This window comes from Lepisma saccharinum, chromosome 16 (assembly GCF_977018435.1).
Source record: "Lepisma saccharinum chromosome 16, izLepSacc3.1, whole genome shotgun sequence".
Taxonomy (NCBI): Eukaryota; Metazoa; Arthropoda; class Insecta; order Zygentoma; family Lepismatidae; genus Lepisma; species Lepisma saccharinum.
The window spans coordinates 77806609-77950787 of record NC_139244.1 but is presented as its reverse complement, the minus strand read 5'-3'; positions in this window follow the sequence as shown (position 1 = coordinate 77950787).

Genomic DNA, 144179 nt, shown 5'->3' with positions numbered 1-144179 from the left:
TGGAGATTTGAAATAACCACTTTGATTGTTGAAACAATGTAATACATCCTTGGAAACATATTTTACAGAAACATTAAATAACATTTCAAACTCGCATATCTCCGTTACTATAGAAGATACAGCAGTGATTTTACACTCAAATTAATCAGGTCGAAGCTCTCTATTGGCTCATCCGGAAAAATTTAATCCATGTGGAATATTCATGCTTAGTTACCATGGAAACTCTTATAACAATAAAGTAAAGAATCTATTTTGCATGATTGTAGTCGTCGTCGTGGAGATTTGAAATAACCACTTTGATTGTTGAAACAATGTAATACATAATTGGAATCACATTTTACAAAAACATGATATAAAATTTCAAACTTGCTTATCTCCGTTACTATAGAAGATACAGCAGTGATTTTACACTCAATGTAATCAGGTCGAAGCTCTCTATTGGCTCATCAGGAAAAATTTAATCCATGTGGAATATTCATGCTTAGTTACCATGGAAACTCTCATAACAATAAAGTAAACAATCTATTTGTGCATGATTGTAGTCGTCTTCGTGGAGATTTGAAATAACCACTTTGATTGTTGAAACAATGTAATACATATTTGGAATCACATTTTACAAAAACATTATATAAAATTTCAAACTCGCATATCTCCGCTACTATCGAAGATACAGCAGTGATTTTACACTCAATGTAATCAGGTCGAAGCTCTCTATTGGCTCATCCGGAAAAATTTAATCCATGTGGAATATTCATGCTTAGGTACCATGGAAACTCTCATAACAATAAAGTAAACAATCTATTTGTGCATGATTGTAGTCGTCTTCGTGGAGATTTGAAATAACCACTTTCATTGTTGAAACAATGTAATACATCCTTGGAAACATATTTTACAGAAACATTAAATAACATTTCAAACTCGCATATCTCCGTTACTATAGAAGATACAGCAGTGATTTTACACTCAAATTAATCAGGTCGAAGCTCTCTATTGGCTCATCCGGAAAAATTTAATCCATGTGGAATATTCATGCTTAGGTACCATGGAAACTCTCATAACAATAAAGTAAACAATCTATTTGTGCATGATTGTAGTCGTCTTCGTGGAGATTTGAAATAACCACTTTCATTGTTGAAACAATGTAATACATCCTTGGAAACATATTTTACAGAAACATTAAATAACATTTCAAACTCGCATATCTCCGTTACTATAGAAGATACAGCAGTGATTTTACACTCAAATTAATCAGGTCGAAGCTCTCTATTGGCTCATCCGGAAAAATTTAATCCATGTGGAATATTCATGCTTAGGTACCATGGAAACTCTCATAACAATAAAGTAAACAATCTATTTGTGCATGATTGTAGTCAACTTCGTGGAGATTTGAAATAACCACTTTCATTGTTGAAACAATGTAATACATCCTTGGAAACATATTTTACAGAAACATTATATAACATTTCAAACTCGCATATCTCCGTTATTATGGAAGATACAGCAGTGATTTTACACTCAATGTAATCAGGTCGAATCTCTCTTGGGCTCATCAGGAAAAATTTAATCCATGTGGAATATTCATGCTTAGTTACCATGGAAACTCTCATAACAATAAAGTAAACAATCTATTTGTGCATGATTGTAGTCGTCTTCGTGGAGTTTTGAAATAACCACTTTCATTGTTGAAACAATGTAATACATCCTTGGAAACATATTTTACAAAAACATTATATAAAATTTCAAACTCGCATATCTCCGCTACTATCGAAGATACAGCAGTGATTTTACACTCAATGTAATCAGGTCGAATCTCTCTTGGGCTCATCAGGAAAAATTTAATCCATGTGGAATATTCATGCTTAGTTACCATGGAAACTCTCATAACAATAAAGTAAACAATCTATTTGTGCATGATTGTAGTCAACTTCGTGGAGATTTGAAATAACCACTTTGATTGTTAAAAACAATGTAATACATATTTGGAATCACATTTTACAAAAACATTATATAAAATTTCAAACTTGCTTATCTCCGTTACTATAGAAGATACAGCAGTGATTTTACACTCAATGTAATCAGGTCGAAGCTCTCTATTGGCTCATCCGGAAAAATTTAATCCATGTGGAATATTCATGCTTAGTTACCATGGAAACTCTTATAACAATAAAGTAAACAATCTATTTGTGCATGATTGTAGTCGTCGTTGTGGAGATTTGAAATAACCACTTTGATTGTTGAAACAATGTAATACATATTTGGAATCACATTTTACAAAAACATTATATAAAATTTCAAACTCGCATATCTCCGCTACTATCGAAGATACAGCAGTGATTTTACACTCAATGTAATCAGGTCGAAGCTCTCTATTGGCTCATCCGGAAAAATTTAATCCATGTGGAATATTCAAGCTTAGTTACCATGGAAACTCTCATAACAATAAAGTAAACAATCTATTTGTGCATGATTGTAGTCGTCTTCGTGGAGATTTGAAATAACCACTTTCATTGTTGAAACAATGTAATACATCCTTGGAAACATATTTTACAGAAACATTAAATAACATTTCAAACTCGCATATCTCCGTTACTATAGAAGATACAGCAGTGATTTTACACTCAAATTAATCAGGTCGAAGCTCTCTATTGGCTCATCCGGAAAAATTTAATCCATGTGGAATATTCATGCTTAGGTACCATGGAAACTCTTATAACAATAAAGAAAAGAATCTATTTTGCATGATTGTAGTCGTCGTCGTGGAGATTTGAAATAACCACTTTGATTGTTGAAACAATGTAATACATCCTTGGAAACATATTTTACAGAAACATTAAATAACATTTCAAACTCGCATATCTCCGTTACTATAGAAGATACAGCAGTGATTTTACACTCAAATTAATCAGGTCGAAGCTCTCTATTGGCTCATCCGGAAAAATTTAATCCATGTGGAATATTCATGCTTAGGTACCATGGAAACTCTCATAACAATAAAGTAAACAATCTATTTGTGCATGATTGTAGTCAACTTCGTGGAGATTTGAAATAACCACTTTCATTGTTGAAACAATGTAATACATCCTTGGAAACATATTTTACAGAAACATTATATAACATTTCAAACTCGCATATCTCCGTTATTATGGAAGATACAGCAGTGATTTTACACTCAATGTAATCAGGTCGAATCTCTCTTGGGCTCATCAGGAAAAATTTAATCCATGTGGAATATTCATGCTTAGTTACCATGGAAACTCTCATAACAATAAAGTAAACAATCTATTTGTGCATGATTGTAGTCGTCTTCGTGGAGATTTGAAATAACCACTTTCATTGTTGAAACAATGTAATACATCCTTGGAAACATATTTTACAAAAACATTATATAAAATTTCAAACTCGCATATCTCCGCTACTATCGAAGATACAGCAGTGATTTTACACTCAATGTAATCAGGTCGAATCTCTCTTGGGCTCATCAGGAAAAATTTAATCCATGTGGAATATTCATGCTTAGTTACCATGGAAACTCTCATAACAATAAAGTAAACAATCTATTTGTGCATGATTGTAGTCAACTTCGTGGAGATTTGAAATAACCACTTTGATTGTTAAAAACAATGTAATACATATTTGGAATCACATTTTACAAAAACATTATATAAAATTTCAAACTTGCTTATCTCCGTTACTATAGAAGATACAGCAGTGATTTTACACTCAATGTAATCAGGTCGAAGCTCTCTATTGGCTCATCCGGAAAAATTTAATCCATGTGGAATATTCATGCTTAGTTACCATGGAAACTCTTATAACAATAAAGTAAACAATCTATTTGTGCATGATTGTAGTCGTCGTTGTGGAGATTTGAAATAACCACTTTGATTGTTGAAACAATGTAATACATATTTGGAATCACATTTTACAAAAACATTATATAAAATTTCAAACTCGCATATCTCCGCTACTATCGAAGATACAGCAGTGATTTTACACTCAATGTAATCAGGTCGAAGCTCTCTATTGGCTCATCCGGAAAAATTTAATCCATGTGGAATATTCATTCTTAGTTACCATGGAAACTCTCATAACAATAATGTAAACAATCTATTTGTGCATGATTGTAGTCGTCTTCGTGGAGATTTGAAATAACCACTTTCATTGTTGAAACAATGTAATACATCCTTGGAAACATATTTTACAGAAACATTATATAACATTTCAAACTCGCATATCTCCGTTATTATGGAAGATACAGCAGTGATTTTACACTCAATGTAATCAGGTCGAAGCTCTCTATTGGCTCATCCGGAAAAATTTAATCCATGTGGAATATTCATGCAAAGTTACCATGGAAACTCTCATAACAATAAAGTAAACAATCTATTTGTGCATGATTGTAGTCGTCTTCGTGGAGATTTGAAATAACCACTTTCATTGTTGAAACAATGTAATACATCCTTGGAAACATATTTTACAGAAACATTAAATAACATTTCAAACTCGCATATCTCCGTTACTATAGAAGATACAGCAGTGATTTTACACTCAAATTAATCAGGTCGAAGCTCTCTATTGGCTCATCCGGAAAAATTTAATCCATGTGGAATATTCATGCTTAGGTACCATGGAAACTCTTATAACAATAAAGTAAAGAATCTATTTTGCATGATTGTAGTCGTCGTCGTGGAGATTTGAAATAACCACTTTGATTGTTGAAACAATGTAATACATAATTGGAATCACATTTTACAAAAACATTATATAAAATTTCAAACTTGCTTATCTCCGTTACTATAGAAGATACAGCAGTGATTTTACACTCAATGTAATCAGGTCGAAGCTCTCTATTGGCTCATCAGGAAAAATTTAATCCATGTGGAATATTCATGCTTAGTTACCATGGAAACTCTCATAACAATAAAGTAAACAATCTATTTGTGCATGATTGTAGTCAACTTAGTGGAGATTTGAAATAACCACTTTCATTGTTGAAACAATGTAATACATCCTTGGAAACATATTTTACAGAAACATTATATAACATTTCAAACTCGCATATCTCCGTTATTATGGAAGATACAGCAGTGATTTTACACTCAATGTAATCAGGTCGAATCTCTCTTGGGCTCATCAGGAAAAATTTAATCCATGTGGAATATTCATGCTTAGTTACCATGGAAAATCTCATAACAATAAAGTAAACAATCTATTTGTGCATGATTGTAGTCGTCTTCGTGGAGATTTGAAATAACCACTTTCATTGTTGAAACAATGTAATACATCCTTGGAAACATATTTTACAGAAACATTATATAAGATTTCAAACTCGCATATCTCCGTTATTATGGAAGATACAGCAGTGATTTTACACTCAATGTAATCAGGTCGAAGCTCTCTATTGGCTCATCAGGAAAAATTTAATCCATGTGGAATATTCATGCTTAGTTACCATGGAAACTCTCATAACAATAAAGTAAACAATCTATTTGTGCATGATTGTAGTCAACTTAGTGGAGATTTGAAATAACCACTTTCATTGTTGAAACAATGTAATACATCCTTGGAAACATATTTTACAGAAACATTATATAACATTTCAAACTCGCATATCTCCGTTACTATAGAAGATACAGCAGTGATTTTACACTCAAATTAATCAGGTCGAAGCTCTCTATTGGCTCATCCGGAAAAATTTAATCCATGTGGAATATTCATGCTTAGGTACCATGGAAACTCTTATAACAATAAAGTAAAGAATCTATTTTGCATGATTGTAGTCGTCGTCGTGGAGATTTGAAATAACCACTTTGATTGTTGAAACAATGTAATACATAATTGGAATCACATTTTACAAAAACATTATATAAAATTTCAAACTTGCTTATCTCCGTTACTATAGAAGATACAGCAGTGATTTTACACTCAATGTAATCAGGTCGAAGCTCTCTATTGGCTCATCAGGAAAAATTTAATCCATGTGGAATATTCATGCTTAGTTACCATGGAAACTCTCATAACAATAAAGTAAACAATCTATTTGTGCATGATTGTAGTCAACTTAGTGGAGATTTGAAATAACCACTTTCATTGTTGAAACAATGTAATACATCCTTGGAAACATATTTTACAGAAACATTATATAACATTTCAAACTCGCATATCTCCGTTATTATGGAAGATACAGCAGTGATTTTACACTCAATGTAATCAGGTCGAATCTCTCTTGGGCTCATCAGGAAAAATTTAATCCATGTGGAATATTCATGCTTAGTTACCATGGAAAATCTCATAACAATAAAGTAAACAATCTATTTGTGCATGATTGTAGTCGTCTTCGTGGAGATTTGAAATAACCACTTTCATTGTTGAAACAATGTAATACATCCTTGGAAACATATTTTACAGAAACATTATATAACATTTCAAACTCGCATATCTCCGTTATTATGGAAGATACAGCAGTGATTTTACACTCAATGTAATCAGGTCGAAGCTCTCTATTGGCTCATCAGGAAAAATTTAATCCATGTGGAATATTCATGCTTAGTTACCATGGAAACTCTCATAACAATAAAGTAAACAATCTATTTGTGCATGATTGTAGTCAACTTAGTGGAGATTTGAAATAACCACTTTCATTGTTGAAACAATGTAATACATCCTTGGAAACATATTTTACAGAAACATTATATAACATTTCAAACTCGCATATCTCCGTTATTATGGAAGATACAGCATTGATTTTACACTCAATGTAATCAGGTCGAAGCCCTCTATAGGCTCATCCGGTAAACTTTTATCCATGTGTAATATTCATGCTTAGTTACCATGGAAACTCTTATAACAATAAAGTAAAGAATCTATTTTGCATGATTGTAGTCGTCGTCGTGGAGATTTGAAATAACCACTTTGATTGTTGAAACAATGTAATACATAATTGGAATCACATTTTACAAAAACATTATATAAAATTTCAAACTTGCTTATCTCCGTTACTATAGAAGATACAGAAGTGATTTTACACTCAATGTAATCAGGTCGAAGCTCTCTATTGGCTCATCCGGCAAAATTTAATCCATGTGGAATATTCATGCTTAGTTACCATGGAAAATCTCATAACAATAAAGTAAACAATCTATTTGTGCATGATTGTAGTCGTCTTCGTGGAGATTTGAAATAACCACTTTCATTGTTGAAACAATGTAATACATCCTTGGAAACATATTTTACAGAAACATTATATAACATTTCAAACTCGCATATCTCCGTTATTATGGAAGATACAGCAGTGATTTTACACTCAATGTAATCAGGTCGAAGCTCTCTATTGGCTCATCAGGAAAAATTTAATCCATGTGGAATATTCATGCTTAGGTACCATGGAAACTCTTATAACAATAAAGTAAACAATCTATTTGTGCATGATTGTAGTCAACTTAGTGGAGATTTGAAATAACCACTTTCATTGTTGAAACAATGTAATACATCCTTGGAAACATATTTTACAGAAACATTATATAACATTTCAAACTCGCATATCTCCGTTATTATGGAAGATACAGCAGTGATTTTACACTCAATGTAATCAGGTCGAATCTCTCTTGGGCTCATCAGGAAAAATTTAATCCATGTGGAATATTCATGCTTAGTTACCATGGAAACTCTCATAACAATAAAGTAAACAATCTATTTGTGCATGATTGTAGTCGTCTTCGTGGAGATTTGAAATAACCACTTTCATTGTTGAAACAATGTAATACATCCTTGGAAACATATTTTACAGGAACATTATATAACATTTCAAACTCGCATATCTCCGTTATTATCTAAGATACAGCAGTGATTTTACACTCAATGTAATCAGGTCGAAGCTCTCTATTGGCTCATCCGGAAAAATTTAATCCATGTGGAATATTCATGCTAAGTTACCATGGAAACTCTCATAACAATAAAGTAAACAATCTATTTGTGCATGATTGTAGTCGTCTTCGTGGAGATTTGAAATAACCACTTTCATTGTTGAAACAATGTAATACATCCTTGGAAACATATTTTACAGAAACATTAAATAACATTTCAAACTCGCATATCTCCGTTACTATAGAAGATACAGCAGTGATTTTACACTCAAATTAATCAGGTCGAAGCTCTCTATTGGCTCATCCGGAAAAATTTAATCCATGTGGAATATTCATGCTTAGGTACCATGGAAACTCTTATAACAATAAAGTAAAGAATCTATTTTGCATGATTGTAGTCGTCGTCGTGGAGATTTGAAATAACCACTTTGATTGTTGAAACAATGTAATACATAATTGGAATCACATTTTACAAAAACATTATATAAAATTTCAAACTTGCTTATCTCCGTTACTATAGAAGATACAGCAGTGATTTTACACTCAATGTAATCAGGTCGAAGCTCTCTATTGGCTCATCAGGAAAAATTTAATCCATGTGGAATATTCATGCTTAGTTACCATGGAAACTCTCATAACAATAAAGTAAACAATCTATTTGTGCATGATTGTAGTCGTCTTCGTGGAGATTTGAAATAACCACTTTCATTGTTGAAACAATGTAATACATATTTGGAATCACATTTTACAAAAACATTATATAAAATTTCAAACTCGCATATCTCCGCTACTATCGAAGATACAGCAGTGATTTTACACTCAATGTAATCAGGTCGAAGCTCTCTATTGGCTCATCCGGAAAAATTTAATCCATGTGGAATATTCATGCTTAGTTACCATGGAAACTCTTAAAACAATAATGTAAACAATCTATTTGTGCATGATTGTAGTCGTCTTCGTGGAGATTTGAAATAACCACTTTCATTGTTGAAACAATGTAATACATCCTTGGAAACATATTTTACAGAAACATTAAATAACATTTCAAACTTGCTTATCTCCGTTACTATAGAAGATACAGCAGTGATTTTGCACTCAATGTAATCAGGTCGAAGCTCTCTATTGGCTCATCCGGAAAAATTTAATCCATGTGGAATATTCATGCTTAGGTACCATGGAAACTCTTATAACAATAAAGAAAAGAATCTATTTTGCATGATTGTAGTCGTCGTCGTGGAGATTTGAAATAACCACTTTGATTGTTGAAACAATGTAATACATCCTTGGAAACATATTTTACAGAAACATTAAATAACATTTCAAACTCGCATATCTCCGTTACTATAGAAGATACAGCAGTGATTTTACACTTAATGTAATCAGGTCGAAGCTCTCTATTGGCTCATCCGGCAAAATTTAATCCATGTGGAATATTCATGCTTAGTTACCATGGAAACTCTCATAACAATAAAGTAAACAATCTATTTGTGCATGATTATAGTCGTCTTCGTGGAGATTTGAAATAACCACTTTCATTGTTGAAACAATGTAATACATCCTTGGAAACATATTTTACAGAAACATTAAATAACATTTCAAACTCGCATATCTCCGTTACTATAGAAGATACAGCAGTGATTTTACACTCAAATTAATCAGGTCGAAGCTCTCTATTGGCTCATCCGGAAAAATTTAATCCATGTGGAATATTCATGCTTAGGTACCATGGAAACTCTCATAACAATAAAGTAAACAATCTATTTGTGCATGATTGTAGTCAACTTCGTGGAGATTTGAAATAACCACTTTCATTGTTGAAACAATGTAATACATCCTTGGAAACATATTTTACAGAAACATTATATAACATTTCAAACTCGCATATCTCCGTTATTATGGAAGATACAGCAGTGATTTTACACTCAATGTAATCAGGTCGAATCTCTCTTGGGCTCATCAGGAAAAATTTAATCCATGTGGAATATTCATGCTTAGTTACCATGGAAACTCTCATAACAATAAAGTAAACAATCTATTTGTGCATGATTGTAGTCAACTTAGTGGAGATTTGAAATAACCACTTTCATTGTTGAAACAATGTAATACATCCTTGGAAACATATTTTACAGAAACATTATATAACATTTCAAACTCGCATATCTCCGTTACTATAGAAGATACAGCAGTGATTTTACACTTAATGTAATCAGGTCGAAGCTCTCTATTGGCTCATCCGGCAAAATTTAATCCATGTGGAATATTCATGCTTAGTTACCATGGAAACTCTCATAACAATAAAGTAAACAATCTATTTGTGCATGATTATAGTCGTCTTCGTGGAGATTTGAAATAACCACTTTCATTGTTGAAACAATGTAATACATCCTTGGAAACATATTTTACAGAAACATTAAATAACATTTCAAACTCGCATATCTCCGTTACTATAGAAGATACAGCAGTGATTTTACACTCAAATTAATCAGGTCGAAGCTCTCTATTGGCTCATCCGGAAAAATTTAATCCATGTGGAATATTCATGCTTAGGTACCATGGAAACTCTCATAACAATAAAGTAAACAATCTATTTGTGCATGATTGTAGTCAACTTCGTGGAGATTTGAAATAACCACTTTCATTGTTGAAACAATGTAATACATCCTTGGAAACATATTTTACAGAAACATTATATAACATTTCAAACTCGCATATCTCCGTTATTATGGAAGATACAGCAGTGATTTTACACTCAATGTAATCAGGTCGAATCTCTCTTGGGCTCATCAGGAAAAATTTAATCCATGTGGAATATTCATGCTTAGTTACCATGGAAACTCTCATAACAATAAAGTAAACAATCTATTTGTGCATGATTGTAGTCAACTTAGTGGAGATTTGAAATAACCACTTTCATTGTTGAAACAATGTAATACATCCTTGGAAACATATTTTACAGAAACATTATATAACATTTCAAACTCGCATATCTCCGTTACTATAGAAGATACAGCAGTGATTTTACACTCAAATTAATCAGGTCGAAGCTCTCTATTGGCTCATCCGGAAAAATTTAATCCATGTGGAATATTCATGCTTAGGTACCATGGAAACTCTTATAACAATAAAGTAAAGAATCTATTTTGCATGATTGTAGTCGTCGTCGTGGAGATTTGAAATAACCACTTTGATTGTTGAAACAATGTAATACATAATTGGAATCACATTTTACAAAAACATTATATAAAATTTCAAACTTGCTTATCTCCGTTACTATAGAAGATACAGCAGTGATTTTACACTCAATGTAATCAGGTCGAAGCTCTCTATTGGCTCATCAGGAAAAATTTAATCCATGTGGAATATTCATGCTTAGTTACCATGGAAACTCTCATAACAATAAAGTAAACAATCTATTTGTGCATGATTGTAGTCAACTTAGTGGAGATTTGAAATAACCACTTTCATTGTTGAAACAATGTAATACATCCTTGGAAACATATTTTACAGAAACATTATATAACATTTCAAACTCGCATATCTCCGTTATTATGGAAGATACAGCAGTGATTTTACACTCAATGTAATCAGGTCGAATCTCTCTTGGGCTCATCAGGAAAAATTTAATCCATGTGGAATATTCATGCTTAGTTACCATGGAAAATCTCATAACAATAAAGTAAACAATCTATTTGTGCATGATTGTAGTCGTCTTCGTGGAGATTTGAAATAACCACTTTCATTGTTGAAACAATGTAATACATCCTTGGAAACATATTTTACAGAAACATTATATAACATTTCAAACTCGCATATCTCCGTTATTATGGAAGATACAGCAGTGATTTTACACTCAATGTAATCAGGTCGAAGCTCTCTATTGGCTCATCAGGAAAAATTTAATCCATGTGGAATATTCATGCTTAGTTACCATGGAAACTCTCATAACAATAAAGTAAACAATCTATTTGTGCATGATTGTAGTCAACTTAGTGGAGATTTGAAATAACCACTTTCATTGTTGAAACAATGTAATACATCCTTGGAAACATATTTTACAGAAACATTATATAACATTTCAAACTCGCATATCTCCGTTATTATGGAAGATACAGCATTGATTTTACACTCAATGTAATCAGGTCGAAGCCCTCTATAGGCTCATCCGGTAAACTTTTATCCATGTGTAATATTCATGCTTAGTTACCATGGAAACTCTTATAACAATAAAGTAAAGAATCTATTTTGCATGATTGTAGTCGTCGTCGTGGAGATTTGAAATAACCACTTTGATTGTTGAAACAATGTAATACATAATTGGAATCACATTTTACAAAAACATTATATAAAATTTCAAACTTGCTTATCTCCGTTACTATAGAAGATACAGAAGTGATTTTACACTCAATGTAATCAGGTCGAAGCTCTCTATTGGCTCATCCGGCAAAATTTAATCCATGTGGAATATTCATGCTTAGTTACCATGGAAAATCTCATAACAATAAAGTAAACAATCTATTTGTGCATGATTGTAGTCGTCTTCGTGGAGATTTGAAATAACCACTTTCATTGTTGAAACAATGTAATACATCCTTGGAAACATATTTTACAGAAACATTATATAACATTTCAAACTCGCATATCTCCGTTATTATGGAAGATACAGCAGTGATTTTACACTCAATGTAATCAGGTCGAAGCTCTCTATTGGCTCATCAGGAAAAATTTAATCCATGTGGAATATTCATGCTTAGGTACCATGGAAACTCTTATAACAATAAAGTAAACAATCTATTTGTGCATGATTGTAGTCAACTTAGTGGAGATTTGAAATAACCACTTTCATTGTTGAAACAATGTAATACATCCTTGGAAACATATTTTACAGAAACATTATATAACATTTCAAACTCGCATATCTCCGTTATTATGGAAGATACAGCAGTGATTTTACACTCAATGTAATCAGGTCGAATCTCTCTTGGGCTCATCAGGAAAAATTTAATCCATGTGGAATATTCATGCTTAGTTACCATGGAAACTCTCATAACAATAAAGTAAACAATCTATTTGTGCATGATTGTAGTCGTCTTCGTGGAGATTTGAAATAACCACTTTCATTGTTGAAACAATGTAATACATCCTTGGAAACATATTTTACAGGAACATTATATAACATTTCAAACTCGCATATCTCCGTTATTATCTAAGATACAGCAGTGATTTTACACTCAATGTAATCAGGTCGAAGCTCTCTATTGGCTCATCCGGAAAAATTTAATCCATGTGGAATATTCATGCTAAGTTACCATGGAAACTCTCATAACAATAAAGTAAACAATCTATTTGTGCATGATTGTAGTCGTCTTCGTGGAGATTTGAAATAACCACTTTCATTGTTGAAACAATGTAATACATCCTTGGAAACATATTTTACAGAAACATTAAATAACATTTCAAACTCGCATATCTCCGTTACTATAGAAGATACAGCAGTGATTTTACACTCAAATTAATCAGGTCGAAGCTCTCTATTGGCTCATCCGGAAAAATTTAATCCATGTGGAATATTCATGCTTAGGTACCATGGAAACTCTTATAACAATAAAGTAAAGAATCTATTTTGCATGATTGTAGTCGTCGTCGTGGAGATTTGAAATAACCACTTTGATTGTTGAAACAATGTAATACATAATTGGAATCACATTTTACAAAAACATTATATAAAATTTCAAACTTGCTTATCTCCGTTACTATAGAAGATACAGCAGTGATTTTACACTCAATGTAATCAGGTCGAAGCTCTCTATTGGCTCATCAGGAAAAATTTAATCCATGTGGAATATTCATGCTTAGTTACCATGGAAACTCTCATAACAATAAAGTAAACAATCTATTTGTGCATGATTGTAGTCGTCTTCGTGGAGATTTGAAATAACCACTTTCATTGTTGAAACAATGTAATACATATTTGGAATCACATTTTACAAAAACATTATATAAAATTTCAAACTCGCATATCTCCGCTACTATCGAAGATACAGCAGTGATTTTACACTCAATGTAATCAGGTCGAAGCTCTCTATTGGCTCATCCGGAAAAATTTAATCCATGTGGAATATTCATGCTTAGTTACCATGGAAACTCTTAAAACAATAATGTAAACAATCTATTTGTGCATGATTGTAGTCGTCTTCGTGGAGATTTGAAATAACCACTTTCATTGTTGAAACAATGTAATACATCCTTGGAAACATATTTTACAGAAACATTAAATAACATTTCAAACTCGCATATCTCCGTTACTATAGAAGATACAGCAGTGATTTTACACTCAAATTAATCAGGTCGAAGCTCTCTATTGGCTCATCCGGAAAAATTTAATCCATGTGGAATATTCATGCTTAGGTACCATGGAAACTCTTATAACAATAAAGAAAAGAATCTATTTTGCATGATTGTAGTCGTCGTCGTGGAGATTTGAAATAACCACTTTGATTGTTGAAACAATGTAATACATCCTTGGAAACATATTTTACAGAAACATTAAATAACATTTCAAACTCGCATATCTCCGTTACTATAGAAGATACAGCAGTGATTTTACACTTAATGTAATCAGGTCGAAGCTCTCTATTGGCTCATCCGGCAAAATTTAATCCATGTGGAATATTCATGCTTAGTTACCATGGAAACTCTCATAACAATAAAGTAAACAATCTATTTGTGCATGATTATAGTCGTCTTCGTGGAGATTTGAAATAACCACTTTCATTGTTGAAACAATGTAATACATCCTTGGAAACATATTTTACAGAAACATTAAATAACATTTCAAACTCGCATATCTCCGTTACTATAGAAGATACAGCAGTGATTTTACACTCAAATTAATCAGGTCGAAGCTCTCTATTGGCTCATCCGGAAAAATTTAATCCATGTGGAATATTCATGCTTAGGTACCATGGAAACTCTCATAACAATAAAGTAAACAATCTATTTGTGCATGATTGTAGTCAACTTCGTGGAGATTTGAAATAACCACTTTCATTGTTGAAACAATGTAATACATCCTTGGAAACATATTTTACAGAAACATTATATAACATTTCAAACTCGCATATCTCCGTTATTATGGAAGATACAGCAGTGATTTTACACTCAATGTAATCAGGTCGAATCTCTCTTGGGCTCATCAGGAAAAATTTAATCCATGTGGAATATTCATGCTTAGTTACCATGGAAACTCTCATAACAATAAAGTAAACAATCTATTTGTGCATGATTGTAGTCGTCTTCGTGGAGTTTTGAAATAACCACTTTCATTGTTGAAACAATGTAATACATCCTTGGAAACATATTTTACAAAAACATTATATAAAATTTCAAACTCGCATATCTCCGCTACTATCGAAGATACAGCAGTGATTTTACACTCAATGTAATCAGGTCGAATCTCTCTTGGGCTCATCAGGAAAAATTTAATCCATGTGGAATATTCATGCTTAGTTACCATGGAAACTCTCATAACAATAAAGTAAACAATCTATTTGTGCATGATTGTAGTCAACTTCGTGGAGATTTGAAATAACCACTTTGATTGTTAAAAACAATGTAATACATATTTGGAATCACATTTTACAAAAACATTATATAAAATTTCAAACTTGCTTATCTCCGTTACTATAGAAGATACAGCAGTGATTTTACACTCAATGTAATCAGGTCGAAGCTCTCTATTGGCTCATCCGGAAAAATTTAATCCATGTGGAATATTCATGCTTAGTTACCATGGAAACTCTTATAACAATAAAGTAAACAATCTATTTGTGCATGATTGTAGTCGTCGTTGTGGAGATTTGAAATAACCACTTTGATTGTTGAAACAATGTAATACATATTTGGAATCACATTTTACAAAAACATTATATAAAATTTCAAACTCGCATATCTCCGCTACTATCGAAGATACAGCAGTGATTTTACACTCAATGTAATCAGGTCGAAGCTCTCTATTGGCTCATCCGGAAAAATTTAATCCATGTGGAATATTCAAGCTTAGTTACCATGGAAACTCTCATAACAATAAAGTAAACAATCTATTTGTGCATGATTGTAGTCGTCTTCGTGGAGATTTGAAATAACCACTTTCATTGTTGAAACAATGTAATACATCCTTGGAAACATATTTTACAGAAACATTAAATAACATTTCAAACTCGCATATCTCCGTTACTATAGAAGATACAGCAGTGATTTTACACTCAAATTAATCAGGTCGAAGCTCTCTATTGGCTCATCCGGAAAAATTTAATCCATGTGGAATATTCATGCTTAGGTACCATGGAAACTCTTATAACAATAAAGTAAAGAATCTATTTTGCATGATTGTAGTCGTCGTCGTGGAGATTTGAAATAACCACTTTGATTGTTGAAACAATGTAATACATAATTGGAATCACATTTTACAAAAACATTATATAAAATTTCAAACTTGCTTATCTCCGTTACTATAGAAGATACAGCAGTGATTTTACACTCAATGTAATCAGGTCGAAGCTCTCTATTGGCTCATTAGGAAAAATTTAATCCATGTGGAATATTCATGCTTAGTTACCATGGAAACTCTCATAACAATAAAGTAAACAATCTATTTGTGCATGATTGTAGTCGTCTTCGTGGAGATTTGAAATAACCACTTTCATTGTTGAAACAATGTAATACATATTTGGAATCACATTTTACAAAAACATTATATAAAATTTCAAACTCGCATATCTCCGCTACTATCGAAGATACAGCAGTGATTTTACACTCAATGTAAGCAGGTCGAAGCTCTCTATTGGCTCATCCGGAAAAATTTAATCCATGTGGAATATTCATGCTTAGTTACCATGGAAACTCTTAAAACAATAATGTAAACAATCTATTTGTGCATGATTGTAGTCGTCTTCGTGGAGATTTGAAATAACCACTTTCATTGTTGAAACAATGTAATACATCCTTGGAAACATATTTTACAGAAACATTAAATAACATTTCAAACTCGCATATCTCCGTTACTATAGAAGATACAGCAGTGATTTTACACTCAAATTAATCAGGTCGAAGCTCTCTATTGGCTCATCCGGAAAAATTTAATCCATGTGGAATATTCATGCTTAGGTACCATGGAAACTCTTATAACAATAAAGAAAAGAATCTATTTTGCATGATTGTAGTCGTCGTCGTGGAGATTTGAAATAACCACTTTGATTGTTGAAACAATGTAATACATCCTTGGAAACATATTTTACAGAAACATTAAATAACATTTCAAACTCGCATATCTCCGTTACTATAGAAGATACAGCAGTGATTTTACACTTAATGTAATCAGGTCGAAGCTCTCTATTGGCTCATCCGGCAAAATTTAATCCATGTGGAATATTCATGCTAAGTTACCATGGAAACTCTCATAACAATAAAGTAAACAATCTATTTGTGCATGATTATAGTCGTCTTCGTGGAGATTTGAAATAACCACTTTCATTGTTGAAACAATGTAATACATCCTTGGAAACATATTTTACAGAAACATTAAATAACATTTCAAACTCGCATATCTCCGTTACTATAGAAGATACAGCAGTGATTTTACACTCAAATTAATCAGGTCGAAGCTCTCTATTGGCTCATCCGGAAAAATTTAATCCATGTGGAATATTCATGCTTAGGTACCATGGAAACTCTCATAACAATAAAGTAAACAATCTATTTGTGCATGATTGTAGTCAACTTCGTGGAGATTTGAAATAACCACTTTCATTGTTGAAACAATGTAATACATCCTTGGAAACATATTTTACAGAAACATTATATAACATTTCAAACTCGCATATCTCCGTTATTATGGAAGATACAGCAGTGATTTTACACTCAATGTAATCAGGTCGAATCTCTCTTGGGCTCATCAGGAAAAATTTAATCCATGTGGAATATTCATGCTTAGTTACCATGGAAACTCTCATAACAATAAAGTAAACAATCTATTTGTGCATGATTGTAGTCGTCTTCGTGGAGATTTGAAATAACCACTTTCATTGTTGAAAGAATGTAATACATCCTTGGAAACATATTTTACAAAAACATTATATAAAATTTCAAACTCGCATATCTCCGCTACTATCGAAGATACAGCAGTGATTTTACACTCAATGTAATCAGGTCGAATCTCTCTTGGGCTCATCAGGAAAAATTTAATCCATGTGGAATATTCATGCTTAGTTACCATGGAAACTCTCATAACAATAAAGTAAACAATCTATTTGTGCATGATTGTAGTCAACTTCGTGGAGATTTGAAATAACCACTTTGATTGTTAAAAACAATGTAATACATATTTGGAATCACATTTTACAAAAACATTATATAAAATTTCAAACTTGCTTATCTCCGTTACTATAGAAGATACAGCAGTGATTTTACACTCAATGTAATCAGGTCGAAGCTCTCTATTGGCTCATCCGGAAAAATTTAATCCATGTGGAATATTCATGCTTAGTTACCATGGAAACTCTTATAACAATAAAGTAAACAATCTATTTGTGCATGATTGTAGTCGTCGTTGTGGAGATTTGAAATAACCACTTTGATTGTTGAAACAATGTAATACATATTTGGAATCACATTTTACAAAAACATTATATAAAATTTCAAACTCGCATATCTCCGCTACTATCGAAGATACAGCAGTGATTTTACACTCAATGTAATCAGGTCGAAGCTCTCTATTGGCTCATCCGGAAAAATTTAATCCATGTGGAATATTCATTCTTAGTTACCATGGAAACTCTCATAACAATAATGTAAACAATCTATTTGTGCATGATTGTAGTCGTCTTCGTGGAGATTTGAAATAACCACTTTCATTGTTGAAACAATGTAATACATCCTTGGAAACATATTTTACAGAAACATTAAATAACATTTCAAACTCGCATATCTCCGTTATTATGGAAGATACAGCAGTGATTTTACACTCAATGTAATCAGGTCGAAGCTCTCTATTGGCTCATCAGGAAAAATTTAATCCATGTGGAATATTCATGCTTAGGTACCATGGAAACTCTCATAACAATAAAGTAAACAATCTATTTGTGCATGATTGTAGTCAACTTAGTGGAGATTTGAAATAACCACTTTCATTGTTGAAACAATGTAATACATCCTTGGAAACATATTTTACAGAAACATTATATAACATTTCAAACTCGCATATCTCCGTTATTATGGAAGATACAGCATTGATTTTACACTCAATGTAATCAGGTCGAAGCCCTCTATAGGCTCATCCGGTAAACTTTTATCCATGTGTAATATTCATGCTTAGTTACCATGGAAACTCTTATAACAATAAAGTAAAGAATCTATTTTGCATGATTGTAGTCGTCGTCGTGGAGATTTGAAATAACCACTTTGATTGTTGAAAGAATGTAATACATAATTGGAATCACATTTTACAAAAACATTATATAAAATTTCAAACTTGCTTATCTCCGTTACTATAGAAGATACAGAAGTGATTTTACACTCAATGTAATCAGGTCGAAGCTCTCTATTGGCTCATCCGGCAAAATTTAATCCATGTGGAATATTCATGCTTAGTTACCATGGAAAATCTCATAACAATAAAGTAAACAATCTATTTGTGCATGATTGTAGTCGTCTTCGTGGAGATTTGAAATAACCACTTTCATTGTTGAAACAATGTAATACATCCTTGGAAACATATTTTACAGAAACATTATATAACATTTCAAACTCGCATATCTCCCTTATTATGGAAGATACAGCAGTGATTTTACACTCAATGTAATCAGGTCGAAGCTCTCTATTGGCTCATCAGGAAAAATTTAATCCATGTGGAATATTCATGCTTAGTTACCATGGAAACTCTCATAACAATAAAGTAAACAATCTATTTGTGCATGATTGTAGTCGTCTTCGTGGAGATTTGAAATAACCACTTTCATTGTTGAAACAATGTAATACATCCTTGGAAACATATTTTACAGGAACATTATATAACATTTCAAACTCGCATATCTCCGTTATTATCTAAGATACAGCAGTGATTTTACACTCAATGTAATCAGGTCGAAGCCCTCTATAGGATCATCCGGTAAACTTTTATCCATGTGTAATATTCATGCTTAGTTACCATGGAAACTCTTATAACAATAAAGTAAAGAATCTATTTTGCATGATTGTAGTCGTCGTCGTGGAGATTTGAAATAACCACTTTGATTGTTGAAACAATGTAATACATATTTGGAATTACATTTTACAAAAACATTATATAAAATTTCAAACTTGCTTATCTCCGTTACTATAGAAGATACAGCAGTGATTTTACACTCAATGTAATCAGGTCGAAGCTCTCTATTGGCTCATCCGGAAAAATTTAATCCATGTGGAATATTCATGCTAAGTTACCATGGAAACTCTCATAACAATAAAGTAAACAATCTATTTGTGCATGATTGTAGTCGTCTTCGTGGAGATTTGAAATAACCACTTTCATTGTTGAAACAATGTAATACATCCTTGGAAACATATTTTACAGAAACATTAAATAACATTTCAAACTCGCATATCTCCGTTACTATAGAAGATACAGCAGTGATTTTACACTCAAATTAATCAGGTCGAAGCTCTCTATTGGCTCATCCGGAAAAATTTAATCCATGTGGAATATTCATGCTTAGGTACCATGGAAACTCTTATAACAATAAAGTAAAGAATCTATTTTGCATGATTGTAGTCGTCGTCGTGGAGATTTGAAATAACCACTTTGATTGTTGAAACAATGTAATACATAATTGGAATCACATTTTACAAAAACATTATATAAAATTTCAAACTTGCTTATCTCCGTTACTATAGAAGATACAGCAGTGATTTTACACTCAATGTAATCAGGTCGAAGCTCTCTATTGGCTCATCAGGAAAAATTTAATCCATGTGTAATATTCATGCTTAGTTACCATGGAAACTCTCATAACAATAAAGTAAACAATCTATTTGTGCATGATTGTAGTCGTCTTCGTGGAGATTTGAAATAACCACTTTCATTGTTGAAACAATGTAATACATATTTGGAATCACATTTTACAAAAACATTATATAAAATTTCAAACTCGCATATCTCCGCTACTATCGAAGATACAGCAGTGATTTTACACTCAATGTAATCAGGTCGAAGCTCTCTATTGGCTCATCCGGAAAAATTTAATCCATGTGGAATATTCATGCTTAGTTACCATGGAAACTCTTAAAACAATAATGTAAACAATCTATTTGTGCATGATTGTAGTCGTCTTCGTGGAGATTTGAAATAACCACTTTCATTGTTGAAACAATGTAATACATCCTTGGAAACATATTTTACAGAAACATTAAATAACATTTCAAACTCGCATATCTCCGTTACTATAGAAGATACAGCAGTGATTTTACACTCAAATTAATCAGGTCGAAGCTCTCTATTGGCTCATCCGGAAAAATTTAATCCATGTGGAATATTCATGCTTAGGTACCATGGAAACTCTTATAACAATAAAGAAAAGAATCTATTTTGCATGATTGTAGTCGTCGTCGTGGAGATTTGAAATAACCACTTTGATTGTTGAAACAATGTAATACATCCTTGGAAACATATTTTACAGAAACATTAAATAACATTTCAAACTCGCATATCTCCGTTACTATAGAAGATACAGCAGTGATTTTACACTTAATGTAATCAGGTCGAAGCTCTCTATTGGCTCATCAGGAAAAATTTAATCCATGTGGAATATTCATGCTTAGGTACCATGGAAACTCTCATAACAATAAAGTAAACAATCTATTTGTGCATGATTGTAGTCAACTTAGTGGAGATTTGAAATAACCACTTTCATTGTTGAAACAATGTAATACATCCTTGGAAACATATTTTACAGAAACATTATATAACATTTCAAACTCGCATATCTCCGTTATTATGGAAGATACAGCATTGATTTTACACTCAATGTAATCAGGTCGAAGCCCTCTATAGGCTCATCCGGTAAACTTTTATCCATGTGTAATATTCATGCTTAGTTACCATGGAAACTCTTATAACAATAAAGTAAAGAATCTATTTTGCATGATTGTAGTCGTCGTCGTGGAGATTTGAAATAACCACTTTGATTGTTGAAAGAATGTAATACATAATTGGAATCACATTTTACAAAAACATTATATAAAATTTCAAACTTGCTTATCTCCGTTACTATAGAAGATACAGAAGTGATTTTACACTCAATGTAATCAGGTCGAAGCTCTCTATTGGCTCATCCGGCAAAATTTAATCCATGTGGAATATTCATGCTTAGTTACCATGGAAAATCTCATAACAATAAAGTAAACAATCTATTTGTGCATGATTGTAGTCGTCTTCGTGGAGATTTGAAATAACCACTTTCATTGTTGAAACAATGTAATACATCCTTGGAAACATATTTTACAGAAACATTATATAACATTTCAAACTCGCATATCTCCCTTATTATGGAAGATACAGCAGTGATTTTACACTCAATGTAATCAGGTCGAAGCTCTCTATTGGCTCATCAGGAAAAATTTAATCCATGTGGAATATTCATGCTTAGTTACCATGGAAACTCTCATAACAATAAAGTAAACAATCTATTTGTGCATGATTGTAGTCGTCTTCGTGGAGATTTGAAATAACCACTTTCATTGTTGAAACAATGTAATACATCCTTGGAAACATATTTTACAGGAACATTATATAACATTTCAAACTCGCATATCTCCGTTATTATCTAAGATACAGCAGTGATTTTACACTCAATGTAATCAGGTCGAAGCCCTCTATAGGATCATCCGGTAAACTTTTATCCATGTGTAATATTCATGCTTAGTTACCATGGAAACTCTTATAACAATAAAGTAAAGAATCTATTTTGCATGATTGTAGTCGTCGTCGTGGAGATTTGAAATAACCACTTTGATTGTTGAAACAATGTAATACATATTTGGAATTACATTTTACAAAAACATTATATAAAATTTCAAACTTGCTTATCTCCGTTACTATAGAAGATACAGCAGTGATTTTACACTCAATGTAATCAGGTCGAAGCTCTCTATTGGCTCATCCGGAAAAATTTAATCCATGTGGAATATTCATGCTAAGTTACCATGGAAACTCTCATAACAATAAAGTAAACAATCTATTTGTGCATGATTGTAGTCGTCTTCGTGGAGATTTGAAATAACCACTTTCATTGTTGAAACAATGTAATACATCCTTGGAAACATATTTTACAGAAACATTAAATAACATTTCAAACTCGCATATCTCCGTTACTATAGAAGATACAGCAGTGATTTTACACTCAAATTAATCAGGTCGAAGCTCTCTATTGGCTCATCCGGAAAAATTTAATCCATGTGGAATATTCATGCTTAGGTACCATGGAAACTCTTATAACAATAAAGTAAAGAATCTATTTTGCATGATTGTAGTCGTCGTCGTGGAGATTTGAAATAACCACTTTGATTGTTGAAACAATGTAATACATAATTGGAATCACATTTTACAAAAACATTATATAAAATTTCAAACTTGCTTATCTCCGTTACTATAGAAGATACAGCAGTGATTTTACACTCAATGTAATCAGGTCGAAGCTCTCTATTGGCTCATCAGGAAAAATTTAATCCATGTGTAATATTCATGCTTAGTTACCATGGAAACTCTCATAACAATAAAGTAAACAATCTATTTGTGCATGATTGTAGTCGTCTTCGTGGAGATTTGAAATAACCACTTTCATTGTTGAAACAATGTAATACATATTTGGAATCACATTTTACAAAAACATTATATAAAATTTCAAACTCGCATATCTCCGCTACTATCGAAGATACAGCAGTGATTTTACACTCAATGTAATCAGGTCGAAGCTCTCTATTGGCTCATCCGGAAAAATTTAATCCATGTGGAATATTCATGCTTAGTTACCATGGAAACTCTTAAAACAATAATGTAAACAATCTATTTGTGCATGATTGTAGTCGTCTTCGTGGAGATTTGAAATAACCACTTTCATTGTTGAAACAATGTAATACATCCTTGGAAACATATTTTACAGAAACATTAAATAACATTTCAAACTCGCATATCTCCGTTACTATAGAAGATACAGCAGTGATTTTACACTCAAATTAATCAGGTCGAAGCTCTCTATTGGCTCATCCGGAAAAATTTAATCCATGTGGAATATTCATGCTTAGGTACCATGGAAACTCTTATAACAATAAAGAAAAGAATCTATTTTGCATGATTGTAGTCGTCGTCGTGGAGATTTGAAATAACCACTTTGATTGTTGAAACAATGTAATACATCCTTGGAAACATATTTTACAGAAACATTAAATAACATTTCAAACTCGCATATCTCCGTTACTATAGAAGATACAGCAGTGATTTTACACTTAATGTAATCAGGTCGAAGCTCTCTATTGGTTCATCCGGCAAAATTTAATCCATGTGGAATATTCATGCTTAGTTACCATGGAAACTCTCATAACAATAAAGTAAACAATCTATTTGTGCATGATTATAGTCGTCTTCGTGGAGATTTGAAATAACCACTTTCATTGTTGAAACAATGTAATACATCCTTGGAAACATATTTTACAGAAACATTAAATAACATTTCAAACTCGCATATCTCCGTTACTATAGAAGATACAGCAGTGATTTTACACTCAAATTAATCAGGTCGAAGCTCTCTATTGGCTCATCCGGAAAAATTTAATCCATGTGGAATATTCATGCTTAGGTACCATGGAAACTCTCATAACAATAAAGTAAACAATCTATTTGTGCATGATTGTAGTCAACTTCGTGGAGATTTGAAATAACCACTTTCATTGTTGAAACATTGTAATACATCCTTGGAAACATATTTTACAGAAACATTATATAACATTTCAAACTCGCATATCTCCGTTATTATGGAAGATACAGCAGTGATTTTACACTCAATGTAATCAGGTCGAATCTCTCTTGGGCTCATCAGGAAAAATTTAATCCATGTGGAATATTCATGCTTAGTTACCATGGAAACTCTCATAACAATAAAGTAAACAATCTATTTGTGCATGATTGTAGTAGTCTTCGTGGAGTTTTGAAATAACCACTTTCATTGTTGAAACAATGTAATACATCCTTGGAAACATATTTTACAAAAACATTATATAAAATTTCAAACTCGCATATCTCCGCTACTATCGAAGATACAGCAGTGATTTTACACTCAATGTAATCAGGTCGAATCTCTCTTGGGCTCATCAGGAAAAATTTAATCCATGTGGAATATTCATGCTTAGTTACCATGGAAACTCTCATAACAATAAAGTAAACAATCTATTTGTGCATGATTGTAGTCAACTTCGTGGAGATTTGAAATAACCACTTTGATTGTTAAAAACAATGTAATACATATTTGGAATCACATTTTACAAAAACATTATATAAAATTTCAAACTTGCTTATCTCCGTTACTATAGAAGATACAGCAGTGATTTTACACTCAAATTAATCAGGTCGAAGCTCTCTATTGGCTCATCAGGAAAAATTTAATCCATGTGTAATATTCATGCTTAGTTACCATGGAAACTCTTATAACAATAAAGTAAACAATCTATTTGTGCATGATTGTAGTCGTCGTTGTGGAGATTTGAAATAACCACTTTGATTGTTGAAACAATGTAATACATATTTGGAATCACATTTTACAAAAACATTATATAAAATTTCAAACTCGCATATCTCCGCTACTATCGAAGATACAGCAGTGATTTTACACTCAATGTAATCAGGTCGAAGCTCTCTATTGGCTCATCCGGAAAAATTTAATCCATGTGGAATATTCATGCTTAGTTACCATGGAAACTCTCATAACAATAATGTAAACAATCTATTTGTGCATGATTGTAGTCGTCTTCGTGGAGATTTGAAATAACCACTTTCATTGTTGAAACAATGTAATACATCCTTGGAAACATATTTTACAGAAACATTAAATAACATTTCAAACTCGCATATCTCCGTTACTATAGAAGATACAGCAGTGATTTTACACTCAAATTAATCAGGTCGAAGCTCTCTATTGGCTCATCAGGAAAAATTTAATCCATGTGGAATATTCATGCTTAGGTACCATGGAAACTCTTATAACAATAAAGTAAAGAATCTATTTTGCATGATTGTAGTCGTCGTCGTGGAGATTTGAAATAACCACTTTGATTGTTGAAACAATGTAATACATAATTGGAATCACATTTTACAAAAATATTATATAAAATTTCAAACTTGCTTATCTCCGTTACTATAGAAGATACAGCAGTGATTTTACACTCAATGTAATCAGGTCGAAGCTCTCTATTGGCTCATCAGGAAAAATTTAATCCATGTGGAATATTCATGCTTAGTTACCATGGAAACTCTCATAACAATAAAGTAAACAATCTATTTGTGCATGATTGTAGTCGTCTTCGTGGAGATTTGAAATAACCACTTTCATTGTTGAAACAATGTAATACATATTTGGAATCACATTTTACAAAAACATTATATAAAATTTCAAACTCGCATATCTCCGCTACTATCGAAGATACAGCAGTGATTTTACACTCAATGTAATCAGGTCGAAGCTCTCTATTGGCTCATCCGGAAAAATTTAATCCATGTGGAATATTCATGCTTAGTTACCATGGAAACTCTTAAAACAATAATGTAAACAATCTATTTGTGCATGATTGTAGTCGTCTTCGTGGAGATTTGAAATAACCACTTTCATTGTTGAAACAATGTAATACATCCTTGGAAACATATTTTACAGAAACATTAAATAACATTTCAAACTCGCATATCTCCGTTACTATAGAAGATACAGCAGTGATTTTACACTTAATGTAATCAGGTCGAAGCTCTCTATTGGCTCATCCGGCAAAATTTAATCCATGTGGAATATTCATGCTTAGTTACCATGGAAACTCTCATAACAATAAAGTAAACAATCTATTTGTGCATGATTATAGTCGTCTTCGTGGAGATTTGAAATAACCACTTTCATTGTTGAAACAATGTAATACATCCTTGGAAACATATTTTACAGAAACATTATATAACATTTCAAACTCGCATATCTCCGTTATTATGGAAGATACAGCAGTGATTTTACACTCAATGTAATCAGGTCGAATCTCTCTTGGGCTCATCAGGAAAAATTTAATCCATGTGGAATATTCATGCTTAGTTACCATGGAAACTCTCATAACAATAAAGTAAACAATCTATTTGTGCATGATTGTAGTCGTCTTCGTGGAGATTTGAAATAACCACTTTCATTGTTGAAACAATGTAATACATCCTTGGAAACATATTTTACAGGAACATTATATAACATTTCAAACTCGCATATCTCCGTTATTATCTAAGATACAGCAGTGATTTTACACTCAATGTAATCAGGTCGAAGCCCTCTATAGGCTCATCCGGTAAACTTTTATCCATGTGTAATATTCATGCTTAGTTACCATGGAAACTCTTATAACAATAAAGTAAAGAATCTATTTTGCATGATTGTAGTCGTCGTCGTGGAGATTTGAAATAACCACTTTGATTGTTGAAACAATGTAATACATATTTGGAATCACATTTTACAAAAATATTATATAAAATTTCAAACTTGCTTATCTCCGTTACTATAGAAGATACAGCAGTGATTTTACACTCAATGTAATCAGGTCGAAGCTCTCTATTGGCTCATCCGGAAAAATTTAATCCATGTGGAATATTCAAGCTTAGTTACCATGGAAACTCTCATAACAATAAAGTAAACAATCTATTTGTGCATGATTGTAGTCGTCTTCGTGGAGATTTGAAATAACCACTTTCATTGTTGAAACAATGTAATACATCCTTGGAAACATATTTTACAGAAACATTAAATAACATTTCAAACTCGCATATCTCCGTTACTATAGAAGATACAGCAGTGATTTTACACTCAAATTAATCAGGTCGAAGCTCTCTATTGGCTCATCCGGAAAAATTTAATCCATGTGGAATATTCATGCTTAGTTACCATGGAAACTCTTAAAACAATAATGTAAACAATCTATTTGTGCATGATTGTAGTCGTCTTCGTGGAGATTTGAAATAACCACTTTCATTGTTGAAACAATGTAATACATCCTTGGAAACATATTTTACAGAAACATTATATAAAATTTCAAACTCGCATATCTCCGCTACTATCGAAGATACAGCAGTGATTTTACACTCAATGTAATCAGGTCGAAGCTCTCTATTGGCTCATCCGGAAAAATTTAATCCATGTGGAATATTCATGCTTAGTTACCATGGAAACTCTTAAAACAATAATGTAAACAATCTATTTGTGCATGATTGTAGTCGTCTTCGTGGAGATTTGAAATAACCACTTTCATTGTTGAAACAATGTAATACATCCTTGGAAACATATTTTACAGAAACATTAAATAACATTTCAAACTCGCATATCTCCGTTACTATAGAAGATACAGCAGTGATTTTACACTCAAATTAATCAGGTCGAAGCTCTCTATTGGCTCATCCGGAAAAATTTAATCCATGTGGAATATTCATGCTTAGGTACCATGGAAACTCTCATAACAATAAAGTAAACAATCTATTTGTGCATGATTGTAGTCAACTTCGTGGAGATTTGAAATAACCACTTTCATTGTTGAAACAATGTAATACATCCTTGGAAACATATTTTACAGAAACATTATATAACATTTCAAACTCGCATATCTCCGTTATTATGGAAGATACAGCAGTGATTTTACACTCAATGTAATCAGGTCGAATCTCTCTTGGGCTCATCAGGAAAAATTTAATCCATGTGGAATATTCATGCTTAGTTACCATGGAAACTCTCATAACAATAAAGTAAACAATCTATTTGTGCATGATTGTAGTCGTCTTCGTGGAGATTTGAAATAACCACTTTCATTGTTGAAACAATGTAATACATCCTTGGAAACATATTTTACAAAAACATTATATAAAATTTCAAACTCGCATATCTCCGCTACTATCGAAGATACAGCAGTGATTTTACACTCAATGTAATCAGGTCGAATCTCTCTTGGGCTCATCAGGAAAAATTTAATCCATGTGGAATATTCATGCTTAGTTACCATGGAAACTCTCATAACAATAAAGTAAACAATCTATTTGTGCATGATTGTAGTCAACTTCGTGGAGATTTGAAATAACCACTTTGATTGTTAAAAACAATGTAATACATATTTGGAATCACATTTTACAAAAACATTATATAAAATTTCAAACTTGCTTATCTCCGTTACTATAGAAGATACAGCAGTGATTTTACACTCAATGTAATCAGGTCGAAGCTCTCTATTGGCTCATCCGGAAAAATTTAATCCATGTGGAATATTCATGCTTAGTTACCATGGAAACTCTTATAACAATAAAGTAAACAATCTATTTGTGCATGATTGTAGTCGTCGTTGTGGAGATTTGAAATAACCACTTTGATTGTTGAAACAATGTAATACATATTTGGAATCACATTTTACAAAAACATTATATAAAATTTCAAACTCGCATATCTCCGCTACTATCGAAGATACAGCAGTGATTTTACACTCAATGTAATCAGGTCGAAGCTCTCTATTGGCTCATCCGGAAAAATTTAATCCATGTGGAATATTCATTCTTAGTTACCATGGAAACTCTCATAACAATAATGTAAACAATCTATTTGTGCATGATTGTAGTCGTCTTCGTGGAGATTTGAAATAACCACTTTCATTGTTGAAACAATGTAATACATCCTTGGAAACATATTTTACAGAAACATTAAATAACATTTCAGACTCGCATATCTCCGTTACTATAGAAGATACAGCAGTGATTTTACACTCAAATTAATCAGGTCGAAGCTCCCTATTGGCTCATCCGGAAAAATTTAATCCATGTGGAATATTCATGCTTAGGTACCATGGAAACTCTTATAACAATAAAGTAAAGAATCTATTTTGCATGATTGTAGTCGTCGTCGTGGAGATTTGAAATAACCACTTTGATTGTTGAAACAATGTAATACATCCTTGGAAACATATTTTACAGAAACATTAAATAACATTTCAAACTCGCATATCTCCGTTACTATAGAAGATACAGCAGTGATTTTACACTTAATGTAATCAGGTCGAAGCTCTCTATTGGCTCATCCGGCAAAATTTAATCCATGTGGAATATTCATGCTTAGTTACCATGGAAACTCTCATAACAATAAAGTAAACAATCTATTTGTGCATGATTATAGTCGTCTTCGTGGAGATTTGAAATAACCACTTTCATTGTTGAAACAATGTAATACATCCTTGGAAACATATTTTACAGAAACATTAAATAACATTTCAAACTCGCATATCTCCGTTACTATAGAAGATACAGCAGTGATTTTACACTCAAATTAATCAGGTCGAAGCTCTCTATTGGCTCATCCGGAAAAATTTAATCCATGTGGAATATTCATGCTTAGGTACCATGGAAACTCTCATAACAATAAAGTAAACAATCTATTTGTGCATGATTGTAGTCAACTTCGTGGAGATTTGAAATAACCACTTTCATTGTTGAAACAATGTAATACATCCTTGGAAACATATTTTACAGAAACATTATATAACATTTCAAACTCGCATATCTCCGTTATTATGGAAGATACAGCAGTGATTTTACACTCAATGTAATCAGGTCGAATCTCTCTTGGGCTCATCAGGAAAAATTTAATCCATGTGGAATATTCATGCTTAGTTACCATGGAAACTCTCATAACAATAAAGTAAACAATCTATTTGTGCATGATTGTAGTCGGCTTCGTGGAGATTTGAAATAACCACTTTCATTGTTGAAACAATGTAATACATCCTTGGAAACATATTTTACAAAAACATTATATAAAATTTCAAACTCGCATATCTCCGCTACTATCGAAGATACAGCAGTGATTTTACACTCAATGTAATCAGGTCGAATCTCTCTTGGGCTCATCAGGAAAAATTTAATCCATGTGGAATATTCATGCTTAGTTACCATGGAAACTCTCATAACAATAAAGTAAACAATCTATTTGTGCATGATTGTAGTCAACTTCGTGGAGATTTGAAATAACCACTTTGATTGTTAAAAACAATGTAATACATATTTGGAATCACATTTTACAAAAACATTATATAAAATTTCAAACTCGCATATCTCCGCTACTATCGAAGATACAGCAGTGATTTTACACTCAATGTAATCAGGTCGAAGCTCTCTATTGGCTCATCCGGAAAAATTTAATCCATGTGGAATATTCATTCTTAGTTACCATGGAAACTCTCATAACAATAATGTAAACAATCTATTTGTGCATGATTGTAGTCGTCTTCGTGGAGATTTGAAATAACCACTTTCATTGTTGAAACAATGTAATACATCCTTGGAAACATATTTTACAGAAACATTAAATAACATTTCAAACTCGCATATCTCCGTTACTATAGAAGATACAGCAGTGATTTTACACTCAAATTAATCAGGTCGAAGCTCTCTATTGGCTCATCCGGAAAAATTTAATCCATGTGGAATATTCATGCTTAGGTACCATGGAAACTCTTATAACAATAAAGTAAAGAATCTATTTGGCATGATTGTAGTCGTCGTCGTGGAGATTTGAAATAACCACTTTGATTGTTGAAACAATGTAATACATAATTGGAATCACATTTTACAAAAACATTATATAAAATTTCAAACTTGCTTATCTCCGTTACTATAGAAGATACAGCAGTGATTTTACACTCAATGTAATCAGGTCGAAGCTCTCTATTGGCTCATCAGGAAAAATTTAATCCATGTGGAATATTCATGCTTAGGTACCATGGAAACTCTTATAACAATAAAGAAAAGAATCTATTTTGCATGATTGTAGTCGTCGTCGTGGAGATTTGAAATAACCACTTTGATTGTTGAAACAATGTAATACATCCTTGGAAACATATTTTACAGAAACATTAAATAACATTTCAAACTCGCATATCTCCGTTACTATAGAAGATACAGCAGTGATTTTACACTTAATGTAATCAGGTCGAAGCTCTCTATTGGCTCATCCGGCAAAATTTAATCCATGTGGAATATTCATGCTTAGTTACCATGGAAACTCTCATAACAATAAAGTAAACAATCTATTTGTGCATGATTATAGTCGTCTTCGTGGAGATTTGAAATAACCACTTTCATTGTTGAAACAATGTAATACATCCTTGGAAACATATTTTACAGAAACATTAAATAACATTTCAAACTCGCATATCTCCGTTACTATAGAAGATACAGCAGTGATTTTACACTCAAATTAATCAGGTCGAAGCTCTCTATTGGCTCATCCGGAAAATTTTAATCCATGTGGAATATTCATGCTTAGGTACCATGGAAACTCTCATAACAATAAAGTAAACAATCTATTTGTGCATGATTGTAGTCAACTTCGTGGAGATTTGAAATAACCACTTTCATTGTTGAAACAATGTAATACATCCTTGGAAACATATTTTACAGAAACATTATATAACATTTCAAACTCGCATATCTCCGTTATTATGGAAGATACAGCAGTGATTTTACACTCAATGTAATCAGGTCGAATCTCTCTTGGGCTCATCAGGAAAAATTTAATCCATGTGGAATATTCATGCTTAGTTACCATGGAAACTCTCATAACAATAAAGTAAACAATCTATTTGTGCATGATTGTAGTCGTCTTCGTGGAGATTTGAAATAACCACTTTCATTGTTGAAACAATGTAATACATCCTTGGAAACATATTTTACAGGAACATTATATAACATTTCAAACTCGCATATCTCCGTTATTATCTAAGATACAGCAGTGATTTTACACTCAATGTAATCAGGTCGAAGCCCTCTATAGGCTCATCCGGTAAACTTTTATCCATGTGTAATATTCATGCTTAGTTACCATGGAAACTCTTATAACAATAAAGTAAAGAATCTATTTTGCATGATTGTAGTCGTCGTCGTGGAGATTTGAAATAACCACTTTGATTGTTGAAACAATGTAATACATATTTGGAATTACATTTTACAAAAACATTATATAAAATTTCAAACTTGCTTATCTCCGTTACTATAGAAGATACAGCAGTGATTTTACACTCAATGTAATCAGGTCGAAGCTCTCTATTGGCTCATCCGGAAAAATTTAATCCATGTGGAATATTCATGCTAAGTTACCATGGAAACTCTCATAACAATAAAGTAAACAATCTATTTGTGCATGATTGTAGTCGTCGTCGTGGAGATTTGAAATAACCACTTTGATTGTTGAAACAATGTAATACATATTTGGAATCACATTTTACAAAAATATTATATAAAATTTCAAACTTGCTTATCTCCGTTACTATAGAAGATACAGCAGTGATTTTACACTCAATGTAATCAGGTCGAAGCTCTCTATTGGCTCATCCGGAAAAATTTAATCCATGTGGAATATTCAAGCTTAGTTACCATGGAAACTCTCATAACAATAAAGTAAACAATCTATTTGTGCATGATTGTAGTCGTCTTCGTGGAGATTTGAAATAACCACTTTCATTGTTGAAACAATGTAATACATCCTTGGAAACATATTTTACAGAAACATTAAATAACATTTCAAACTCGCATATCTCCGTTACTATAGAAGATACAGCAGTGATTTTACACTCAAATTAATCAGGTCGAAGCTCTCTATTGGCTCATCCGGAAAAATTTAATCCATGTGGAATATTCATGCTTAGGTACCATGGAAACTCTTATAACAATAAAGTAAAGAATCTATTTTGCATGATTGTAGTCGTCGTCGTGGAGATTTGAAATAACCACTTTGATTGTTGAAACAATGTAATACATAATTGGAATCACATTTTACAAAAACATTATATAAAATTTCAAACTTGCTTATCTCCGTTACTATAGAAGATACAGCAGTGATTTTACACTCAATGTAATCAGGTCGAAGCTCTCTATTGGCTCATCAGGAAAAATTTAATCCATGTGGAATATTCATGCTTAGTTACCATGGAAACTCTCATAACAATAAAGTAAACAATCTATTTGTGCATGATTGTAGTCGTCTTCGTGGAGATTTGAAATAACCACTTTCATTGTTGAAACAATGTAATACATATTTGGAATCACATTTTACAAAAACATTATATAAAATTTCAAACTCGCATATCTCCGCTACTATCGAAGATACAGCAGTGATTTTACACTCAATGTAATCAGGTCGAAGCTCTCTATTGGCTCATCCGGAAAAATTTAATCCATGTGGAATATTCATGCTTAGTTACCATGGAAACTCTTAAAACAATAATGTAAACAATCTATTTGTGCATGATTGTAGTCGTCTTCGTGGAGATTTGAAATAACCACTTTCATTGTTGAAACAATGTAATACATCCTTGGAAACATATTTTACAGAAACATTAAATAACATTTCAAACTCGCATATCTCCGTTACTATAGAAGATACAGCAGTGATTTTACACTCAAATTAATCAGGTCGAAGCTCTCTATTGGCTCATCCGGAAAAATTTAATCCATGTGGAATATTCATGCTTAGGTACCATGGAAACTCTCATAACAATAAAGTAAACAATCTATTTGTGCATGATTGTAGTCAACTTCGTGGAGATTTGAAATAACCACTTTCATTGTTGAAACAATGTAATACATCCTTGGAAACATATTTTACAGAAACATTATATAACATTTCAAACTCGCATATCTCCGTTATTATGGAAGATACAGCAGTGATTTTACACTCAATGTAATCAGGTCGAATCTCTCTTGGGCTCATCAGGAAAAATTTAATCCATGTGGAATATTCATGCTTAGTTACCATGGAAACTCTCATAACAATAAAGTAAACAATCTATTTGTGCATGATTGTAGTCGTCTTCGTGGAGATTTGAAATAACCACTTTCATTGTTGAAACAATGTAATACATCCTTGGAAACATATTTTACAAAAACATTATATAAAATTTCAAACTCGCATATCTCCGCTACTATCGAAGATACAGCAGTGATTTTACACTCAATGTAATCAGGTCGAATCTCTCTTGGGCTCATCAGGAAAAATTTAATCCATGTGGAATATTCATGCTTAGTTACCATGGAAACTCTCATAACAATAAAGTAAACAATCTATTTGTGCATGATTGTAGTCAACTTCGTGGAGATTTGAAATAACCACTTTGATTGTTAAAAACAATGTAATAAATATTTGGAATCACATTTTACAAAAACATTATATAAAATTTCAAACTTGCTTATCTCCGTTACTATAGAAGATACAGCAGTGATTTTACACTCAATGTAATCAGGTCGAAGCTCTCTATTGGCTCATCCGGAAAAAATTAATCCATGTGGAATATTCATGCTTAGTTACCATGGAAACTCTTATAACAATAAAGTAAACAATCTATTTGTGCATGATTGTAGTCGTCGTTGTGGAGATTTGAAATAACCACTTTGATTGTTGAAACAATGTAATACATATTTGGAATCACATTTTACAAAAACATTATATAAAATTTCAAACTCGCATATCTCCGCTACTATCGAAGATACAGCAGTGATTTTACACTCAATGTAATCAGGTCGAAGCTCTCTATTGGCTCATCCGGAAAAATTTAATCCATGTGGAATATTCATTCTTAGTTACCATGGAAACTCTCATAACAATAATGTAAACAATCTATTTGTGCATGATTGTAGTCGTCTTCGTGGAGATTTGAAATAACCACTTTCATTGTTGAAACAATGTAATACATCCTTGGAAACATATTTTACAGAAACATTAAATAACATTTCAAACTCGCATATCTCCGTTACTATAGAAGATACAGCAGTGATTTTACACTCAAATTAATCAGGTCGAAGCTCTCTATTGGCTCATCCGGAAAAATTTAATCCATGTGGAATATTCATGCTTAGGTACCATGGAAACTCTTATAACAATAAAGTAAAGAATCTATTTTGCATGATTGTAGTCGTCGTCGTGGAGATTTGAAATAACCACTTTGATTGTTGAAACAATGTAATACATAATTGGAATCACATTTTACAAAAACATTATATAAAATTTCAAACTTGCTTATCTCCGTTACTATAGAAGATACAGCAGTGATTTTACACTCAATGTAATCAGGTCGAAGCTCTCTATTGGCTCATCAGGAAAAATTTAATCCATGTGGAATATTCATGCTTAGGTACCATGGAAACTCTTATAACAATAAAGAAAAGAATCTATTTTGCATGATTGTAGTCGTCGTCGTGGAGATTTGAAATAACCACTTTGATTGTTGAAACAATGTAATACATCCTTGGAAACATATTTTACAGAAACATTAAATAACATTTCAAACTCGCATATCTCCGTTACTATAGAAGATACAGCAGTGATTTTACACTTAATGTAATCAGGTCGAAGCTCTCTATTGGCTCATCCGGCAAAATTTAATCCATGTGGAATATTCATGCTTAGTTACCATGGAAACTCTCATAACAATAAAGTAAACAATCTATTTGTGCATGATTATAGTCGTCTTCGTGGAGATTTGAAATAACCACTTTCATTGTTGAAACAATGTAATACATCCTTGGAAACATATTTTACAGAAACATTAAATAACATTTCAAACTCGCATATCTCCGTTACTATAGAAGATACAGCAGTGATTTTACACTCAAATTAATCAGGTCGAAGCTCTCTATTGGCTCATCCGGAAAAATTTAATCCATGTGGAATATTCATGCTTAGGTACCATGGAAACTCTCATAACAATAAAGTAAACAATCTATTTGTGCATGATTGTAGTCAACTTCGTGGAGATTTGAAATAACCACTTTCATTGTTGAAACAATGTAATACATCCTTGGAAACATATTTTACAGAAACATTATATAACATTTCAAACTCGCATATCTCCGTTATTATGGAAGATACAGCAGTGATTTTACACTCAATGTAATCAGGTCGAATCTCTCTTGGGCTCATCAGGAAAAATTTAATCCATGTGGAATATTCATGCTTAGTTACCATGGAAACTCTCATAACAATAAAGTAAACAATCTATTTGTGCATGATTGTAGTCGTCTTCGTGGAGATTTGAAATAACCACTTTCATTGTTGAAACAATGTAATACATCCTTGGAAACATATTTTACAAAAACATTATATAAAATTTCAAACTCGCATATCTCCGCTACTATCGAAGATACAGCAGTGATTTTACACTCAATGTAATCAGGTCGAATCTCTCTTGGGCTCATCAGGAAAAATTTAATCCATGTGGAATATTCATGCTTAGTTACCATGGAAACTCTCATAACAATAAAGTAAACAATCTATTTGTGCATGATTGTAGTCAACTTCGTGGAGATTTGAAATAACCACTTTGATTGTTAAAAACAATGTAATACATATTTGGAATCACATTTTACAAAAACATTATATAAAATTTCAAACTTGCTTATCTCCGTTACTATAGAAGATACAGCAGTGATTTTACACTCAATGTAATCAGGTCGAAGCTCTCTATTGGCTCATCCGGAAAAATTTAATCCATGTGGAATATTCATGCTTAGTTACCATGGAAACTCTTATAACAATAAAGTAAAGAATCTATTTTGCATGATTGTAGTCGTCGTCGTGGAGATTTGAAATAACCACTTTGATTGTTGAAACAATGTAATACATAATTGGAATCACATTTTACAAAAACATTATATAAAATTTCAAACTTGCTTATCTCCGTTACTATAGAAGATACAGCAGTGATTTTACACTCAATGTAATCAGGTCGAAGCTCTCTATTGGCTCATCAGGAAAAATTTAATCCATGTGGAATATTCATGCTTAGTTACCATGGAAACTCTCATAACAATAAAGTAAACAATCTATTTGTGCATGATTGTAGTCGTCTTCGTGGAGATTTGAAATAACCACTTTCATTGTTGAAACAATGTAATACATATTTGGAATCACATTTTACAAAAACATTATATAAAATTTCAAACTCGCATATCTCCGCTACTATCGAAGATACAGCAGTGATTTTACACTCAATGTAATCAGGTCGAAGCTCTCTATTGGCTCATCCGGAAAAATTTAATCCATGTGGAATATTCATGCTTAGTTACCATGGAAACTCTTAAAACAATAATGTAAACAATCTATTTGTGCATGATTGTAGTCGTCTTCGTGGAGATTTGAAATAACCACTTTCATTGTTGAAACAATGTAATACATCCTTGGAAACATATTTTACAGAAACATTAAATAACATTTCAAACTCGCATATCTCCGTTACTATAGAAGATACAGCAGTGATTTTACACTCAAATTAATCAGGTCGAAGCTCTCTATTGGCTCATCCGGAAAAATTTAATCCATGTGGAATATTCATGCTTAGGTACCATGGAAACTCTTATAACAATAAAGAAAAGAATCTATTTTGCATGATTGTAGTCGTCGTCGTGGAGATTTGAAATAACCACTTTGATTGTTGAAACAATGTAATACATCCTTGGAAACATATTTTACAGAAACATTAAATAACATTTCAAACTCGCATATCTCCGTTACTATAGAAGATACAGCAGTGATTTTACACTTAATGTAATCAGGTCGAAGCTCTCTATTGGCTCATCCGGCAAAATTTAATCCATGTGGAATATTCATGCTTAGTTACCATGGAAACTCTCATAACAATAAAGTAAACAATCTATTTGTGCATGATTATAGTCGTCTTCGTGGAGATTTGAAATAACCACTTTCATTGTTGAAACAATGTAATACATCCTTGGAAACATATTTTACAGAAACATTAAATAACATTTCAAACTCGCATATCTCCGTTACTATAGAAGATACAGCAGTGATTTTACACTCAAATTAATCAGGTCGAAGCTCTCTATTGGCTCATCCGGAAAAATTTAATCCATGTGGAATATTCATGCTTAGGTACCATGGAAACTCTCATAACAATAAAGTAAACAATCTATTTGTGCATGATTGTAGTCAACTTCGTGGAGATTTGAAATAACCACTTTCATTGTTGAAACAATGTAATACATCCTTGGAAACATATTTTACAGAAACATTATATAACATTTCAAACTCGCATATCTCCGTTATTATGGAAGATACAGCAGTGATTTTACACTCAATGTAATCAGGTCGAATCTCTCTTGGGCTCATCAGGAAAAATTTAATCCATGTGGAATATTCATGCTTAGTTACCATGGAAACTCTCATAACAATAAAGTAAACAATCTATTTGAGCATGATTGTAGTCGTCTTCGTGGAGATTTGAAATAACCACTTTCATTGTTGAAACAATGTAATACATCCTTGGAAACATATTTTACAAAAACATTATATAAAATTTCAAACTCGCATATCTCCGCTACTATCGAAGATACAGCAGTGATTTTACACTCAATGTAATCAGGTCGAATCTCTCTTGGGCTCATCAGGAAAAATTTAATCCATGTGGAATATTCATGCTTAGTTACCATGGAAACTCTCATAACAATAAAGTAAACAATCTATTTGTGCATGATTGTAGTCAACTTCGTGGAGATTTGAAATAACCACTTTGATTGTTAAAAACAATGTAATACATATTTGGAATCACATTTTACAAAAACATTATATAAAATTTCAAACTTGCTTATCTCCGTTACTATAGAAGATACAGCAGTGATTTTACACTCAATGTAATCAGGTCGAAGCTCTCTATTGGCTCATCCGGAAAAATTTAATCCATGTGGAATATTCATGCTTAGTTACCATGGAAACTCTTATAACAATAAAGTAAACAATCTATTTGTGCATGATTGTAGTCGTCGTTGTGGAGATTTGAAATAACCACTTTGATTGTTGAAACAATGTAATACATATTTGGAATCACATTTTACAAAAACATTATATAAAATTTCAAACTCGCATATCTCCGCTACTATCGAAGATACAGCAGTGATTTTACACTCAATGTAATCAGGTCGAAGCTCTCTATTGGCTCATCCGGAAAAATTTAATCCATGTGGAATATTCATGCTTAGTTACCATGGAAACTCTCATAACAATAATGTAAACAATCTATTTGTGCATGATTGTAGTCGTCTTCGTGGAGATTTGAAATAACCACTTTCATTGTTGAAACAATGTAATACATCCTTGGAAACATATTTTACAGAAACATTAAATAACATTTCAAACTCGCATATCTCCGTTACTATAGAAGATACAGCAGTGATTTTACACTCAAATTAATCAGGTCGAAGCTCTCTATTGGCTCATCAGGAAAAATTTAATCCATGTGGAATATTCATGCTTAGGTACCATGGAAACTCTCATAACAATAAAGTAAACAATCTATTTGTGCATGATTGTAGTCGTCTTCGTGGAGATTTGAAATAACCACTTTCATTGTTGAAACAATGTAATACATCCTTGGAAACATATTTTACAGGAACATTATATAACATTTCAAACTCGCATATCTCCGTTATTATGGAAGATACAGCAGTGATTTTACACTCAATGTAATCAGGTCGAAGCCCTCTATAGGCTCATCCGGTAAACTTTTATCCATGTGTAATATTCATGCTTAGTTACCATGGAAACTCTTATAACAATAAAGTAAACAATCTATTTTGCATGATTGTAGTCGTCGTCGTGGAGATTTGAAATAACCACTTTGATTGTTGAAACAATGTAATACATATTTGGAATCACATTTTACAAAAACATTATATAAAATTTCAAACTTGCTTATCTCCGTTACTATAGAAGATACAGCAGTGATTTTACACTTAATGTAATCAGGTCGAAGCTCTCTATTGGCTCATCCGGCAAAATTTAATCCATGTGGAATATTCATGCTTAGTTACCATGGAAACTCTCATAACAATAAAGTAAACAATCTATTTGTGCATGATTATAGTCGTCTTCGTGGAGATTTGAAATAACCACTTTCATTGTTGAAACAATGTAATACATCCTTGGAAACATATTTTACAGAAACATTAAATAACATTTCAAACTCGCATATCTCCGTTACTATAGAAGATACAGCAGTGATTTTACACTCAAATTAATCAGGTCGAAGCTCTCTATTGGCTCATCCGGAAAAATTTAATCCATGTGGAATATTCATGCTTAGTTACCATGGAAACTCTCATAACAATAAAGTAAACAATCTATTTGTGCATGATTGTAGTCGTCTTCGTGGAGATTTGAAATAACCACTTTCATTGTTGAAACAATGTAATACATATTTGGAATCACATTTTACAAAAACATTATATAAAATTTCAAACTCGCATATCTCCGCTACTATCGAAGATACAGCAGTGATTTTACACTCAATGTAATCAGGTCGAAGCTCTCTATTGGCTCATCCGGAAAAATTTAATCCATGTGGAATATTCATGCTTAGTTACCATGGAAACTCTTATAACAATAAAGTAAAGAATCTATTTTGCATGATTGTAGTCGTCGTCGTGGAGATTTGAAATAACCACTTTGATTGTTGAAACAATGTAATACATAATTGGAATCACATTTTACAAAAACATTATATAAAATTTCAAACTTGCTTATCTCCGTTACTATAGAAGATACAGCAGTGATTTTACACTCAATGTAATCAGGTCGAAGCTCTCTATTGGCTCATCAGGAAAAATTTAATCCATGTGGAATATTCATGCTTAGTTACCATGGAAACTCTCATAACAATAAAGTAAACAATCTATTTGTGCATGATTGTAGTCGTCTTCGTGGAGATTTGAAATAACCACTTTCATTGTTGAAACAATGTAATACATATTTGGAATCACATTTTACAAAAACATTATATAAAATTTCAAACTCGCATATCTCCGCTACTATCGAAGATACAGCAGTGATTTTACACTCAATGTAATCAGGTCGAAGCTCTCTATTGGCTCATCCGGAAAAATTTAATCCATGTGGAATATTCATGCTTAGTTACCATGGAAACTCTTAAAACAATAATGTAAACAATCTATTTGTGCATGATTGTAGTCGTCTTCGTGGAGATTTGAAATAACCACTTTCATTGTTGAAACAATGTAATACATCCTTGGAAACATATTTTACAGAAACATTAAATAACATTTCAAACTCGCATATCTCCGTTACTATAGAAGATACAGCAGTGATTTTACACTCAAATTAATCAGGTCGAAGCTCTCTATTGGCTCATCCGGAAAAATTTAATCCATGTGGAATATTCATGCTTAGGTACCATGGAAACTCTTATAACAATAAAGAAAAGAATCTATTTTGCATGATTGTAGTCGTCGTCGTGGAGATTTGAAATAACCACTTTGATTGTTGAAACAATGTAATACATCCTTGGAAACATATTTTACAGAAACATTAAATAACATTTCAAACTCGCATATCTCCGTTACTATAGAAGATACAGCAGTGATTTTACACTTAATGTAATCAGGTCGAAGCTCTCTATTGGCTCATCCGGCAAAATTTAATCCATGTGGAATATTCATGCTTAGTTACCATGGAAACTCTCATAACAATAAAGTAAACAATCTATTTGTGCATGATTATAGTCGTCTTCGTGGAGATTTGAAATAACCACTTTCATTGTTGAAACAATGTAATACATCCTTGGAAACATATTTTACAGAAACATTAAATAACATTTCAAACTCGCATATCTCCGTTACTATAGAAGATACAGCAGTGATTTTACACTCAAATTAATCAGGTCGAAGCTCTCTATTGGCTCATCCGGAAAAATTTAATCCATGTGGAATATTCATGCTTAGGTACCATGGAAACTCTCATAACAATAAAGTAAACAATCTATTTGTGCATGATTGTAGTCAACTTCGTGGAGATTTGAAATAACCACTTTCATTGTTGAAACAATGTAATACATCCTTGGAAACATATTTTACAGAAACATTATATAACATTTCAAACTCGCATATCTCCGTTATTATGGAAGATACAGCAGTGATTTTACACTCAATGTAATCAGGTCGAATCTCTCTTGGGCTCATCAGGAAAAATTTAATCCATGTGGAATATTCATGCTTAGTTACCATGGAAACTCTCATAACAATAAAGTAAACAATCTATTTGAGCATGATTGTAGTCGTCTTCGTGGAGATTTGAAATAACCACTTTCATTGTTGAAACAATGTAATACATCCTTGGAAACATATTTTACAAAAACATTATATAAAATTTCAAACTCGCATATCTCCGCTACTATCGAAGATACAGCAGTGATTTTACACTCAATGTAATCAGGTCGAATCTCTCTTGGGCTCATCAGGAAAAATTTAATCCATGTGGAATATTCATGCTTAGTTACCATGGAAACTCTCATAACAATAAAGTAAACAATCTATTTGTGCATGATTGTAGTCAACTTCGTGGAGATTTGAAATAACCACTTTGATTGTTAAAAACAATGTAATACATATTTGGAATCACATTTTACAAAAACATTATATAAAATTTCAAACTTGCTTATCTCCGTTACTATAGAAGATACAGCAGTGATTTTACACTCAATGTAATCAGGTCGAAGCTCTCTATTGGCTCATCCGGAAAAATTTAATCCATGTGGAATATTCATGCTTAGTTACCATGGAAACTCTTATAACAATAAAGTAAACAATCTATTTGTGCATGATTGTAGTCGTCGTTGTGGAGATTTGAAATAACCACTTTGATTGTTGAAACAATGTAATACATATTTGGAATCACATTTTACAAAAACATTATATAAAATTTCAAACTCGCATATCTCCGCTACTATCGAAGATACAGCAGTGATTTTACACTCAATGTAATCAGGTCGAAGCTCTCTATTGGCTCATCCGGAAAAATTTAATCCATGTGGAATATTCATGCTTAGTTACCATGGAAACTCTCATAACAATAATGTAAACAATCTATTTGTGCATGATTGTAGTCGTCTTCGTGGAGATTTGAAATAACCACTTTCATTGTTGAAACAATGTAATACATCCTTGGAAACATATTTTACAGAAACATTAAATAACATTTCAAACTCGCATATCTCCGTTACTATAGAAGATACAGCAGTGATTTTACACTCAAATTAATCAGGTCGAAGCTCTCTATTGGCTCATCAGGAAAAATTTAATCCATGTGGAATATTCATGCTTAGGTACCATGGAAACTCTCATAACAATAAAGTAAACAATCTATTTGTGCATGATTGTAGTCGTCTTCGTGGAGATTTGAAATAACCACTTTCATTGTTGAAACAATGTAATACATCCTTGGAAACATATTTTACAGGAACATTATATAACATTTCAAACTCGCATATCTCCGTTATTATGGAAGATACAGCAGTGATTTTACACTCAATGTAATCAGGTCGAAGCCCTCTATAGGCTCATCCGGTAAACTTTTATCCATGTGTAATATTCATGCTTAGTTACCATGGAAACTCTTATAACAATAAAGTAAACAATCTATTTTGCATGATTGTAGTCGTCGTCGTGGAGATTTGAAATAACCACTTTGATTGTTGAAACAATGTAATACATATTTGGAATCACATTTTACAAAAACATTATATAAAATTTCAAACTTGCTTATCTCCGTTACTATAGAAGATACAGCAGTGATTTTACACTTAATGTAATCAGGTCGAAGCTCTCTATTGGCTCATCCGGCAAAATTTAATCCATGTGGAATATTCATGCTTAGTTACCATGGAAACTCTCATAACAATAAAGTAAACAATCTATTTGTGCATGATTATAGTCGTCTTCGTGGAGATTTGAAATAACCACTTTCATTGTTGAAACAATGTAATACATCCTTGGAAACATATTTTACAGAAACATTAAATAACATTTCAAACTCGCATATCTCCGTTACTATAGAAGATACAGCAGTGATTTTACACTCAAATTAATCAGGTCGAAGCTCTCTATTGGCTCATCCGGAAAAATTTAATCCATGTGGAATATTCATGCTTAGTTACCATGGAAACTCTCATAACAATAAAGTAAACAATCTATTTGTGCATGATTGTAGTCGTCTTCGTGGAGATTTGAAATAACCACTTTCATTGTTGAAACAATGTAATACATATTTGGAATCACATTTTACAAAAACATTATATAAAATTTCAAACTCGCATATCTCCGCTACTATCGAAGATACAGCAGTGATTTTACACTCAATGTAATCAGGTCGAAGCTCTCTATTGGCTCATCCGGAAAAATTTAATCCATGTGGAATATTCATGCTTAGTTACCATGGAAACTCTTAAAACAATAATGTAAACAATCTATTTGTGCATGATTGTAGTCGTCTTCGTGGAGATTTGAAATAACCACTTTCATTGTTGAAACAATGTAATACATCCTTGGAAACATATTTTACAGAAACATTAAATAACATTTCAAACTCGCATATCTCCGTTACTATAGAAGATACAGCAGTGATTTTACACTCAAATTAATCAGGTCGAAGCTCTCTATTGGCTCATCCGGAAAAATTTAATCCATGTGGAATATTCATGCTTAGGTACCATGGAAACTCTTATAACAATAAAGAAAAGAATCTATTTTGCATGATTGTAGTCGTCGTCGTGGAGATTTGAAATAACCACTTTGATTGTTGAAACAATGTAATACATCCTTGGAAACATATTTTACAGAAACATTAAATAACATTTCAAACTCGCATATCTCCGTTACTATAGAAGATACAGCAGTGATTTTACACTTAATGTAATCAGGTCGAAGCTCTCTATTGGCTCATCCGGCAAAATTTAATCCATGTGGAATATTCATGCTTAGTTACCATGGAAACTCTCATAACAATAAAGTAAACAATCTATTTGTGCATGATTATAGTCGTCTTCGTGGAGATTTGAAATAACCACTTTCATTGTTGAAACAATGTAATACATCCTTGGAAACATATTTTACAGAAACATTAAATAACATTTCAAACTCGCATATCTCCGTTACTATAGAAGATACAGCAGTGATTTTACACTCAAATTAATCAGGTCGAAGCTCTCTATTGGCTCATCCGGAAAAATTTAATCCATGTGGAATATTCATGCTTAGGTACCATGGAAACTCTCATAACAATAAAGTAAACAATCTATTTGTGCATGATTGTAGTCAACTTCGTGGAGATTTGAAATAACCACTTTCATTGTTGAAACAATGTAATACATCCTTGGAAACATATTTTACAGAAACATTATATAACATTTCAAACTCGCATATCTCCGTTATTATGGAAGATACAGCAGTGATTTTACACTCAATGTAATCAGGTCGAATCTCTCTTGGGCTCATCAGGAAAAATTTAATCCATGTGGAATATTCATGCTTAGTTACCATGGAAACTCTCATAACAATAAAGTAAACAATCTATTTGAGCATGATTGTAGTCGTCTTCGTGGAGATTTGAAATAACCACTTTCATTGTTGAAACAATGTAATACATCCTTGGAAACATATTTTACAAAAACATTATATAAAATTTCAAACTCGCATATCTCCGCTACTATCGAAGATACAGCAGTGATTTTACACTCAATGTAATCAGGTCGAATCTCTCTTGGGCTCATCAGGAAAAATTTAATCCATGTGGAATATTCATGCTTAGTTACCATGGAAACTCTCATAACAATAAAGTAAACAATCTATTTGTGCATGATTGTAGTCAACTTCGTGGAGATTTGAAATAACCACTTTGATTGTTAAAAACAATGTAATACATATTTGGAATCACATTTTACAAAAACATTATATAAAATTTCAAACTTGCTTATCTCCGTTACTATAGAAGATACAGCAGTGATTTTACACTCAATGTAATCAGGTCGAAGCTCTCTATTGGCTCATCCGGAAAAATTTAATCCATGTGGAATATTCATGCTTAGTTACCATGGAAACTCTTATAACAATAAAGTAAACAATCTATTTGTGCATGATTGTAGTCGTCGTTGTGGAGATTTGAAATAACCACTTTGATTGTTGAAACAATGTAATACATATTTGGAATCACATTTTACAAAAACATTATATAAAATTTCAAACTCGCATATCTCCGCTACTATCGAAGATACAGCAGTGATTTTACACTCAATGTAATCAGGTCGAAGCTCTCTATTGGCTCATCCGGAAAAATTTAATCCATGTGGAATATTCATGCTTAGTTACCATGGAAACTCTCATAACAATAATGTAAACAATCTATTTGTGCATGATTGTAGTCGTCTTCGTGGAGATTTGAAATAACCACTTTCATTGTTGAAACAATGTAATACATCCTTGGAAACATATTTTACAGAAACATTAAATAACATTTCAAACTCGCATATCTCCGTTACTATAGAAGATACAGCAGTGATTTTACACTCAAATTAATCAGGTCGAAGCTCTCTATTGGCTCATCAGGAAAAATTTAATCCATGTGGAATATTCATGCTTAGGTACCATGGAAACTCTCATAACAATAAAGTAAACAATCTATTTGTGCATGATTGTAGTCGTCTTCGTGGAGATTTGAAATAACCACTTTCATTGTTGAAACAATGTAATACATCCTTGGAAACATATTTTACAGGAACATTATATAACATTTCAAACTCGCATATCTCCGTTATTATGGAAGATACAGCAGTGATTTTACACTCAATGTAATCAGGTCGAAGCCCTCTATAGGCTCATCCGGTAAACTTTTATCCATGTGTAATATTCATGCTTAGTTACCATGGAAACTCTTATAACAATAAAGTAAACAATCTATTTTGCATGATTGTAGTCGTCGTCGTGGAGATTTGAAATAACCACTTTGATTGTTGAAACAATGTAATACATATTTGGAATCACATTTTACAAAAACATTATATAAAATTTCAAACTTGCTTATCTCCGTTACTATAGAAGATACAGCAGTGATTTTACACTCAATGTAATCAGGTCGAAGCTCTCTATTGGCTCATCCGGAAAAATTTAATCCATGTGGAATATTCAAGCTTAGTTACCATGGAAACTCTCATAACAATAAAGTAAACAATCTATTTGTGCTTGATTGTAGTCGTCTTTGTGGAGATTTGAAATAACCACTTTCATTGTTGAAACAATGTAATACATCCTTGGAAACATATTTTACAGAAACATTATATAACATTTCAAACTCGCATATCTCCGTTATTATGGAAGATACAGCAGTGATTTTACACTCAATGTAATCAGGTCGAATCTCTCTTGGGCTCATCAGGAAAAATTTAATCCATGTGGAATATTCATGCTTAGTTACCATGGAAACTCTCATAACAATAAAGTAAACAATCTATTTGTGCATGATTGTAGTCGTCTTCGTGGAGATTTGAAATAACCACTTTCATTGTTGAAACAATGTAATACATCCTTGGAAACATATTTTACAGGAACATTATATAACATTTCAAACTCGCATATCTCCGTTATTATCTAAGATACAGCAGTGATTTTACACTCAATGTAATCAGGTCGAAGCCCTCTATAGGCTCATCCGGTAAACTTTTATCCATGTGGAATATTCATGCTTAGTTACCATGGAAACTCTCATAACAATAAAGTAAACAATCTATTTGTGCATGATTGTAGTCGTCGTCGTGGAGATTTGAAATAACCACTTTGATTGTTGAAACAATGTAATACATATTTGGAATCACATTTTACAAAAACATTATATAAAATTTCAAACTTGCTGATCTCCGTTACTATAGAAGATACAGCAGTGATTTTACACTCAATGTAATCAGGTCGAAGCTCTCTATTGGCTCATCCGGAAAAATTTAATCCATGTGGAATATTCATGCTTACTTACCATGGAAACTCTTATAACAATAAAGTAAACAATCTATTTGTGCATGATTGTAGTCGTCTTCGTGGAGATTTGAAATAACCACTTTCATTGTTGAAACAATGTAATACATCCTTGGAAACATATTTTACAGAAACATTAAATAACATTTCAAACTCGCATATCTCCGTTACTATAGAAGATACAGCAGTGATTTTACACTCAAATTAATCAGGTCGAAGCTCTCTATTGGCTCATCCGGAAAAATTTAATCCATGTGGAATATTCATGCTTAGTTACCTTGGAAACTCTCATAACAATAAAGTAAACAATCTATTTGTGCATGATTGTAGTCGTCGTCGTGGAGATTTGAAATAACCACTTTGATTGTTGAAACAATGTAATACATATTTGGAATCACATTTTACAAAAACATTATATAAAATTTCAAACTTGCTTATCTCCGTTACTATAGAAGATACAGCAGTGATTTTACACTCAATGTAATCAGGTCGAAGCTCTCTATTGGCTCATCCGGAAAAATTTAATCCATGTGGAATATTCAAGCTTAGTTACCATGGAAACTCTCATAACAATAAAGTAAACAATCTATTTGTGCATGATTGTAGTCGTCTTCGTGGAGATTTGAAATAACCACTTTCATTGTTGAAACAATGTAATACATCCTTGGAAACATATTTTACAGAAACATTAAATAACATTTCAAACTCGCATATCTCCGTTACTATAGAAGATACAGCAGTGATTTTACACTCAAATTAATCAGGTCGAAGCTCTCTATTGGCTCATCCGGAAAAATTTAATCCATGTGGAATATTCATGCTTAGGTACCATGGAAACTCTCATAACAATAAAGTAAACAATCTATTTGTGCATGATTGTAGTCAACTTCGTGGAGATTTGAAATAACCACTTTCATTGTTGAAACAATGTAATACATCCTTGGAAACATATTTTACAGAAACATTATATAACATTTCAAACTCGCATATCTCCGTTATTATGGAAGATACAGCAGTGATTTTACACTCAATGTAATCAGGTCGAATCTCTCTTGGGCTCATCAGGAAAAATTTAATCCATGTGGAATATTCATGCTTAGTTACCATGGAAACTCTCATAACAATAAAGTAAACAATCTATTTGTGCATGATTGTAGTCGTCTTCGTGGAGATTTGAAATAACCACTTTCATTGTTGAAACAATGTAATACATCCTTGGAAACATATTTTACAAAAACATTATATAAAATTTCAAACTCGCATATCTCCGCTACTATCGAAGATACAGCAGTGATTTTACACTCAATGTAATCAGGTCGAAGCTCTCTATTGGCTCATCCGGAAAAATTTAATCCATGTGGAATATTCATGCTTAGTTACCATGGAAACTCTTATAACAATAAAGTAAACAATCTATTTGTGCATGATTGTAGTCGTCGTTGTGGAGATTTGAAATAACCACTTTGATTGTTGAAACAATGTAATACATATTTGGAATCACATTTTACAAAAACATTATATAAAATTTCAAACTCGCATATCTCCGCTACTATCGAAGATACAGCAGTGATTTTACACTCAATGTAATCAGGTCGAAGCTCTCTATTGGCTCATCCGGAAAAATTTAATCCATGTGGAATATTCATGCTTAGTTACCATGGAAACTCTCATAACAATAATGTAAACAATCTATTTGTGCATGATTGTAGTCGTCTTCGTGGAGATTTGAAATAACCACTTTCATTGTTGAAACAATGTAATACATCCTTGGAAACATATTTTACAGAAACATTAAATAACATTTCAAACTCGCATATCTCCGTTATTATGGAAGATACAGCAGTGATTTTACACTCAATGTAATCAGGTCGAAGCCCTCTATAGGCTCATCCGGTAAACTTTTATCCATGTGTAATATTCATGCTTAGTTACCATGGAAACTCTTATAACAATAAAGTAAACAATCTATTTTGCATGATTGTAGTCGTCGTCGTGGAGATTTGAAATAACCACTTTGATTGTTGAAACAATGTAATACATATTTGGAATCACATTTTACAAAAACATTATATAAAATTTCAAACTTGCTTATCTCCGTTACTATAGAAGATACAGCAGTGATTTTACACTCAATGTAATCAGGTCGAAGCTCTCTATTGGCTCATCCGGAAAAATTTAATCCATGTGGAATATTCAAGCTTAGTTACCATGGAAACTCTCATAACAATAAAGTAAACAATCTATTTGTGCTTGATTGTAGTCGTCTTCGTGGAGATTTGAAATAACCACTTTCATTGTTGAAACAATGTAATACATCCTTGGAAACATATTTTACAGAAACATTATATAACATTTCAAACTCGCATATCTCCGTTATTATGGAAGATACAGCAGTGATTTTACACTCAATGTAATCAGGTCGACTCTCTCTTGGGCTCATCAGGAAAAATTTAATCCATGTGGAATATTCATGCTTAGTTACCATGGAAACTCTCATAACAATAAAGTAAACAATCTATTTGTGCATGATTGTAGTCGTCTTCGTGGAGATTTGAAATAACCACTTTCATTGTTGAAACAATGTAATACATCCTTGGAAACATATTTTACAGGAACATTATATAACATTTCAAACTCGCATATCTCCGTTATTATGGAAGATACAGCAGTGATTTTACACTCAATGTAATCAGGTCGACTCTCTCTTGGGCTCATCAGGAAAAATTTAATCCATGTGGAATATTCATGCTTAGTTACCATGGAAACTCTCATAACAATAAAGTAAACAATCTATTTGTGCATGATTGTAGTCGTCGTTGTGGAGATTTGAAATAACCACTTTGATTGTTGAAACAATGTAATACATATTTGGAATCACATTTTACAAAAACATTATATAAAATTTCAAACTTGCTGATCTCCGTTACTATAGAAGATACAGCAGTGATTTTACACTCAATGTAATCAGGTCGAAGCTCTCTATTGGCTCATCCGGAAAAATTTAATCCATGTGGAATATTCAACCTTAGTTACCATGGAAACTCTCATAACAATAAAGTAAACAATCTATTTGTGCATGATTGTAGTCGTCTTCGTGGAGATTTGAAATAACCACTTTCATTGTTGAAACGATGTAATACATCCTTGGAAACATATTTTACAGAAACATTAAATAACATTTCAAACTCGCATATCTCCGTTACTATAGAAGATACAGCAGTGATTTTACACTCAAATTAATCAGGTCGAAGCTCTCTATTGGCTCATCCGGAAAAATTTAATCCATGTGGAATATTCATGCTTAGTTACCATGGAAACTCTCATAACAATAAAGTAAACAATCTATTTGTGCATGATTGTAGTCGTCGTCGTGGAGATTTGAAATAACCACTTTGATTGTTGAAACAATGTAATACATATTTGGAATCACATTTTACAAAAACATTATATAAAATTTCAAACTTGCTTATCTCCGTTACTATAGAAGATACAGCAGTGATTTTACACTCAATGTAATCAGGTCGAAGCTCTCTATTGGCTCATCAGGAAAAATTTAATCCATGTGGAATATTCATGCTTACTTACCATGGAAACTCTTATAACAATAAAGTAAACAATCTATTTGTGCATGATTGTAGTCGTCTTCGTGGAGATTTGAAATAACCACTTTCATTGTTGAAACAATGTAATACATCCTTGGAAACATATTTTACAGAAACATTAAATAACATTTCAAACTCGCATATCTCCGTTACTATAGAAGATACAGCAGTGATTTTACACTCAAATTAATCAGGTCGAAGCTCTCTATTGGCTCATCCGGAAAAATTTAATCCATGTGGAATATTCAAGCTTAGTTACCATGGAAACTCTCATAACAATAAAGTAAACAATCTATTTGTGCATGATTGTAGTCGTCTTCGTGGAGATTTGAAATAACCACTTTCATTGTTGAAACAATGTAATACATCCTTGGAAACATATTTTACAGAAACATTATATAACATTTCAAACTCGCATATCTCCGTTATTATGGAAGATACAGCAGTGATTTTACACTCAATGTAATCAGGTCGAATCTCTCTTGGGCTCATCAGGAAAAATTTAATCCATGTGGAATATTCATGCTTAGTTACCATGGAAACTCTCATAACAATAAAGTAAACAATCTATTTGTGCATGATTGTAGTCGTCTTCGTGGAGATTTGAAATAACCACTTTCATTGTTGAAACAATGTAATACATCCTTGGAAACATATTTTACAAAAACATTATATAAAATTTCAAACTCGCATATCTCCGCTACTATCGAAGATACAGCAGTGATTTTACACTCAATGTAATCAGGTCGAAGCTCTCTATTGGCTCATCCGGAAAAATTTAATCCATGTGGAATATTCATGCTTAGTTACCATGGAAACTCTTATAACAATAAAGTAAACAATCTATTTGTGCATGATTGTAGTCGTCGTTGTGGAGATTTGAAATAACCACTTTGATTGTTGAAACAATGTAATACATATTTGGAATCACATTTTACAAAAACATTATATAAAATTTCAAACTCGCATATCTCCGCTACTATCGAAGATACAGCAGTGATTTTACACTCAATGTAATCAGGTCGAAGCTCTCTATTGGCTCATCCGGAAAAATTTAATCCATGTGGAATATTCATGCTTAGTTACCATGGAAACTCTCATAACAATAATGTAAACAATCTATTTGTGCATGATTGTAGTCGTCTTCGTGGAGATTTGAAATAACCACTTTCATTGTTGAAACAATGTAATACATCCTTGGAAACATATTTTACAGGAACATTATATAACATTTCAAACTCGCATATCTCCGTTATTATGGAAGATACAGCAGTGATTTTACACTCAATGTAATCAGGTCGAAGCCCTCTATAGGCTCATCCGGTAAACTTTTATCCATGTGTAATATTCATGCTTAGTTACCATGGAAACTCTTATAACAATAAAGTAAACAATCTATTTTGCATGATTGTAGTCGTCGTCGTGGAGATTTGAAATAACCACTTTGATTGTTGAAACAATGTAATACATATTTGGAATCACATTTTACAAAAACATTATATAAAATTTCAAACTTGCTTATCTCCGTTACTATAGAAGATACAGCAGTGATTTTACACTCAATGTAATCAGGTCGAAGCTCTCTATTGGCTCATCCGGAAAAATTTAATCCATGTGGAATATTCAAGCTTAGTTACCATGGAAACTCTCATAACAATAAAGTAAACAATCTATTTGTGCTTGATTGTAGTCGTCTTCGTGGAGATTTGAAATAACCACTTTCATTGTTGAAACAATGTAATACATCCTTGGAAACATATTTTACAGAAACATTATATAACATTTCAAACTCGCATATCTCCGTTATTATGGAAGATACAGCAGTGATTTTACACTCAATGTAATCAGGTCGAATCTCTCTTGGGCTCATCAGGAAAAATTTAATCCATGTGGAATATTCATGCTTAGTTACCATGGAAACTCTCATAACAATAAAGTAAACAATCTATTTGTGCATGATTGTAGTCGTCTTCGTGGAGATTTGAAATAACCACTTTCATTGTTGAAACAATGTAATACATCCTTGGAAACATATTTTACAGGAACATTATATAACATTTCAAACTCGCATATCTCCGTTATTATCTAAGATACAGCAGTGATTTTACACTCAATGTAATCAGGTCGAAGCCCTCTATAGGCTCATCCGGTAAACTTTTATCCATGTGTAATATTCATGCTTAGTTACCATGGAAACTCTTATAACAATAAAGTAAAGAATCTATTTTGCATGATTGTAGTCGTCGTCGTGGAGATTTGAAATAACCACTTTGATTGTTGAAACAATGTAATACATATTTGGAATCACATTTTACAAAAACATTATATAAAATTTCAAACTTGCTTATCTCCGTTACTATAGAAGATACAGCAGTGATTTTACACTCAATGTAATCAGGTCGAAGCTCTCTATTGGCTCATCCGGAAAAATTTAATCCATGTGGAATATTCATGCTTAGTTACCATGGAAACTCTCATAACAATAAAGTAAACAATCTATTTGTGCATGATTGTAGTCGTCTTCGTGGAGATTTGAAATAACCACTTTCATTGTTGAAACAATGTAATACATCCTTGGAAACATATTTTACAGAAACATTAAATAACATTTCAAACTCGCATATCTCCGTTACTATAGAAGATACAGCAGTGATTTTACACTCAAATTAATCAGGTCGAAGCTCTCTATTGGCTCATCCGGAAAAATTTAATCCATGTGGAATATTCATGCTTAGTTACCATGGAAACTCTCATAACAATAAAGTAAACAATCTATTTGTGCATGATTGTAGTCGTCGTCGTGGAGATTTGAAATAACCACTTTGATTGTTGAAACAATGTAATACATATTTGGAATCACATTTTACAAAAACATTATATAAAATTTCAAACTTGCTGATCTCCGTTACTATAGAAGATACAGCAGTGATTTTACACTCAATGTAATCAGGTCGAAGCTCTCTATTGGCTCATCCGGAAAAATTTAATCCATGTGGAATATTCAAGCTTAGTTACCATGGAAACTCTCATAACAATAAAGTAAACAATCTATTTGTGCATGATTGTAGTCGTCTTCGTGGAGATTTGAAATAACCACTTTCATTGTTGAAACAATGTAATACATCCTTGGAAACATATTTTACAAAAACATTATATAAAATTTCAAACTCGCATATCTCCGCTACTATCGAAGATACAGCAGTGATTTTACACTCAATGTAATCAGGTCGAAGCTCTCTATTGGCTCATCCGGAAAAATTTAATCCATGTGGAATATTCATGCTTAGTTACCATGGAAACTCTTATAACAATAAAGTAAACAATCTATTTGTGCATGATTGTAGTCGTCGTTGTGGAGATTTGAAATAACCACTTTGATTGTTGAAACAATGTAATACATATTTGGAATCACATTTTACAAAAACATTATATAAAATTTCAAACTCGCATATCTCCGCTACTATCGAAGATACAGCAGTGATTTTACACTCAATGTAATCAGGTCGAAGCTCTCTATTGGCTCATCCGGAAAAATTTAATCCATGTGGAATATTCATGCTTAGTTACCATGGAAACTCTCATAACAATAATGTAAACAATCTATTTGTGCATGATTGTAGTCGTCTTCGTGGAGATTTGAAATAACCACTTTCATTGTTGAAACAATGTAATACATCCTTGGAAACATATTTTACAGGAACATTATATAACATTTCAAACTCGCATATCTCCGTTATTATGGAAGATACAGCAGTGATTTTACACTCAATGTAATCAGGTCGAAGCCCTCTATAGGCTCATCCGGTAAACTTTTATCCATGTGTAATATTCATGCTTAGTTACCATGGAAACTCTTATAACAATAAAGTAAACAATCTATTTTGCATGATTGTAGTCGTCGTCGTGGAGATTTGAAATAACCACTTTGATTGTTGAAACAATGTAATACATATTTGGAATCACATTTTACAAAAACATTATATAAAATTTCAAACTTGCTTATCTCCGTTACTATAGAAGATACAGCAGTGATTTTACACTCAATGTAATCAGGTCGAAGCTCTCTATTGGCTCATCCGGAAAAATTTAATCCATGTGGAATATTCAAGCTTAGTTACCATGGAAACTCTCATAACAATAAAGTAAACAATCTATTTGTGCTTGATTGTAGTCGTCTTCGTGGAGATTTGAAATAACCACTTTCATTGTTGAAACAATGTAATACATCCTTGGAAACATATTTTACAGAAACATTATATAACATTTCAAACTCGCATATCTCCGTTATTATGGAAGATACAGCAGTGATTTTACACTCAATGTAATCAGGTCGAATCTCTCTTGGGCTCATCAGGAAAAATTTAATCCATGTGGAATATTCATGCTTAGTTACCATGGAAACTCTCATAACAATAAAGTAAACAATCTATTTGTGCATGATTGTAGTCGTCTTCGTGGAGATTTGAAATAACCACTTTCATTGTTGAAACAATGTAATACATCCTTGGAAACATATTTTACAGGAACATTATATAACATTTCAAACTCGCATATCTCCGTTATTATCTAAGATACAGCAGTGATTTTACACTCAATGTAATCAGGTCGAAGCCCTCTATAGGCTCATCCGGTAAACTTTTATCCATGTGTAATATTCATGCTTAGTTACCATGGAAACTCTTATAACAATAAAGTAAAGAATCTATTTTGCATGATTGTAGTCGTCGTCGTGGAGATTTGAAATAACCACTTTGATTGTTGAAACAATGTAATACATATTTGGAATCACATTTTACAAAAACATTATATAAAATTTCAAACTTGCTTATCTCCGTTACTATAGAAGATACAGCAGTGATTTTACACTCAATGTAATCAGGTCGAAGCTCTCTATTGGCTCATCCGGAAAAATTTAATCCATGTGGAATATTCATGCTTAGTTACCATGGAAACTCTCATAACAATAAAGTAAACAATCTATTTGTGCATGATTGTAGTCGTCTTCGTGGAGATTTGAAATAACCACTTTCATTGTTGAAACAATGTAATACATCCTTGGAAACATATTTTACAGAAACATTAAATAACATTTCAAACTCGCATATCTCCGTTACTATAGAAGATACAGCAGTGATTTTACACTCAAATTAATCAGGTCGAAGCTCTCTATTGGCTCATCCGGAAAAATTTAATCCATGTGGAATATTCATGCTTAGTTACCATGGAAACTCTCATAACAATAAAGTAAACAATCTATTTGTGCATGATTGTAGTCGTCGTCGTGGAGATTTGAAATAACCACTTTGATTGTTGAAACAATGTAATACATATTTGGAATCACATTTTACAAAAACATTATATAAAATTTCAAACTTGCTGATCTCCGTTACTATAGAAGATACAGCAGTGATTTTACACTCAATGTAATCAGGTCGAAGCTCTCTATTGGCTCATCCGGAAAAATTTAATCCATGTGGAATATTCAAGCTTAGTTACCATGGAAACTCTCATAACAATAAAGTAAACAATCTATTTGTGCATGATTGTAGTCGTCTTCGTGGAGATTTGAAATAACCACTTTCATTGTTGAAACGATGTAATACATCCTTGGAAACATATTTTACAGAAACATTAAATAACATTTCAAACTCGCATATCTCCGTTACTATAGAAGATACAGCAGTGATTTTACACTCAAATTAATCAGGTCGAAGCTCTCTATTGGCTCATCCGGAAAAAGTTAATCCATGTGGAATATTCATGCTTAGTTACCATGGAAACTCTCATAACAATAAAGTAAACAATCTATTTGTGCATGATTGTAGTCGTCGTCGTGGAGATTTGAAATAACCACTTTGATTGTTGAAACAATGTAATACATATTTGGAATCACATTTTACAAAAACATTATATAAAATTTCAAACTTGCTGATCTCCGTTACTATAGAAGATACAGCAGTGATTTTACACTCAATGTAATCAGGTCGAAGCTCTCTATTGGCTCATCCGGAAAAATTTAATCCATGTGGAATATTCAAGCTTAGTTACCATGGAAACTCTCATAACAATAAAGTAAACAATCTATTTGTGCATGATTGTAGTCGTCTTCGTGGAGATTTGAAATAACCACTTTCATTGTTGAAACGATGTAATACATCCTTGGAAACATATTTTACAGAAACATTAAATAACATTTCAAACTCGCATATCTCCGTTACTATAGAAGATACAGCAGTGATTTTACACTCAAATTAATCAGGTCGAAGCTCTCTATTGGCTCATCCGGAAAAATTTAATCCATGTGGAATATTCATGCTTAGTTACCATGGAAACTCTCATAACAATAAAGTAAACAATCTATTTGTGCATGATTGTAGTCGTCGTCGTGGAGATTTGAAATAACCACTTTGATTGTTGAAACAATGTAATACATATTTGGAATCACATTTTACAAAAACATTATATAAAATTTCAAACTTGCTTATCTCCGTTACTATAGAAGATACAGCAGTGATTTTACACTCAATGTAATCAGGTCGAAGCTCTCTATTGGCTCATCAGGAAAAATTTAATCCATGTGGAATATTCATGCTTACTTACCATGGAAACTCTTATAACAATAAAGTAAACAATCTATTTGTGCATGATTGTAGTCGTCTTCGTGGAGATTTGAAATAACCACTTTCATTGTTGAAACAATGTAATACATCCTTGGAAACATATTTTACAGAAACATTAAATAACATTTCAAACTCGCATATCTCCGTTACTATAGAAGATACAGCAGTGATTTTACTCTCAAATTAATCAGGTCGAAGCTCTCTATTGGCTCATCCGGAAAAATTTAATCCATGTGGAATATTCATGCTTAGTTACCATGGAAACTCTCATAACAATAAAGTAAACAATCTATTTGTGCATGATTGTAGTCGTCGTCGTGGAGATTTGAAATAACCACTTTGATTGTTGAAACAATGTAATACATATTTGGAATCACATTTTACAAAAACATTATATAAAATTTCAAACTTGCTGATCTCCGTTACTATAGAAGATACAGCAGTGATTTTACACTCAATGTAATCAGGTCGAAGCTCTCTATTGGCTCATCCGGAAAAATTTAATCCATGTGGAATATTCAAGCTTAGTTACCATGGAAACTCTCATAACAATAAAGTAAACAATCTATTTGTGCATGATTGTAGTCGTCTTCGTGGAGATTTGAAATAACCACTTTCATTGTTGAAACGATGTAATACATCCTTGGAAACATATTTTACAGAAACATTAAATAACATTTCAAACTCGCATATCTCCGTTACTATAGAAGATACAGCAGTGATTTTACACTCAAATTAATCAGGTCGAAGCTCTCTATTGGCTCATCCGGAAAAAGTTAATCCATGTGGAATATTCATGCTTAGTTACCATGGAAACTCTCATAACAATAAAGTAAACAATCTATTTGTGCATGATTGTAGTCGTCGTCGTGGAGATTTGAAATAACCACTTTGATTGTTGAAACAATGTAATACATATTTGGAATCACATTTTACAAAAACATTATATAAAATTTCAAACTTGCTGATCTCCGTTACTATAGAAGATACAGCAGTGATTTTACACTCAATGTAATCAGGTCGAAGCTCTCTATTGGCTCATCCGGAAAAATTTAATCCATGTGGAATATTCATGCTTAGTTACCATGGAAACTCTCATAACAATAAAGTAAACAATCTATTTGTGCATGATTGTAGTCGTCGTCGTGGAGATTTGAAATAACCACTTTGATTGTTGAAACAATGTAATACATATTTGGAATCACATTTTACAAAAACATTATATAAAATTTCAAACTCGCTTATCTCCGTTACTATAGAAGATACAGCAGTGATTTTACACTCAATGTAATCAGGTCGAAGCTCTCTATTGGCTCATCCGGAAAAATTTAATCCATGTGGAATATTCATGCTTAGGTACCATGGAAACTCTCATAACAATAAAGTAAACAATCTATTTGTGCATGATTGTAGTCGTCTTCGTGGAGATTTGAAATAACCACTTTCATTGTTGAAACAATGTAATACATCCTTGGAAACATATTTTACAGGAACATTATATAACATTTCACACTCGCATATCTCCGTTATTATGGAAGATACAGCAGTGATTTTACACTCAATGTAATCAGGTCGAAGCTCTCTATTGGCTCATCCGGAAAAATTTAATCCATGTGGAATATTCAAGCTTAGTTACCTTGGAAACTCTCATAACAATAAAGTAAACAATCTATTTGTGCTTGATTGTAGTCGTCTTCGTGGAGATTTGAAATAACCACTTTCATTGTTGAAACAATGTAATACATCCTTGGAAACATATTTTACAGAAACATTATATAACATTTCAAACTCGCATATCTCCGTTATTATGGAAGATACAGCAGTGATTTTACACTCAATGTAATCAGGTCGAATCTCTCTTGGGCTCATCAGGAAAAATTTAATCCATGTGGAATATTCATGCTTAGTTACCATGGAAACTCTCATAACAATAAAGTAAACAATCTATTTGTGCATGATTGTAGTCGTCTTCGTGGAGATTTGAAATAACCACTTTCATTGTTGAAACAATGTAATACATCCTTGGAAACATATTTTACAGGAACATTATATAACATTTCAAACTCGCATATCTCCGTTATTATCTAAGATACAGCAGTGATTTTACACTCAATGTAATCAGGTCGAAGCCCTCTATAGGCTCATCCGGTAAACTTTTATCCATGTGTAATATTCATGCTTAGTTACCATGGAAACTCTTATAACAATAAAGTAAAGAATCTATTTTGCATGATTGTAGTCGTCGTCGTGGAGATTTGAAATAACCACTTTGATTGTTGAAACAATGTAATACATATTTGGAATCACATTTTACAAAAACATTATATAAAATTTCAAACTTGCTTATCTCCGTTACTATAGAAGATACAGCAGTGATTTTACACTCAATGTAATCAGGTCGAAGCTCTCTATTGGCTCATCCGGAAAAATTTAATCCATGTGGAATATTCATGCTTAGTTACCATGGAAACTCTCATAACAATAAAGTAAACAATCTATTTGTGCATGATTGTAGTCGTCTTCGTGGAGATTTGAAATAACCACTTTCATTGTTGAAACAATGTAATACATCCTTGGAAACATATTTTACAGAAACATTAAATAACATTTCAAACTCGCATATCTCCGTTACTATAGAAGATACAGCAGTGATTTTACACTCAAATTAATCAGGTCGAAGCTCTCTATTGGCTCATCCGGAAAAATTTAATCCATGTGGAATATTCATGCTTAGTTACCATGGAAACTCTCATAACAATAAAGTAAACAATCTATTTGTGCATGATTGTAGTCGTCGTCGTGGAGATTTGAAATAACCACTTTGATTGTTGAAACAATGTAATACATATTTGGAATCACATTTTACAAAAACATTATATAAAATTTCAAACTTGCTGATCTCCGTTACTATAGAAGATACAGCAGTGATTTTACACTCAATGTAATCAGGTCGAAGCTCTCTATTGGCTCATCCGGAAAAATTTAATCCATGTGGAATATTCAAGCTTAGTTACCATGGAAACTCTCATAACAATAAAGTAAACAATCTATTTGTGCATGATTGTAGTCGTCTTCGTGGAGATTTGAAATAACCACTTTCATTGTTGAAACGATGTAATACATCCTTGGAAACATATTTTACAGAAACATTAAATAACATTTCAAACTCGCATATCTCCGTTACTATAGAAGATACAGCAGTGATTTTACACTCAAATTAATCAGGTCGAAGCTCTCTATTGGCTCATCCGGAAAAAGTTAATCCATGTGGAATATTCATGCTTAGTTACCATGGAAACTCTCATAACAATAAAGTAAACAATCTATTTGTGCATGATTGTAGTCGTCGTCGTGGAGATTTGAAATAACCACTTTGATTGTTGAAACAATGTAATACATATTTGGAATCACATTTTACAAAAACATTATATAAAATTTCAAACTTGCTGATCTCCGTTACTATAGAAGATACAGCAGTGATTTTACACTCAATGTAATCAGGTCGAAGCTCTCTATTGGCTCATCCGGAAAAATTTAATCCATGTGGAATATTCAAGCTTAGTTACCATGGAAACTCTCATAACAATAAAGTAAACAATCTATTTGTGCATGATTGTAGTCGTCTTCGTGGAGATTTGAAATAACCACTTTCATTGTTGAAACGATGTAATACATCCTTGGAAACATATTTTACAGAAACATTAAATAACATTTCAAACTCGCATATCTCCGTTACTATAGAAGATACAGCAGTGATTTTACACTCAAATTAATCAGGTCGAAGCTCTCTATTGGCTCATCCGGAAAAATTTAATCCATGTGGAATATTCATGCTTAGTTACCATGGAAACTCTCATAACAATAAAGTAAACAATCTATTTGTGCATGATTGTAGTCGTCGTCGTGGAGATTTGAAATAACCACTTTGATTGTTGAAACAATGTAATACATATTTGGAATCACATTTTACAAAAACATTATATAAAATTTCAAACTTGCTTATCTCCGTTACTATAGAAGATACAGCAGTGATTTTACACTCAATGTAATCAGGTCGAAGCTCTCTATTGGCTCATCAGGAAAAATTTAATCCATGTGGAATATTCATGCTTACTTACCATGGAAACTCTTATAACAATAAAGTAAACAATCTATTTGTGCATGATTGTAGTCGTCTTCGTGGAGATTTGAAATAACCACTTTCATTGTTGAAACAATGTAATACATCCTTGGAAACATATTTTACAGAAACATTAAATAACATTTCAAACTCGCATATCTCCGTTATTATGGAAGATACAGCAGTGATTTTACACTCAATGTAATCAGGTCGAAGCCCTCTATAGGCTCATCCGGTAAACTTTTATCCATGTGTAATATTCATGCTTAGTTACCATGGAAACTCTTATAACAATAAAGTAAACAATCTATTTTGCATGATTGTAGTCGTCGTCGTGGAGATTTGAAATAACCACTTTGATTGTTGAAACAATGTAATACATATTTGGAATCACATTTTACAAAAACATTATATAAAATTTCAAACTTGCTTATCTCCGTTACTATAGAAGATACAGCAGTGATTTTACACTCAATGTAATCAGGTCGAAGCTCTCTATTGGCTCATCCGGAAAAATTTAATCCATGTGGAATATTCAAGCTTAGTTACCATGGAAACTCTCATAACAATAAAGTAAACAATCTATTTGTGCTTGATTGTAGTCGTCTTCGTGGAGATTTGAAATAACCACTTTCATTGTTGAAACAATGTAATACATCCTTGGAAACATATTTTACAGAAACATTATATAACATTTCAAACTCGCATATCTCCGTTATTATGGAAGATACAGCAGTGATTTTACACTCAATGTAATCAGGTCGAATCTCTCTTGGGCTCATCAGGAAAAATTTAATCCATGTGGAATATTCATGCTTAGTTACCATGGAAACTCTCATAACAATAAAGTAAACAATCTATTTGTGCATGATTGTAGTCGTCTTCGTGGAGATTTGAAATAACCACTTTCATTGTTGAAACAATGTAATACATCCTTGGAAACATATTTTACAGGAACATTATATAACATTTCAAACTCGCATATCTCCGTTATTATCTAAGATACAGCAGTGATTTTACACTCAATGTAATCAGGTCGAAGCCCTCTATAGGCTCATCCGGTAAACTTTTATCCATGTGTAATATTCATGCTTAGTTACCATGGAAACTCTTATAACAATAAAGTAAACAATCTATTTGTGCATGATTGTAGTCGTCGTCGTGGAGATTTGAAATAACCACTTTGATTGTTGAAACAATGTAATACATATTTGGAATCACATTTTACAAAAACATTATATAAAATTTCAAACTTGCTGATCTCCGTTACTATAGAAGATACAGCAGTGATTTTACACTCAATGTAATCAGGTCGAAGCTCTCTATTGGCTCATCCGGAAAAATTTAATCCATGTGGAATATTCAAGCTTAGTTACCATGGAAACTCTCATAACAATAAAGTAAACAATCTATTTGTGCATGATTGTAGTCGTCTTCGTGGAGATTTGAAATAACCACTTTCATTGTTGAAACGATGTAATACATCCTTGGAAACATATTTTACAGAAACATTAAATAACATTTCAAACTCGCATATCTCCGTTACTATAGAAGATACAGCAGTGATTTTACACTCAAATTAATCAGGTCGAAGCTCTCTATTGGCTCATCCGGAAAAATTTAATCCATGTGGAATATTCATGCTTAGTTACCATGGAAACTCTCATAACAATAAAGTAAACAATCTATTTGTGCATGATTGTAGTCGTCGTCGTGGAGATTTGAAATAACCACTTTGATTGTTGAAACAATGTAATACATATTTGGAATCACATTTTACAAAAACATTATAAAAATTTCAAACTTGCTTATCTCCGTTACTATAGAAGATACAGCAGTGATTTTACACTCAATGTAATCAGGTCGAAGCTCTCTATTGGCTCATCAGGAAAAATTTAATCCATGTGGAATATTCATGCTTACTTACCATGGAAACTCTTATAACAATAAAGTAAACAATCTATTTGTGCATGATTGTAGTCGTCTTCGTGGAGATTTGAAATAACCACTTTCATTGTTGAAACAATGTAATACATCCTTGGAAACATATTTTACAGAAACATTAAATAACATTTCAAACTCGCATATCTCCGTTATTATGGAAGATACAGCAGTGATTTTACACTCAATGTAATCAGGTCGAAGCCCTCTATAGGCTCATCCGGTAAACTTTTATCCATGTGTAATATTCATGCTTAGTTACCATGGAAACTCTTATAACAATAAAGTAAACAATCTATTTTGCATGATTGTAGTCGTCGTCGTGGAGATTTGAAATAACCACTTTGATTGTTGAAACAATGTAATACATATTTGGAATCACATTTTACAAAAACATTATATAAAATTTCAAACTTGCTTATCTCCGTTACTATAGAAGATACAGCAGTGATTTTACACTCAATGTAATCAGGTCGAAGCTCTCTATTGGCTCATCCGGAAAAATTTAATCCATGTGGAATATTCAAGCTTAGTTACCATGGAAACTCTCATAACAATAAAGTAAACAATCTATTTGTGCTTGATTGTAGTCGTCTTCGTGGAGATTTGAAATAACCACTTTCATTGTTGAAACAATGTAATACATCCTTGGAAACATATTTTACAGAAACATTATATAACATTTCAAACTCGCATATCTCCGTTATTATGGAAGATACAGCAGTGATTTTACACTCAATGTAATCAGGTCGAATCTCTCTTGGGCTCATCAGGAAAAATTTAATCCATGTGGAATATTCATGCTTAGTTACCATGGAAACTCTCATAACAATAAAGTAAACAATCTATTTGTGCATGATTGTAGTCGTCTTCGTGGAGATTTGAAATAACCACTTTCATTGTTGAAACAATGTAATACATCCTTGGAAACATATTTTACAGGAACATTATATAACATTTCAAACTCGCATATCTCCGTTATTATCTAAGATACAGCAGTGATTTTACACTCAATGTAATCAGGTCGAAGCCCTCTATAGGCTCATCCGGTAAACTTTTATCCATGTGTAATATTCATGCTTAGTTACCATGGAAACTCTTATAACAATAAAGTAAACAATCTATTTGTGCATGATTGTAGTCGTCGTCGTGGAGATTTGAAATAACCACTTTGATTGTTGAAACAATGTAATACATATTTGGAATCACATTTTACAAAAACATTATATAAAATTTCAAACTTGCTGATCTCCGTTACTATAGAAGATACAGCAGTGATTTTACACTCAATGTAATCAGGTCGAAGCTCTCTATTGGCTCATCCGGAAAAATTTAATCCATGTGGAATATTCAAGCTTAGTTACCATGGAAACTCTCATAACAATAAAGTAAACAATCTATTTGTGCATGATTGTAGTCGTCTTCGTGGAGATTTGAAATAACCACTTTCATTGTTGAAACGATGTAATACATCCTTGGAAACATATTTTACAGAAACATTAAATAACATTTCAAACTCGCATATCTCCGTTACTATAGAAGATACAGCAGTGATTTTACACTCAAATTAATCAGGTCGAAGCTCTCTATTGGCTCATCCGGAAAAATTTAATCCATGTGGAATATTCATGCTTAGTTACCATGGAAACTCTCATAACAATAAAGTAAACAATCTATTTGTGCATGATTGTAGTCGTCGTCGTGGAGATTTGAAATAACCACTTTGATTGTTGAAACAATGTAATACATATTTGGAATCACATTTTACAAAAACATTATATAAAATTTCAAACTTGCTTATCTCCGTTACTATAGAAGATACAGCAGTGATTTTACACTCAATGTAATCAGGTCGAAGCTCTCTATTGGCTCATCAGGAAAAATTTAATCCATGTGGAATATTCATGCTTACTTACCATGGAAACTCTTATAACAATAAAGTAAACAATCTATTTGTGCATGATTGTAGTCGTCTTCGTGGAGATTTGAAATAACCACTTTCATTGTTGAAACAATGTAATACATCCTTGGAAACATATTTTACAGAAACATTAAATAACATTTCAAACTCGCATATCTCCGTTATTATGGAAGATACAGCAGTGATTTTACACTCAATGTAATCAGGTCGAAGCCCTCTATAGGCTCATCCGGAAAAATTTAATCCATGTGGAATATTCAAGCTTAGTTACCATGGAAACTCTCATAACAATAAAGTAAACAATCTATTTGTGCATGATTGTAGTCGTCTTCGTGGAGATTTGAAATAACCACTTTCATTGTTCAAACGATGTAATACATCCTTGGAAACATATTTTACAGAAACATTAAATAACATTTCAAACTCGCATATCTCCGTTACTATAGAAGATACAGCAGTGATTTTACACTCAAATTAATCAGGTCGAAGCTCTCTATTGGCTCATCCGGAAAAATTTAATCCATGTGGAATATTCAAGCTTAGTTACCATGGAAACTCTCATAACAATAAAGTAAACAATCTATTTGTGCATGATTGTAGTCGTCTTCGTGGAGATTTGAAATAACCACTTTCATTGTTGAAACAATGTAATACATCCTTGGAAACATATTTTACAGAAACATTAAATAACATTTCAAACTCGCATATCTCCGTTACTATAGAAGATACAGCAGTGATTTTACACTCAAATTAATCAGGTCGAAGCTCTCTATTGGCTCATCCGGAAAAATTTAATCCATGTGGAATATTCATGCTTAGTTACCATGGAAACTCTCATAACAATAAAGTAAACAATCTATTTGTGCATGATTGTAGTCGTCGTCGTGGAGATTTGAAATAACCACTTTGATTGTTGAAACAATGTAATACATATTTGGAATCACATTTTACAAAAACATTATATAAAATTTCAAACTTGCTGATCTCCGTTACTATAGAAGATACAGCAGTGATTTTACACTCAATGTAATCAGGTCGAAGCTCTCTATTGGCTCATCCGGAAAAATTTAATCCATGTGGAATATTCAAGCTTAGTTACCATGGAAACTCTCATAACAATAAAGTAAACAATCTATTTGTGCATGATTGTAGTCGTCTTCGTGGAGATTTGAAATAACCACTTTCATTGTTCAAACGATGTAATACATCCTTGGAAACATATTTTACAGAAACATTAAATAACATTTCAAACTCGCATATCTCCGTTACTATAGAAGATACAGCAGTGATTTTACACTCAAATTAATCAGGTCGAAGCTCTCTATTGGCTCATCCGGAAAAATTTAATCCATGTGGAATATTCATGCTTAGTTACCATGGAAACTCTCATAACAATAAAGTAAACAATCTATTTGTGCATGATTGTAGTCGTCGTCGTGGAGATTTGAAATAACCACTTTGATTGTTGAAACAATGTAATACATATTTGGAATCACATTTTACAAAAACATTATATAAAATTTCAAACTTGCTTATCTCCGTTACTATAGAAGATACAGCAGTGATTTTACACTCAATGTAATCAGGTCGAAGCTCTCTATTGGCTCATCAGGAAAAATTTAATCCATGTGGAATATTCATGCTTACTTACCATGGAAACTCTTATAACAATAAAGTAAACAATCTATTTGTGCATGATTGTAGTCGTCTTCGTGGAGATTTGAAATAACCACTTTCATTGTTGAAACAATGTAATACATCCTTGGAAACATATTTTACAGAAACATTAAATAACATTTCAAACTCGCATATCTCCGTTATTATGGAAGATACAGCAGTGATTTTACACTCAATGTAATCAGGTCGAAGCCCTCTATAGGCTCATCCGGTAAACTTTTATCCATGTGTAATATTCATGCTTAGTTACCATGGAAACTCTTATAACAATAAAGTAAACAATCTATTTTGCATGATTGTAGTCGTCGTCGTGGAGATTTGAAATAACCACTTTGATTGTTGAAACAATGTAATACATATTTGGAATCACATTTTACAAAAACATTATATAAAATTTCAAACTTGCTTATCTCCGTTACTATAGAAGATACAGCAGTGATTTTACACTCAATGTAATCAGGTCGAAGCTCTCTATTGGCTCATCCGGAAAAATTTAATCCATGTGGAATATTCAAGCTTAGTTACCATGGAAACTCTCATAACAATAAAGTAAACAATCTATTTGTGCTTGATTGTAGTCGTCTTCGTGGAGATTTGAAATAACCACTTTCATTGTTGAAACAATGTAATACATCCTTGGAAACATATTTTACAGAAACATTATATAACATTTCAAACTCGCATATCTCCGTTATTATGGAAGATACAGCAGTGATTTTACACTCAATGTAATCAGGTCGAATCTCTCTTGGGCTCATCAGGAAAAATTTAATCCATGTGGAATATTCATGCTTAGTTACCATGGAAACTCTCATAACAATAAAGTAAACAATCTATTTGTGCATGATTGTAGTCGTCTTCGTGGAGATTTGAAATAACCACTTTCATTGTTGAAACAATGTAATACATCCTTGGAAACATATTTTACAGGAACATTATATAACATTTCAAACTCGCATATCTCCGTTATTATCTAAGATACAGCAGTGATTTTACACTCAATGTAATCAGGTCGAAGCCCTCTATAGGCTCATCCGGTAAACTTTTATCCATGTGTAATATTCATGCTTAGTTACCATGGAAACTCTTATAACAATAAAGTAAAGAATCTATTTTGCATGATTGTAGTCGTCGTCGTGGAGATTTGAAATAACCACTTTGATTGTTGAAACAATGTAATACATATTTGGAATCACATTTTACAAAAACATTATATAAAATTTCAAACTTGCTGATCTCCGTTACTATAGAAGATACAGCAGTGATTTTACACTCAATGTAATCAGGTCGAAGCTCTCTATTGGCTCATCCGGAAAAATTTAATCCATGTGGAATATTCAAGCTTAGTTACCATGGAAACTCTCATAACAATAAAGTAAACAATCTATTTGTGCATGATTGTAGTCGTCTTCGTGGAGATTTGAAATAACCACTTTCATTGTTGAAACGATGTAATACATCCTTGGAAACATATTTTACAGAAACATTAAATAACATTTCAAACTCGCATATCTCCGTTACTATAGAAGATACAGCAGTGATTTTACACTCAAATTAATCAGGTCGAAGCTCTCTATTGGCTCATCCGGAAAAAGTTAATCCATGTGGAATATTCATGCTTAGTTACCATGGAAACTCTCATAACAATAAAGTAAACAATCTATTTGTGCATGATTGTAGTCGTCGTCGTGGAGATTTGAAATAACCACTTTGATTGTTGAAACAATGTAATACATATTTGGAATCACATTTTACAAAAACATTATATAAAATTTCAAACTTGCTGATCTCCGTTACTATAGAAGATACAGCAGTGATTTTACACTCAATGTAATCAGGTCGAAGCTCTCTATTGGCTCATCCGGAAAAATTTAATCCATGTGGAATATTCAAGCTTAGTTACCATGGAAACTCTCATAACAATAAAGTAAACAATCTATTTGTGCATGATTGTAGTCGTCTTCGTGGAGATTTGAAATAACCACTTTCATTGTTGAAACGATGTAATACATCCTTGGAAACATATTTTACAGAAACATTAAATAACATTTCAAACTCGCATATCTCCGTTACTATAGAAGATACAGCAGTGATTTTACACTCAAATTAATCAGGTCGAAGCTCTCTATTGGCTCATCCGGAAAAATTTAATCCATGTGGAATATTCATGCTTAGTTACCATGGAAACTCTCATAACAATAAAGTAAACAATCTATTTGTGCATGATTGTAGTCGTCGTCGTGGAGATTTGAAATAACCACTTTGATTGTTGAAACAATGTAATACATATTTGGAATTACATTTTACAAAAACATTATATAAAATTTCAAACTTGCTTATCTCCGTTACTATAGAAGATACAGCAGTGATTTTACACTCAATGTAATCAGGTCGAAGCTCTCTATTGGCTCATCCGGAAAAATTTAATCCATGTGGAATATTCAAGCTTAGTTACCATGGAAACTCTCATAACAATAAAGTAAACAATCTATTTGTGCATGATTGTAGTCGTCTTCGTGGAGATTTGAAATAACCACTTTCATTGTTGAAACAATGTAATACATCCTTGGAAACATATTTTACAGAAACATTAAATAACATTTCAAACTCGCATATCTCCGTTACTATAGAAGATACAGCAGTGATTTTACACTCAAATTAATCAGGTCGAAGCTCTCTATTGGCTCATCCGGAAAAATTTAATCCATGTGGAATATTCATGCTTAGGTACCATGGAAACTCTCATAACAATAAAGTAAACAATCTATTTGTGCATGATTGTAGTCAACTTCGTGGAGATTTGAAATAACCACTTTCATTGTTGAAACAATGTAATACATCCTTGGAAACATATTTTACAGAAACATTATATAACATTTCAAACTCGCATATCTCCGTTATTATGGAAGATACAGCAGTGATTTTACACTCAATGTAATCAGGTCGAATCTCTCTTGGGCTCATCAGGAAAAATTTAATCCATGTGGAATATTCATGCTTAGTTACCATGGAAATTCTCATAACAATAAAGTAAACAATCTATTTGTGCATGATTGTAGTCGTCTTCGTGGAGATTTGAAATAACCACTTTCATTGTTGAAACAATGTAATACATCCTTGGAAACATATTTTACAGAAACATTAAATAACATTTCAAACTCGCATATCTCCGTTATTATGGAAGATACAGCAGTGATTTTACACTCAATGTAATCAGGTCGAAGCCCTCTATAGGCTCATCCGGTAAACTTTTATCCATGTGTAATATTCATGCTTAGTTACCATGGAAACTCTTATAACAATAAAGTAAACAATCTATTTTGCATGATTGTAGTCGTCGTCGTGGAGATTTGAAATAACCACTTTGATTGTTGAAACAATGTAATACATATTTGGAATCACATTTTACAAAAACATTATATAAAATTTCAAACTTGCTTATCTCCGTTACTATAGAAGATACAGCAGTGATTTTACACTCAATGTAATCAGGTCGAAGCTCTCTATTGGCTCATCCGGAAAAATTTAATCCATGTGGAATATTCAAGCTTAGTTACCATGGAAACTCTCATAACAATAAAGTAAACAATCTATTTGTGCTTGATTGTAGTCGTCTTCGTGGAGATTTGAAATAACCACTTTCATTGTTGAAACAATGTAATACATCCTTGGAAACATATTTTACAGAAACATTATATAACATTTCAAACTCGCATATCTCCGTTATTATGGAAGATACAGCAGTGATTTTACACTCAATGTAATCAGGTCGAATCTCTCTTGGGCTCATCAGGAAAAATTTAATCCATGTGGAATATTCATGCTTAGTTACCATGGAAACTCTCATAACAATAAAGTAAACAATCTATTTGTGCATGATTGTAGTCGTCTTCGTGGAGATTTGAAATAACCACTTTCATTGTTGAAACAATGTAATACATCCTTGGAAACATATTTTACAGGAACATTATATAACATTTCAAACTCGCATATCTCCGTTATTATCTAAGATACAGCAGTGATTTTACACTCAATGTAATCAGGTCGAAGCCCTCTATAGGCTCATCCGGTAAACTTTTATCCATGTGTAATATTCATGCTTAGTTACCATGGAAACTCTTATAACAATAAAGTAAAGAATCTATTTTGCATGATTGTAGTCGTCGTCGTGGAGATTTGAAATAACCACTTTGATTGTTGAAACAATGTAATACATATTTGGAATCACATTTTACAAAAACATTATATAAAATTTCAAACTTGCTGATCTCCGTTACTATAGAAGATACAGCAGTGATTTTACACTCAATGTAATCAGGTCGAAGCTCTCTATTGGCTCATCCGGAAAAATTTAATCCATGTGGAATATTCAAGCTTAGTTACCATGGAAACTCTCATAACAATAAAGTAAACAATCTATTTGTGCATGATTGTAGTCGTCTTCGTGGAGATTTGAAATAACCACTTTCATTGTTGAAACGATGTAATACATCCTTGGAAACATATTTTACAGAAACATTAAATAGCATTTCAAACTCGCATATCTCCGTTACTATAGAACATACAGCAGTGATTTTACACTCAAATTAATCAGGTCGAAGCTCTCTATTGGCTCATCCGGAAAAAGTTAATCCATGTGGAATATTCATGCTTAGTTACCATGGAAACTCTCATAACAATAAAGTAAACAATCTATTTGTGCATGATTGTAGTCGTCGTCGTGGAGATTTGAAATAACCACTTTGATTGTTGAAACAATGTAATACATATTTGGAATCACATTTTACAAAAACATTATATAAAATTTCAAACTTGCTGATCTCCGTTACTATAGAAGATACAGCAGTGATTTTACACTCAATGTAATCAGGTCGAAGCTCTCTATTGGCTCATCCGGAAAAATTTAATCCATGTGGAATATTCAAGCTTAGTTACCATGGATACTCTCATAACAATAAAGTAAACAATCTATTTGTGCATGATTGTAGTCGTCTTCGTGGAGATTTGAAATAACCACTTTCATTGTTGAAACGATGTAATACATCCTTGGAAACATATTTTACAGAAACATTAAATAACATTTCAAACTCGCATATCTCCGTTACTATAGAAGATACAGCAGTGATTTTACACTCAAATTAATCAGGTCGAAGCTCTCTATTGGCTCATCCGGAAAAATTTAATCCATGTGGAATATTCATGCTTAGTTACCATGGAAACTCTCATAACAATAAAGTAAACAATCTATTTGTGCATGATTGTAGTCGTCGTCGTGGAGATTTGAAATAACCACTTTGATTGTTGAAACAATGTAATACATATTTGGAATCACATTTTACAAAAACATTATATAAAATTTCAAACTTGCTTATCTCCGTTACTATAGAAGATACAGCAGTGATTTTACACTCAATGTAATCAGGTCGAAGCTCTCTATTGGCTCATCAGGAAAAATTTAACCCATGTGGAATATTCATGCTTACTTACCATGGAAACTCTTATAACAATAAAGTAAACAATCTATTTGTGCATGATTGTAGTCGTCTTCGTGGAGATTTGAAATAACCACTTTCATTGTTGAAACAATGTAATACATCCTTGGAAACATATTTTACAGAAACATTAAATAACATTTCAAACTCGCATATCTCCGTTACTATAGAAGATACAGCAGTGATTTTACTCTCAAATTAATCAGGTCGAAGCTCTCTATTGGCTCATCCGGAAAAATTTAATCCATGTGGAATATTCATGCTTAGTTACCATGGAAACTCTCATAACAATAAAGTAAACAATCTATTTGTGCATGATTGTAGTCGTCGTCGTGGAGATTTGAAATAACCACTTTGATTGTTGAAACAATGTAATACATATTTGGAATCACATTTTACAAAAACATTATATAAAATTTCAAACTTGCTTATCTCCGTTACTATAGAAGATACAGCAGTGATTTTACACTCAATGTAATCAGGTCGAAGCTCTCTATTGGCTCATCCGGAAAAATTTAATCCATGTGGAATATTCAAGCTTAGTTACCATGGAAACTCTCATAACAATAAAGTAAACAATCTATTTGTGCATGATTGTAGTCGTCTTCGTGGAGATTTGAAATAACCACTTTCATTGTTGAAACAATGTAATACATCCTTGGAAACATATTTTACAGAAACATTAAATAACATTTCAAACTCGCATATCTCCGTTACTATAGAAGATACAGCAGTGATTTTACACTCAAATTAATCAGGTCGAAGCTCTCTATTGGCTCATCCGGAAAAATTTAATCCATGTGGAATATTCATGCTTAGGTACCATGGAAACTCTCATAACAATAAAGTAAACAATCTATTTGTGCATGATTGTAGTCAACTTCGTGGAGATTTGAAATAACCACTTTCATTGTTGAAACAATGTAATACATCCTTGGAAACATATTTTACAGAAACATTATATAACATTTCAAACTCGCATATCTCCGTTATTATGGAAGATACAGCAGTGATTTTACACTCAATGTAATCAGGTCGAATCTCTCTTGGGCTCATCAGGAAAAATTTAATCCATGTGGAATATTCATGCTTAGTTACCATGGAAATTCTCATAACAATAAAGTAAACAATCTATTTGTGCATGATTGTAGTCGTCTTCGTGGAGATTTGAAATAACCACTTTCATTGTTGAAACAATGTAATACATCCTTGGAAACATATTTTACAAAAACATTATATAAAATTTCAAACTCGCATATCTCCGCTACTATCGAAGATACAGCAGTGATTTTACACTCAATGTAATCAGGTCGAATCTCTCTTGGGCTCATCAGGAAAAATTTAATCCATGTGGAATATTCATGCTTAGTTACCATGGAAACTCTCATAACAATAAAGTAAACAATCTATTTGTGCATGATTGTAGTCAACTTCGTGGAGATTTGAAATAACCACTTTGATTGTTAAAAACAATGTAATACATATTTGGAATCACATTTTACAAAAACATTATATAAAATTTCAAACTTGCTTATCTCCGTTACTATAGAAGATACAGCAGTGATTTTACACTCAATGTAATCAGGTCGAAGCTCTCTATTGGCTCATCCGGAAAAATTTAATCCATGTGGAATATTCATGCTTAGTTACCATGGAAACTCTCATAACAATAATGTAAACAATCTATTTGTGCATGATTGTAGTCGTCTTCGTGGAGATTTGAAATAACCACTTTCATTGTTGAAACAATGTAATACATCCTTGGAAACATATTTTACAGAAACATTAAATAACATTTCAAACTCGCATATCTCCGTTACTATAGAAGATACAGCAGTGATTTTACACTCAAATTAATCAGGTCGAAGCTCTCTATTGGCTCATCAGGAAAAATTTAATCCATGTGGAATATTCATGCTTAAGTACCATGGAAACTCTCATAACAATAAAGTAAACAATCTATTTGTGCATGATTGTAGTCGTCTTCGTGGAGATTTGAAATAACCACTTTCATTGTTGAAACAATGTAATACATCCTTGGAAACATATTTTACAGGAACATTATATAACATTTCAAACTCGCATATCTCCGTTATTATGGAAGATACAGCAGTGATTTTACACTCAATGTAATCAGGTCGAAGCCCCCTATAGGCTCATCCGGTAAACTTTTATCCATGTGTAATATTCATGCTTAGTTACCATGGAAACTCTTATAACAATAAAGTAAACAATCTATTTTGCATGATTGTAGTCGTCGTCGTGGAGATTTGAAATAACCACTTTGATTGTTGAAACAATGTAATACATATTTGGAATCACATTTTACAAAAACATTATATAAAATTTCAAACTTGCTTATCTCCGTTACTATAGAAGATACAGCAGTGATTTTACACTCAATGTAATCAGGTCGAAGCTCTCTATTGGCTCATCCGGAAAAATTTAATCCATGTGGAATATTCATGCTTACTTACCATGGAAACTCTTATAACAATAAAGTAAACAATCTATTTGTGCATGATTGTAGTCGTCTTCGTGGAGATTTGAAATAACCACTTTCATTGTTGAAACAATGTAATACATCCTTGGAAACATATTTTACAGAAACATTAAATAACATTTCAAACTCGCATATCTCCGTTATTATGGAAGATACAGCAGTGATTTTACACTCAATGTAATCAGGTCGAAGCCCTCTATAGGCTCATCCGGTAAACTTTTATCCATGTGTAATATTCATGCTTAGTTACCATGGAAACTCTTATAACAATAAAGTAAACAATCTATTTTGCATGATTGTAGTCGTCGTCGTGGAGATTTGAAATAACCACTTTGATTGTTGAAACAATGTAATACATATTTGGAATCACATTTTACAAAAACATTATATAAAATTTCAAACTTGCTTATCTCCGTTACTATAGAAGATACAGCAGTGATTTTACACTCAATGTAATCAGGTCGAAGCTCTCTATTGGCTCATCCGGAAAAATTTAATCCATGTGGAATATTCAAGCTTAGTTACCATGGAAACTCTCATAACAATAAAGTAAACAATCTATTTGTGCTTGATTGTAGTCGTCTTCGTGGAGATTTGAAATAACCACTTTCATTGTTGAAACAATGTAATACATCCTTGGAAACATATTTTACAGAAACATTATATAACATTTCAAACTCGCATATCTCCGTTATTATGGAAGATACAGCAGTGATTTTACACTCAATGTAATCAGGTCGAATCTCTCTTGGGCTCATCAGGAAAAATTTAATCCATGTGGAATATTCATGCTTAGTTACCATGGAAACTCTCATAACAATAAAGTAAACAATCTATTTGTGCATGATTGTAGTCGTCTTCGTGGAGATTTGAAATAACCACTTTCATTGTTGAAACAATGTAATACATCCTTGGAAACATATTTTACAGGAACATTATATAACATTTCAAACTCGCATATCTCCGTTATTATCTAAGATACAGCAGTGATTTTACACTCAATGTAATCAGGTCGAAGCCCTCTATAGGCTCATCCGGTAAACTTTTATCCATGTGTAATATTCATGCTTAGTTACCATGGAAACTCTTATAACAATAAAGTAAAGAATCTATTTTGCATGATTGTAGTCGTCGTCGTGGAGATTTGAAATAACCACTTTGATTGTTGAAACAATGTAATACATATTTGGAATCACATTTTACAAAAACATTATATAAAATTTCAAACTTGCTGATCTCCGTTACTATAGAAGATACAGCAGTGATTTTACACTCAATGTAATCAGGTCGAAGCTCTCTATTGGCTCATCCGGAAAAATTTAATCCATGTGGAATATTCAAGCTTAGTTACCATGGAAACTCTCATAACAATAAAGTAAACAATCTATTTGTGCATGATTGTAGTCGTCTTCGTGGAGATTTGAAATAACCACTTTCATTGTTGAAACGATGTAATACATCCTTGGAAACATATTTTACAGAAACATTAAATAACATTTCAAACTCGCATATCTCCGTTACTATAGAAGATACAGCAGTGATTTTACACTCAAATTAATCAGGTCGAAGCTCTCTATTGGCTCATCCGGAAAAAGTTAATCCATGTGGAATATTCATGCTTAGTTACCATGGAAACTCTCATAACAATAAAGTAAACAATCTATTTGTGCATGATTGTAGTCGTCGTCGTGGAGATTTGAAATAACCACTTTGATTGTTGAAACAATGTAATACATATTTGGAATCACATTTTACAAAAACATTATATAAAATTTCAAACTTGCTGATCTCCGTTACTATAGAAGATACAGCAGTGATTTTACACTCAATGTAATCAGGTCGAAGCTCTCTATTGGCTCATCCGGAAAAATTTAATCCATGTGGAATATTCAAGCTTAGTTACCATGGAAACTCTCATAACAATAAAGTAAACAATCTATTTGTGCATGATTGTAGTCGTCTTCGTGGAGATTTGAAATAACCACTTTCATTGTTGAAACGATGTAATACATCCTTGGAAACATATTTTACAGAAACATTAAATAACATTTCAAACTCGCATATCTCCGTTACTATAGAAGATACAGCAGTGATTTTACACTCAAATTAATCAGGTCGAAGCTCTCTATTGGCTCATCCGGAAAAATTTAATCCATGTGGAATATTCATGCTTAGTTACCATGGAAACTCTCATAACAATAAAGTAAACAATCTATTTGTGCATGATTGTAGTCGTCGTCGTGGAGATTTGAAATAACCACTTTGATTGTTGAAACAATGTAATACATATTTGGAATCACATTTTACAAAAACATTATATAAAATTTCAAACTTGCTTATCTCCGTTACTATAGAAGATACAGCAGTGATTTTACACTCAATGTAATCAGGTCGAAGCTCTCTATTGGCTCATCCGGAAAAATTTAATCCATGTGGAATATTCAAGCTTAGTTACCATGGAAACTCTCATAACAATAAAGTAAACAATCTATTTGTGCATGATTGTAGTCGTCTTCGTGGAGATTTGAAATAACCACTTTCATTGTTGAAACAATGTAATACATCCTTGGAAACATATTTTACAGAAACATTAAATAACATTTCAAACTCGCATATCTCCGTTACTATAGAAGATACAGCAGTGATTTTACACTCAAATTAATCAGGTCGAAGCTCTCTATTGGCTCATCCGGAAAAATTTAATCCATGTGGAATATTCATGCTTAGGTACCATGGAAACTCTCATAACAATAAAGTAAACAATCTATTTGTGCATGATTGTAGTCAACTTCGTGGAGATTTGAAATAACCACTTTCATTGTTGAAACAATGTAATACATCCTTGGAAACATATTTTACAGAAACATTATATAACATTTCAAACTCGCATATCTCCGTTATTATGGAAGATACAGCAGTGATTTTACACTCAATGTAATCAGGTCGAATCTCTCTTGGGCTCATCAGGAAAAATTTAATCCATGTGGAATATTCATGCTTAGTTACCATGGAAATTCTCATAACAATAAAGTAAACAATCTATTTGTGCATGATTGTAGTCGTCTTCGTGGAGATTTGAAATAACCACTTTCATTGTTGAAACAATGTAATACATCCTTGGAAACATATTTTACAGAAACATTAAATAACATTTCAAACTCGCATATCTCCGTTATTATGGAAGATACAGCAGTGATTTTACACTCAATGTAATCAGGTCGAAGCCCTCTATAGGCTCATCCGGTAAACTTTTATCCATGTGTAATATTCATGCTTAGTTACCATGGAAACTCTTATAACAATAAAGTAAACAATCTATTTTGCATGATTGTAGTCGTCGTCGTGGAGATTTGAAATAACCACTTTGATTGTTGAAACAATGTAATACATATTTGGAATCACATTTTACAAAAACATTATATAAAATTTCAAACTTGCTTATCTCCGTTACTATAGAAGATACAGCAGTGATTTTACACTCAATGTAATCAGGTCGAAGCTCTCTATTGGCTCATCCGGAAAAATTTAATCCATGTGGAATATTCAAGCTTAGTTACCATGGAAACTCTCATAACAATAAAGTAAACAATCTATTTGTGCTTGATTGTAGTCGTCTTCGTGGAGATTTGAAATAACCACTTTCATTGTTGAAACAATGTAATACATCCTTGGAAACATATTTTACAGAAACATTATATAACATTTCAAACTCGCATATCTCCGTTATTATGGAAGATACAGCAGTGATTTTACACTCAATGTAATCAGGTCGAATCTCTCTTGGGCTCATCAGGAAAAATTTAATCCATGTGGAATATTCATGCTTAGTTACCATGGAAACTCTCATAACAATAAAGTAAACAATCTATTTGTGCATGATTGTAGTCGTCTTCGTGGAGATTTGAAATAACCACTTTCATTGTTGAAACAATGTAATACATCCTTGGAAACATATTTTACAGGAACATTATATAACATTTCAAACTCGCATATCTCCGTTATTATCTAAGATACAGCAGTGATTTTACACTCAATGTAATCAGGTCGAAGCCCTCTATAGGCTCATCCGGTAAACTTTTATCCATGTGTAATATTCATGCTTAGTTACCATGGAAACTCTTATAACAATAAAGTAAAGAATCTATTTTGCATGATTGTAGTCGTCGTCGTGGAGATTTGAAATAACCACTTTGATTGTTGAAACAATGTAATACATATTTGGAATCACATTTTACAAAAACATTATATAAAATTTCAAACTTGCTGATCTCCGTTACTATAGAAGATACAGCAGTGATTTTACACTCAATGTAATCAGGTCGAAGCTCTCTATTGGCTCATCCGGAAAAATTTAATCCATGTGGAATATTCAAGCTTAGTTACCATGGAAACTCTCATAACAATAAAGTAAACAATCTATTTGTGCATGATTGTAGTCGTCTTCGTGGAGATTTGAAATAACCACTTTCATTGTTGAAACGATGTAATACATCCTTGGAAACATATTTTACAGAAACATTAAATAACATTTCAAACTCGCATATCTCCGTTACTATAGAAGATACAGCAGTGATTTTACACTCAAATTAATCAGGTCGAAGCTCTCTATTGGCTCATCCGGAAAAAGTTAATCCATGTGGAATATTCATGCTTAGTTACCATGGAAACTCTCATAACAATAAAGTAAACAATCTATTTGTGCATGATTGTAGTCGTCGTCGTGGAGATTTGAAATAACCACTTTGATTGTTGAAACAATGTAATACATATTTGGAATCACATTTTACAAAAACATTATATAAAATTTCAAACTTGCTGATCTCCGTTACTATAGAAGATACAGCAGTGATTTTACACTCAATGTAATCAGGTCGAAGCTCTCTATTGGCTCATCCGGAAAAATTTAATCCATGTGGAATATTCAAGCTTAGTTACCATGGATACTCTCATAACAATAAAGTAAACAATCTATTTGTGCATGATTGTAGTCGTCTTCGTGGAGATTTGAAATAACCACTTTCATTGTTGAAACGATGTAATACATCCTTGGAAACATATTTTACAGAAACATTAAATAACATTTCAAACTCGCATATCTCCGTTACTATAGAAGATACAGCAGTGAATTTACACTCAAATTAATCAGGTCGAAGCTCTCTATTGGCTCATCCGGAAAAATTTAATCCATGTGGAATATTCATGCTTAGTTACCATGGAAACTCTCATAACAATAAAGTAAACAATCTATTTGTGCATGATTGTAGTCGTCGTCGTGGAGATTTGAAATAACCACTTTGATTGTTGAAACAATGTAATACATATTTGGAATCACATTTTACAAAAACATTATATAAAATTTCAAACTTGCTTATCTCCGTTACTATAGAAGATACAGCAGTGATTTTACACTCAATGTAATCAGGTCGAAGCTCTCTATTGGCTCATCAGGAAAAATTTAACCCATGTGGAATATTCATGCTTACTTACCATGGAAACTCTTATAACAATAAAGTAAACAATCTATTTGTGCATGATTGTAGTCGTCTTCGTGGAGATTTGAAATAACCACTTTCATTGTTGAAACAATGTAATACATCCTTGGAAACATATTTTACAGAAACATTAAATAACATTTCAAACTCGCATATCTCCGTTACTATAGAAGATACAGCAGTGATTTTACTCTCAAATTAATCAGGTCGAAGCTCTCTATTGGCTCATCCGGAAAAATTTAATCCATGTGGAATATTCATGCTTAGTTACCATGGAAACTCTCATAACAATAAAGTAAACAATCTATTTGTGCATGATTGTAGTCGTCGTCGTGGAGATTTGAAATAACCACTTTGATTGTTGAAACAATGTAATACATATTTGGAATCACATTTTACAAAAACATTATATAAAATTTCAAACTTGCTTATCTCCGTTACTATAGAAGATACAGCAGTGATTTTACACTCAATGTAATCAGGTCGAAGCTCTCTATTGGCTCATCCGGAAAAATTTAATCCATGTGGAATATTCAAGCTTAGTTACCATGGAAACTCTCATAACAATAAAGTAAACAATCTATTTGTGCATGATTGTAGTCGTCTTCGTGGAGATTTGAAATAACCACTTTCATTGTTGAAACAATGTAATACATCCTTGGAAACATATTTTACAGAAACATTAAATAACATTTCAAACTCGCATATCTCCGTTACTATAGAAGATACAGCAGTGATTTTACACTCAAATTAATCAGGTCGAAGCTCTCTATTGGCTCATCCGGAAAAATTTAATCCATGTGGAATATTCATGCTTAGGTACCATGGAAACTCTCATAACAATAAAGTAAACAATCTATTTGTGCATGATTGTAGTCAACTTCGTGGAGATTTGAAATAACCACTTTCATTGTTGAAACAATGTAATACATCCTTGGAAACATATTTTACAGAAACATTATATAACATTTCAAACTCGCATATCTCCGTTATTATGGAAGATACAGCAGTGATTTTACACTCAATGTAATCAGGTCGAATCTCTCTTGGGCTCATCAGGAAAAATTTAATCCATGTGGAATATTCATGCTTAGTTACCATGGAAATTCTCATAACAATAAAGTAAACAATCTATTTGTGCATGATTGTAGTCGTCTTCGTGGAGATTTGAAATAACCACTTTCATTGTTGAAACAATGTAATACATCCTTGGAAACATATTTTACAAAAACATTATATAAAATTTCAAACTCGCATATCTCCGCTACTATCGAAGATACAGCAGTGATTTTACACTCAATGTAATCAGGTCGAATCTCTCTTGGGCTCATCAGGAAAAATTTAATCCATGTGGAATATTCATGCTTAGTTACCATGGAAACTCTCATAACAATAAAGTAAACAATCTATTTGTGCATGATTGTAGTCAACTTCGTGGAGATTTGAAATAACCACTTTGATTGTTAAAAACAATGTAATACATATTTGGAATCACATTTTACAAAAACATTATATAAAATTTCAAACTTGCTTATCTCCGTTACTATAGAAGATACAGCAGTGATTTTACACTCAATGTAATCAGGTCGAAGCTCTCTATTGGCTCATCCGGAAAAATTTAATCCATGTGGAATATTCATGCTTAGTTACCATGGAAACTCTCATAACAATAAAGTAAACAATCTATTTGTGCATGATTGTAGTCGTCGTCGTGGAGATTTGAAATAACCACTTTGATTGTTGAAACAATGTAATACATATTTGGAATCACATTTTACAAAAACATTATATAAAATTTCAAACTTGCTTATCTCCGTTACTATAGAAGATACAGCAGTCATTTTACACTCAATGTAATCAGGTCGAAGCTCTCTATTGGCTCATCAGGAAAAATTTAATCCATGTGGAATATTCATGCTTAGTTACCATGGAAACTCTCATAACAATAATGTAAACAATCTATTTGTGCATGATTGTAGTCGTCTTCGTGGAGATTTGAAATAACCACTTTCATTGTTGAAACAATGTAATACATCCTTGGAAACATATTTTACAGAAACATTAAATAACATTTCAAACTCGCATATCTCCGTTACTATAGAAGATACAGCAGTGATTTTACACTCAAATTAATCAGGTCGAAGCTCTCTATTGGCTCATCAGGAAAAATTTAATCCATGTGGAATATTCATGCTTAAGTACCATGGAAACTCTCATAACAATAAAGTAAACAATCTATTTGTGCATGATTGTAGTCGTCTTCGTGGAGATTTGAAATAACCACTTTCATTGTTGAAACAATGTAATACATCCTTGGAAACATATTTTACAGGAACATTATATAACATTTCAAACTCGCATATCTCCGTTATTATGGAAGATACAGCAGTGATTTTACACTCAATGTAATCAGGTCGAAGCCCCCTATAGGCTCATCCGGTAAACTTTTATCCATGTGTAATATTCATGCTTAGTTACCATGGAAACTCTTATAACAATAAAGTAAACAATCTATTTTGCATGATTGTAGTCGTCGTCGTGGAGATTTGAAATAACCACTTTGATTGTTGAAACAATGTAATACATATTTGGAATCACATTTTACAAAAACATTATATAAAATTTCAAACTTGCTTATCTCCGTTACTATAGAAGATACAGCAGTGATTTTACACTCAATGTAATCAGGTCGAAGCTCTCTATTGGCTCATCCGGAAAAATTTAATCCATGTGGAATATTCAAGCTTAGTTACCATGGAAACTCTCATAACAATAAAGTAAACAATCTATTTGTGCTTGATTGTAGTCGTCTTCGTGGAAATTTGAAATAACCACTTTCATTGTTGAAACAATGTAATACATCCTTGGAAACATATTTTACAGAAACATTATATAACATTTCAAACTCGCATATCTCCGTTATTATGGAAGATACAGCAGTGATTTTACACTCAATGTAATCAGGTCGAATCTCTCTTGGGCTCATCAGGAAAAATTTAATCCATGTGGAATATTCATGCTTAGTTACCATGGAAACTCTCATAACAATAAAGTAAACAATCTATTTGTGCATGATTGTAGTCGTCTTCGTGGAGATTTGAAATAACCACTTTCATTGTTGAAACAATGTAATACATCCTTGGAAACATATTTTACAGGAACATTATATAACATTTCAAACTCGCATATCTCCGTTATTATCTAAGATACAGCAGTGATTTTACACTCAATGTAATCAGGTCGAAGCCCTCTATAGGCTCATCCGGTAAACTTTTATCCATGTGTAATATTCATGCTTAGTTACCATGGAAACTCTTATAACAATAAAGTAAAGAATCTATTTTGCATGATTGTAGTCGTCGTCGTGGAGATTTGAAATAACCACTTTGATTGTTGAAACAATGTAATACATATTTGGAATCACATTTTACAAAAACATTATATAAAATTTCAAACTTGCTTATCTCCGTTACTATAGAAGATACAGCAGTGATTTTACACTCAATGTAATCAGGTCGAAGCTCTCTATTGGCTCATCCGGAAAAATTTAATCCATGTGGAATATTCATGCTTAGTTACCATGGAAACTCTCATAACAATAAAGTAAACAATCTATTTGTGCATGATTGTAGTCGTCTTCGTGGAGATTTGAAATAACCACTTTCATTGTTGAAACAATGTAATACATCCTTGGAAACATATTTTACAGAAACATTAAATAACATTTCAAACTCGCATATCTCCGTTACTATAGAAGATACAGCAGTGATTTTACACTCAAATTAATCAGGTCGAAGCTCTCTATTGGCTCATCCGGAAAAATTTAATCCATGTGGAATATTCATGCTTAGTTACCATGGAAACTCTCATAACAATAAAGTAAACAATCTATTTGTGCATGATTGTAGTCGTCGTCGTGGAGATTTGAAATAACCACTTTGATTGTTGAAACAATGTAATACATATTTGGAATCACATTTTACAAAAACATTATATAAAATTTCAAACTTGCTGATCTCCGTTACTATAGAAGATACAGCAGTGATTTTACACTCAATGTAATCAGGTCGAAGCTCTCTATTGGCTCATCCGGAAAAATTTAATCCATGTGGAATATTCAAGCTTAGTTACCATGGAAACTCTCATAACAATAAAGTAAACAATCTATTTGTGCATGATTGTAGTCGTCTTCGTGGAGATTTGAAATAACCACTTTCATTGTTGAAACGATGTAATACATCCTTGGAAACATATTTTACAGAAACATTAAATAACATTTCAAACTCGCATATCTCCGTTACTATAGAAGATACAGCAGTGATTTTACACTCAAATTAATCAGGTCGAAGCTCTCTATTGGCTCATCCGGAAAAATTTAATCCATGTGGAATATTCATGCTTAGTTACCATGGAAACTCTCATAACAATAAAGTAAACAATCTATTTGTGCATGATTGTAGTCGTCGTCGTGGAGATTTGAAATAACCACTTTGATTGTTGAAACAATGTAATACATATTTGGAATCACATTTTACAAAAACATTATATAAAATTTCAAACTTGCTTATCTCCGTTACTATAGAAGATACAGCAGTGATTTTACACTCAATGTAATCAGGTCGAAGCTCTCTATTGGCTCATCAGGAAAAATTTAATCCATGTGGAATATTCATGCTTACTTACCATGGAAACTCTTATAACAATAAAGTAAACAATCTATTTGTGCATGATTGTAGTCGTCTTCGTGGAGATTTGAAATAACCACTTTCATTGTTGAAACAATGTAATACATCCTTGGAAACATATTTTACAGAAACATTAAATAACATTTCAAACTCGCATATCTCCGTTACTATAGAAGATACAGCAGTGATTTTACACTCAAATTAATCAGGTCGAAGCTCTCTATTGGCTCATCCGGAACAATTTAATCCATGTGGAATATTCATGCTTAGTTACCATGGAAACTCTCATAACAATAAAGTAAACAATCTATTTGTGCATGATTGTAGTCGTCGTCGTGGAGATTTGAAATAACCACTTTGATTGTTGAAACAATGTAATACATATTTGGAATCACATTTTACAAAAACATTATATAAAATTTCAAACTTGCTTATCTCCGTTACTATAGAAGATACAGCAGTGATTTTACACTCAATGTAATCAGGTCGAAGCTCTCTATTGGCTCATCCGGAAAAATTTAATCCATGTGGAATATTCAAGCTTAGTTACCATGGAAACTCTCATAACAATAAAGTAAACAATCTATTTGTGCATGATTGTAGTCAACTTCGTGGAGATTTGAAATAACCACTTTCATTGTTGAAACAATGTAATACATCCTTGGAAACATATTTTACAGAAACATTATATAACATTTCAAACTCGCATATCTCCGTTATTATGGAAGATACAGCAGTGATTTTACACTCAATGTAATCAGGTCGAATCTCTCTTGGGCTCATCAGGAAAAATTTAATCCATGTGGAATATTCATGCTTAGTTACCATGGAAACTCTCATAACAATAAAGTAAACAATCTATTTGTGCATGATTGTAGTCGTCTTCGTGGAGATTTGAAATAACCACTTTCATTGTTGAAACAATGTAATACATCCTTGGAAACATATTTTACAAAAACATTATATAAAATTTCAAACTCGCATATCTCCGCTACTATCGAAGATACAGCAGTGATTTTACACTCAATGTAATCAGGTCGAATCTCTCTTGGGCTCATCAGGAAAAATTTAATCCATGTGGAATATTCATGCTTAGTTACCATGGAAACTCTCATAACAATAAAGTAAACAATCTATTTGTGCATGATTGTAGTCAACTTCGTGGAGATTTGAAATAACCACTTTGATTGTTAAAAACAATGTAATACATATTTGGAATCACATTTTACAAAAACATTATATAAAATTTCAAACTTGCTTATCTCCGTTACTATAGAAGATACAGCAGTGATTTTACACTCAATGTAATCAGGTCGAAGCTCTCTATTGGCTCATCCGGAAAAATTTAATCCATGTGGAATATTCATGCTTAGTTACCATGGAAACTCTTATAACAATAAAGTAAACAATCTATTTGTGCATGATTGTAGTCGTCGTTGTGGAGATTTGAAATAACCACTTTGATTGTTGAAACAATGTAATACATATTTGGAATCACATTTTACAGAAACATTATATAACATTTCAAACTCGCATATCTCCGTTATTATGGAAGATACAGCAGTGATTTTACACTCAATGTAATCAGGTCGAAGCCCTCTATAGGCTCATCCGGTAAACTTTTATCCATGTGTAATATTCATGCTTAGTTACCATGGAAACTCTTATAACAATAAAGTAAAGAATCTATTTTGCATGATTGTAGTCGTCGTCGTGGAGATTTGAAATAACCACTTTGATTGTTGAAACAATGTAATACATATTTGGAATCACATTTTACAAAAACATTATATAAAATTTCAAACTTGCTTATCTCCGTTACTATAGAAGATACAGCAGTGATTTTACACTCAATGTAATCAGGTCGAAGCTCTCTATTGGCTCATCCGGAAAAATTTAATCCATGTGGAATATTCATGCTTAGTTACCATGGAAACTCTCATAACAATAAAGTAAACAATCTATTTGTGCATGATTGTAGTCGTCTTCGTGGAGATTTGAAATAACCACTTTCATTGTTGAAACAATGTAATACATCCTTGGAAACATATTTTACAGAAACATTAAATAACATTTCAAACTCGCATATCTCCGTTACTATAGAAGATACAGCAGTGATTTTACACTCAAATTAATCAGGTCGAAGCTCTCTATTGGCTCATCCGGAAAAATTTAATCCATGTGGAATATTCATGCTTAGTTACCATGGAAACTCTCATAACAATAAAGTAAACAATCTATTTGTGCATGATTGTAGTCGTCGTCGTGGAGATTTGAAATAACCACTTTGATTGTTGAAACAATGTAATACATATTTGGAATCACATTTTACAAAAACATTATATAAAATTTCAAACTTGCTGATCTCCGTTACTATAGAAGATACAGCAGTGATTTTACACTCAATGTAATCAGGTCGAAGCTCTCTATTGGCTCATCCGGAAAAATTTAATCCATGTGGAATATTCAAGCTTAGTTACCATGGAAACTCTCATAACAATAAAGTAAACAATCTATTTGTGCATGATTGTAGTCGTCTTCGTGGAGATTTGAAATAACCACTTTCATTGTTGAAACGATGTAATACATCCTTGGAAACATATTTTACAGAAACATTAAATAACATTTCAAACTCGCATATCTCCGTTACTATAGAAGATACAGCAGTGATTTTACACTCAAATTAATCAGGTCGAAGCTCTCTATTGGCTCATCCGGAAAAATTTAATCCATGTGGAATATTCATGCTTAGTTACCATGGAAACTCTCATAACAATAAAGTAAACAATCTATTTGTGCATGATTGTAGTCGTCGTCGTGGAGATTTGAAATAACCACTTTGATTGTTGAAACAATGTAATACATATTTGGAATCACATTTTACAAAAACATTATATAAAATTTCAAACTTGCTTATCTCCGTTACTATAGAAGATACAGCAGTGATTTTACACTCAATGTAATCAGGTCGAAGCTCTCTATTGGCTCATCAGGAAAAATTTAATCCATGTGGAATATTCATGCTTACTTACCATGGAAACTCTTATAACAATAAAGTAAACAATCTATTTGTGCATGATTGTAGTCGTCTTCGTGGAGATTTGAAATAACCACTTTCATTGTTGAAACAATGTAATACATCCTTGGAAACATATTTTACAGAAACATTAAATAACATTTCAAACTCGCATATCTCCGTTACTATAGAAGATACAGCAGTGATTTTACACTCAAATTAATCAGGTCGAAGCTCTCTATTGGCTCATCCGGAACAATTTAATCCATGTGGAATATTCATGCTTAGTTACCATGGAAACTCTCATAACAATAAAGTAAACAATCTATTTGTGCATGATTGTAGTCGTCGTCGTGGAGATTTGAAATAACCACTTTGATAGTTGAAACAAGGTAATACATATTTGGAATCACATTTTACAAAAACATTATATAAAATTTCAAACTTGCTTATCTCCGTTACTATAGAAGATACAGCAGTGATTTTACACTCAATGTAATCAGGTCGAAGCTCTCTATTGGCTCATCCGGAAAAATTTAATCCATGTGGAATATTCAAGCTTAGTTACCATGGAAACTCTCATAACAATAAAGTAAACAATCTATTTGTGCATGATTGTAGTCAACTTCGTGGAGATTTGAAATAACCACTTTCATTGTTGAAACAATGTAATACATCCTTGGAAACATATTTTACAGAAACATTATATAACATTTCAAACTCGCATATCTCCGTTATTATGGAAGATACAGCAGTGATTTTACACTCAATGTAATCAGGTCGAATCTCTCTTGGGCTCATCAGGAAAAATTTAATCCATGTGGAATATTCATGCTTAGTTACCATGGAAACTCTCATAACAATAAAGTAAACAATCTATTTGTGCATGATTGTAGTCGTCTTCGTGGAGATTTGAAATAACCACTTTCATTGTTGAAACAATGTAATACATCCTTGGAAACATATTTTACAAAAACATTATATAAAATTTCAAACTCGCATATCTCCGCTACTATCGAAGATACAGCAGTGATTTTACACTCAATGTAATCAGGTCGAATCTCTCTTGGGCTCATCAGGAAAAATTTAATCCATGTGGAATATTCATGCTTAGTTACCATGGAAACTCTCATAACAATAAAGTAAACAATCTATTTGTGCATGATTGTAGTCAACTTCGTGGAGATTTGAAATAACCACTTTGATTGTTAAAAACAATGTAATACATATTTGGAATCACATTTTACAAAAACATTATATAAAATTTCAAACTTGCTTATCTCCGTTACTATAGAAGATACAGCAGTGATTTTACACTCAATGTAATCAGGTCGAAGCTCTCTATTGGCTCATCCGGAAAAATTTAATCCATGTGGAATATTCATGCTTAGTTACCATGGAAACTCTTATAACAATAAAGTAAACAATCTATTTGTGCATGATTGTAGTCGTCGTTGTGGAGATTTGAAATAACCACTTTGATTGTTGAAACAATGTAATACATATTTGGAATCACATTTTACAAAAACATTATATAAAATTTCAAACTCGCATATCTCCGCTACTATCGAAGATACAGCAGTGATTTTACACTCAATGTAATCAGGTCGAAGCTCTCTATTGGCTCATCCGGAAAAATTTAATCCATGTGGAATATTCATGCTTAGTTACCATGGAAACTCTCATAACAATAAAGTAAACAATCTATTTGTGCATGATTGTAGTCGTCTTCGTGGAGATTTGAAATAACCACTTTCATTGTTGAAACAATGTAATACATCCTTGGAAACATATTTTACAAAAACATTATATAAAATTTCAAACTCGCATATCTCCGCTACTATCGAAGATACAGCAGTGATTTTACACTCAATGTAATCAGGTCGAATCTCTCTTGGGCTCATCAGGAAAAATTTAATCCATGTGGAATATTCATGCTTAGTTACCATGGAAACTCTCATAACAATAATGTAAACAATCTATTTGTGCATGATTGTAGTCGTCTTCGTGGAGATTTGAAATAACCACTTTCATTGTTGAAACAATGTAATACATCCTTGGAAACATATTTTACAGAAACATTATATAACATTTCAAACTCGCATATCTCCGTTACTATAGAAGATACAGCAGTGATTTTACACTCAAATTAATCAGGTCGAAGCTCTCTTGGGCTCATCAGGAAAAATTTAATCCATGTGTAATATTCATGCTTAGTTACCATGGAAACTCTTATAACAATAAAGTAAAGAATCTATTTTGCATGATTGTAGTCGTCGTCGTGGAGATTTGAAATAACCACTTTGATTGTTGAAACAATGTAATACATATTTGGAATCACATTTTACAAAAACATTATATAAAATTTCAAACTTGCTTATCTCCGTTACTATAGAAGATACAGCAGTGATTTTACACTCAATGTAATCAGGTCGAATCTCTCTATTGGCTCATCCGGAAAAATTTAATCCATGTGGAATATTCATGCTTAGTTACCATGGAAACTCTCATAACAATAAAGTAAACAATCTATTTGTGCATGATTGTAGTCGTCTTCGTGGAGATTTGAAATAACCACTTTCATTGTTGAAACAATGTAATACATCCTTGGAAACATATTTTACAGAAACATTAAATAACATTTCAAACTCGCATATCTCCGTTACTATAGAAGATACAGCAGTGATTTTACACTCAAATTAATCAGGTCGAAGCTCTCTTGGGCTCATCAGGAAAAATTTAATCCATGTGTAATATTCATGCTTAGTTACCATGGAAACTCTTATAACAATAAAGTAAACAATCTATTTTGCATGATTGTAGTCGTCGTCGTGGAGATTTGAAATAACCACTTTGATTGTTGAAACAATGTAATACATATTTGGAATCACATTTTACAAAAACATTATATAAAATTTCAAACTTGCTTATCTCCGTTACTATAGAAGATACAGCAGTGATTTTACACTCAATGTAATCAGGTCGAAGCTCTCTATTGGCTCATCCGGAAAAATTTAATCCATGTGGAATATTCAAGCTTAGTTACCATGGAAACTCTCATAACAATAAAGTAAACAATCTATTTGTGCTTGATTGTAGTCGTCTTCGTGGAGATTTGAAATAACCACTTTCATTGTTGAAACAATGTAATACATCCTTGGAAACATATTTTACAGAAACATTATATAACATTTCAAACTCGCATATCTCCGTTATTATGGAAGATACAGCAGTGATTTTACACTCAATGTAATCAGGTCGAATCTCTCTTGGGCTCATCAGGAAAAATTTAATCCATGTGGAATATTCATGCTTAGTTACCATGGAAACTCTCATAACAATAAAGTAAACAATCTATTTGTGCATGATTGTAGTCGTCTTCGTGGAGATTTGAAATAACCACTTTCATTGTTGAAACAATGTAATACATCCTTGGAAACATATTTTACAGAAACATTAAATAACATTTCAAACTCGCATATCTCCGTTACTATAGAAGATACAGCAGTGATTTTACACTCAAATTAATCAGGTCGAAGCTCTCTATTGGCAAATCCGGAAAAATTTAATCCATGTGGAATATTCATGCTTAGTTACCATGGAAACTCTCATAACAATAAAGTAAACAATCTATTTGTGCATGATTGTAGTCGTCGTCGTGGAGATTTGAAATAACCACTTTGATTGTTGAAACAATGTAATACATATTTGGAATCACATTTTACAAAAACATTATATAAAATTTCAAACTTGCTTATCTCCGTTACTATAGAAGATACAGCAGTCATTTTACACTCAATGTAATCAGGTCGAAGCTCTCTATTGGCTCATCAGGAAAAATTTAATCCATGTGGAATATTCATGCTTACTTACCATGGAAACTTTTATAACAATAAAGTAAACAATCTATTTGTGCATGATTGTAGTCGTCTTCGTGGAGATTTGAAATAACCACTTTCATTGTTGAAACAATGTAATACATCCTTGGAAACATATTTTACAGAAACATTAAATAACATTTCAAACTCGCATATCTCCGTTACTATAGAAGATACAGCAGTGATTTTACACTCAAATTAATCAGGTCGAAGCTCTCTATTGGCTCATCCGGAAAAATTTAATCCATGTGGAATATTCATGCTTAGGTACCATGGAAACTCTCATAACAATAAAGTAAACAATCTATTTGTGCATGATTGTAGTCAACTTCGTGGAGATTTGAAATAACCACTTTCATTGTTGAAACAATGTAATACATCCTTGGAAACATATTTTACAGAAACATTATATAACATTTCAAACTCGCATATCTCCGTTATTATGGAAGATACAGCAGTGATTTTACACTCAATGTAATCAGGTCGAATCTCTCTTGGGCTCATCAGGAAAAATTTAATCCATGTGGAATATTCATGCTTAGTTACCATGGAAACTCTCATAACAATAAAGTAAACAATCTATTTGTGCATGATTGTAGTCGTCTTCGTGGAGATTTGAAATAACCACTTTCATTGTTGAAACAATGTAATACATCCTTGGAAACATATTTTACAAAAACATTATATAACATTTCAAACTCGCATATCTCCGTTATTATGGAAGATACAGCAGTGATTTTACACTCAATGTAATCAGGTCGAATCTCTCTTGGGCTCATCAGGAAAAATTTAATCCATGTGGAATATTCATGCTTAGTTACCATGGAAACTCTCATAACAATAAAGTAAACAATCTATTTGTGCATGATTGTAGTCGTCTTCGTGGAGATTTGAAATAACCACTTTCATTGTTGAAACAATGTAATACATCCTTGGAAACATATTTTACAGAAACATTAAATAACATTTCAAACTCGCATATCTCCGTTACTATAGAAGATACAGCAGTGATTTTACACTCAAATTAATCAGGTCGAAGCTCTCTATTGGCTCATCCGGAAAAATTTAATCCATGTGGAATATTCATGCTTAGTTACCATGGAAACTCTCATAACAATAAAGTAAACAATCTATTTGTGCATGATTGTAGTCGTCGTCGTGGAGATTTGAAATAACCACTTTGATTGTTGAAACAATGTAATACATATTTGGAATCACATTTTACAAAAACATTATATAAAATTTCAAACTTGCTTATCTCCGTTACTATAGAAGATACAGCAGTCATTTTACACTCAATGTAATCAGGTCGAAGCTCTCTATTGGCTCATCAGGAAAAATTTAATCCATGTGGAATATTCATGCTTACTTACCATGGAAACTTTTATAACAATAAAGTAAACAATCTATTTGTGCATGATTGTAGTCGTCTTCGTGGAGATTTGAAATAACCACTTTCATTGTTGAAACAATGTAATACATCCTTGGAAACATATTTTACAGAAACATTAAATAACATTTCAAACTCGCATATCTCCGTTACTATAGAAGATACAGCAGTGATTTTACACTCAAATTAATCAGGTCGAAGCTCTCTATTGGCTCATCCGGAAAAATTTAATCCATGTGGAATATTCATGCTTAGGTACCATGGAAACTCTCATAACAATAAAGTAAACAATCTATTTGTGCATGATTGTAGTCAACTTCGTGGAGATTTGAAATAACCACTTTCATTGTTGAAACAATGTAATACATCCTTGGAAACATATTTTACAGAAACATTATATAACATTTCAAACTCGCATATCTCCGTTATTATGGAAGATACAACAGTGATTTTACACTCAATGTAATCAGGTCGAATCTCTCTTGGGCTCATCAGGAAAAATTTAATCCATGTGGAATATTCATGCTTAGTTACCATGGAAACTCTCATAACAATAAAGTAAACAATCTATTTGTGCATGATTGTAGTCGTCTTCGTGGAGATTTGAAATAACCACTTTCATTGTTGAAACAATGTAATACATCCTTGGAAACATATTTTACAAAAACATTATATAAAATTTCAAACTCGCATATCTCCGCTACTATCGAAGATACAGCAGTGATTTTACACTCAATGTAATCAGGTCGAATCTCTCTTGGGCTCATCAGGAAAAATTTAATCCATGTGGAATATTCATGCTTAGTTACCATGGAAACTCTCATAACAATAAAGTAAACAATCTATTTGTGCATGATTGTAGTCGTCGTCGTGGAGATTTGAAATAACCACTTTGATTGTTAAAAACAATGTAATACATATTTGGAATCACATTTTACAAAAACATTATATAAAATTTCAAACTTGCTTATCTCCGTTACTATAGAAGATACAGCAGTGATTTTACACTCAATGTAATCAGGTCGAAGCTCTCTATTGGCTCATCCGGAAAAATTTAATCCATGTGGAATATTCATGCTTAGTTACCATGGAAACTCTTATAACAATAAAGTAAACAATCTATTTGTGCATGATTGTAGTCGTCGTTGTGGAGATTTGAAATAACCACTTTGATTGTTGAAACAATGTAATACATATTTGGAATCACATTTTACAAAAACATTATATAAAATTTCAAACTCGCATATCTCCGCTACTATCGAAGATACAGCAGTGATTTTACACTCAATGTAATCAGGTCGAAGCTCTCTATTGGCTCATCCGGAAAAATTTAATCCATGTGGAATATTCATGCTTAGTTACCATGGAAACTCTCATAACAATAAAGTAAACAATCTATTTGTGCATGATTGTAGTCGTCTTCGTGGAGATTTGAAATAACCACTTTCATTGTTGAAACAATGTAATACATCCTTGGAAACATATTTTACAAAAACATTATATAAAATTTCAAACTCGCATATCTCCGCTACTATCGAAGATACAGCAGTGATTTTACACTCAATGTAATCAGGTCGAATCTCTCTTGGGCTCATCAGGAAAAATTTAATCCATGTGGAATATTCATGCTTAGTTACCATGGAAACTCTCATAACAATAATGTAAACAATCTATTTGTGCATGATTGTAGTCGTCTTCGTGGAGATTTGAAATAACCACTTTCATTGTTGAAACAATGTAATACATCCTTGGAAACATATTTTACAGAAACATTAAATAACATTTCAAACTCGCATATCTCCGTTACTATAGAAGATACAGCAGTGATTTTACACTCAAATTAATCAGGTCGAAGCTCTCTTGGGCTCATCAGGAAAAATTTAATCCATGTGTAATATTCATGCTTAGTTACCATGGAAACTCTTATAACAATAAAGTAAACAATCTATTTTGCATGATTGTAGTCGTCGTCGTGGAGATTTGAAATAACCACTTTGATTGTTGAAACAATGTAATACATATTTGGAATCACATTTTACAAAAACATTATATAAAATTTCAAACTTGCTTATCTCCGTTACTATAGAAGATACAGCAGTGATTTTACACTCAATGTAATCAGGTCGAAGCTCTCTATTTTCTCATCCGGAAAAATTTAATCCATGTGGAATATTCAAGCTTAGTTACCATGGAAACTCTCATAACAATAAAGTAAACAATCTATTTGTGCTTGATTGTAGTCGTCTTCGTGGAGATTTGAAATAACCACTTTCATTGTTGAAACAATGTAATACATCCTTGGAAACATATTTTACAGAAACATTATATAACATTTCAAACTCGCATATCTCCGTTATTATGGAAGATACAGCAGTGATTTTACACTCAATGTAATCAGGTCGAATCTCTCTTGGGCTCATCAGGAAAAATTTAATCCATGTGGAATATTCATGCTTAGTTACCATGGAAACTCTCATAACAATAAAGTAAACAATCTATTTGTGCATGATTGTAGTCGTCTTCGTGGAGATTTGAAATAACCACTTTCATTGTTGAAACAATGTAATACATCCTTGGAAACATATTTTATAGGAACATTATATAACATTTCAAACTCGCATATCTCCGTTATTATCTAAGATACAGCAGTGATTTTACACTCAATGTAATCAGGTCGAAGCCCTCTATAGGCTCATCCGGTAAACTTTTATCCATGTGTAATATTCATGCTTAGTTACCATGGAAACTCTTATAACAATAAAGTAAAGAATCTATTTTGCATGATTGTAGTCGTCGTCGTGGAGATTTGAAATAACCACTTTGATTGTTGAAACAATGTAATACATATTTGGAATCACATTTTACAAAAACATTATATAAAATTTCAAACTTGCTTATCTCCGTTACTATAGAAGATACAGCAGTGATTTTACACTCAATGTAATCAGGTCGAAGCTCTCTATTGGCTCATCCGGAAAAATTTAATCCATGTGGAATATTCATGCTTAGTTACCATGGAAACTCTCATAACAATAAAGTAAACAATCTATTTGTGCATGATTGTAGTCGTCTTCGTGGAGATTTGAAATAACCACTTTCATTGTTGAAACAATGTAATACATCCTTGGAAACATATTTTACAGAAACATTAAATAACATTTCAAACTCGCATATCTCCGTTACTATAGAAGATACAGCAGTGATTTTACACTCAAACTAATCAGGTCGAAGCTCTCTATTGGCTCATCCGGAAAAATTTAATCCATGTGGAATATTCATGCTTAGTTACCATGGAAACTCTCATAACAATAAAGTAAACAATCTATTTGTGCATGATTGTAGTCGTCGTCGTGGAGATTTGAAATAACCACTTTGATTGTTGAAACAATGTAATACCTATTTGGAATCACATTTTACAAAAACATTATACAAAATTTCAAACTTGCTGATCTCCGTTACTATAGAAGATACAGCAGTGATTTTACACTCAATGTAATCAGGTCGAAGCTCTCTATTGGCTCATCCGGAAAAATTTAATCCATGTGGAATATTCAAGCTTAGTTACCATGGAAACTCTCATAACAATAAAGTAAACAATCTATTTGTGCATGATTGTAGTCGTCTTCGTGGAGATTTGAAATAACCACTTTCATTGTTGAAACAATGTAATACATCCTTGGAAACATATTTTACAAAAACATTATATAAAATTTCAAACTCGCATATCTCCGTTACTATAGAAGATACAGCAGTGATTTTACACTCAAATTAATCAGGTCGAAGCTCTCTTGGGCTCATCAGGAAAAATTTAATCCATGTGTAATATTCATGCTTAGTTACCATGGAAACTCTTATAACAATAAAGTAAACAATCTATTTTGCATGATTGTAGTCGTCGTCGTGGAGATTTGAAATAACCACTTTGATTGTTGAAACAATGTAATACATATTTGGAATCACATTTTACAAAAACATTATATAAAATTTCAAACTTGCTTATCTCCGTTACTATAGAAGATACAGCAGTGATTTTACACTCAATGTAATCAGGTCGAAGCTCTCTATTTTCTCATCCGGAAAAATTTAATCCATGTGGAATATTCAAGCTTAGTTACCATGGAAACTCTCATAACAATAAAGTAAACAATCTATTTGTGCTTGATTGTAGTCGTCTTCGTGGAGATTTGAAATAACCACTTTAATTGTTGAAACAATGTAATACATCCTTGGAAACATATTTTACAGAAACATTATATAACATTTCAAACTCGCATATCTCCGTTATTATGGAAGATACAGCAGTGATTTTACACTCAATGTAATCAGGTCGAATCTCTCTTGGGCTCATCAGGAAAAATTTAATCCATGTGGAATATTCATGCTTAGTTACCATGGAAACTCTCATAACAATAAAGTAAACAATCTATTTGTGCATGATTGTAGTCGTCTTCGTGGAGATTTGAAATAACCACTTTCATTGTTGAAACAATGTAATACATCCTTGGAAACATATTTTACAGGAACATTATATAACATTTCAAACTCGCATATCTCCGTTATTATCTAAGATACAGCAGTGATTTTACACTCAATGTAATCAGGTCGAAGCCCTCTATAGGCTCATCCGGTAAACTTTTATCCATGTGTAATATTCATGCTTAGTTACCATGGAAACTCTTATAACAATAAAGTAAAGAATCTATTTTGCATGATTGTAGTCGTCGTCGTGGAGATTTGAAATAACCACTTTGATTGTTGAAACAATGTAATACATATTTGGAATCACATTTTACAAAAACATTATATAAAATTTCAAACTTGCTTATCTCCGTTACTATAGAAGATACAGCAGTGATTTTACACTCAATGTAATCAGGTCGAAGCTCTCTATTGGCTCATCCGGAAAAATTTAATCCATGTGGAATATTCATGCTTAGTTACCATGGAAACTCTCATAACAATAAAGTAAACAATCTATTTGTGCATGATTGTAGTCGTCTTCGTGGAGATTTGAAATAACCACTTTCATTGTTGAAACAATGTAATACATCCTTGGAAACATATTTTACAGAAACATTAAATAACATTTCAAACTCGCATATCTCCGTTACTATAGAAGATACAGCAGTGATTTTACACTCAAACTAATCAGGTCGAAGCTCTCTATTGGCTCATCCGGAAAAATTTAATCCATGTGGAATATTCATGCTTAGTTACCATGGAAACTCTCATAACAATAAAGTAAACAATCTATTTGTGCATGATTGTAGTCGTCGTCGTGGAGATTTGAAATAACCACTTTGATTGTTGAAACAATGTAATACCTATTTGGAATCACATTTTACAAAAACATTATATAAAATTTCAAACTTGCTGATCTCCGTTACTATAGAAGATACAGCAGTGATTTTACACTCAATGTAATCAGGTCGAAGCTCTCTATTGGCTCATCCGGAAAAATTTAATCCATGTGGAATATTCAAGCTTAGTTACCATGGAAACTCTCATAACAATAAAGTAAACAATCTATTTGTGCATGATTGTAGTCGTCTTCGTGGAGATTTGAAATAACCACTTTCATTGTTGAAACGATGTAATACATCCTTGGAAACATATTTTACAGAAACATTAAATAACATTTCAAACTCGCATATCTCCGTTACTATAGAAGATACAGCAGTGATTTTACACTCAAATTAATCAGGTCGAAGCTCTCTATTGGCTCATCCGGAAAAATTTAATCCATGTGGAATATTCATGCTTAGTTACCATGGAAACTCTCATAACAATAAAGTAAACAATCTATTTGTGCATGATTGTAGTCGTCGTCGTGGAGATTTGAAATAACCACTTTGATTGTTGAAACAATGTAATACATATTTGGAATCACATTTTACAAAAACATTATATAAAATTTCAAACTTGCTTATCTCCGTTACTATAGAAGATACAGCAGTGATTTTACACTCAATGTAATCAGGTCGAAGCTCTCTATTGGCTCATCCGGAAAAATTTAATCCATGTGGAATATTCATGCTTAGGTACCATGGAAACTCTCATAACAATAAAGTAAACAATCTATTTGTGCATGATTGTAGTCAACTTCGTGGAGATTTGAAATAACCACTTTCATTGTTGAAACAATGTAATACATCCTTGGAAACATATTTTACAGAAACATTATATAACATTTCAAACTCGCATATCTCCGTTATTATGGAAGATACAGCAGTGATTTTACACTCAATGTAATCAGGTCGAATCTCTCTTGGGCTCATCAGGAAAAATTTAATCCATGTGGAATATTCATGCTTAGTTACCATGGAAACTCTCATAACAATAAAGTAAACAATCTATTTGTGCATGATTGTAGTCGTCTTCGTGGAGATTTGAAATAACCACTTTCATTGTTGAAACAATGTAATACATCCTTGGAAACATATTTTACAAAAACATTATATAAAATTTCAAACTCGCATATCTCCGCTACTATCGAAGATACAGCAGTGATTTTACACTCAATGTAATCAGGTCGAATCTCTCTTGGGCTCATCAGGAAAAATTTAATCCATGTGGAATATTCATGCTTAGTTACCATGGAAACTCTCATAACAATAAAGTAAACAATCTATTTGTGCATGATTGTAGTCGTCTTCGTGGAGATTTGAAATAACCACTTTCATTGTTGAAACAATGTAATACATCCTTGGAAACATATTTTACAAAAACATTATATAAAATTTCAAACTCGCATATCTCCGCTACTATCGAAGATACAGCAGTGATTTTACACTCAATGTAATCAGGTCGAATCTCTCTTGGGCTCATCAGGAAAAATTTAATCCATGTGGAATATTCATGCTTAGTTACCATGGAAACTCTCATAACAATAATGTAAACAATCTATTTGTGCATGATTGTAGTCGTCTTCGTGGAGATTTGAAATAACCACTTTCATTGTTGAAACAATGTAATACATCCTTGGAAACATATTTTACAGAAACATTAAATAACATTTCAAACTCGCATATCTCCGTTACTATAGAAGATACAGCAGTGATTTTACACTCAAATTAATCAGGTCGAAGCTCTCTTGGGCTCATCAGGAAAAATTTAATCCATGTGTAATATTCATGCTTAGTTACCATGGAAACTCTTATAACAATAAAGTAAACAATCTATTTTGCATGATTGTAGTCGTCGTCGTGGAGATTTGAAATAACCACTTTGATTGTTGAAACAATGTAATACATATTTGGAATCACATTTTACAAAAACATTATATAAAATTTCAAACTTGCTTATCTCCGTTACTATAGAAGATACAGCAGTGATTTTACACTCAATGTAATCAGGTCGAAGCTCTCTATTTTCTCATCCGGAAAAATTTAATCCATGTGGAATATTCAAGCTTAGTTACCATGGAAACTCTCATAACAATAAAGTAAACAATCTATTTGTGCTTGATTGTAGTCTTCTTCGTGGAGATTTGAAATAACCACTTTCATTGTTGAAACAATGTAATACATCCTTGGAAACATATTTTACAGAAACATTATATAACATTTCAAACTCGCATATCTCCGTTATTATGGAAGATACAGCAGTGATTTTACACTCAATGTAATCAGGTCGAATCTCTCTTGGGCTCATCAGGAAAAATTTAATCCATGTGGAATATTCATGCTTAGTTACCATGGAAACTCTCATAACAATAAAGTAAACAATCTATTTGTGCATGATTGTAGTCGTCTTCGTGGAGATTTGAAATAACCACTTTCATTGTTGAAACAATGTAATACATCCTTGGAAACATATTTTACAGGAACATTATATAACATTTCAAACTCGCATATCTCCGTTATTATCTAAGATACAGCAGTGATTTTACACTCAATGTAATCAGGTCGAAGCCCTCTATAGGCTCATCCGGTAAACTTTTATCCATGTGTAATATTCATGCTTAGTTACCATGGAAACTCTTATAACAATAAAGTAAAGAATCTATTTTGCATGATTGTAGTCGTCGTCGTGGAGATTTGAAATAACCACTTTGATTGTTGAAACAATGTAATACATATTTGGAATCACATTTTACAAAAACATTATATAAAATTTCAAACTTGCTTATCTCCGTTACTATAGAAGATACAGCAGTGATTTTACACTCAATGTAATCAGGTCGAAGCTCTCTATTGGCTCATCCGGAAAAATTTAATCCATGTGGAATATTCATGCTTAGTTACCATGGAAACTCTCATAACAATAAAGTAAACAATCTATTTGTGCATGATTGTAGTCGTCTTCGTGGAGATTTGAAATAACCACTTTCATTGTTGAAACAATGTAATACATCCTTGGAAACATATTTTACAGAAACATTAAATAACATTTCAAACTCGCATATCTCCGTTACTATAGAAGATACAGCAGTGATTTTACACTCAAACTAATCAGGTCGAAGCTCTCTATTGGCTCATCCGGAAAAATTTAATCCATGTGGAATATTCATGCTTAGTTACCATGGAAACTCTCATAACAATAAAGTAAACAATCTATTTGTGCATGATTGTAGTCGTCGTCGTGGAGATTTGAAATAACCACTTTGATTGTTGAAACAATGTAATACCTATTTGGAATCACATTTTACAAAAACATTATATAAAATTTCAAACTTGCTGATCTCCGTTACTATAGAAGATACAGCAGTGATTTTACACTCAATGTAATCAGGTCGAAGCTCTCTATTGGCTCATCCGGAAAAATTTAATCCATGTGGAATATTCAAGCTTAGTTACCATGGAAACTCTCATAACATTAAAGTAAACAATCTATTTGTGCATGATTGTAGTCGTCTTCGTGGAGATTTGAAATAACCACTTTCATTGTTGAAACGATGTAATACATCCTTGGAAACATATTTTACAGAAACATTAAATAACATTTCAAACTCGCATATCTCCGTTACTATAGAAGATACAGCAGTGATTTTACACTCAAATTAATCAGGTCGAAGCTCTCTATTGGCTCATCCGGAAAAATTTAATCCATGTGGAATATTCATGCTTAGTTACCATGGAAACTCTCATAACAATAAAGTAAACAATCTATTTGTGCATGATTGTAGTCGTCGTCGTGGAGATTTGAAATAACCACTTTGATTGTTGAAACAATGTAATACATATTTGGAATCACATTTTACAAAAACATTATATAAAATTTCAAACTTGCTTATCTCCGTTACTATAGAAGATACAGCAGTGATTTTACACTCAATGTAATCAGGTCGAAGCTCTCTATTGGCTCATCCGGAAAAATTTAATCCATGTGGAATATTCATGCTTAGGTACCATGGAAACTCTCATAACAATAAAGTAAACAATCTATTTGTGCATGATTGTAGTCAACTTCGTGGAGATTTGAAATAACCACTTTCATTGTTGAAACAATGTAATACATCCTTGGAAACATATTTTACAGAAACATTATATAACATTTCAAACTCGCATATCTCCGTTATTATGGAAGATACAGCAGTGATTTTACACTCAATGTAATCAGGTCGAATCTCTCTTGGGCTCATCAGGAAAAATTTAATCCATGTGGAATATTCATGCTTAGTTACCATGGAAACTCTCATAACAATAAAGTAAACAATCTATTTGTGCATGATTGTAGTCGTCTTCGTGGAGATTTGGAATAACCACTTTCATTGTTGAAACAATGTAATACATCCTTGGAAACATATTTTACAAAAACATTATATAAAATTTCAAACTCGCATATCTCCGCTACTATCGAAGATACAGCAGTGATTTTACACTCAATGTAATCAGGTCGAATCTCTCTTGGGCTCATCAGGAAAAATTTAATCCATGTGGAATATTCATGCTTAGTTACCATGGAAACTCTCATAACAATAAAGTAAACAATCTATTTGTGCATGATTGTAGTCAACTTCGTGGAGATTTGAAATAACCACTTTGATTGTTAAAAACAATGTAATACATATTTGGAATCACATTTTACAAAAACATTATATAAAATTTCAAACTTGCTTATCTCCGTTACTATAGAAGATACAGCAGTGATTTTACACTCAATGTAATCAGGTCGAAGCTCTCTATTGGCTCATCCGGAAAAATTTAATCCATGTGGAATATTCAAGCTTAGTTACCATGGAAACTCTCATAACAATAAAGTAAACAATCTATTTGTGCATGATTGTAGTCGTCTTCGTGGAGATTTGAAATAACCACTTTCATTGTTGAAACAATGTAATACATCCTTGGAAACATATTTTACAGAAACATTAAATAACATTTCAAACTCGCATATCTCCGTTACTATAGAAGATACAGCAGTGATTTTACACTCAAATTAATCAGGTCGAAGCTCTCTATTGGCTCATCCGGAAAAATTTAATCCATGTGGAATATTCATGCTTAGGTACCATGGAAACTCTCATAACAATAAAGTAAACAATCTATTTGTGCATGATTGTAGTCAACTTCGTGGAGATTTGAAATAACCACTTTCATTGTTGAAACAATGTAATACATCCTTGGAAACATATTTTACAGAAACATTATATAACATTTCAAACTCGCATATCTCCGTTATTATGGAAGATACAGCAGTGATTTTACACTCAATGTAATCAGGTCGAATCTCTCTTGGGCTCATCAGGAAAAATTTAATCCATGTGGAATATTCATGCTTAGTTACCATGGAAACTCTCATAACAATAAAGTAAACAATCTATTTGTGCATGATTGTAGTCGTCTTCGTGGAGATTTGAAATAACCACTTTCATTGTTGAAACAATGTAATACATCCTTGGAAACATATTTTACAAAAACATTATATAAAATTTCAAACTCGCATATCTCCGCTACTATCGAAGATACAGCAGTGATTTTACACTCAATGTAATCAGGTCGAATCTCTCTTGGGCTCATCAGGAAAAATTTAATCCATGTGTAATATTCATGCTTAGTTACCATGGAAACTCTTATAACAATAAAGTAAAGAATCTATTTTGCATGATTGTAGTCGTCGTCGTGGAGATTTGAAATAACCACTTTGATTGTTGAAACAATGTAATACATATTTGGAATCACATTTTACAAAAACATTATATAAAATTTCAAACTTGCTTATCTCCGTTACTATAGAAGATACAGCAGTGATTTTACACTCAATGTAATCAGGTCGAAGCTCTCTATTGGCTCATCCGGAAAAATTTAATCCATGTGGAATATTCAAGCTTAGTTACCATGGAAACTCTCATAACAATAAAGTAAACAATCTATTTGTGCATGATTGTAGTCGTCTTCGTGGAGATTTGAAATAACCACTTTCATTGTTGAAACGATGTAATACATCCTTGGAAACATATTTTACAGAAACATTAAATAACATTTCAAACTCGCATATCTCCGTTACTATAGAAGATACAGCAGTGATTTTACACTCAAATTAATCAGGTCGAAGCTCTCTATTGGCTCATCCGGAAAAATTTAATCCATGTGGAATATTCATGCTTAGTTACCATGGAAACTCTCATAACAATAAAGTAAACAATCTATTTGTGCATGATTGTAGTCGTCGTCGTGGAGATTTGAAATAACCACTTTGATTGTTGAAACAATGTAATACATATTTGGAATCACATTTTACAAAAACATTATATAAAATTTCAAACTTGCTTATCTCCGTTACTATAGAAGATACAGCAGTCATTTTACACTCAATGTAATCAGGTCGAAGCTCTCTATTGGCTCATCAGGAAAAATTTAATCCATGTGGAATATTCATGCTTACTTACCATGGAAACTTTTATAACAATAAAGTAAACAATCTATTTGTGCATGATTGTAGTCGTCTTCGTGGAGATTTGAAATAACCACTTTCATTGTTGAAACAATGTAATACATCCTTGGAAACATATTTTACAGAAACATTAAATAACATTTCAAACTCGCATATCTCCGTTACTATAGAAGATACAGCAGTGATTTTACACTCAAATTAATCAGGTCGAAGCTCTCTATTGGCTCATCCGGAACAATTTAATCCATGTGGAATATTCATGCTTAGTTACCATGGAAACTCTCATAACAATAAAGTAAACAATCTATTTGTGCATGATTGTAGTCGTCGTCGTGGAGATTTGAAATAACCACTTTGATTGTTGAAACAATGTAATACATATTTGGAATCACATTTTACAAAAACATTATATAAAATTTCAAACTTGCTTATCTCCGTTACTATAGAAGATACAGCAGTGATTTTACACTCAATGTAATCAGGTCGAAGCTCTCTATTGGCTCATCCGGAAAAATTTAATCCATGTGGAATATTCAAGCTTAGTTACCATGGAAACTCTCATAACAATAAAGTAAACAATCTATTTGTGCATGATTGTAGTCGTCTTCGTGGAGATTTGAAATAACCACTTTCATTGTTGAAACAATGTAATACATCCTTGGAAACATATTTTACAGAAACATTAAATAACATTTCAAACTCGCATATCTCCGTTACTATAGAAGATACAGCAGTGATTTTACACTCAAATTAATCAGGTCGAAGCTCTCTATTGGCTCATCCGGAAAAATTTAATCCATGTGGAATATTCATGCTTAGGTACCATGGAAACTCTCATAACAATAAAGTAAACAATCTATTTGTGCATGATTGTAGTCAACTTCGTGGAGATTTGAAATAACCACTTTCATTGTTGAAACAATGTAATACATCCTTGGAAACATATTTTACAGAAACATTATATAACATTTCAAACTCGCATATCTCCGTTATTATGGAAGATACAGCAGTGATTTTACACTCAATGTAATCAGGTCGAATCTCTCTTGGGCTCATCAGGAAAAATTTAATCCATGTGGAATATTCATGCTTAGTTACCATGGAAACTCTCATAACAATAAAGTAAACAATCTATTTGTGCATGATTGTAGTCGTCTTCGTGGAGATTTGAAATAACCACTTTCATTGTTGAAACAATGTAATACATCCTTGGAAACATATTTTACAAAAACATTATATAAAATTTCAAACTCGCATATCTCCGCTACTATCGAAGATACAGCAGTGATTTTACACTCAATGTAATCAGGTCGAATCTCTCTTGGGCTCATCAGGAAAAATTTAATCCATGTGGAATATTCATGCTTAGTTACCATGGAAACTCTCATAACAATAAAGTAAACAATCTATTTGTGCATGATTGTAGTCAACTTCGTGGAGATTTGAAATAACCACTTTGATTGTTAAAAACAATGTAATACATATTTGGAATCACATTTTACAAAAACATTATATAAAATTTCAAACTTGCTTATCTCCGTTACTATAGAAGATACAGCAGTGATTTTACACTCAATGTAATCAGGTCGAAGCTCTCTATTGGCTCATCCGGAAAAATTTAATCCATGTGGAATATTCATGCTTAGTTACCATGGAAACTCTTATAACAATAAAGTAAACAATCTATTTGTGCATGATTGTAGTCGTCGTTGTGGAGATTTGAAATAACCACTTTGATTGTTGAAACAATGTAATACATATTTGGAATCACATTTTACAAAAACATTATATAAAATTTCAAACTCGCATATCTCCGCTACTATCGAAGATACAGCAGTGATTTTACACTCAATGTAATCAGGTCGAAGCTCTCTATTGGCTCATCCGGAAAAATTTAATCCATGTGGAATATTCATGCTTAGTTACCATGGAAACTCTCATAACAATAAAGTAAACAATCTATTTGTGCATGATTGTAGTCGTCTTCGTGGAGATTTGAAATAACCACTTTCATTGTTGAAACAATGTAATACATCCTTGGAAACATATTTTACAAAAACATTATATAAAATTTCAAACTCGCATATCTCCGCTACTATCGAAGATACAGCAGTGATTTTACACTCAATGTAATCAGGTCGAATCTCTCTTGGGCTCATCAGGAAAAATTTAATCCATGTGGAATATTCATGCTTAGTTACCATGGAAACTCTCATAACAATAATGTAAACAATCTATTTGTGCATGATTGTAGTCGTCTTCGTGGAGATTTGAAATAACCACTTTCATTGTTGAAACAATGTAATACATCCTTGGAAACATATTTTACAGAAACATTAAATAACATTTCAAACTCGCATATCTCCGTTACTATAGAAGATACAGCAGTGATTTTACACTCAAATTAATCAGGTCGAAGCTCTCTTGGGCTCATCAGGAAAAATTTAATCCATGTGTAATATTCATGCTTAGTTACCATGGAAACTCTTATAACAATAAAGTAAACAATCTATTTTGCATGATTGTAGTCGTCGTCGTGGAGATTTGAAATAACCACTTTGATTGTTGAAACAATGTAATACATATTTGGAATCACATTTTACAAAAACATTATATAAAATTTCAAACTTGCTTATCTCCGTTACTATAGAAGATACAGCAGTGATTTTACACTCAATGTAATCAGGTCGAAGCTCTCTATTTTCTCATCCGGAAAAATTTAATCCATGTGGAATATTCAAGCTTAGTTACCATGGAAACTCTCATAACAATAAAGTAAACAATCTATTTGTGCTTGATTGTAGTCGTCTTCGTGGAGATTTGAAATAACCACTTTCATTGTTGAAACAATGTAATACATCCTTGGAAACATATTTTACAGAAACATTATATAACATTTCAAACTCGCATATCTCCGTTATTATGGAAGATACAGCAGTGATTTTACACTCAATGTAATCAGGTCGAATCTCTCTTGGGCTCATCAGGAAAAATTTAATCCATGTGGAATATTCATGCTTAGTTACCATGGAAACTCTCATAACAATAAAGTAAACAATCTATTTGTGCATGATTGTAGTCGTCTTCGTGGAGATTTGAAATAACCACTTTCATTGTTGAAACAATGTAATACATCCTTGGAAACATATTTTACAGGAACATTATATAACATTTCAAACTCGCATATCTCCGTTATTATCTAAGATACAGCAGTGATTTTACACTCAATGTAATCAGGTCGAAGCCCTCTATAGGCTCATCCGGTAAACTTTTATCCATGTGTAATATTCATGCTTAGTTACCATGGAAACTCTTATAACAATAAAGTAAAGAATCTATTTTGCATGATTGTAGTCGTCGTCGTGGAGATTTGAAATAACCACTTTGATTGTTGAAACAATGTAATACATATTTGGAATCACATTTTACAAAAACATTATATAAAATTTCAAACTTGCTTATCTCCGTTACTATAGAAGATACAGCAGTGATTTTACACTCAATGTAATCAGGTCGAAGCTCTCTATTGGCTCATCCGGAAAAATTTAATCCATGTGGAATATTCATGCTTAGTTACCATGGAAACTCTCATAACAATAAAGTAAACAATCTATTTGTGCATGATTGTAGTCGTCTTCGTGGAGATTTGAAATAACCACTTTCATTGTTGAAACAATGTAATACATCCTTGGAAACATATTTTACAGAAACATTAAATAACATTTCAAACTCGCATATCTCCGTTACTATAGAAGATACAGCAGTGATTTTACACTCAAACTAATCAGGTCGAAGCTCTCTATTGGCTCATCCGGAAAAATTTAATCCATGTGGAATATTCATGCTTAGTTACCATGGAAACTCTCATAACAATAAAGTAAACAATCTATTTGTGCATGATTGTAGTCGTCGTCGTGGAGATTTGAAATAACCACTTTGATTGTTGAAACAATGTAATACCTATTTGGAATCACATTTTACAAAAACATTATATAAAATTTCAAACTTGCTGATCTCCGTTACTATAGAAGATACAGCAGTGATTTTACACTCAATGTAATCAGGTCGAAGCTCTCTATTGGCTCATCCGGAAAAATTTAATCCATGTGGAATATTCAAGCTTAGTTACCATGGAAACTCTCATAACAATAAAGTAAACAATCTATTTGTGCATGATTGTAGTCGTCTTCGTGGAGATTTGAAATAACCACTTTCATTGTTGAAACGATGTAATACATCCTTGGAAACATATTTTACAGAAACATTAAATAACATTTCAAACTCGCATATCTCCGTTACTATAGAAGATACAGCAGTGATTTTACACTCAAATTAATCAGGTCGAAGCTCTCTATTGGCTCATCCGGAAAAATTTAATCCATGTGGAATATTCATGCTTAGTTACCATGGAAACTCTCATAACAATAAAGTAAACAATCTATTTGTGCATGATTGTAGTCGTCGTCGTGGAGATTTGAAATAACCACTTTGATTGTTGAAACAATGTAATACATATTTGGAATCACATTTTACAAAAACATTATATAAAATTTCAAACTTGCTTATCTCCGTTACTATAGAAGATACAGCAGTGATTTTACACTCAATGTAATCAGGTCGAAGCTCTCTATTGGCTCATCCGGAAAAATTTAATCCATGTGGAATATTCATGCTTAGGTACCATGGAAACTCTCATAACAATAAAGTAAACAATCTATTTGTGCATGATTGTAGTCAACTTCGTGGAGATTTGAAATAACCACTTTCATTGTTGAAACAATGTAATACATCCTTGGAAACATATTTTACAGAAACATTATATAACATTTCAAACTCGCATATCTCCGTTATTATGGAAGATACAGCAGTGATTTTACACTCAATGTAATCAGGTCGAATCTCTCTTGGGCTCATCAGGAAAAATTTAATCCATGTGGAATATTCATGCTTAGTTACCATGGAAACTCTCATAACAATAAAGTAAACAATCTATTTGTGCATGATTGTAGTCGTCTTCGTGGAGATTTGAAATAACCACTTTCATTGTTGAAACAATGTAATACATCCTTGGAAACATATTTTACAAAAACATTATATAAAATTTCAAACTCGCATATCTCCGCTACTATCGAAGATACAGCAGTGATTTTACACTCAATGTAATCAGGTCGAATCTCTCTTGGGCTCATCAGGAAAAATTTAATCCATGTGGAATATTCATGCTTAGTTACCATGGAAACTCTCATAACAATAAAGTAAACAATCTATTTGTGCATGATTGTAGTCAACTTCGTGGAGATTTGAAATAACCACTTTGATTGTTAAAAACAATGTAATACATATTTGGAATCACATTTTACAAAAACATTATATAAAATTTCAAACTTGCTTATCTCCGTTACTATAGAAGATACAGCAGTGATTTTACACTCAATGTAATCAGGTCGAAGCTCTCTATTGGCTCATCAGGAAAAATTTAATCCATGTGGAATATTCAAGCTTAGTTACCATGGAAACTCTCATAACAATAAAGTAAACAATCTATTTGTGCATGATTGTAGTCGTCTTCGTGGAGATTTGAAATAACCACTTTCATTGTTGAAACAATGTAATACATCCTTGGAAACATATTTTACAGAAACATTAAATAACATTTCAAACTCGCATATCTCCGTTACTATAGAAGATACAGCAGTGATTTTACACTCAAATTAATCAGGTCGAAGCTCTCTATTGGCTCATCCGGAAAAATTTAATCCATGTGGAATATTCATGCTTAGGTACCATGGAAACTCTCATAACAATAAAGTAAACAATCTATTTGTGCATGATTGTAGTCAACTTCGTGGAGATTTGAAATAACCACTTTCATTGTTGAAACAATGTAATACATCCTTGGAAACATATTTTACAGAAACATTATATAACATTTCAAACTCGCATATCTCCGTTATTATGGAAGATACAGCAGTGATTTTACACTCAATGTAATCAGGTCGAATCTCTCTTGGGCTCATCAGGAAAAATTTAATCCATGTGGAATATTCATGCTTAGTTACCATGGAAACTCTCATAACAATAAAGTAAACAATCTATTTGTGCATGATTGTAGTCGTCTTCGTGGAGATTTGAAATAACCACTTTCATTGTTGAAACAATGTAATACATCCTTGGAAACATATTTTACAAAAACATTATATAAAATTTCAAACTCGCATATCTCCGCTACTATCGAAGATACAGCAGTGATTTTACACTCAATGTAATCAGGTCGAATCTCTCTTGGGCTCATCAGGAAAAATTTAATCCATGTGGAATATTCATGCTTAGTTACCATGGAAACTCTCATAACAATAATGTAAACAATCTATTTGTGCATGATTGTAGTCGTCTTCGTGGAGATTTGAAATAACCACTTTCATTGTTGAAACAATGTAATACATCCTTGGAAACATATTTTACAGAAACATTAAATAACATTTCAAACTCGCATATCTCCGTTACTATAGAAGATACAGCAGTGATTTTACACTCAAATTAATCAGGTCGAAGCTCTCTTGGGCTCATCAGGAAAAATTTAATCCATGTGTAATATTCATGCTTAGTTACCATGGAAACTCTTATAACAATAAAGTAAACAATCTATTTTGCATGATTGTAGTCGTCGTCGTGGAGATTTGAAATAACCACTTTGATTGTTGAAACAATGTAATACATATTTGGAATCACATTTTACAAAAACATTATATAAAATTTCAAACTTGCTTATCTCCGTTACTATAGAAGATACAGCAGTGATTTTACACTCAATGTAATCAGGTCGAAGCTCTCTATTTTCTCATCCGGAAAAATTTAATCCATGTGGAATATTCAAGCTTAGTTACCATGGAAACTCTCATAACAATAAAGTAAACAATCTATTTGTGCTTGATTGTAGTCGTCTTCGTGGAGATTTGAAATAACCACTTTCATTGTTGAAACAATGTAATACATCCTTGGAAACATATTTTACAGAAACATTATATAACATTTCAAACTCGCATATCTCCGTTATTATGGAAGATACAGCAGTGATTTTACACTCAATGTAATCAGGTCGAATCTCTCTTGGGCTCATCAGGAAAAATTTAATCCATGTGGAATATTCATGCTTAGTTACCATGGAAACTCTCATAACAATAAAGTAAACAATCTATTTGTGCATGATTGTAGTCGTCTTCGTGGAGATTTGAAATAACCACTTTCATTGTTGAAACAATGTAATACATCCTTGGAAACATATTTTACAAAAACATTATATAAAATTTCAAACTCGCATATCTCCGCTACTATCGAAGATACAGCAGTGATTTTACACTCAATGTAATCAGGTCGAATCTCTCTTGGGCTCATCAGGAAAAATTTAATCCATGTGGAATATTCATGCTTAGTTACCATGGAAACTCTCATAACAATAATGTAAACAATCTATTTGTGCATGATTGTAGTCGTCTTCGTGGAGATTTGAAATAACCACTTTCATTGTTGAAACAATGTAATACATCCTTGGAAACATATTTTACAGAAACATTAAATAACATTTCAAACTCGCATATCTCCGTTACTATAGAAGATACAGCAGTGATTTTACACTCAAATTAATCAGGTCGAAGCTCTCTATTGGCTCATCCGGAAAAATTTAATCCATGTGGAATATTCAAGCTTAGTTACCATGGAAACTCTCATAACAATAAAGTAAACAATCTATTTGTGCATGATTGTAGTCGTCTTCGTGGAGATTTGAAATAACCACTTTCATTGTTGAAACGATGTAATACATCCTTGGAAACATATTTTACAGAAACATTAAATAACATTTCAAACTCGCATATCTCCGTTACTATAGAAGATACAGCAGTGATTTTACACTCAAATTAATCAGGTCGAAGCTCTCTATTGGCTCATCCGGAAAAATTTAATCCATGTGGAATATTCATGCTTAGTTACCATGGAAACTCTCATAACAATAAAGTAAACAATCTATTTGTGCATGATTGTAGTCGTCGTCGTGGAGATTTGAAATAACCACTTTGATTGTTGAAACAATGTAATACATATTTGGAATCACATTTTACAAAAACATTATATAAAATTTCAAACTTGCTTATCTCCGTTACTATAGAAGATACAGCAGTCATTTTACACTCAATGTAATCAGGTCGAAGCTCTCTATTGGCTCATCAGGAAAAATTTAATCCATGTGGAATATTCATGCTTACTTACCATGGAAACTTTTATAACAATAAAGTAAACAATCTATTTGTGCATGATTGTAGTCGTCTTCGTGGAGATTTGAAATAACCTTTTTCATTGTTGAAACAATGTAATACATCCTTGGAAACATATTTTACAGAAACATTAAATAACATTTCAAACTCGCATATCTCCGTTACTATAGAAGATACAGCAGTGATTTTACACTCAAATTAATCAGGTCGAAGCTCTCTATTGGCTCATCCGGAACAATTTAATCCATGTGGAATATTCATGCTTAGTTACCATGGAAACTCTCATAACAATAAAGTAAACAATCTATTTGTGCATGATTGTAGTCGTCGTCGTGGAGATTTGAAATAACCACTTTGATTGTTGAAACAATGTAATACATATTTGGAATCACATTTTACAAAAACATTATATAAAATTTCAAACTTGCTTATCTCCGTTACTATAGAAGATACAGCAGTGATTTTACACTCAATGTAATCAGGTCGAAGCTCTCTATTGGCTCATCCGGAAAAATTTAATCCATGTGGAATATTCAAGCTTAGTTACCATGGAAACTCTCATAACAATAAAGTAAACAATCTATTTGTGCATGATTGTAGTCGTCTTCGTGGAGATTTGAAATAACCACTTTCATTGTTGAAACAATGTAATACATCCTTGGAAACATATTTTACAGAAACATTAAATAACATTTCAAACTCGCATATCTCCGTTACTATAGAAGATACAGCAGTGATTTTACACTCAAATTAATCAGGTCGAAGCTCTCTATTGGCTCATCCGGAAAAATTTAATCCATGTGGAATATTCATGCTTAGGTACCATGGAAACTCTCATAACAATAAAGTAAACAATCTATTTGTGCATGATTGTAGTCAACTTCGTGGAGATTTGAAATAACCACTTTCATTGTTGAAACAATGTAATACATCCTTGGAAACATATTTTACAGAAACATTATATAACATTTCAAACTCGCATATCTCCGTTATTATGGAAGATACAGCAGTGATTTTACACTCAATGTAATCAGGTCGAATCTCTCTTGGGCTCATCAGGAAAAATTTAATCCATGTGGAATATTCATGCTTAGTTACCATGGAAACTCTCATAACAATAAAGTAAACAATCTATTTGTGCATGATTGTAGTCGTCTTCGTGGAGATTTGAAATAACCACTTTCATTGTTGAAACAATGTAATACATCCTTGGAAACGTATTTTACAAAAACATTATATAAAATTTCAAACTCGCATATCTCCGCTACTATCGAAGATACAGCAGTGATTTTACACTCAATGTAATCAGGTCGAATCTCTCTTGGGCTCATCAGGAAAAATTTAATCCATGTGGAATATTCATGCTTAGTTACCATGGAAACTCTCATAACAATAAAGTAAACAATCTATTTGTGCATGATTGTAGTCAACTTCGTGGAGATTTGAAATAACCACTTTGATTGTTAAAAACAATGTAATACATATTTGGAATCACATTTTACAAAAACATTATATAAAATTTCAAACTTGCTTATCTCCGTTACTATAGAAGATACAGCAGTGATTTTACACTCAATGTAATCAGGTCGAAGCTCTCTATTGGCTCATCCGGAAAAATTTAATCCATGTGGAATATTCATGCTTAGTTACCATGGAAACTCTTATAACAATAAAGTAAACAATCTATTTGTGCATGATTGTAGTCGTCGTTGTGGAGATTTGAAATAACCACTTTGATTGTTGAAACAATGTAATACATATTTGGAATCACATTTTACAAAAACATTATATAAAATTTCAAACTCGCATATCTCCGCTACTATCGAAGATACAGCAGTGATTTTACACTCAATGTAATCAGGTCGAAGCTCTCTATTGGCTCATCCGGAAAAATTTAATCCATGTGGAATATTCATGCTTAGTTACCATGGAAACTCTCATAACAATAAAGTAAACAATCTATTTGTGCATGATTGTAGTCGTCTTCGTGGAGATTTGAAATAACCACTTTCATTGTTGAAACAATGTAATACATCCTTGGAAACATATTTTACAAAAACATTATATAAAATTTCAAACTCGCATATCTCCGCTACTATCGAAGATACAGCAGTGATTTTACACTCAATGTAATCAGGTCGAATCTCTCTTGGGCTCATCAGGAAAAATTTAATCCATGTGGAATATTCATGCTTAGTTACCATGGAAACTCTCATAACAATAATGTAAACAATCTATTTGTGCATGATTGTAGTCGTCTTCGTGGAGATTTGAAATAACCACTTTCATTGTTGAAACAATGTAATACATCCTTGGAAACATATTTTACAGAAACATTAAATAACATTTCAAACTCGCATATCTCCGTTACTATAGAAGATACAGCAGTGATTTTACACTCAAATTAATCAGGTCGAAGCTCTCTTGGGCTCATCAGGAAAAATTTAATCCATGTGTAATATTCATGCTTAGTTACCATGGAAACTCTTATAACAATAAAGTAAACAATCTATTTTGCATGATTGTAGTCGTCGTCGTGGAGATTTGAAATAACCACTTTGATTGTTGAAACAATGTAATACATATTTGGAATCACATTTTACAAAAACATTATATAAAATTTCAAACTTGCTTATCTCCGTTACTATAGAAGATACAGCAGTGATTTTACACTCAATGTAATCAGGTCGAAGCTCTCTATTTTCTCATCCGGAAAAATTTAATCCATGTGGAATATTCAAGCTTAGTTACCATGGAAACTCTCATAACAATAAAGTAAACAATCTATTTGTGCTTGATTGTAGTCGTCTTCGTGGAGATTTGAAATAACCACTTTGATTGTTGAAACAATGTAATACATATTTGGAATCACATTTTACAAAAACATTATATAAAATTTCAAACTTGCTTATCTCCGTTACTATAGAAGATACAGCAGTGATTTTACACTCAATGTAATCAGGTCGAAGCTCTCTATTGGCTCATCCGGAAAAATTTAATCCATGTGGAATATTCATGCTTAGTTACCATGGAAACTCTCATAACAATAAAGTAAACAATCTATTTGTGCATGATTGTAGTCGTCTTCGTGGAGATTTGAAATAACCACTTTCATTGTTGAAACAATGTAATACATCCTTGGAAACATATTTTACAGAAACATTAAATAACATTTCAAACTCGCATATCTCCGTTACTATAGAAGATACAGCAGTGATTTTACACTCAAACTAATCAGGTCGAAGCTCTCTATTGGCTCATCCGGAAAAATTTAATCCATGTGGAATATTCATGCTTAGTTACCATGGAAACTCTCATAACAATAAAGTAAACAATCTATTTGTGCATGATTGTAGTCGTCGTCGTGGAGATTTGAAATAACCACTTTGATTGTTGAAACAATGTAATACCTATTTGGAATCACATTTTACAAAAACATTATATAAAATTTCAAACTTGCTGATCTCCGTTACTATAGAAGATACAGCAGTGATTTTACACTCAATGTAATCAGGTCGAAGCTCTCTATTGGCTCATCCGGAAAAATTTAATCCATGTGGAATATTCAAGCTTAGTTACCATGGAAACTCTCATAACAATAAAGTAAACAATCTATTTGTGCATGATTGTAGTCGTCTTCGTGGAGATTTGAAATAACCACTTTCATTGTTGAAACGATGTAATACATCCTTGGAAACATATTTTACAGAAACATTAAATAACATTTCAAACTCGCATATCTCCGTTACTATAGAAGATACAGCAGTGATTTTACACTCAAATTAATCAGGTCGAAGCTCTCTATTGGCTCATCCGGAAAAATTTAATCCATGTGGAATATTCATGCTTAGTTACCATGGAAACTCTCATAACAATAAAGTAAACAATCTATTTGTGCATGATTGTAGTCGTCGTCGTGGAGATTTGAAATAACCACTTTGATTGTTGAAACAATGTAATACATATTTGGAATCACATTTTACAAAAACATTATATAAAATTTCAAACTTGCTTATCTCCGTTACTATAGAAGATACAGCAGTGATTTTACACTCAATGTAATCAGGTCGAAGCTCTCTATTGGCTCATCCGGAAAAATTTAATCCATGTGGAATATTCATGCTTAGGTACCATGGAAACTCTCATAACAATAAAGTAAACAATCTATTTGTGCATGATTGTAGTCAACTTCGTGGAGATTTGAAATAACCACTTTCATTGTTGAAACAATGTAATACATCCTTGGAAACATATTTTACAGAAACATTATATAACATTTCAAACTCGCATATCTCCGTTATTATGGAAGATACAGCAGTGATTTTACACTCAATGTAATCAGGTCGAATCTCTCTTGGGCTCATCAGGAAAAATTTAATCCATGTGGAATATTCATGCTTAGTTACCATGGAAACTCTCATAACAATAAAGTAAACAATCTATTTGTGCATGATTGTAGTCGTCTTCGTGGAGATTTGAAATAACCACTTTCATTGTTGAAACAATGTAATACATCCTTGGAAACATATTTTACAAAAACATTATATAAAATTTCAAACTCGCATATCTCCGCTACTATCGAAGATACAGCAGTGATTTTACACTCAATGTAATCAGGTCGAATCTCTCTTGGGCTCATCAGGAAAAATTTAATCCATGTGGAATATTCATGCTTAGTTACCATGGAAACTCTCATAACAATAAAGTAAACAATCTATTTGTGCATGATTGTAGTCAACTTCGTGGAGATTTGAAATAACCACTTTGATTGTTAAAAACAATGTAATACATATTTGGAATCACATTTTACAAAAACATTATATAAAATTTCAAACTTGCTTATCTCCGTTACTATAGAAGATACAGCAGTGATTTTACACTCAATGTAATCAGGTCGAAGCTCTCTATTGGCTCATCAGGAAAAATTTAATCCATGTGGAATATTCAAGCTTAGTTACCATGGAAACTCTCATAACAATAAAGTAAACAATCTATTTGTGCATGATTGTAGTCGTCTTCGTGGAGATTTGAAATAACCACTTTCATTGTTGAAACAATGTAATACATCCTTGGAAACATATTTTACAGAAACATTAAATAACATTTCAAACTCGCATATCTCCGTTACTATAGAAGATACAGCAGTGATTTTACACTCAAATTAATCAGGTCGAAGCTCTCTATTGGCTCATCCGGAAAAATTTAATCCATGTGGAATATTCATGCTTAGGTACCATGGAAACTCTCATAACAATAAAGTAAACAATCTATTTGTGCATGATTGTAGTCAACTTCGTGGAGATTTGAAATAACCACTTTCATTGTTGAAACAATGTAATACATCCTTGGAAACATATTTTACAGAAACATTATATAACATTTCAAACTCGCATATCTCCGTTATTATGGAAGATACAGCAGTGATTTTACACTCAATGTAATCAGGTCGAATCTCTCTTGGGCTCATCAGGAAAAATTTAATCCATGTGGAATATTCATGCTTAGTTACCATGGAAACTCTCATAACAATAAAGTAAACAATCTATTTGTGCATGATTGTAGTCGTCTTCGTGGAGATTTGAAATAACCACTTTCATTGTTGAAACAATGTAATACATCCTTGGAAACATATTTTACAAAAACATTATATAAAATTTCAAACTCGCATATCTCCGCTACTATCGAAGATACAGCAGTGATTTTACACTCAATGTAATCAGGTCGAATCTCTCTTGGGCTCATCAGGAAAAATTTAATCCATGTGGAATATTCATGCTTAGTTACCATGGAAACTCTCATAACAATAATGTAAACAATCTATTTGTGCATGATTGTAGTCGTCTTCGTGGAGATTTGAAATAACCACTTTCATTGTTGAAACAATGTAATACATCCTTGGAAACATATTTTACAGAAACATTAAATAACATTTCAAACTCGCATATCTCCGTTACTATAGAAGATACAGCAGTGATTTTACACTCAAATTAATCAGGTCGAAGCTCTCTTGGGCTCATCAGGAAAAATTTAATCCATGTGTAATATTCATGCTTAGTTACCATGGAAACTCTTATAACAATAAAGTAAACAATCTATTTTGCATGATTGTAGTCGTCGTCGTGGAGATTTGAAATAACCACTTTGATTGTTGAAACAATGTAATACATATTTGGAATCACATTTTACAAAAACATTATATAAAATTTCAAACTTGCTTATCTCCGTTACTATAGAAGATACAGCAGTGATTTTACACTCAATGTAATCAGGTCGAATCTCTCTTGGGCTCATCAGGAAAAATTTAATCCATGTGGAATATTCAAGCTTAGTTACCATGGAAACTCTCATAACAATAAAGTAAACAATCTATTTGTGCTTGATTGTAGTCGTCTTCGTGGAGATTTGAAATAACCACTTTCATTGTTGAAACAATGTAATACATCCTTGGAAACATATTTTACAGAAACATTATATAACATTTCAAACTCGCATATCTCCGTTATTATGGAAGATACAGCAGTGATTTTACACTCAATGTAATCAGGTCGAATCTCTCTTGGGCTCATCAGGAAAAATTTAATCCATGTGGAATATTCATGCTTAGTTACCATGGAAACTCTCATAACAATAAAGTAAACAATCTATTTGTGCATGATTGTAGTCGTCTTCGTGGAGATTTGAAATAACCACTTTCATTGTTGAAACAATGTAATACATCCTTGGAAACATATTTTACAGGAACATTATATAACATTTCAAACTCGCATATCTCCGTTATTATCTAAGATACAGCAGTGATTTTACACTCAATGTAATCAGGTCGAAGCCCTCTATAGGCTCATCCGGTAAACTTTTATCCATGTGTAATATTCATGCTTAGTTACCATGGAAACTCTTATAACAATAAAGTAAAGAATCTATTTTGCATGATTGTAGTCGTCGTCGTGGAGATTTGAAATAACCACTTTGATTGTTGAAACAATGTAATACATATTTGGAATCACATTTTACAAAAACATTATATAAAATTTCAAACTTGCTTATCTCCGTTACTATAGAAGATACAGCAGTGATTTTACACTCAATGTAATCAGGTCGAAGCTCTCTATTGGCTCATCCGGAAAAATTTAATCCATGTGGAATATTCATGCTTAGTTACCATGGAAACTCTCATAACAATAAAGTAAACAATCTATTTGTGCATGATTGTAGTCGTCTTCGTGGAGATTTGAAATAACCACTTTCATTGTTGAAACAATGTAATACATCCTTGGAAACATATTTTACAGAAACATTAAATAACATTTCAAACTCGCATATCTCCGTTACTATAGAAGATACAGCAGTGATTTTACACTCAAACTAATCAGGTCGAAGCTCTCTATTGGCTCATCCGGAAAAATTTAATCCATGTGGAATATTCATGCTTAGTTACCATGGAAACTCTCATAACAATAAAGTAAACAATCTATTTGTGCATGATTGTAGTCGTCGTCGTGGAGATTTGAAATAACCACTTTGATTGTTGAAACAATGTAATACCTATTTGGAATCACATTTTACAAAAACATTATATAAAATTTCAAACTTGCTGATCTCCGTTACTATAGAAGATACAGCAGTGATTTTACACTCAATGTAATCAGGTCGAAGCTCTCTATTGGCTCATCCGGAAAAATTTAATCCATGTGGAATATTCAAGCTTAGTTACCATGGAAACTCTCATAACAATAAAGTAAACAATCTATTTGTGCATGATTGTAGTCGTCTTCGTGGAGATTTGAAATAACCACTTTCATTGTTGAAACGATGTAATACATCCTTGGAAACATATTTTACAGAAACATTAAATAACATTTCAAACTCGCATATCTCCGTTACTATAGAAGATACAGCAGTGATTTTACACTCAAATTAATCAGGTCGAAGCTCTCTATTGGCTCATCCGGAAAAATTTAATCCATGTGGAATATTCATGCTTAGTTACCATGGAAACTCTCATAACAATAAAGTAAACAATCTATTTGTGCATGATTGTAGTCGTCGTCGTGGAGATTTGAAATAACCACTTTGATTGTTGAAACAATGTAATACATATTTGGAATCACATTTTACAAAAACATTATATAAAATTTCAAACTTGCTTATCTCCGTTACTATAGAAGATACAGCAGTGATTTTACACTCAATGTAATCAGGTCGAAGCTCTCTATTGGCTCATCCGGAAAAATTTAATCCATGTGGAATATTCATGCTTAGGTACCATGGAAACTCTCATAACAATAAAGTAAACAATCTATTTGTGCATGATTGTAGTCAACTTCGTGGAGATTTGAAATAACCACTTTCATTGTTGAAACAATGTAATACATCCTTGGAAACATATTTTACAGAAACATTATATAACATTTCAAACTCGCATATCTCCGTTATTATGGAAGATACAGCAGTGATTTTACACTCAATGTAATCAGGTCGAATCTCTCTTGGGCTCATCAGGAAAAATTTAATCCATGTGGAATATTCATGCTTAGTTACCATGGAAACTCTCATAACAATAAAGTAAACAATCTATTTGTGCATGATTGTAGTCGTCTTCGTGGAGATTTGAAATAACCACTTTCATTGTTGAAACAATGTAATACATCCTTGGAAACATATTTTACAAAAACATTATATAAAATTTCAAACTCGCATATCTCCGCTACTATCGAAGATACAGCAGTGATTTTACACTCAATGTAATCAGGTCGAATCTCTCTTGGGCTCATCAGGAAAAATTTAATCCATGTGGAATATTCATGCTTAGTTACCATGGAAACTCTCATAACAATAAAGTAAACAATCTATTTGTGCATGATTGTAGTCAACTTCGTGGAGATTTGAAATAACCACTTTGATTGTTAAAAACAATGTAATACATATTTGGAATCACATTTTACAAAAACATTATATAAAATTTCAAACTTGCTTATCTCCGTTACTATAGAAGATACAGCAGTGATTTTACACTCAATGTAATCAGGTCGAAGCTCTCTATTGGCTCATCAGGAAAAATTTAATCCATGTGGAATATTCAAGCTTAGTTACCATGGAAACTCTCATAACAATAAAGTAAACAATCTATTTGTGCATGATTGTAGTCGTCTTCGTGGAGATTTGAAATAACCACTTTCATTGTTGAAACAATGTAATACATCCTTGGAAACATATTTTACAGAAACATTAAATAACATTTCAAACTCGCATATCTCCGTTACTATAGAAGATACAGCAGTGATTTTACACTCAAATTAATCAGGTCGAAGCTCTCTATTGGCTCATCCGGAAAAATTTAATCCATGTGGAATATTCATGCTTAGGTACCATGGAAACTCTCATAACAATAAAGTAAACAATCTATTTGTGCATGATTGTAGTCAACTTCGTGGAGATTTGAAATAACCACTTTCATTGTTGAAACAATGTAATACATCCTTGGAAACATATTTTACAGAAACATTATATAACATTTCAAACTCGCATATCTCCGTTATTATGGAAGATACAGCAGTGATTTTACACTCAATGTAATCAGGTCGAATCTCTCTTGGGCTCATCAGGAAAAATTTAATCCATGTGGAATATTCATGCTTAGTTACCATGGAAACTCTCATAACAATAAAGTAAACAATCTATTTGTGCATGATTGTAGTCGTCTTCGTGGAGATTTGAAATAACCACTTTCATTGTTGAAACAATGTAATACATCCTTGGAAACATATTTTACAAAAACATTATATAAAATTTCAAACTCGCATATCTCCGCTACTATCGAAGATACAGCAGTGATTTTACACTCAATGTAATCAGGTCGAATCTCTCTTGGGCTCATCAGGAAAAATTTAATCCATGTGGAATATTCATGCTTAGTTACCATGGAAACTCTCATAACAATAAAGTAAACAATCTATTTGTGCATGATTGTAGTCAACTTCGTGGAGATTTGAAATAACCACTTTGATTGTTAAAAACAATGTAATACATATTTGGAATCACATTTTACAAAAACATTATATAAAATTTCAAACTTGCTTATCTCCGTTACTATAGAAGATACAGCAGTGATTTTACACTCAATGTAATCAGGTCGAATCTCTCTTGGGCTCATCAGGAAAAATTTAATCCATGTGGAATATTCATGCTTAGTTACCATGGAAACTCTCATAACAATAAAGTAAACAATCTATTTGTGCATGATTGTAGTCGTCTTCGTGGAGATTTGAAATAACCACTTTCATTGTTGAAACAATGTAATACATCCTTGGAAACATATTTTACAAAAACATTATATAAAATTTCAAACTCGCATATCTCCGCTACTATCGAAGATACAGCAGTGATTTTACACTCAATGTAATCAGGTCGAATCTCTCTTGGGCTCATCAGGAAAAATTTAATCCATGTGGAATATTCATGCTTAGTTACCATGGAAACTCTCATAACAATAATGTAAACAATCTATTTGTGCATGATTGTAGTCGTCTTCGTGGAGATTTGAAATAACCACTTTCATTGTTGAAACAATGTAATACATCCTTGGAAACATATTTTACAGAAACATTAAATAACATTTCAAACTCGCATATCTCCGTTACTATAGAAGATACAGCAGTGATTTTACACTCAAATTAATCAGGTCGAAGCTCTCTTGGGCTCATCAGGAAAAATTTAATCCATGTGTAATATTCATGCTTAGTTACCATGGAAACTCTTATAACAATAAAGTAAACAATCTATTTTGCATGATTGTAGTCGTCGTCGTGGAGATTTGAAATAACCACTTTGATTGTTGAAACAATGTAATACATATTTGGAATCACATTTTACAAAAACATTATATAAAATTTCAAACTTGCTTATCTCCGTTACTATAGAAGATACAGCAGTGATTTTACACTCAATGTAATCAGGTCGAAGCTCTCTATTTTCTCATCCGGAAAAATTTAATCCATGTGGAATATTCAAGCTTAGTTACCATGGAAACTCTCATAACAATAAAGTAAACAATCTATTTGTGCTTGATTGTAGTCGTCTTCGTGGAGATTTGAAATAACCACTTTCATTGTTGAAACAATGTAATACATCCTTGGAAACATATTTTACAGAAACATTATATAACATTTCAAACTCGCATATCTCCGTTATTATGGAAGATACAGCAGTGATTTTACACTCAATGTAATCAGGTCGAATCTCTCTTGGGCTCATCAGGAAAAATTTAATCCATGTGGAATATTCATGCTTAGTTACCATGGAAACTCTCATAACAATAAAGTAAACAATCTATTTGTGCATGATTGTAGTCGTCTTCGTGGAGATTTGAAATAACCACTTTCATTGTTGAAACAATGTAATACATCCTTGGAAACATATTTTACAGGAACATTATATAACATTTCAAACTCGCATATCTCCGTTATTATCTAAGATACAGCAGTGATTTTACACTCAATGTAATCAGGTCGAAGCCCTCTATAGGCTCATCCGGTAAACTTTTATCCATGTGTAATATTCATGCTTAGTTACCATGGAAACTCTTATAACAATAAAGTAAAGAATCTATTTTGCATGATTGTAGTCGTCGTCGTGGAGATTTGAAATAACCACTTTGATTGTTGAAACAATGTAATACATATTTGGAATCACATTTTACAAAAACATTATATAAAATTTCAAACTTGCTTATCTCCGTTACTATAGAAGATACAGCAGTGATTTTACACTCAATGTAATCAGGTCGAAGCTCTCTATTGGCTCATCCGGAAAAATTTAATCCATGTGGAATATTCATGCTTAGTTACCATGGAAACTCTCATAACAATAAAGTAAACAATCTATTTGTGCATGATTGTAGTCGTCTTCGTGGAGATTTGAAATAACCACTTTCATTGTTGAAACAATGTAATACATCCTTGGAAACATATTTTACAGAAACATTAAATAACATTTCAAACTCGCATATCTCCGTTACTATAGAAGATACAGCAGTGATTTTACACTCAAACTAATCAGGTCGAAGCTCTCTATTGGCTCATCCGGAAAAATTTAATCCATGTGGAATATTCATGCTTAGTTACCATGGAAACTCTCATAACAATAAAGTAAACAATCTATTTGTGCATGATTGTAGTCGTCGTCGTGGAGATTTGAAATAACCACTTTGATTGTTGAAACAATGTAATACCTATTTGGAATCACATTTTACAAAAACATTATATAAAATTTCAAACTTGCTGATCTCCGTTACTATAGAAGATACAGCAGTGATTTTACACTCAATGTAATCAGGTCGAAGCTCTCTATTGGCTCATCCGGAAAAATTTAATCCATGTGGAATATTCAAGCTTAGTTACCATGGAAACTCTCATAACAATAAAGTAAACAATCTATTTGTGCATGATTGTAGTCGTCTTCGTGGAGATTTGAAATAACCACTTTCATTGTTGAAACGATGTAATACATCCTTGGAAACATATTTTACAGAAACATTAAATAACATTTCAAACTCGCATATCTCCGTTACTATAGAAGATACAGCAGTGATTTTACACTCAAATTAATCAGGTCGAAGCTCTCTATTGGCTCATCCGGAAAAATTTAATCCATGTGGAATATTCATGCTTAGTTACCATGGAAACTCTCATAACAATAAAGTAAACAATCTATTTGTGCATGATTGTAGTCGTCGTCGTGGAGATTTGAAATAACCACTTTGATTGTTGAAACAATGTAATACATATTTGGAATCACATTTTACAAAAACATTATATAAAATTTCAAACTTGCTTATCTCCGTTACTATAGAAGATACAGCAGTGATTTTACACTCAATGTAATCAGGTCGAAGCTCTCTATTGGCTCATCCGGAAAAATTTAATCCATGTGGAATATTCATGCTTAGGTACCATGGAAACTCTCATAACAATAAAGTAAACAATCTATTTGTGCATGATTGTAGTCAACTTCGTGGAGATTTGAAATAACCACTTTCATTGTTGAAACAATGTAATACATCCTTGGAAACATATTTTACAGAAACATTATATAACATTTCAAACTCGCATATCTCCGTTATTATGGAAGATACAGCAGTGATTTTACACTCAATGTAATCAGGTCGAATCTCTCTTGGGCTCATCAGGAAAAATTTAATCCATGTGGAATATTCATGCTTAGTTACCATGGAAACTCTCATAACAATAAAGTAAACAATCTATTTGTGCATGATTGTAGTCGTCTTCGTGGAGATTTGAAATAACCACTTTCATTGTTGAAACAATGTAATACATCCTTGGAAACATATTTTACAAAAACATTATATAAAATTTCAAACTCGCATATCTCCGCTACTATCGAAGATACAGCAGTGATTTTACACTCAATGTAATCAGGTCGAATCTCTCTTGGGCTCATCAGGAAAAATTTAATCCATGTGGAATATTCATGCTTAGTTACCATGGAAACTCTCATAACAATAATGTAAACAATCTATTTGTGCATGATTGTAGTCGTCTTCGTGGAGATTTGAAATAACCACTTTCATTGTTGAAACAATGTAATACATCCTTGGAAACATATTTTACAGAAACATTAAATAACATTTCAAACTCGCATATCTCCGTTACTATAGAAGATACAGCAGTGATTTTACACTCAAATTAATCAGGTCGAAGCTCTCTTGGGCTCATCAGGAAAAATTTAATCCATGTGTAATATTCATGCTTAGTTACCATGGAAACTCTTATAACAATAAAGTAAACAATCTATTTTGCATGATTGTAGTCGTCGTCGTGGAGATTTGAAATAACCACTTTGATTGTTGAAACAATGTAATACATATTTGGAATCACATTTTACAAAAACATTATATAAAATTTCAAACTTGCTTATCTCCGTTACTATAGAAGATACAGCAGTGATTTTACACTCAATGTAATCAGGTCGAAGCTCTCTATTTTCTCATCCGGAAAAATTTAATCCATGTGGAATATTCAAGCTTAGTTACCATGGAAACTCTCATAACAATAAAGTAAACAATCTATTTGTGCTTGATTGTAGTCGTCTTCGTGGAGATTTGAAATAACCACTTTCATTGTTGAAACAATGTAATACATCCTTGGAAACATATTTTACAGAAACATTATATAACATTTCAAACTCGCATATCTCCGTTATTATGGAAGATACAGCAGTGATTTTACACTCAATGTAATCAGGTCGAATCTCTCTTGGGCTCATCAGGAAAAATTTAATCCATGTGGAATATTCATGCTTAGTTACCATGGAAACTCTCATAACAATAAAGTAAACAATCTATTTGTGCATGATTGTAGTCGTCTTCGTGGAGATTTGAAATAACCACTTTCATTGTTGAAACAATGTAATACATCCTTGGAAACATATTTTACAGGAACATTATATAACATTTCAAACTCGCATATCTCCGTTATTATCTAAGATACAGCAGTGATTTTACACTCAATGTAATCAGGTCGAAGCCCTCTATAGGCTCATCCGGTAAACTTTTATCCATGTGTAATATTCATGCTTAGTTACCATGGAAACTCTTATAACAATAAAGTAAAGAATCTATTTTGCATGATTGTAGTCGTCGTCGTGGAGATTTGAAATAACCACTTTGATTGTTGAAACAATGTAATACATATTTGGAATCACATTTTACAAAAACATTATATAAAATTTCAAACTTGCTTATCTCCGTTACTATAGAAGATACAGCAGTGATTTTACACTCATTGTAATCAGGTCGAAGCTCTCTATTGGCTCATCCGGAAAAATTTAATCCATGTGGAATATTCATGCTTAGTTACCATGGAAACTCTCATAACAATAAAGTAAACAATCTATTTGTGCATGATTGTAGTCGTCTTCGTGGAGATTTGAAATAACCACTTTCATTGTTGAAACAATGTAATACATCCTTGGAAACATATTTTACAGAAACATTAAATAACATTTCAAACTCGCATATCTCCGTTACTATAGAAGATACAGCAGTGATTTTACACTCAAACTAATCAGGTCGAAGCTCTCTATTGGCTCATCCGGAAAAATTTAATCCATGTGGAATATTCATGCTTAGTTACCATGGAAACTCTCATAACAATAAAGTAAACAATCTATTTGTGCATGATTGTAGTCGTCGTCGTGGAGATTTGAAATAACCACTTTGATTGTTGAAACAATGTAATACCTATTTGGAATCACATTTTACAAAAACATTATATAAAATTTCAAACTTGCTGATCTCCGTTACTATAGAAGATACAGCAGTGATTTTACACTCAATGTAATCAGGTCGAAGCTCTCTATTGGCTCATCCGGAAAAATTTAATCCATGTGGAATATTCAAGCTTAGTTACCATGGAAACTCTCATAACAATAAAGTAAACAATCTATTTGTGCATGATTGTAGTCGTCTTCGTGGAGATTTGAAATAACCACTTTCATTGTTGAAACGATGTAATACATCCTTGGAAACATATTTTACAGAAACATTAAATAACATTTCAAACTCGCATATCTCCGTTACTATAGAAGATACAGCAGTGATTTTACACTCAAATTAATCAGGTCGAAGCTCTCTATTGGCTCATCCGGAAAAATTTAATCCATGTGGAATATTCATGCTTAGTTACCATGGAAACTCTCATAACAATAAAGTAAACAATCTATTTGTGCATGATTGTAGTCGTCGTCGTGGAGATTTGAAATAACCACTTTGATTGTTGAAACAATGTAATACATATTTGGAATCACATTTTACAAAAACATTATATAAAATTTCAAACTTGCTTATCTCCGTTACTATAGAAGATACAGCAGTGATTTTACACTCAATGTAATCAGGTCGAAGCTCTCTATTGGCTCATCCGGAAAAATTTAATCCATGTGGAATATTCATGCTTAGGTACCATGGAAACTCTCATAACAATAAAGTAAACAATCTATTTGTGCATGATTGTAGTCAACTTCGTGGAGATTTGAAATAACCACTTTCATTGTTGAAACAATGTAATACATCCTTGGAAACATATTTTACAGAAACATTATATAACATTTCAAACTCGCATATCTCCGTTATTATGGAAGATACAGCAGTGATTTTACACTCAATGTAATCAGGTCGAATCTCTCTTGGGCTCATCAGGAAAAATTTAATCCATGTGGAATATTCATGCTTAGTTACCATGGAAACTCTCATAACAATAAAGTAAACAATCTATTTGTGCATGATTGTAGTCGTCTTCGTGGAGATTTGAAATAACCACTTTCATTGTTGAAACAATGTAATACATCCTTGGAAACATATTTTACAAAAACATTATATAAAATTTCAAACTCGCATATCTCCGCTACTATCGAAGATACAGCAGTGATTTTACACTCAATGTAATCAGGTCGAATCTCTCTTGGGCTCATCAGGAAAAATTTAATCCATGTGGAATATTCATGCTTAGTTACCATGGAAACTCTCATAACAATAATGTAAACAATCTATTTGTGCATGATTGTAGTCGTCTTCGTGGAGATTTGAAATAACCACTTTCATTGTTGAAACAATGTAATACATCCTTGGAAACATATTTTACAGAAACATTAAATAACATTTCAAACTCGCATATCTCCGTTACTATAGAAGATACAGCAGTGATTTTACACTCAAATTAATCAGGTCGAAGCTCTCTTGGGCTCATCAGGAAAAATTTAATCCATGTGTAATATTCATGCTTAGTTACCATGGAAACTCTTATAACAATAAAGTAAACAATCTATTTTGCATGATTGTAGTCGTCGTCGTGGAGATTTGAAATAACCACTTTGATTGTTGAAACAATGTAATACATATTTGGAATCACATTTTACAAAAACATTATATAAAATTTCAAACTTGCTTATCTCCGTTACTATAGAAGATACAGCAGTGATTTTACACTCAATGTAATCAGGTCGAAGCTCTCTATTTTCTCATCCGGAAAAATTTAATCCATGTGGAATATTCAAGCTTAGTTACCATGGAAACTCTCATAACAATAAAGTAAACAATCTATTTGTGCTTGATTGTAGTCGTCTTCGTGGAGATTTGAAATAACCACTTTCATTGTTGAAACAATGTAATACATCCTTGGAAACATATTTTACAGAAACATTATATAACATTTCAAACTCGCATATCTCCGTTATTATGGAAGATACAGCAGTGATTTTACACTCAATGTAATCAGGTCGAATCTCTCTTGGGCTCATCAGGAAAAATTTAATCCATGTGGAATATTCATGCTTAGTTACCATGGAAACTCTCATAACAATAAAGTAAACAATCTATTTGTGCATGATTGTAGTCGTCTTCGTGGAGATTTGAAATAACCACTTTCATTGTTGAAACAATGTAATACATCCTTGGAAACATATTTTACAGGAACATTATATAACATTTCAAACTCGCATATCTCCGTTATTATCTAAGATACAGCAGTGATTTTACACTCAATGTAATCAGGTCGAAGCCCTCTATAGGCTCATCCGGTAAACTTTTATCCATGTGTAATATTCATGCTTAGTTACCATGGAAACTCTTATAACAATAAAGTAAAGAATCTATTTTGCATGATTGTAGTCGTCGTCGTGGAGATTTGAAATAACCACTTTGATTGTTGAAACAATGTAATACATATTTGGAATCACATTTTACAAAAACATTATATAAAATTTCAAACTTGCTTATCTCCGTTACTATAGAAGATACAGCAGTGATTTTACACTCAATGTAATCAGGTCGAAGCTCTCTATTGGCTCATCCGGAAAAATTTAATCCATGTGGAATATTCATGCTTAGTTACCATGGAAACTCTCATAACAATAAAGTAAACAATCTATTTGTGCATGATTGTAGTCGTCTTCGTGGAGATTTGAAATAACCACTTTCATTGTTGAAACAATGTAATACATCCTTGGAAACATATTTTACAGAAACATTAAATAACATTTCAAACTCGCATATCTCCGTTACTATAGAAGATACAGCAGTGATTTTACACTCAAACTAATCAGGTCGAAGCTCTCTATTGGCTCATCCGGAAAAATTTAATCCATGTGGAATATTCATGCTTAGTTACCATGGAAACTCTCATAACAATAAAGTAAACAATCTATTTGTGCATGATTGTAGTCGTCGTCGTGGAGATTTGAAATAACCACTTTGATTGTTGAAACAATGTAATACCTATTTGGAATCACATTTTACAAAAACATTATATAAAATTTCAAACTTGCTGATCTCCGTTACTATAGAAGATACAGCAGTGATTTTACACTCAATGTAATCAGGTCGAAGCTCTCTATTGGCTCATCCGGAAAAATTTAATCCATGTGGAATATTCAAGCTTAGTTACCATGGAAACTCTCATAACAATAAAGTAAACAATCTATTTGTGCATGATTGTAGTCGTCTTCGTGGAGATTTGAAATAACCACTTTCATTGTTGAAACGATGTAATACATCCTTGGAAACATATTTTACAGAAACATTAAATAACATTTCAAACTCGCATATCTCCGTTACTATAGAAGATACAGCAGTGATTTTACACTCAAATTAATCAGGTCGAAGCTCTCTATTGGCTCATCCGGAAAAATTTAATCCATGTGGAATATTCATGCTTAGTTACCATGGAAACTCTCATAACAATAAAGTAAACAATCTATTTGTGCATGATTGTAGTCGTCGTCGTGGAGATTTGAAATAACCACTTTGATTGTTGAAACAATGTAATACATATTTGGAATCACATTTTACAAAAACATTATATAAAATTTCAAACTTGCTTATCTCCGTTACTATAGAAGATACAGCAGTGATTTTACACTCAATGTAATCAGGTCGAAGCTCTCTATTGGCTCATCCGGAAAAATTTAATCCATGTGGAATATTCATGCTTAGGTACCATGGAAACTCTCATAACAATAAAGTAAACAATCTATTTGTGCATGATTGTAGTCAACTTCGTGGAGATTTGAAATAACCACTTTCATTGTTGAAACAATGTAATACATCCTTGGAAACATATTTTACAGAAACATTATATAACATTTCAAACTCGCATATCTCCGTTATTATGGAAGATACAGCAGTGATTTTACACTCAATGTAATCAGGTCGAATCTCTCTTGGGCTCATCAGGAAAAATTTAATCCATGTGGAATATTCATGCTTAGTTACCATGGAAACTCTCATAACAATAAAGTAAACAATCTATTTGTGCATGATTGTAGTCGTCTTCGTGGAGATTTGAAATAACCACTTTCATTGTTGAAACAATGTAATACATCCTTGGAAACATATTTTACAAAAACATTATATAAAATTTCAAACTCGCATATCTCCGCTACTATCGAAGATACAGCAGTGATTTTACACTCAATGTAATCAGGTCGAATCTCTCTTGGGCTCATCAGGAAAAATTTAATCCATGTGGAATATTCATGCTTAGTTACCATGGAAACTCTCATAACAATAAAGTAAACAATCTATTTGTGCATGATTGTAGTCGTCTTCGTGGAGATTTGAAATAACCACTTTCATTGTTGAAACAATGTAATACATCCTTGGAAACATATTTTACAAAAACATTATATAAAATTTCAAACTCGCATATCTCCGCTACTATCGAAGATACAGCAGTGATTTTACACTCAATGTAATCAGGTCGAATCTCTCTTGGGCTCATCAGGAAAAATTTAATCCATGTGGAATATTCATGCTTAGTTACCATGGAAACTCTCATAACAATAATGTAAACAATCTATTTGTGCATGATTGTAGTCGTCTTCGTGGAGATTTGAAATAACCACTTTCATTGTTGAAACAATGTAATACATCCTTGGAAACATATTTTACAGAAACATTAAATAACATTTCAAACTCGCATATCTCCGTTACTATAGAAGATACAGCAGTGATTTTACACTCAAATTAATCAGGTCGAAGCTCTCTTGGGCTCATCAGGAAAAATTTAATCCATGTGTAATATTCATGCTTAGTTACCATGGAAACTCTTATAACAATAAAGTAAACAATCTATTTTGCATGATTGTAGTCGTCGTCGTGGAGATTTGAAATAACCACTTTGATTGTTGAAACAATGTAATACATATTTGGAATCACATTTTACAAAAACATTATATAAAATTTCAAACTTGCTTATCTCCGTTACTATAGAAGATACAGCAGTGATTTTACACTCAATGTAATCAGGTCGAAGCTCTCTATTTTCTCATCCGGAAAAATTTAATCCATGTGGAATATTCAAGCTTAGTTACCATGGAAACTCTCATAACAATAAAGTAAACAATCTATTTGTGCATGATTGTAGTCGTCTTCGTGGAGATTTGAAATAACCACTTTCATTGTTGAAACAATGTAATACATCCTTGGAAACATATTTTACAGAAACATTATATAACATTTCAAACTCGCATATCTCCGTTATTATGGAAGATACAGCAGTGATTTTACACTCAATGTAATCAGGTCGAATCTCTCTTGGGCTCATCAGGAAAAATTTAATCCATGTGGAATATTCATGCTTAGTTACCATGGAAACTCTCATAACAATAAAGTAAACAATCTATTTGTGCATGATTGTAGTCGTCTTCGTGGAGATTTGAAATAACCACTTTCATTGTTGAAACAATGTAATACATCCTTGGAAACATATTTTACAAAAACATTATATAAAATTTCAAACTCGCATATCTCCGCTACTATCGAAGATACAGCAGTGATTTTACACTCAATGTAATCAGGTCGAATCTCTCTTGGGCTCATCAGGAAAAATTTAATCCATGTGGAATATTCATGCTTAGTTACCATGGAAACTCTCATAACAATAATGTAAACAATCTATTTGTGCATGATTGTAGTCGTCTTCGTGGAGATTTGAAATAACCACTTTCATTGTTGAAACAATGTAATACATCCTTGGAAACATATTTTACAGAAACATTAAATAACATTTCAAACTCGCATATCTCCGTTACTATAGAAGATACAGCAGTGATTTTACACTCAAATTAATCAGGTCGAAGCTCTCTTGGGCTCATCAGGAAAAATTTAATCCATGTGTAATATTCATGCTTAGTTACCATGGAAACTCTTATAACAATAAAGTAAACAATCTATTTTGCATGATTGTAGTCGTCGTCGTGGAGATTTGAAATAACCACTTTGATTGTTGAAACAATGTAATACATATTTGGAATCACATTTTACAAAAACATTATATAAAATTTCAAACTTGCTTATCTCCGTTACTATAGAAGATACAGCAGTGATTTTACACTCAATGTAATCAGGTCGAAGCTCTCTATTTTCTCATCCGGAAAAATTTAATCCATGTGGAATATTCAAGCTTAGTTACCATGGAAACTCTCATAACAATAAAGTAAACAATCTATTTGTGCTTGATTGTAGTCGTCTTCGTGGAGATTTGAAATAACCACTTTCATTGTTGAAACAATGTAATACATCCTTGGAAACATATTTTACAGAAACATTATATAACATTTCAAACTCGCATATCTCCGTTATTATGGAAGATACAGCAGTGATTTTACACTCAATGTAATCAGGTCGAATCTCTCTTGGGCTCATCAGGAAAAATTTAATCCATGTGGAATATTCATGCTTAGTTACCATGGAAACTCTCATAACAATAAAGTAAACAATCTATTTGTGCATGATTGTAGTCGTCTTCGTGGAGATTTGAAATAACCACTTTCATTGTTGAAACAATGTAATACATCCTTGGAAACATATTTTACAGGAACATTATATAACATTTCAAACTCGCATATCTCCGTTATTATCTAAGATACAGCAGTGATTTTACACTCAATGTAATCAGGTCGAAGCCCTCTATAGGATCATCCGGTAAACTTTTATCCATGTGTAATATTCATGCTTAGTTACCATGGAAACTCTTATAACAATAAAGTAAAGAATCTATTTTGCATGATTGTAGTCGTCGTCGTGGAGATTTGAAATAACCACTTTGATTGTTGAAACAATGTAATACATATTTGGAATCACATTTTACAAAAACATTATATAAAATTTCAAACTTGCTTATCTCCGTTACTATAGAAGATACAGCAGTGATTTTACACTCAATGTAATCAGGTCGAAGCTCTCTATTGGCTCATCCGGAAAAATTTAATCCATGTGGAATATTCATGCTTAGTTACCATGGAAACTCTCATAACAATAAAGTAAACAATCTATTTGTGCATGATTGTAGTCGTCTTCGTGGAGATTTGAAATAACCACTTTCATTGTTGAAACAATGTAATACATCCTTGGAAACATATTTTACAGAAACATTAAATAACATTTCAAACTCGCATATCTCCGTTACTATAGAAGATACAGCAGTGATTTTACACTCAAACTAATCAGGTCGAAGCTCTCTATTGGCTCATCCGGAAAAATTTAATCCATGTGGAATATTCATGCTTAGTTACCATGGAAACTCTCATAACAATAAAGTAAACAATCTATTTGTGCATGATTGTAGTCGTCGTCGTGGAGATTTGAAATAACCACTTTGATTGTTGAAACAATGTAATACCTATTTGGAATCACATTTTACAAAAACATTATATAAAATTTCAAACTTGCTGATCTCCGTTACTATAGAAGATACAGCAGTGATTTTACACTCAATGTAATCAGGTCGAAGCTCTCTATTGGCTCATCCGGAAAAATTTAATCCATGTGGAATATTCAAGCTTAGTTACCATGGAAACTCTCATAACAATAAAGTAAACAATCTATTTGTGCATGATTGTAGTCGTCTTCGTGGAGATTTGAAATAACCACTTTCATTGTTGAAACGATGTAATACATCCTTGGAAACATATTTTACAGAAACATTAAATAACATTTCAAACTCGCATATCTCCGTTACTATAGAAGATACAGCAGTGATTTTACACTCAAATTAATCAGGTCGAAGCTCTCTATTGGCTCATCCGGAAAAATTTAATCCATGTGGAATATTCATGCTTAGTTACCATGGAAACTCTCATAACAATAAAGTAAACAATCTATTTGTGCATGATTGTAGTCGTCGTCGTGGAGATTTGAAATAACCACTTTGATTGTTGAAACAATGTAATACATATTTGGAATCACATTTTACAAAAACATTATATAAAATTTCAAACTTGCTTATCTCCGTTACTATAGAAGATACAGCAGTGATTTTACACTCAATGTAATCAGGTCGAAGCTCTCTATTGGCTCATCCGGAAAAATTTAATCCATGTGGAATATTCATGCTTAGGTACCATGGAAACTCTCATAACAATAAAGTAAACAATCTATTTGTGCATGATTGTAGTCAACTTCGTGGAGATTTGAAATAACCACTTTCATTGTTGAAACAATGTAATACATCCTTGGAAACATATTTTACAGAAACATTATATAACATTTCAAACTCGCATATCTCCGTTATTATGGAAGATACAGCAGTGATTTTACACTCAATGTAATCAGGTCGAATCTCTCTTGGGCTCATCAGGAAAAATTTAATCCATGTGGAATATTCATGCTTAGTTACCATGGAAACTCTCATAACAATAAAGTAAACAATCTATTTGTGCATGATTGTAGTCGTCTTCGTGGAGATTTGAAATAACCACTTTCATTGTTGAAACAATGTAATACATCCTTGGAAACATATTTTACAAAAACATTATATAAAATTTCAAACTCGCATATCTCCGCTACTATCGAAGATACAGCAGTGATTTTACACTCAATGTAATCAGGTCGAATCTCTCTTGGGCTCATCAGGAAAAATTTAATCCATGTGGAATATTCATGCTTAGTTACCATGGAAACTCTCATAACAATAAAGTAAACAATCTATTTGTGCATGATTGTAGTCGTCTTCGTGGAGATTTGAAATAACCACTTTCATTGTTGAAACAATGTAATACATCCTTGGAAACATATTTTACAAAAACATTATATAAAATTTCAAACTCGCATATCTCCGCTACTATCGAAGATACAGCAGTGATTTTACACTCAATGTAATCAGGTCGAATCTCTCTTGGGCTCATCAGGAAAAATTTAATCCATGTGGAATATTCATGCTTAGTTACCATGGAAACTCTCATAACAATAATGTAAACAATCTATTTGTGCATGATTGTAGTCGTCTTCGTGGAGATTTGAAATAACCACTTTCATTGTTGAAACAATGTAATACATCCTTGGAAACATATTTTACAGAAACATTAAATAACATTTCAAACTCGCATATCTCCGTTACTATAGAAGATACAGCAGTGATTTTACACTCAAATTAATCAGGTCGAAGCTCTCTTGGGCTCATCAGGAAAAATTTAATCCATGTGTAATATTCATGCTTAGTTACCATGGAAACTCTTATAACAATAAAGTAAACAATCTATTTTGCATGATTGTAGTCGTCGTCGTGGAGATTTGAAATAACCACTTTGATTGTTGAAACAATGTAATACATATTTGGAATCACATTTTACAAAAACATTATATAAAATTTCAAACTTGCTTATCTCCGTTACTATAGAAGATACAGCAGTGATTTTACACTCAATGTAATCAGGTCGAAGCTCTCTATTTTCTCATCCGGAAAAATTTAATCCATGTGGAATATTCAAGCTTAGTTACCATGGAAACTCTCATAACAATAAAGTAAACAATCTATTTGTGCTTGATTGTAGTCGTCTTCGTGGAGATTTGAAATAACCACTTTCATTGTTGAAACAATGTAATACATCCTTGGAAACATATTTTACAGAAACATTATATAACATTTCAAACTCGCATATCTCCGTTATTATGGAAGATACAGCAGTGATTTTACACTCAATGTAATCAGGTCGAATCTCTCTTGGGCTCATCAGGAAAAATTTAATCCATGTGGAATATTCATGCTTAGTTACCATGGAAACTCTCATAACAATAAAGTAAACAATCTATTTGTGCATGATTGTAGTCGTCTTCGTGGAGATTTGAAATAACCACTTTCATTGTTGAAACAATGTAATACATCCTTGGAAACATATTTTACAGGAACATTATATAACATTTCAAACTCGCATATCTCCGTTATTATCTAAGATACAGCAGTGATTTTACACTCAATGTAATCAGGTCGAAGCCCTCTATAGGCTCATCCGGTAAACTTTTATCCATGTGTAATATTCATGCTTAGTTACCATGGAAACTCTTATAACAATAAAGTAAAGAATCTATTTTGCATGATTGTAGTCGTCGTCGTGGAGATTTGAAATAACCACTTTGATTGTTGAAACAATGTAATACATATTTGGAATCACATTTTACAAAAACATTATATAAAATTTCAAACTTGCTTATCTCCGTTACTATAGAAGATACAGCAGTGATTTTACACTCAATGTAATCAGGTCGAAGCTCTCTATTGGCTCATCCGGAAAAATTTAATCCATGTGGAATATTCATGCTTAGTTACCATGGAAACTCTCATAACAATAAAGTAAACAATCTATTTGTGCATGATTGTAGTCGTCTTCGTGGAGATTTGAAATAACCACTTTCATTGTTGAAACAATGTAATACATCCTTGGAAACATATTTTACAGAAACATTAAATAACATTTCAAACTCGCATATCTCCGTTACTATAGAAGATACAGCAGTGATTTTACACTCAAACTAATCAGGTCGAAGCTCTCTATTGGCTCATCCGGAAAAATTTAATCCATGTGGAATATTCATGCTTAGTTACCATGGAAACTCTCATAACAAGAAAGTAAACAATCTATTTGTGCATGATTGTAGTCGTCGTCGTGGAGATTTGAAATAACCACTTTGATTGTTGAAACAATGTAATACCTATTTGGAATCACATTTTACAAAAACATTATATAAAATTTCAAACTTGCTGATCTCCGTTACTATAGAAGATACAGCAGTGATTTTACACTCAATGTAATCAGGTCGAAGCTCTCTATTGGCTCATCCGGAAAAATTTAATCCATGTGGAATATTCAAGCTTAGTTACCATGGAAACTCTCATAACAATAAAGTAAACAATCTATTTGTGCATGATTGTAGTCGTCTTCGTGGAGATTTGAAATAACCACTTTCATTGTTGAAACGATGTAATACATCCTTGGAAACATATTTTACAGAAACATTAAATAACATTTCAAACTCGCATATCTCCGTTACTATAGAAGATACAGCAGTGATTTTACACTCAAATTAATCAGGTCGAAGCTCTCTATTGGCTCATCCGGAAAAATTTAATCCATGTGGAATATTCATGCTTAGGTACCATGGAAACTCTCATAACAATAAAGTAAACAATCTATTTGTGCATGATTGTAGTCAACTTCGTGGAGATTTGAAATAACCACTTTCATTGTTGAAACAATGTAATACATCCTTGGAAACATATTTTACAGAAACATTATATAACATTTCAAACTCGCATATCTCCGTTATTATGGAAGATACAGCAGTGATTTTACACTCAATGTAATCAGGTCGAATCTCTCTTGGGCTCATCAGGAAAAATTTAATCCATGTGGAATATTCATGCTTAGTTACCATGGAAACTCTCATAACAATAAAGTAAACAATCTATTTGTGCATGATTGTAGTCGTCTTCGTGGAGATTTGAAATAACCACTTTCATTGTTGAAACAATGTAATACATCCTTGGAAACATATTTTACAAAAACATTATATAAAATTTCAAACTCGCATATCTCCGCTACTATCGAAGATACAGCAGTGATTTTACACTCAATGTAATCAGGTCGAATCTCTCTTGGGCTCATCAGGAAAAATTTAATCCATGTGGAATATTCATGCTTAGTTACCATGGAAACTCTCATAACAATAAAGTAAACAATCTATTTGTGCATGATTGTAGTCAACTTCGTGGAGATTTGAAATAACCACTTTGATTGTTAAAAACAATGTAATACATATTTGGAATCACATTTTACAAAAACATTATATAAAATTTCAAACTTGCTTATCTCCGTTACTATAGAAGATACAGCAGTGATTTTACACTCAATGTAATCAGGTCGAAGCTCTCTATTGGCTCATCAGGAAAAATTTAATCCATGTGGAATATTCAAGCTTAGTTACCATGGAAACTCTCATAACAATAAAGTAAACAATCTATTTGTGCATGATTGTAGTCGTCTTCGTGGAGATTTGAAATAACCACTTTCATTGTTGAAACAATGTAATACATCCTTGGAAACATATTTTACAGAAACATTAAATAACATTTCAAACTCGCATATCTCCGTTACTATAGAAGATACAGCAGTGATTTTACACTCAAATTAATCAGGTCGAAGCTCTCTATTGGCTCATCCGGAAAAATTTAATCCATGTGGAATATTCATGCTTAGGTACCATGGAAACTCTCATAACAATAAAGTAAACAATCTATTTGTGCATGATTGTAGTCAACTTCGTGGAGATTTGAAATAACCACTTTCATTGTTGAAACAATGTAATACATCCTTGGAAACATATTTTACAGAAACATTATATAACATTTCAAACTCGCATATCTCCGTTATTATGGAAGATACAGCAGTGATTTTACACTCAATGTAATCAGGTCGAATCTCTCTTGGGCTCATCAGGAAAAATTTAATCCATGTGGAATATTCATGCTTAGTTACCATGGAAACTCTCATAACAATAAAGTAAACAATCTATTTGTGCATGATTGTAGTCGTCTTCGTGGAGATTTGAAATAACCACTTTCATTGTTGAAACAATGTAATACATCCTTGGAAACATATTTTACAAAAACATTATATAAAATTTCAAACTCGCATATCTCCGCTACTATCGAAGATACAGCAGTGATTTTACACTCAATGTAATCAGGTCGAATCTCTCTTGGGCTCATCAGGAAAAATTTAATCCATGTGGAATATTCATGCTTAGTTACCATGGAAACTCTCATAACAATAAAGTAAACAATCTATTTGTGCATGATTGTAGTCAACTTCGTGGAGATTTGAAATAACCACTTTGATTGTTAAAAACAATGTAATACATATTTGGAATCACATTTTACAAAAACATTATATAAAATTTCAAACTTGCTTATCTCCGTTACTATAGAAGATACAGCAGTGATTTTACACTCAATGTAATCAGGTCGAAGCTCTCTATTGGCTCATCCGGAAAAATTTAATCCATGTGGAATATTCATGCTTAGTTACCATGGAAACTCTTATAACAATAAAGTAAACAATCTATTTGTGCATGATTGTAGTCGTCGTTGTGGAGATTTGAAATAACCACTTTGATTGTTGAAACAATGTAATACATATTTGGAATCACATTTTACAAAAACATTATATAAAATTTCAAACTCGCATATCTCAGCTACTATCGAAGATACAGCAGTGATTTTACACTCAATGTAATCAGGTCGAAGCTCTCTATTGGCTCATCCGGAAAAATTTAATCCATGTGGAATATTCATGCTTAGTTACCATGGAAACTCTCATAACAATAAAGTAAACAATCTATTTGTGCATGATTGTAGTCGTCTTCGTGGAGATTTGAAATAACCACTTTCAT